At 44.9% G+C, this 144,179-nt stretch overlaps 1 protein-coding gene across 1 annotated transcript; it reads right to left on the bottom strand.

Annotated features, from left to right (window-relative positions):
• Positions 1-45,158: 45,158 nt before the first annotated feature.
• On the bottom strand, positions 45,159-107,321 carry LOC131288636 (homeobox protein araucan). The gene is made up of 5 exons (XM_058317790.1): positions 107,217-107,321; positions 68,239-68,655; positions 59,585-59,691; positions 46,942-47,249; positions 45,159-46,003 (listed from the first exon to the last, which is right to left on the bottom strand). The coding sequence occupies exons 1-5, from the start codon at positions 107,319-107,321 to the stop codon at positions 45,159-45,161; spliced, it is 1,782 nt and encodes a 593-aa protein (XP_058173773.1).
• Positions 107,322-144,179: the final 36,858 nt, after the last annotated feature.

Genomic DNA, 144,179 nt, shown 5'->3' with positions numbered 1-144,179 from the left:
GTACGTGCCACGATCATTGCTTGTTATCATTAGTGGAACTCCACCTCACGGAAAACAACCCGGGATGGTTGTGTTTATTTAGAGAAAGCCCTAAATTTTAACAGTTTCGAAGATGGTACATGGCTGATACTTTACCGAGTCTTAATAACAAACTTGTCACATGTCGATTCTTGCCAACGCTTAAACAAATAAACTCTCGGATGGTTTATGTTCTAGGGCGAGAAAGGAAGCTAGCACTCACAGATGGCATACCCATTAGTATGCAGCGAAGCATGTTAATGCTGAGGAGCGCATCTTGCGCATCGTGTTTCATAATGTGCATTTTGGGCCTGCCAATGATTCAAAGTTTTGCTTCCTGCACCGCGGGATACACAGCTCTCGAGAACCACAAGAAAAGTTTACGATCGAAGGAAGTGCTCGAATGAGAAACAAAAAAACTAAAACACTACAAAAAATAGCAAAACTTTCCGTTTCCGAAAGTGGTGAAATGGTAGACGAAAAGCAAAGATGAAAATAATGCACAACACACTCCTCCGCCGAAGCGCATTTGCAACGCAACTCCCAAATGCGCAGAACAATATTTTACGACACTGGCGGCAATTTATTTTAATTATAAATGGATCTTAGTTCATTAAACACTTTCTTCCGCACTCTAAAGTGTGTTTTATTTTTGCGTTGCGAGTTTTTCGCCGAGCGGAAGACTGTATTCTGCCTTGCGGTTAGGTTTTTCGTTGCACCACTCAGATTCATTTCGTTTCGGGTGTCCTGAGGTTTTCTTTCATTTGAAGTTTTGTAGATTTGAAATTTTAAGTGATTCCACTTTTTGTTCAATTATTTTGTTTTATTTTGAATGCACTTACAAATTATGCATCTTTTTGGCTGTTTTATGGTTTTCTTCATTTGTACTTTTGTCAGCTGCTGAATAACTTGAGTTTATTGTTTCCAATTTACATAAATCTTCAATTGTACAACATATTTTACTTAAGAAAAACCCAATCTTTTCTACTTTATTTAACGCAATGCTCATTGCACACTTCGCTTCTATTGGTTTGCTGATTTAATCTTTCACATTTCGATGGAAAATGTCTTTCCCCGCGAAGACGGCGATAGCACAGGAACACGTGCGACACGAGCCGAGCCCGGACCGGATCATCAATTTATTACAAATGATTCGTGGAATTTCATCGGCAACATAAATTACAAATATATTATCTTATTACGAACAAATGGCAAAGTCCCGACTGAGCTTCCCGGACATGGGTCTTAGTTTTACTATGTTCCCTTTCCCCGGCCCCGTGGAGGGACGTTGTTCCTGGGCATGGGACGTTGGGTGAACTTTCCGGCTTGTCCACGGATTGTCGCCGGTGGACCTGCTGTGGCGAAGCGGCACGATCGCACGAGGTCATAAATAATGTGTTCTCTCGAAAAGTCACGTCAATTCGCATAAATTCGATCTCTTGCCGATCATCCACGCCGTGTTCCGGTTTCGTCTTCAGTCCGTGAAGTCGCTTGGGCGCGCGCACGCTTGTGTTTGTTTTGTTTCGGGGCTTAAGTTACTGTATTTTTTTTGTTTTTGGATTTGTTGCGACTTCTTCCGCCCAACATTTTACTTTCGCATGCGATCGTTGGAGGATTTTATTGTTTGTTAGGTTGTTTTGGATGTTGTTGCTCGGTTTTACCTTTCTTTTTTTTTCCTTCCCACCCGGCTTCACTGCACAACTTGCGCAGTTCTCGGCGATCTTTACGGCGGCCCACCGGACGCTGATGGATCCGAACAAGAAACTTACCCATGTTCTCTCCCTTTCATAACTGCATAATGTGACTGCGAAATCAACATATTTATTTTATGTTCGCTTGCCATATTTACAAGAGCGACCTCCTGCAACGCTGGAAACATCTTTTGTCATAGCCGTGCACACCTTCTTTCATCTGTTCGGAATCTTGATTTTCTTTTCGTTTTGTTTGCGTCCGCTTGTTTCAGTTCTCTTGTGACGCTGTTATTAACTGCTTCAAGCTCAATGATTTGCTTGTAGTTGAATCATTCGTTTGCGGTTTTATTTGAACGTTTTGAGGCTGGTTTTTACGACCGAAGGTTTCTTCCCGTCTTTTGAGTTTGAAATAGTTGTCGTTTTTATCATTTAAATGAGCTGGTTACACGGTAAGTTGCGGTTTGTGGGTCGACCGTTAAGTGCTTCACTTACACTAAGGCTGAGGTATGTTACTTTTCATATGCAGTGTTTTTGTTCTAAGTCCGAATAGAAAATGCCGTTTAACTTCATGAAAGCGATGACAATCATTGTTAAAACGTATATCCTACAGACTATTCGTTCGACCCATTTTCAGTCCAAGTTCGTGTGCGATCGAATTGTGAATAGAATGAGAGAGAACGCATAAAGATCTCCGGCCAAACATGACCAGGCATGCGAGACCCGAGGCACGACCAGGTATGCCTCCAGCCGGGACCAAGAAAATATCACCGAACAAGACATTTTAATGCGGTCCAGCTGGAGATTGGACATTTGTCAAAAAATGAATATGAACGCGTCCGTCCCCGGGTTTGGCTTCGCTCATGCAGAACCATGATTGAGTTATTTTTCAGACCCTATTCAGACCGGGCTGCTCGCTGGTGATTTGACTTTTGGCCAGTTTATTCTGCCCCGGGCCGTCCGTGGCCGGCAGGAGACTTTTGTAAGCTACGGGGTGAAACATTTGGACGTTTGAGAAAGGAGCGAAGATTATCGGGCAGGATGTTTTGTGTGCTCTGGTTTGCAGGTTTTTTGTTCATTCGTTCGCCTCGCTGCAAAAAGAGGTGCCCCGCAAATGGCACACGCTAAGGAGGACAACCGTAGGGGGAGGGAGGGGAACAATGCTAAGCAAAGAAACCCAAGAAACCCGGTAGCTCCGAGAGCGATGACGTTGTTTGGCTGTAAAGGAAAACTTTTCAACGAGCGTAACGAAAACATGACAAAACTTACTAATCTGCCTCGGTACGGTGCGTTTGGGAGGTCGATTTTTATTAAGAAATATCCCATCTTCACCAACGTGTAAAGTGAGTGAGACGAGGAGAAACAAACAAAAGGAAGCAGAAAAGGCTCGAAAATCCATCCACCAAGGATGAGAATGTTCTACATGACCGACTGACGACAGCTCGCCGCCGTAGCGCGAGGATTCAATTTCACGGCATTTGAATTTTAATCACAAAAATCGGTAACAAGCGTCAGCGAGAGTTAATGAAGAGTTTAACAAACTGTCCTACGGTAAGTACAGGAGCCTCCGGGAGGACTGCCGGCGGGAGAAAGCTGATGGTGCGCCGCAGTGTACCGATCCTTTTTGCGCAAATTACCTTTTGCTCTAAGTGGAAGAAGTTTTGTTAACGACACATTTTGCACACCGTAACAGGATATGGCAGCCAAGTGTCGACGCCATTTTCGGGAGTCACTTTTCATCAGAATCTGTGGTGGAGATTAGTGTCACTTTCTTAAACTGCAGTTAGAGCAGATTTGTCAGATGCTCGTGTGACGAGGAGTGATAGATGTGTGAAAAGTGTTTGTTCTTCTTTCAATTCTAATCTATTTGTTTAAACAAGATCTGTTTAAAGTCCAAAATCTGTAGACACAATGAACAAAAATAATATAACAAATGTTATACAATGCTTGAACGTTATGTTTTACGTTTAATACGTTTTATTTGCGGATTATAGGGCACATAGCATCAATATCATGGTTTACTTTTGTAAACAAATGGAAGTTGATAAAAGCCATCAGAAAATCTAATCCTATCTAAATAAACAACGGATATGTTTATGTATACTTTTAACTATTTTCTTTTCGTCAGATCAAAATATAAGTTTACTAAATGAAGTCCACATTGTGGTTTTTGTGTGGCTTCCTTATCATTGTTTTGAAAATTGTGCTAGCTTATTTCTTTATATTTCAGAAATCCAAATTTACAAAAATCTGTAACATTTAGTAATCATTTGCATGGACGTTTTAATTCCAAACGTACATGTTTTATTTTTAAAATAAAATATTAAAATATGGCAATGTGTTCTACAGCTGGTTTTAAAGTTTTACCTACACTTTCTCTGAAATTCAACGTTCCTCCTCATTCTACATAGCATGGGTCACATTAGGTGACAAATAGTCTAATTTATGAAACTGGCTCCGCACTCGCTCATCTACCGATATCCATACAACACGCAAACTTTGCTGACCTTATCTTCTTTTGCATAAATTCTGCCGCGGCCATGTTGGCACACAAATCGGATCCGATCGAAAACTTCCGGTTGGGTTGGCAAAAGTTTCCCCGGAAAGTACTATAAATTAGCCATCGCGGTGCATAACGGTGCACGTATGCGTACCGGTGTCCGTTGTCCGCTGCCAGTGATTTATGTTGAATTATTTCGGATAACCTTCCCGGGCAAATGGTAAAGCTTATGATAAAACCGTTGAGCAGGGCGTTTTTTTTTGTGTGCTCTCCGGCCGGAAAAAGTTTCAACTCCGGTCGCGTCATCCATCCTTGGGAGTTCAACTAGGTCTTTTCGTGTAGAGTATGCGCATCGTAGGACACATCAGAGATTCACATCGGTTGGCAAATTATTTTAAGCCGGATCAAGCACCGGAAAAAATTTACTTTATTCTAGGGACTTAATTTAAAATTTCGATGAATTTATTTACTTTCGGTATCTCTTTGGCTTGTTTTATGTGAAATTTCAGAGGACACTTTTTATAAGGACATCCGAAGCATCGATGACAACAGGAACAACCAGGATAACCGTCGTTGCTCTAGTTATAAGTACATTCAATCGTGTCGTACTTTTTCTCATTTTTATTTCCGCGCATCCTTGCTTTCGCGCGTTATCTCTTTCTTTCGTTGTCCGTTCTTTTTCTGCTCCATGTCCGATTTGTCCCTTGCACCAGCGCGGAGCCCACGGGTGGTCGTCGTATGACAAATGCATTTTAATTTATTTCGTGTCATCCTCCGCCTGTTCGAACTGCAGCCTATCGTTTCCCCTCCCTTATCGATCGGGTTCCCTGGTGAGTGAACGTAAGTTAGTTCTTTGAAACCGTTCACATCCTTACCATTGCGGTTCAGTCGCCATTGTGCTGGGCGATGGCAAATGGAAATAGAAATGTTTACCTTTCCTTCGTAATGAATTAGCTTTAATAGCGTAAAGGTTCGGGCGCAATGGATCGCTGCTGCTCCGGCCCTGGACCCATTCCTCCCATTGTCGATTCCGAGAGACACTTTCGTTGTGGATATTTCATTTCGATTTAAGGTAAACAAAAACATTGAATGAAAAATCGACACCAGAAAAGGTGGGAAGAGAAACGATCTGCTAACGAGGATGCTGTTTTCGCTCCATTCTGGAGCTTAGCAGGAAGCATCCCTTTTGGATTGAGATCACCGAAGCAATGGGTGCTTGTACCCACAGGATGTTCCATTATGGTCGGGACGAGAGAAACAGTCCTCGAACGTGCTATGAGTTATTGTCATCTTGTCACCTTTGTATCGGGAAACCTGGTGCCACTACCGGTGGTCCCGATCCGCGCTGGCCATCCAGGGGTTCCCTCACTTCCGGAATGGAAAAAACACACACTCGTTGGACGTGGATGCGTGATCGGAGTTTGTTAGTACAAATATTATTGGTTTTTCTGCACCCGTTTTCTCGGGACACCATTTTGCTGTGCACTTTCGAAGGGTTTGTAAGAGATGGATAAATACCTTAATTTATTGTTGTGATTACCTTCTTCCAGCGGAGTCGTCCCTTCCCTCCGGTGGAAGTGAACCGTCATTAAGGAAGCCCTTCAAAAATGGATGCAATCCTATTACGACCTGGCCGGGCAAACAATCACCGATCGCTGACGCCATTTCCTGCCCGGGGGCCGAAAGCAAAAATCGGGCACTCCCGGAGCGTTGCGAACAGATGTTTCACCAGTTCTAACATTAACACTTCCGGGCGCGCAGATCGCGCACCGTGTCGCAGCATGGTCGGTTACAAGGATAACATCCGCGATCGGTTCTGCCTCGGTGTTACGACTCGTTAGGGACCGAGAATTGGCAACCGTAGGTGACCTCCTCTAGGGTTTGCTGCTCTCTTTTTCTTTCCTCGATTGTGTTTATGTAACGGAGCACAATGTTTTTCCAACAGGATCTAATTTACAACAAATGAAATCAGTTGAGCCGTAATTTATGGCCATGTGAGGCTTACAAAATGGCTTCCATAGGGTGTGCGATACTAATAACGGTTGAACATGATGCGTCGAGGTGTGGTTCAACCAGTTCACGGCAGTATACATGATCCAATTTTGTTTAACGTTCAATAAACAGAGGATGGAATTGGAAATCAATATCATATATTTAGAATTATCATATTACTTTTATAAAACTAGCTGAACGGTTCTTTTAATACAACAGTTAGTAAAATGGAAAATTACTATTTTCTTTACTTTTTCCTAAACCCACGACAAATTCTAAATCAGAGAAATTTTCTTCAACTCAATTGATGAATCCTGATAGCATTTTCTTTCTCTTCTCTGAAACGTAATGGTGGGAGCATAAAAAAAGACATTGCTTGAAATGGGGGGTTTATTTTTCACTACATAAAAACGAAGAAATAAGTCGCAAAAAAAACCCCACACACACACAGACATAAATACACAATTGTCCCTTCGTCTTGGGAGATTGGACGAGATTGGAGTGACATCGGAAATCAATATGTCCCCGATCGCTACTTAACGTGTTCGGTTGCGCAACAATGACCCCGTGTGTGTGTACCTGTAACGTCCGATTGAAGAAAATCAAATCCGATTAGGTGTTCCTTCGCCTTTTTCCCACCCATCCCAGGGAGGAAGCATCTCGAACTGTCCTTTTTTATTGCGTTCCCTGTCCAATTGGTGCAAAAAGAGAAAAGAAACAAGAAGGCGACCATTATTACCAATCGCACAGGAGGAAGAAAAAAAGGGGACGAAATCCGATTTTACCCGCTCCGGCCAGTAGGTGGCCGATTCCCGATGACCGGAACCGTAAATCGCACCGGAAAGGGAATATGGTCGATGATTTTCTCGCTTTGGTGTTGGCGTTACGGTTTTTTTCTTCGTTTTTATTATGTCGCCTTTCGGAATGTCCGTCTCAAGTCGTCGCCAATCTGTGCAGGGAAAACTGGTCAAGAGGTACAATCTGCTGACCCTCGATGTGTAGAATATCTTTCCCCCTCCTCCCATCATCTTTCCGCTCTCACCACCGGCGATGATGCCATCCCGCCCCGTGACGATGTCTTAACGATACACACGCTCCGATGGTCATTTTTACGACCGACTACCGCCTGATGGCGTTTCGGTGCGGGATATTCCGGCCCCGTGGCGGGAATGCGCACCGCTCCATATTGGCATTGATGACTGATCCGCAGATAATGCGCAGATAAATGCGCAACCATAAAGTTTTGTTTGAAAGTAATCGCTTTGTTTCATTGTAGTAGTTGTGCCAGTATGTGTGTGTGTTGTTTTTCGAGTAAGTCTTTTCCTCCAGTAATCCTTGGGAGAAGTGATTTATGTGAATCCTCTGATAAGGGAGGATAAACATTTCCCAAAAAATTGTTTGGTTGATTAGCCTTTCGTAGAAAAATATAAGAGATCGTTGTTTATCTATTGGGAAATGTTTTCTATTAAACTATTTATTTATTCTTTTCTATTAAATGTTTATTCTTCTATTATTATTTGATTTAAATGTGTTGTTCTCTAGCAAAGAATGTTTTTACAAAGAAGTTATAAAACATTTCTTATCGTTTGAAATTACTCCATTTGTCGAATGCATCCTTTTTACAGAGGAAGTTTCTTCCATGAGTGCTTGTCAAATGGGATTGGTTTTCATTATTTTTATACATCATTCGAGAAGTTGATCATGAACTTGAAAATGTATCGCTGACGTAATTAGCAAAATGGAACATTGCAAAAATCGTCCCTGCCGGCCCGGGGTTTTGTTTGCCCACGTCGTGCAAACACTTGGTTCGTTTTTCCTGCGCAGACAGACGAGTTCGAGTGGGCGGACTGCAGGAAATGTAAAAAAGACCCGTTCGGGGAAGAAAAAAATTGCACACTCTGTGTCGAACACAAACCACCCGCCAGCACTTGGTGGAAGCTGGTAGGCAAAAACCATCCGGAGAGACGTCGGAATGGGTCATGTGGTTTATTTGATCAAATTCTTATGGATCCGCCCTACATCTACGCCGAGGATCCCGGGGGCCGGATCTGAGCCCTCGATTTCTTTCTTCTCTTCCTTTTAGGCCCTAGAGTGGACACTTTCGGAAAAAAGCAGCAAAAAAAACATAAACCGATTTGATGTCAATGTGAAGTATTTGCAGAAACATTTAATAATATCCGATGGTCCGTTCGTATTGCACAGAAATATTTATTTAATTCTCTTCGTATGTGTTTCGTCGCCGTTTTCCCCGTCCGACATAGTACGTGTTGTTTCTATGAAGATGACGGACAAGTCGGAATCGCGTCGCCTGTTGCCAACTTTATCCCATCCCGTCGCTCATAGATTTACGACATCGATAGGAGAATGATTGAAATTTATGAGGTTTCCGTACGGCTCGGGTTCGGCTGTAGGTGGCCACATGTTGGTCGCTCTTCCGAGACATCAAACGCAGTGTGTGATGCTCGACCGTTTTCCCGGCTGATCGGACACTCGAGAGATAACGTTAATTATCGAAAATAATTAAGCTCAATGAACTGGTTGGGCGGGGACGGATGAACACGCGGCAGCATCGTCGAACGATCGATACACGCCACGGCGCATGGTTGTAGTGTTTGCAAAGAAGCATATCCCATTTTTCCACCCGACATGACGGGAGGGAAAAAACGGATGCGATATCCTATCGTCCGATACACTTTCGTCGTACCATATGCCCAATGAATTATGAAGAGCACTTTTCCCGTCCACTCGACGGACGAAGAAACGGACTGTCGTAGGAACGCTCGGTGGGGGGAAAAACCACCAACCCCGGAAACGCCCCGTAGGAGGTTTTGCGTGAAAATTTTTCAACGTCACATTATAAAGTGTGTCCGTTCGATTTTTTTCCCGGCAGCTCATATCTTTAGGAAAAAAAGGGGGAAGATTTTCCGGCCATAGGGAACTGATTGCGGACGTCGTAAATTTTATTGGAAAGAAGTCAACGCCATCCTTTCGGTTCCGGTTTCGGCGAGGGAGAAAAGTAAAAGTGAAAACTGTAAACCGGCAATTGAGCCAAAGCCTGCGGGGCGTCCAGTTTGATTGTCGATGGGTTGTTACCTCTTTCCGGTTCCGGAATGGGAAGCTCTCGGATAGGGATGCTACCCCGAGGTTTATGAGTTGTGGCGCAATCCAATTGAGAAAATTCCACAATCGAATGGTGGGTAATACGGGTCACATATTTTCACAATTTACTGATCTGAAAATATCTAAGGGCACTAAATTCTATGCAAAGCAATTGTATAAGAATTTTTCGTCAGATATATGAAACTATAATATATTTATTTATGGTTACATATAATATTATTTTTATAATCTGTTAAGAGTAGTTTTGCAGTCAAAACTAATTTTGAAAATATTTTCAACCTAATAATTTTATAAATTTTTCATCTTGATGAAAACGTATCGCTTTTAAAACCGCAGGGTTTTCCCCGCACAGTTTATCATAATTAGTCCTCGCGAGAGCAGATTCTCCCTATCTAATCTTTACCGCCGAGGGAGAAGTTTTCCCAAGCATGGAAAATCTTTCCGCCGAAAACCAGAAGTGCGTTAATGAATACATTTTCTTTTTCCCTTCGTGCCATCGATACTGGCGAAAAGAATGCCGCCGGGGCAGGGCTGAGGTTCTGAGTAAAGAGTTACAATCTTCGGCTTTCGGCGCGTTAAACCGATAAACGGGGTAATTTTCCAAAGTAGCTAAATAAACAAACGCCGCAACAGCCGATAAAAACTAATGCGCCCGAATGGGATGAGTCGTGATTAAAGATTCATCGGTGGAGGGAAAGGGAAGGAGTGGGAGGGAAAGGATAAGTTGCATCCGTCGTTGTGTTGGAGAAAAAAAAAGGCTACGAAGAGCTGACGACACGGAGATGATTTTGTGGCCGAAAGTCGCAAGCCCAATGCCGTGGGAAACTCGGTCAAATACGCCCCAGAATCCTTTTGGGACTAATGCGCAGACTTAATGGAATTAATTATTATGTATGCAAATAAATAGTAATGAGCTATCTACCCTCGTTTGACCCGGGGCCAAACTCGAACTACCATCGATGAACGGATTTTTGTTGGAAAGGTGTAAAAAGAAAAGATCAACGTGAAAACCGAAGTTTTTCGGAACCGGAAATTCCGCTCACCTGCTTATTCGGCCTTTTTCTTCGTTCGTCAAAAAGGTGCGAAAACAAACCTCAAACTCCTTTGACCTCCGTTGGGATGAACCGAGTGAACGGAAAGTGTGGAGATGAAAAGAAAAACAAAAAACTTTTCTCTAAACCCACAACGTGTAAGTCCGGCGAGCCATTTCACGCCACCTCAAAGCTGGGTACATAATGAATGTCCTCATCTTTGGCTCGTCCTTTCTTTTGCATTTTTGTTTGCCTCCCCCTCGTGCCCGGGCCCGTCCCAGAGTATGATGGTTTTTCCCTTTTTGCAATGACCCGGCTAATGCCGGTATTTGTTTGCGACGCATTATGCTCTTTTTTTTGAGTCGCAGATTTTACTTTCCTACTTTTTCCTGTCCCTCTTCTACGTTCGCGGCCAAGGGTTGTTGGGTAAATAGGTAAGCAAAGTCATACGCTCAGCCCGCGCAGGCAAAACTCACATCTGGATTGGATTAAGGACGAACAATTTCCTCGTCAGCGGATTTTTCCCGATAGCTTTTTTTGTGGCCCATTATTTTGATAATTTGTTGTTTTTCGATTAGGTGCGAAGGCCAGAGCTTAGGCCATTGTCCATGGTTGCTGGTTCGTTGTGCTGAAACGAGTGTCAAAAATTGTGTTTATTTTACATCCACTGATTGTATGGTCATTGGTTGAAAGTGTGATTGGAATCGGTTTTTTGACAAGTTTCCTGGTTTTTTCTTTTTTTTCGTCAAGGTATGTTCACGTTCGTGATTTACATTATTTATATTAGCTTGACTATGGAGAAAATTGATCCTCGTGAAAAACTCGGTATTGTGGTATATTGCAAAAGAGAAAAAATGGTGCTCAACTAAAATTTCATTATTGATTTCAAAGACGATATTAGTAACATGATTCAAGATTCTTATGCTTTTAACTACCGCAGTTTAGGACTTAAACAACGTTTGCGTACTGTTGAACTACCAATCGATAACGATGGTATAATTTTTTTGAAATTATCTATGTGATTACTCAACACTCAACAATACGGTTAATGTTATTCAAAGAATTAACACGCCAAGAACATTGTGTTATTGTCTTTGATTTCGATAACAAAAAAATCTGTAATAAAACTTTCAATGATTTGTAATATTACTTATTTGTCACTTTTTTATATATTTAATGGATCCAAGTAATAAAATTATTATAAATTTGTTTTGCTGTATTGAAGTAGACCGTTGAGAGAGAAATAAAACAGCATTGTTGAAACAGAGCATCCTGAAACTTCCTTGCTCCTGTTGCTTGATTATGCTTTAGCTGGAGTCAAAAATACAAAGTGCAAAAACTTCCCAACTCGACAGGTTCGTGTTATTCGTCGGCCGGAGAGGTGTCCTTTGCTGTACAAAACAAACGAAAACGAACACTTCGAAGCAAAGACGGACCTGGAGTGGCGCGACCAAGCGACGAGCCTTTTCAAAAAGGGGATTAGTGTCAACACGAAAACATAGGAAATTCTAATTAAAATTTGTGAAATATTAATCCTTTTCGCATACATCGCCAAGAACATAGAAATTCGTTTTATCCGGCTGCTGTTGCTGGCGCAAATCCATCCATTATGGAGCATCAAACTGCTGTTTTAATGGTCTCAAAGCTGCTACCGGACAATGCTTCCGCCCGTGGCGCTCAGGAGCTGGCACGAAGCAACGCGCGGAAGATTATAAAAAAAGCTCTATCGTTCCGTCTTCAGCTATACACCGCTTCCGAGGTGTTCCCAAAAGGATGTCGGCGATGATCATCGTCCATCATCCATCGCTTCGGAGCGGGCGTCGGTTTCTCTGATTTCATCCGTCCCGGCGGTTGCAACACTTGCCGGTGCAGCTACGCCGCAGCCGGCTACAGCGACGGAAACGTGATACGAAGCTGACGCAGGGAGCATTCCCCGTGGGAGGACGGAACGAAGGATCCATCCATGTCGTTTGCGATGAGACATGCAAACACATTTATGTCCCGGCCACCGACTTTGGAGGAGGACGGTGTGTCCATTAGACGGCTGGCCTGAATGGTGGTCGTAGTTTGTGGCCAACGAAATGGAAGCATTAGGATAGTCGAACGGAATGCTCGTGCATCGTGCACTAGAAGCTCGTTAGATGTAGTCATAAAAGTTACCAAGGATAACAAAATGCCATAGACGGAGTGCATTATCAAAATGTTCGTATCCGGCACTTCCAACAACTTTGGTGTAGTTTAGTTTGATCCTTTTATTATTTGCTACTTTTTTAATAAAAAAAAATATAATAAAATGAATTCTTTTTTGCTTTTCTGGTAGAATAATAATAAAATAAAGAGATATCAAATATGAATGCCAAAACCCAACTCCGATGAATCATTCGGCGTAAAATTAATACCTAGCATTTCTATGCCAAAAAATCTTCCGATTCTTACTTTACATTCATGACCTTTTTTCGGGGGGAAACAACCATTCCCCAAGCCACATCATCACATTCATATCGGTTTCGTCAGTCAATCACTCATTCGCAGGCGGCCCAAACCAAATCCGAAGGGGTCGACGGTGACTTATCCTGCGAAATGTTCTGTACAACACACGGCTCGACTTGAGGTGAATTTGCGATGTGAGCACAGGAAACACTTTGCCCGCACCGCCTGTTTTGCCGGACCGACAAACCGGGCGAAGCGAATATAAACATCGCATTAACATATCTATGCGCCGCTCGGTGCTCTCGCCCGGTAAAGGTTCCATTTTTCCAGGGGCTTCGGCAACCGGCTGGGTTGTGACGGTAGAAGGAAGAAAGTGGCGAGCATGTGATGGACGGATGGACTGACTAAACACCCTTACACTGCGTTCGGTTTCGGGGGCCCGTCATAATCAGTCACACCGAAGGTGAAGATTATCCGACAGCCAGCCATATTGTCACGAAAACGGCGAACGGTTTCGATCGTTCCCGTAGTCCCGGGCGAACGCTTTATCGGTTCGTCGGCCACCGGCATTAGGAGTGTTGGAAATGAATTACATAAACAGAAACCGATCCCCGGCCCCTGGGAAAGGTGACGATGTTCGTCATCCGAACGACCGTTCGCTAGAAAACTGATGAATGTCAATTTTCATTAGAATGACATTTGCTCCTGCCTTCCTGTTCCGGCATCGGTCTAAGGGTAGGGAAATCGTACGGAGCGAAATCATCTTCCGGGTTCGAGGGAAAAGCTGGTTCGGTGGTGACTAATTTTAATACACTCTTTTATGCTGCTTCCCCCGCAACGGAGACGCTGTTGAAGCTGGTTTTTGGATGATTCCTCAAGAGAAGAAATTGCGACGAGGCACGAGGTACACAACAACACTTTTGGATTATTTGTTCCGGTGTGCGTGCGTGTGTATGTGTGTGGTCACAATATGGCTGCGTCTCGAGATGATAGTTTGTTGTTGATGCTACCCATCGCTTCCCGGATCTTGTTGTGTTTTCTGCTCCTGCAAGAACCATAAAGTGCTGTACCACGCAAAACTCTGCGCAAGGCTCACCCGGAGGCCGGCGATGGTGTCCGATCGCAATCGTGATCGCGTGTCAAATAACCAACGCACAAGTGGGTGTTTTGCGTCGATTAGTGCACCAAAAATGGCACTCAACAAAATCTGAACAGAAGTTAATCAAGCGATACAACTTTTGGTTTAAATGTTGGATGAATTACATTGATAAATAAAAATATAGAAAATAAAACTACGAAAAATAGTTGAAAGGTATATTATACAAACCACAAAAAAAGTGCAATAGCCCTTGTCACAAGCTTGACGTAATGTGAAAATCAAATAAAAATCCACAACAAAAGTAATACATTTGTTTTGGAGAAGTTTAAAGGAGGTGCATTAAACTTCTGCCCTGTTCAATTTGGTATTAATCTCGTTAGATTTATAATTTTGTACATTGCTTTTTGCGTGAAATGAATCCTTCAAAAAAGTTCATAAAATGATTTACGGTTTACTCTAATTTCTCCTTTTCCAAGTCTTATTTGAATGTCTTGCATTCTATTCAATTTATATTAGTCAGTCTTAGGTGTCCTGCATTCAGTATTAAGCATAGGGAATAATGTAAGGAATACGAATTCTGTGTTATTCATTATGCAACTCGTCGGTTAATTAAATGTTAGACAGTTGATAAATTAATTCCATTTCAGATACGAGTATTTCAACAACAAATTTAATTAAGATGATCGAATTTCGCCTTTCAATGTTAAATAGAGCAATGTTGAGAGTTAATCCGTTCAAATCTTTTATCTGCTTTGGCAACTTCTGACCACCCCACACTCCCAGTGTGCGATCTCCGCAAGTTAATGTTTGTACTTACGCTCGTGTGCTGACGATACTGTTTTCATATCTTGTGCGCTTTGTTTACCGATGCTCTGCGCAAACAAACTGCACATCCACTCGAAGATAGCACACTCCGCAGCGCACGGGAGAAATGGCGAGAAATCTGATAAAGCGCTCCAGAACAACTTCTACCGCGTGGGGAGCCGAGCTTGGGCTGAAAGAAGGCCGATTACATTGCATTGAGTTCTGAGGAACTGTTTTACAACCGGCTACAATATGAAACCTTCGTACTTCTCCGCGTTACCCGCCGGAGCAACTGGTCACTCGGAGGGATCGCAAGGGTTTGCGAGCGGAAATTATTCATCCAAACTCCGAGTGGGCGTAAAAATAATTGGCACCCTCTAACGCGAGCGTGCTGGGTGGTATGGAAGCCACGAGCACCAGGCTAAAGACAGTGCTGAGCCGGGAGGATATCGAAGGTTATGTCGTCGGTGGATACCGGCTGCAGTAGCCGCAAATCCGAGCCCGTCCGGGAGTGTTTATGATAATTAAAACGGTTTGTCAATAAGCTGCTGCTGACGTTTTCTTTTTGTCGTGCCTTCCGAGGATGCCCGGTTCAATAACATCACGCGTGTTTCTTTTCCTCTTATCGCGCAGCTGGTGCGCCATTTCCCAGCGTCTAGTATTTCCCGAACAGCGAACCATTTCCTACGATTTCATTCATCATTTCCAGCTCATTCACACTGTCGCGACTACGGTTTTTACGCTGCCTGGTCGCGATCTTGCCACGACAGCGCTTTGCGTTCCCCCCCCGGCCTCCACCAGCCGGCTCCCTGTTCCCAAGAGTCGCATGAATCGAACAATCGAAGTCGAAGAAAACGAAGTCCCAAGAAACGCAGGTCGGTTCGCGGTTCGATTCGCTGAACGTTTCCAGCGCTCCCCACGATCATTCATTAAAACATCCGGTAACGCGAATTTAATTTACACTTTGGTTCGTCGGGCCTCCGTTCCTCGTTCCCGCCTTTTCTTCGCTCCTTTCTTGGTCAACCGTTGTAGCTAAAAACAAAAAAAAACCCAAGTCTGGACCTCAGGGAGGGCCGGGTTGTATTGTCTCGCGTGATTGTTTGTTTCCAAGGTTGCTGGCATCAGCAGAAGCCCTTCGGGGAGTGGCGCGCGCAACGAAGAAGGTTAAACGCTGGCAGTTTTGACTAACTGCGAGTCCCATTTGCGTTTCGCCGACGGTGACTTGCCGGTGGCAGAGTATCGAAAAGTGTTTTTTTGTTCGAAAAAAAAAGAAAAGCAACCGACGACGGAACCGTGAAAAAGGGTGCTGATCGTTTGGTTTCTGCGCGCTTTTCCCGCCGATCAAACGATTTGCTGCGCGTTGCGAATCGGTACGCTGATGGAGTGCCAGTTGGGAGCAGTTGTTTCCGAGAAATTCGATACGAACATCGCATCGCGAATCGGCGGCGTGGCAACCGAATCGCGCGCGTGAACCGAGCCTGGTAGCTCATAAAACGATTATTTATTATCTGTTTAAGATTGGCGATCGCGATCGTAGCATTTCATTGCCCTGGGTTTGAGTCTGTCGGTGGCGCACTCGTACTTCGGATGGTTTCCGGGACGTGACCCTAGGGCTGCAGTTGACTGCACCAAAATCTGTCATCGCATAATTTGTGGAAAGCGGCAACGGCATTTGCGAACCACTTCAAACACATCAGTTCGATTGATCATGTCGCCGGGCGGGACAAAAAGGAAAAAAAGAAAACCCATTGGCAGATAAAAGTGCAACACCCCAAAACCGAAGCGGTTCCTTCCCAGTTCGGGCCGGAAGACTAGCGAGTGCACAAATATCTTACGGGCGCACGATGCGCCAAAGCAAACACGATTTTCCCGCTCGCCACCAAGGAGGCACGATCAATCACTGTCGAGTGTGACGATGGTCGCTTGCTTTTCCCACACACACATACACACACTCGTTCGTAACTTTTTCGTGATCAGCGTTATTCGGGATCGAGCTGTGTTTTGTTTGTATCCGGTGTTGTTTTTTGCCCCCATCCTTCCGTTTCCTTCTTCTTGCTTTCGCTCCGATCAGGAATTTCTGTCAACAGTACCAAATATTTTCGCAACAATTCCGCAGCGGAATGCTTTAACAAGGATCCGGGGTTTCGGTGGGTTTGATTTGTGGATTGTTTTTTTTTCTTACGTTCGTCTTCTCACCGCCCGAATCCGACGGTCCGGAAGTTGCATTGCGTGTGTTTTGTAGCTGCAGCATTTTCGAATTTACATTGCAGTTTGCTGCTTCTGTATTTACTTCCCTTTCCGCAAACAGGCTATGCTTTTGTTGAAGTAAAGAAGGCAATTAAATAATATGAAATGGATTTTAGTATCGGTTCAAATCATTCTTGATTGTGTTTTGATTTTTGCGGTACTGTCGTATGCAATTACTTTTTAGCCTCAAAAATGCCTTCCTTATCATATTTTGTACTGTATTCAATGTTTTTTACTGTAAAATATAATTCGATTTTGTTAGCGACTTTGCAGCAAGTCTTGGATCAAAATTCGATCCTTAGAATAATATTTGGTAATTGAAAATACCTTCCGGATTCTTACTATGAGTGTTAACAATTCGGTAATGTCCGTTAAACTACAATAAATAAAATAAAAATATTATGAGAGTCATTTCGAAATTGTCTCGAACGAGAGCGCTCGTCTCGAATCAAGATTTAATTGGTATTATAACTTGAAATGTCGAAACTTCGCCAAAAGTATATTCAAAACATTAAGTGTAACGCCTTTGTATACTTTGCATACACCTTGATGAATCTAGAATCCGGATTGTGGTAGTTCCAATTATCGAACCTCGAACGTAAATTTCGAAAGTTCGGATCTCGGAATAGGTCAGTATATCTTCAGTTCATGTTTTTTCCAATTGTTGCTAGAGAAATAATTTATTTATCACTTGTGATAAGCGTATGTAAACTATAAAGTTGAAGCCTCGTAATTAGAAAATTATTTATTGAAAAAGAAATATAAAATTTGAAGTGATCAAAAGGTAAATAGTAGTTTTAAATCACACGTAAGCCTTAGATAAATCATTAAATCTCAAAGAATTCAAATTATTCAAATTTATAGTTTTATGTAATATTGATGAAATGTACAACGATTTTCGAAGCTACCGGAATTTCTCATGCTGTGGGAGCAAAAGTAAAATCGCACAATTAGCTAACCCATACCCCTGGGAACGAAATCGGCCAAATCTTCAACAACTAGCACCTTTTCGATCGATTACAGCTGAATTCCTCCGATTGCAAAACAACACTACAAACCGAAATCTAACACTTTGACAGGAAAAAAAACGAAAATAAAACTAATAATACACCCAACCAAACCCGAAAGGTGTTATTCCCGCGAATCGGGATCGAAAATCAATTGTTTTATTTTCGCACCTTCGCGTGGGATTTTTTCAGGCGCGAGAGAAAAAAAAACGAGAAGGACTTTGGAAGTGACAAAAACACGGAACAAGCGTTGCATTGGACGATCCTTGGGACAAGCTGGGCTGAGCTGGCGGCTATCGGAGACAATCGCTGGCGATGTTGTTGTCACCCGAAAAAAGGCTCCCAGACTAATTTATGAGCGGCCGCATCGATTTGTTTTCAATGTGCCACATCTTGAAGCATTTTGCCACCTTTTAAGCCTAAAGCCTTTCGTTCCGGCCCAAAACCGAGGATGGGAACCAGCAGTGGCAAGACGGCCGGCGTGTAACTGCTCAGGCTCGCTAGGTATTCCGTTGCTTTGCGCTTCCATCGCGATGTGTTTCCTCTCGAAATGGGATTTCCGGGTGTGTGTGCTGCGCTTTGTCTCGGGCTCCGTTTGCGCAGATGGCCACGAACGCCCCTGTTGGTGGAAACAATCGATGCCACATTTTGGCAACACCGGACATTATTGCAATCCCCCCTAGGGTCTCCCCAGACCGGCTCCTTACTGTTCGGTGATTTCTAAGGTGAGGGTTTCCTTAGTGGGATTTACTGAAGAAATATTCGTAACGTCCATGTGTGTGCCTGCGTTTTTACGCTGGTCAAATTTGGTTTCCCAGGGACACACCGTGGGGAGAAGTGTTTTTTTTGTCTCCAGTTCTCCGTGGGGTCCGTTTCATGTCGGCCGACACCTTCCGAAAAAAAAGCGACATGACACGTTGGAAGTCGTGTGTAGAATCCCACCAACGACAGGCCCGAGTGGAATAGACTCACTCCCCGAGACCCTAGTGTTGGACTTCGTGTTATTTCTTACCGTTCACATGCGGCCGCTCCGTTGAAAGATTGAATTTAGAGACAGCCCGAGTCCGTGGTAAGCATCCAATCCGCATACAAAGCAGGAGGAAATCCTAAAACTCCGAATATTTCACACCCTTTGGCGGGTCGGAGCAGCAACACCGAGGAGCCCGGCCCGGACAGCTGGAGTTGGAGCTGTCGGGTCAATTTACAGCGTTCGCCAGTCGATCCGTTTTTTGGTCCTACAAATGACTCCCACTCGCCCCGACCACCCCGCGACGATCGGTCCGACCCATGGAATCCGTTTCCTGCCCGAGCAGGAATTTGCTGCACGGAGAAGTAATCGGAAATGTCATCAGCACTTTACCCGAGCGTGTGTTGTGTTTTTGTGGGTATGTAAAAATTTTGTTTTATTATTATTCGACGGGCTTCACTTTGTTTTTTGGTTGTTGTTCGCTCCATCGCCGACCAAAGGTTGGTCCCGCGATCGCGGTTAAATTATATGCAGCTGCTACTTGGGAAGCCTGGGTGGTATTCAAATTAAATCTATTGCACCGACGGCTCGCGACTACCCTCCGGTCGGTGGTTTTCTTGCGCGACCCTGTGTGTGTGTGTGTGTGTCGTTGTTTATTGTTTTGGGGAAAAGCAGAAGCTCATCCCCATCGGCCGTGTTGGCCATGAACACTTAAAACAAATCGTTAGAGTTAAGGGAGGGTAAGAAAAAAGATGACGACATCAGAAGACTTTAGAGTCTCACTCGGACTTCCGCCACTCGTCGTCGTTTCCGCGAGCCCAACGATGCGGTGTCCGTAATGAGCGATCGTATCGGTTTCCCGCTGAAGGTGGTAGGATGTTGCAGGATGTTTAGAAATTCTTTGCCACCCAGAAGACGATGACAATGGTTGTTGGAACGGTCGGGAACGAGCCATAAGAGATAAGTCAAGCCGCCAGTGGACTCACATGTCCATTGTGAGCATTAATGAAATATGCTGATGGATGTTTTAAACACGGAAGCGTTGAGAGTGTCGATGGTTTTACGAGCGGTTTGAAAGTGTGACAATGGCTTGAAGGAATAGAAAGCATGCAAAAGTAAATTGATTTATAAAATGAGATCGAATCAGTTATGGAAAAGATCTTTAATTGTGAGAAACAGTTTGAAAAACTAAACCGTTTTAACTGACAACAACTACTGACACAGATCAATAAGAGTCTTCACAATAAAGTGGCATGTTTCCGAACATAACCATTGAAATTAAAACTTGAAAGCCATTTGATTGTTTCAATTTTGTGAAATGAAAATCTTTTTACCAACATAAATTGGTTTGTTGCAGCTCTATCGAGTTCATTCAAATAAAAACAACATTAGTTGAGTTCACTAGTGTAAAGTTGCGATTTTACTTCTTTAAAATAACGATTCAAAAACTGAAAACAGCACATTGCACATTTGAATGTGAAAATATAATTTGTTTCGTGGTACTTGTTTGAAGTTATCTTTTTTGTTACATTATTAATCCAATTAGAAGCTAGTTCATTGAATTTGCTAAATTTTAGACACAAAAAACTTCCAACCATCGAAATACTGCCTTGCTCAATAAGAAGTATCAGATTTGGTGAATTTGTCCCTATGCTTTTAAGCTACTTGCATAATGGAAAAGTTTCTATTAAGGAAAAGTTGATTAAACTTCCCGAGTGGCGGTAATTGGGGGCACGTTTAATCGAAGGAAATATTTGCTTCCCAAATTTATCTACTCGGGCTGCCGGCGCTGATTGCAGGTTGATTGATCCTCCACCATTGACACAACTGGTTCGCAGCGGAAAAAAATCCGATGCTACCTCAAATGTACCTTCCATCGTTGCCGGCATCATAAGAGGAGCCATTGTTGATCGGTTTTGGGGGCCGAACTGAGAAAAGCAAACAATCGCACTGGGTGTTCCCTCCAAAGCGTTTCCAAAACGTAAACCGGGTGATGTGTTTGATGTGTGCTCGGTTGTCCAAGACAAATACACTTCCATTTCTTTTGTTTTTGATGCTTTTCGGAGCATACCAGAAAACCCCAAAACCCGCGCACCTCAAAATAGTTTTTGGTCCTGTTTCACCTGCGCTGGGTGGCATTTTAATCTTTTATGGACCGTCACGCGGGACCGTAGTCGTAGCACAACGGTTGGTTGTGGTTGCTGGGAGGTCCACAGGACCTACCCCGTCGCGTAGCCTATCGCGGGACGGAACCACCCAGAAGGAGCATCGGTTACAATTAGTTAAATCGCATATAATAACTCCGCGAGAACGGAGGGAAACAAGCGCGCACGCGTGTGTGATCGCCAAACAATGCGATATCCAATTGATTATTCGCGATTTTCCACTCCGAGTTCGCTTCCTTTTCGAGCCTTGTATGGAGAGCACGACTGGCGGCGGTTCACATGCTTCGAGAGTTGCTGCATGTGTTTGCGTGTGCTCTGATGCATTGCTTACCACGATTCCTACCAACCTGGGTCGCGGAAATCCCGGAGGAAAGCGAAAAAGTTCGTGATAGCATATTCCGCTCCCGGTGGCTTGCCTTTTCCGAAGCTTTTCTGCGATCTCGAGCTGGGAGCCAGTAATTTAGATGAAGTACGATGATTACACATCGGTCCACCGATCGGTGTCGCGATCTCCTTTGGCGCTTGCCCGGATGCCGATGAACGTGGGCACAATTGGAAGCTAAATTATAGCATTGCGATATCAATTTAAAAACATTTTGATTTAACTGAGGTTAGGGGGTTGAATATAATTAAGTAGAGTATAAATAAGTACATTTGTATTTAAATAATCAAATGCTTTTGATTAAATAATAACGGCTTTTTATTTCGTTAAATCAGTGTTCAAGTTAAATAATCATTTAAAACAGTAAACAATATGCCAAGTGTTTGAACCCTACTGTATGTAATGTATGCTAGCGGTAACACGGTAACATAAAGGGAAAAGGAATAAACCAACCAAGGAGACTTTAAAAGTGCCTCCCACGTCTCCATGTCCTGAACTTCCACCCCCTCCGTCTCAGTCTTCCCTCCCGCGCCACAAAAGGTGGTGAAGGGAATTAAAATGTATTGCACTGGAAATTGATTCCGTACCGGCATTGAAATATGTTCGTACAAAAACAATTGACATTGTATTCATGATTTCGCTGTACGTTTTAATGCGAGTGGCGCGAAAGTGCATTTATGCAGTCGTTCGCTTTCCACCGAAACCGTGTTCCACACCTCCCGCCGCAACCCTCCGCAACCCACCAAGGAAAACATAGTGTATCGCAAGGATAAGAGAAGAAGTCTCGTTGGTTTGGAAACAAAAAGTACGTCAACTTACGCGACGACATGCGCTTGCGAGCGCCAACCCCCTCTCGGCCGTGTCGGTGCATGTCGCCGTGTATAATGTGTTTTCCTTTATTCATTCGCGCATCCTCCAGCATCCTGTTCGGGGCAGCAATTGCGAGGTTGCCAGCCCGTTTTTATTTCTTCCACCATAAACGGAAACATATCCTTTCCGGCTCCGTTTTCGCGCCAGCTTTCGGATGCTGTTCCGACACGTTCCACGGTCCACGGTCTTGGCGATCGCGAGAATGATTCCCTGTCTCGGGATTTGTCTCGAAAGTTTTCTTCCATGCTGAATCGCGTTCCCGAAGGGGGCTTATGGCAGCATTTACGGTGCGGTTTCCCTTCCGTTTCGGTTTTCCAATTGGACCAAGCGCCAGACGGTGTCTGTGTGGTTGTGTTGTTTTTGGGGGGTGATCGGATCGGGACGAGAAACCCAATCGAACACGTTCGAACGATCTGCAGATTTGTGTCGAACCGTCTTCCATTGCTGCCTCCTTCGTTTTCTTCGAGTTTCGATCACTATGTCTCTCTCTCTTTTTCCCCTGCGTCGCTTACAGACACGTCCCGTGAACGTGAATTACGACAGCAATTATTACAATTTTCCAAGATTTATGTGAGTATAATAAAGGGTGGTCTGGCGCCATGTTATCACGTTTACCCTTATTATACACTTTTCACCGTCGATCGATCGGGAATCGCATCGAAATCTCGGAATCGCGAGCCCAATTGTGGACAATTCCCGCCCGCTCGGATGTCGCCCGGTCGTGCCGTTTGCCAAAGCAGAACCGGATGGCCGCCTTCGCAAGCGACAAAAATGTACAGATCGTGCCACACGATCAAGACACGCGGAAACGCCGCACCGAAAGGAGGGCAAAAGGTATGCAAATCGTTGTGTGCCATGCATTTAATCCTTAATTGCCATAAGTGCCACGTTTCGCTGCCCGATATCGATCCCGATACGGACGGTCAGGGGGTTGGCGTGGGAGTTGGGATCGCGTTTTGTGTAGCATTTCGTGCAACTCAATTCATTATGGCGGGCGCCTTCGTGAGGATTTAATTGACGTGCCATGCTTTTGGACGAAAACCAGTTAGAGCAAGTGTTAAAGTTTTTATTAAAATCTAGTAGTAAATCTTTCCTCATTGGTGTCTTGTGCGAATATAGAATCGAGATCGAACTGAAAAAAGGGAGAAAAAGGTAATAAGATCTGCACTAGTTTTCTTACACCGCTCTTAATCCTGAGCCCAATCTACATTGTATTTTCAAGTAAATAAAAACCAAAGAACAATCTTTGCTTTAAATTCGACTAGAAACCTTGTTCAACCAACAAATAACCAATTCGTTGCGATCAGAACATCTTTCAAGACGACACGATGACATAACAACTCTCCAAATTCGGACCGTGCTCGTCATGGCCTTCTCGGTTCCTACTCCTACACACAGTCACGTACCTTAATGGCGTGAAATTATGTTATTTTTAATCCTCCAAAAGTTTCCCCTCTTGGATGTCACCGACTTCGGTGAGCATTTGTGCGTCGACTCTGATTTCCAGCTTGTCACTAAAATCCCGGCTCTGGTTGTATGTATTTAACCTCGACATCTTCGGTCCGAACGCACCGGTGTGATCTGTACTTTATTTCACCCTACTCTTCGTCGCCCGATTGTAGCAAGTCAGCGTGGAAAATTAATCACAACAGGAATATTAACCTCACGTCCTCACGGGATGATTTGTCGATTGAGTTTCGCCGGATACGTTGCTTCGTAAGGAATTGAGTCATTGTCGTTTCTTGATTTTGATTTTGCCACCGTAAGTTTGTAGTTTTGCTGATTTGTTACAATGCTTAGCAGCTTGTTCATTTCGTTGAAGTTTTTTAACGTATCTGTAATGTTTCTTTTAGTTTTGTTGCATTTTAGTAGGATCGATTTAAACATGTTTGCCTGAATGAGTAAAGTTTGTCGCACTTCTTTTTAGACAAACGGTTGGAAGTGATTTAATTTTTCTACGAAACACAGCACCGGCAGTTACACGGAACAGGAAATAATTGAAACATAAGCCCACCGGTCGCGCAACACCAGAAAAACGTCCCCGAGAATGCGGCACGGTCGGTAAACGGTACAGCCGTAACTGTCGGTACATCTCTCTGGCGGCCGATGGCGTGTTCGGCGAACCGGTGACGCTCGCTTGCGGCTTTGCCGGGGGACGGATTAAAGCTTAAGTTACATGCGCTTGCATGCGCGCTCCGCCGACGACAAACGCGACGTAACGAAACGGAACACCGCATCCATAGATACCGCACAAAGCGGGCCGAGAGCGCGGTTTTTGTGAGGTAAGATTATGACAATAACATGACTTTATGTTAAATTGATGGATAAATGTGTACGATGCGAACGGACAGCGCGCTGGCCCGTTGCACCCCGTTGCAGTCGCTCCCTTTAACTCGGGAAAGTCCTCCGAGTGTACCCGGGAAAAATGTGTACTGTAATTGTATATCGTTGATTGCTGATCGATGACAAGCCGCCCCACTTGTTTGTGCTCTAATGTGTGGGAAGCTTAACGACAGGATCGCCGCCGGCTTCGGAATGCACCGGAGTAACGAAATAAACGAAACAAGCCCCGAGCTGCACAGTCCGCCCTTCGACGCCGACCCGTGTCCGTTCGGAATGTCGCTAACGGAGGCCATCGGGCAGTTGGAATGTGTTGAAAAGTGCCACGTTTGAAGTACCACCTTATCGAAAGGCAGCTCGATAGTGTGCCGCTCTCGATGGAGGCTTTTCAATCAGACGCCTTTGAACCTGGGCCGTTGCACTTGGTTCACTGTGGGTGAACGCTGTTCCTTATTTTTATAATATCCCAATTGATGTTAGTTAAACAGACTAATTTTCTAATATGAATAAAATAAAATAAAATAATTTGGTTTTAACTAAACAGACTAATTTTTCAACAACCAGTCAGGGCAGGAATGCTATCTGAATGCAAAGCTTTAAACAAAATAATTTTCGTCAACAAACAAATGGTTAAAGATTCGATGAAACTTTTGTTAGTTGATGTTCGATCTATTTTTGTCATCGAGTACTGTAAAAAATCTATCTTATCCATGATTCAAAACACTGGCTTTTCAGGATTGTCTGCACGAATAGCCCAACAAAATAGATGTTTGCCGATAACTGTTATTTGGATTTACACCCTTTGCTAGACGTTTTAAAATATTCAACGCTAGAACTAATGAAAGGTTGACGTGTCCAATTCTACCTAAAACAGTCAATAGGCCTAGTGTTTTGGATGAAATTTTTTGAATAGCTGATTATTGTTGTAATGCATTTTTGAAGTTATGAAAAATATATGAGAACTCAGTGTAATGCATAACTCATTAACAGGCATTTGAGTGAATACTCATTGAATTAAACGAAGTGAAAAACATATGTCGTATTGATCAATTGTGGATGGAAGAAACCGAACCAGTTAAACTGACAGATTCAATAGTGTTCATGTTGTTACAATATGATTTTTAAAGTTTTATCTCAATGACAATGAAAAAGCTAAATTGTTAATAATTGTTATTACAAACAAAACGTCAATAAATATCTCTCTGGGCTGCGATGTTCAAACATGAAACCATAAAAAAGCTGATGAGATTTGAATCGAAATAAGACTATTTCTGTAAAAAAAGTTTTTGACTGGGAATATTGACTGGCTGAAAGTTTTTGACTGGCTTTATTTCAGTGAAATGTGTTCCGAATGTTCATTATTTTAAACCCACTTAGAGTTGATGTATAAAAACTCAATCGCTTACACATTAAATTACGATGAATTCATAGGATGAGATAAAGGTGCATGAATTTTAGTTGACAGATTTATCCACCGAATACCACCACCAGGCTCCCAACGTGCCAAGCAACGAGTGCGTCCGAAACCGTGCGCGTTGGCGCGCCACCCAAAAACCTGACACCGGTCGGCATAATTACTAAATTAAAACCTAAAGAGCCTTTTTGCTCGCACGGTACAATAAAGATAGTGTTTGTTTTAATGCAAAATTAATGATTACCGGTACGCGCGGTCGAAGCCGGCCGGTGCGTGCAGCAAAGTGTGCCGGCCCGGTGCATTCCGGGCGTCTCGAGAGACACTTTCGGGTCGCGCTTCCTTGCATTTCGCGTGTCGGCCAGACGCGCCCCACTGCCGGACGCGATTCAGCATTTGGACGTTTCGGCGGGTTTTGGTTTTCATTCCGTCAGTGCTGACGGTTGGGTGTTGGGTGGGAGCTCCAATGGGGTTAGCGGGGATGTTGCAACATGCAATTTTACACCGCACAACACGAGTGTAAACTTGCAAAAAGGGAAATAAAACCACCTTCCCGCCATCGTACGTACTGACACGCTCGCACTCGCCTCAAAAAGCCCCCGTCAAAGCTTTGAGAGGGTTCAAAAGAGGAAAAAAAAATTATGGAAACTGGATACGAACACCAAAAAACAAGCGCAACATTGACGTTTGTTATCGCGAACCCGCTGACCTATGAGAACATTAAAATCTCATTAAATTTTAGTTACCTCGGCTGAGCGAGTGCGGTTCAGCTTTTATTTGCGTGTTTGCGTCGGGAAAAGTGGGGAAACGGAGAAATAAAACTGATCAAAAACGGGCCTCTCAGCCCGCCCGATCCGGCATTTCGCCTCCCCCTGCCCCTCCGGTTGCTCTCCGTGGTGTGAAAGGTGCGAAAGGTGAACGAGCCTTCCGGGCTCCTTAGGACGCCTTCCGATGATGGGTGTGTAGTGTCTCCGGTAAGTGCGCGTTGCGATCGTTTTTATTTCTTCTTCCTTGCACTCCCTCCTCCGGGCCGTTCATCATCAGCCACCAGGGCCTCCGTTTTTTTTTTCTCTTTGGTGGGTCACGGGATTTTCGCCAAACCGACATGCAGCCCCGTAATTACCGGCCGGACAAACGATGTCCGTCGTCAGGCGGCTCGCGATCGCGATAAGATTCGGTGTTAAGGTGCGTCTCGTGCTCATGTTAACGTGTTTGGGCATTCGGGGCGGTTTCCAGCCGGTGGTCCCCCCGGGGGGGAGGAAGAATTTTTTCACCTCCTCATCACCGACACGATTATGAGCCTCGTCAACGATCCATTGCCGTCCAAATTTGACACTCGAAACCGTCGATTTGTCCGATGCAGTTTGCCGGAACATGTTTGCGCATGCAGTGGATGCATCGCTCATGGCCGCGCTCGTGATGTTCGCTAAGTGACATTTCATTGCTTTTCATTGGCACTGATAAACTGCTGGAGCGAGGCGTGGCGGCATCAAAACAAAGACCGGTAATTTGAATTGTAAGGATTATCATTTTTGTTTTTTTGTTTTTTGAAAACGTGCGGTTGATCGAATAATAATTTACCCGCTTTTTGATCACTTGCTTCACGCAATTATAAAACTTTAAAATAATTCAACTTCGTTTAATGTTAATTTAACTAGCCACAAGAGCTCAGCTAGTCACGGTAGAGTTTGCTTAAACTTGTTCTGTAATGGAATTATTAGATTGAGGCCTAATAAAAATTTCTTTAGTTCACTAAACAACTTACAAATAAAAATCAGATGAGTATATACAATTTACTGAATTTACAAGAAGAAAATCCACTTAAACATACACAGCAAAGTCAGCTTGAATTATACTAAACATTAGAGATTTGGAAAATTGAAAAAAACGTCGGCATATGCTAAAACAGACGAAACTTACGAATATAAGGTAGGATATTGAAGTTTGGAGTTAAAATTTTAATTTCAAATTTAATTATGCATAAGAAACAAGGTTTAGTTAATCTAAAACCTATCAGTTAAAAATGGAATAGCATTTAATGGAACTAGAAAATATTTCTTATTTCCATGTTTTGCTAAGACGTGAATAAATCAAGCGTAACTTATATTTGTAAGTAGGATTACTAGCAAATACTGAAATGATACTAGTCTTACTTGTGGAGTTGGTATCGCAACCAGATATTCAAAAAACAGGAAACAGGAAAAAGCCGTCTTCAAAATAAGTAATACAATCTGAGGTACAAATCAATCCACTCTCTACATATTTTAATCAATCTTCTTGGGGAAACGAAACCGCCGAAGTAAAGTATTTACAAATCCACCAAAGTTTTCCTCTCACCCCGAGCCACTTTCCACCTCTGGCTTAGCCATATTGGCTGGAGGGATCGGAAAATTTCCAATAAAACCACTACCAAAAGAACTCGATGTCTAGTAAATATTTAAATTGTAAACAGAAAATCCTGCCGATCGTGTAGCAGCAAATGCGAACCGGCTCGTTCTCTCGTTCCCGTGGCGATGTAGTGTTTGCCATCCAGGCCGCGCTTTCCTCAAGGACTCGCGGGCAACATTGCACTCCATGGTTCCCGCCACCGGTGGAAAAGTGGTAACCCATTTGCATACAATATTACCGCAAGAACAAACGCGGCCCATTGCGAGATGGGCGCGAAAATGCGCTGCCGGGAGAAGCGAATTACTTAAAAAGCAATTTTAATCTATTTCATTCATATAACAATCTCGTTATTATACCACTTTTCCTCGGTCCTTCCGCCGCTTCCCCCTCGGGTTTCGGGGGAATCGTTTGACGGGCGTATCCTGGATTGAAATTCCGCTCCGGAAACGCTCCGGCACTGGCAGCGTGGTGGAAACATCCCTGTGGCATTCCTTCCTTGTCGATTGTCGTGCCGTTGACGCGACGGTAAGCCATTCGTCGACAAACGATTATCACAGCCAGTTATATCGTGGCTACGCCATCAGCACATTATCAGCGCCATCATTATCGCCGCCGTCATCGCGATGATCACTGCCGGCAGTCACAGTCGCGCACCGGAACATCATTTATTTGCGAATTTTAACAGAATTCACCTCCACTCTATTTTGAAATTTAAATGTGAATAAATGAACATTCGCAAACCCACAACCAGCCTTCGGGAGGTTTCACCCAGCACGAAGGATTTCCTCACGGGTATTTTTTTTTCTCTCCCTCTTGCTCTGACGTATTTTATTACAACATGCCAAGCTCCTCCTTGGCGCGTCCAGGTCGCGCTGGCATGTGGCCCTTCCGTTAATGCGCTAGTACTGGTGATGGTAATACTGCTACTTACTTCTCCCGATACGCCACCAACCGTTCACGCTGCGAAGGGTTCGGTGGGTTTGCTTTGCGGTGGGGAAATGGAGTTTCGGATCGGATTGGAATTGGATGTTGGCCAAGAAAGGCGAGAAGTGTGGCGATGGAAAATGGGGACGCCGGGATCCGAACGCCACCCGACCCGGGCCGGCTGCGCGCGGTGAATTTGCATATTCCGCATTTTATCTTGAAATTTATTAGATTTTATATTGGGTTTAACATGGATGTACTGTGGCGGAAATATGGTAGACGAATGTCAAATTGCACATCCTGAAGGAAACCGAGCGGCCGAGGTGGTAGGTAAGGGTGGGTGAAGGCTTGCGGGGGAAAAGCTGAAAAGGGAGAACATTTGGCATGATTAGTTTCGTAGACAATTTTCCGTCGGGTCCTTTGCGGCAAGGTTTGCCTTCTGATCTTACGACGGGTTTTAACTGTGTGTTCTTAGCATTTTCCTTTTTGAGGTCAAATAACCATTATTTACTATACCATTACAAAAAGTTTATATTTGTACATTTGTTAAATTAGTTTTTATAATACCAAACACATTGTTTAATACCCAGCTCATATTGAACAATATTTACCATAAAACTAAATTTAAAAGTTCCGTCCAATGAACCATGTGTACTAGCGTGACGTAAAAGAATTATTGTTTCAACTCTTTTCTTGAGATTTTTGTTTTATTTTAATAGTTACTATACCGGTATATTTAAAATGGTTAATGTTTCATGAATTCCCCCGTGTTGTATAAACCTTGTTGTTCAAGGTTTATTGTTTGTATTTGTTTAGTTTGTATTTGAAAAATTAAGTTTCAACTGTAAGATTTAGATGCCCTTATAAAAAAAAATGGTTATCAAACAAATCTTCAACAACATCTGCAGTGCTTAAACTAAATGTGTAGAATGTTTCAGAACCGACGGTTTGGTCGGGTTTGTACTGTGCACAAAACTCCATACACAGAAAAAAGCTAAAACATTATTCCTACGGACAGAATTTATAAGATTTTTTTTGAGCTCTACTTGTAACTTGTTGATCAGACACTTGTATTTTAAAAAGATTTGTATATTTTAAGGCACGTCAAGCGTATGTGTAAGTTATTTTTGTTTTTCCCACCGTTCGATGCGTAGCCCAATTTGATTTGATATGCTCATGCTTTCACTTAATAAGTGAAAGATATCTTAACTTACGTACTTTGTCCAAACAAAACAAAAATAATAGTTTATATGTACGTACAAATAGACGAAATGATAATGTGTTATCTTCACTGACATAATTATGTGTTACCCCTGAGGTTTTTCTCGGAGGAATGTAGCATTTCAATGCATCAGAATACAACATCCGTTGCATACGTGTGCATGTGGACAAACGATGTCCGTGTATGTGTGACCACTTCAATCTTCAACAGCCTTTGTCAACAGCCTCCCGCGGGCCGCCCGAGCCGTAAGTAATGGGTCCTGCGTGTTCACCATAAGATTCAGGTTACCTTTCCGTCAACACCCGCGCCGTGGGCTAATCGTGTCGAAAAGCCACTTATGCATGCCCGAAACGATTTCCCCGCTCGAGTCGGAAACTGCGGAAAGCGAGGGAAAAGCGTTCAACATGCGTCGCCCATTCGCCGTCGGGATGGGTCGGCGTAATCGGAGCCGATTTTCACATGTCGATCGTAATGTTTTCCCGCTTGTCTGAACGCTGGCCAAATATTGTTCCCTGTGCCGCTGGGAAATGGTGAAAAGTGCGGCCCGAGAGAATGTTTACACTTTTTCCTCATTCCTTTCCGCGACTGGTTTTTTTCTCTCTAACTTTCTCTCTTTTTCGTCTCGTGTTCCTTCGCTTTTTAACGATTAACGTTCTCATGACGGTTTCGGTGGTGGAAATTTATGAAATGCGTCAGGATATGCGCGCGGCTCGAGTGGCCACTTACTGGGCCGCGTGAGTCCGTGCTACAAGTGTCATCTGCAAGACGTTTTATTGACGATGCTCGTCTGGGGAATTCGGGACCGGTTTCTTCACTCCCGGATCGACTGCTTGGCGAAGGGACGGTGGAAGGGTGTCGCGGGGGCCGGCAGTGGCGGAGACGCTGTTGATGGGAAACATCATTCGAGTGCGTATCAATTTCACCCGCAGGAACTCGTTGTAAGTTTATTTGTCTTTAATTGTTAACCACAATTGTGACCGGATTGTTTTGCTGTTCGCTGCTTCGCCGCGCTTTCTTTCTCGAGTGGAGGAAGGAAAAGTGACTTTTAACATTCTCGCTGTATTTTTAGAAGTGTGGCTTAGGTTTCATCCGTTGTTGACGAACATATTTTCATCAAATAATCTGTCTTTTATTTTTAAAGCAAATAAATTCTAGCCACCAACAGGCGTCGGTAACGTGGTGCGGAATTGGGTTCGTGTCCGTGTTTAAAAAGTGAAACGAATCGACTCTCTTCAAACGAAAAATTATTGGACACTCGGTGTAAAAGTACACATACAATCAGTGTTGCAGATCGGTTCTTAAGTATCTAAAAACCATAGAAATTTTAATGTTTTTGTTAACAAAAATCATCTTACACTAGAAGTACTTTTCCTATCACAAATCATTTTTTGTATTCCGACAACATTTTATCCCAACTAGACGTAGTGAGATGATGACCCAATCAAATAACTGGACTTCGGAGGAAATGTCTAACTATATGCAAACAAGCAAACCTTCCTTGTTTCAAACATCCAAGTTTTGAAGTTTTTTTTTTTTTTTGTTATTTGTTGCAGGAAGCCCGGTGAATAAGTCCGAATACCAGGGCACCGACAAAAGGCACAGGTTGTATTTAACGATGCTTAAAAGCTTTTAGTCAAGCCGGTGTTCTTACGACGTCTGGTGCAATTAGAAGACCAAGCCAAGGGCTAAGCAGCCAGTAAGATGAAAGGTTGGAAACCGTGACTGCAGGAAAGACGGCGATGGTGGGCACGAGGGTTATACGTGAGTGAGTGCAAGGAATTCTTCAGCCAATGCAAATACAAGCCAAACCAGAGGCCAAAGATGCAAACGATGGCAGCTCTCAGCGGAAGCTGAACGGGCATCAGGTGAAAGAGTGAACGTAAAACAAAACAGAAAGCATATTCCCACCCCGCGGGCGACGGAGCCAGCGCACATTAGGCAGCATAAAACAAGCGAAGTAATTTTATTACAACGGAATGAATTAATAAAGTTTAATAAAATGGGTTGTAAAACTCGAGCATCACGGCAGACGGCCGATTCAGCACGGTTTTATGTCCGCACGGCGTCCGCCCGTGGAGAAGTCACGGGTTGGTGTCCCGGGGTCCGGCGGCCTGCGTAGAGTGTGCGCAGAACGAAGGTCCTGTCGTTGCTTCTCACGCCGGGTTCCTGGGGGTCGCTTTCTGGAGAGCAAAACGATCGCCAAGAGCCGTCATTCCGGAACGGGAAAGCTTCAAAGCGGCAACGCAAGGAATGGGGAAACAGGATTGGCCACATAAAAAGTCGGCAAACAAACAACGACGAGAAAAAAAGAAGAAAAAAATCAAGGGAAGGTAATAAAACTGTTCATCTGGAAGGAGCAAGAAGTGACTAATTTGAATTATTTTGTTCCTTTTTATTTAAATACTGGAGATATTTTTAGGCAAACCTATATCAAGCTTTTGATTCGCATACGGTAAAAGATTGCAAAGTTTACGATTTTGCTTTGTTTTATGTTATACTAGAAAATGTCTTAAATTATAAAATAAATTTTTGTGTTTGTATTCCAAGTGAGGTTTTAAATGCTAATACAGACTATTTTGATTTGATTTATTCTGTTTTGTATTTTACAGACCCTGGATCATTTTCAAATTAACAAAATTACTGAATATACTATTTCGATTCTGGTTAGCGTTTTTCTTTTAATTCTGCACGGTTTCATAGTCATTGTTTTTTTGTACAAATGTTTTCCATTTTCTAAGTGTGTTTATACCAACTTACTTAGTCAAACAGCAACATGAGCTGATTCCAACAACACACGGTTGACGGTTCCTTTCCATCGCAAACGCACGGCATTAAGTCGATCATTAACATTTTCGTGAGTCCACCAAATCAATTACCTTCCAAGCCTGGTTTGTGCCGAATTCGAGCGCCTCCTCCTTCCGCCTCGGAGTTGACCGCTGGATGACCGAATGCCTTCTGCGTTGAAGGGCCTACGAGTGCCGTTTGTGTAGGACCGATTGTTTTATGACGCCCGGCGCCCCGGCCCAACATAAACTGGAACCGCCGGGGACAGAAAATGTTTTATCGCCCAACCGGGACCGGGCCGGCCATTTTGCTCGCGGACGTTTTAACATCGACGCCGGTGCCCCGGTTGTTTTGATTTGTTTGTGTCGGTCAGCGCGTCAGGCGTGCCAATAAAATTACAGGCCAACAATGAAAATTACTGGCCAATGAGCAATTGGCTCGGGCGTAAAGGAAAAAACGCAGGCGAAAACATCAACCAGAGTTGAAGAACAGGGCAGGCAGGGGAACGTAACGGAACGGGGACCGAATTGAGTAACGTTTTGTAAGCGCATGATTAGCCTCCGTGAACCCCGTGGACCGGAAGAATTATGCTTTATTTCCTACGCGGCAACAGGAGGGGGGTTGGCCGTGCCGTTTACAACTTTGGTTGGTGTTTGTACAACGAGTTGCTACTAGAGAAAGAAAGGAAGTAACCGAAGGAAGCAAGCAAAAAACAAACAAACCAACGTAAAATTATAATCACTAACTCAATGCGGCAAATTCCCAAACGTCATCACCTTCACGCCCCTCGTGGAGGCACGACCCGTACCGGTTTTTGGGGCTGGAGGGGAAAATCGACACATTTAATGCTTCTACCGCCTTCCGGTGGGGAGCCCTACCATAGAAGGAGGAAGGAAAGCGGTGGAGAGATGGTAGGGATGGGAGGGAAGGAGTCATAAAGTAAACAAATTTATTGCGGCAACTTTTCTGTGTTGAATTATAGAGAAAATTTGTAATGTTCTATTGTTTTATTTTATTTTACTGTCGGTCGCGGGTGTCGGGGTGCGTCCCGAATTTTCTTCCAGCGATTTAATGAGTGATTGTATTTTATGGCTTCATTATGCTGAACGATTGGCCCGGGCGGGGCCTTTGACTGGGACGCAACCCGAACAATCGTCCTCCAGCAATCGTACCTTGGTACACTTGTGCGAGTGTGTGTTGTTTTTGCCTCGACCCAAGGAGTCCGAAGAAAGGTCAAAATTTGCATTTGATGAAAGAGGTCCTTGGCTTCACGTTCTCGATTTCTCGCACAGCTTGGAGGCCGGAGAGATCGATCGGTTTCGGCTAATTATTTTCCACCGGTAGTATCTTGTACCGCCTGTTGTTGTTATTGTTGTTGGTGAAGTCGGCGTGTTTCACTCGAGCCCAACGCTGCTCAAGACCTCTTGCACTCGTCGAGTGCTCGTCGTAAAACGGGCCAAACCGTTCTCATATTTTCGGTAATTATTTATTCCCGCGCACCAAGCCGCGGAAAAAAGGGGGTACTACTGCACGGGCTGCAGGAAACAATGGACAACATCCGCCGATTTTTACGGTTCCGCCAGCTGTCCCCCCCCCCCCCCCCCTTCCCTCACCACCCGGGAGACGCGGGACCGGATTTGCATACAAAATGGTACAAATCGCACGGTCGCAGGAAACGGCGGTGTGTAATGGGGACAGTTTTACACCGTGCCGATTTGCTTTCGTGCCTCCAACAGCCGGTTGGCGTTGGGTAGTTAGGAGTGGCCCCAAAATAAAAAAAAGCTATACATAAAAATGGAAAAATGTCCGCGAACAAGACAAATTCGTGACGAGCCGTGGCCGAATGGTTGCGTTTTTTTTGCTTTTTTGGACAGTTCATTTATTGCCTTATGTGATGTCAGACGCAGTGTATGGGCTGGTATGGTATGGACAACGATTCCTACTCAAACAATTCGTCGTTCGGGCTAATGTAGGAGAAATTGTGTTCGATCACGTTTCAATGGGCGAATCGTGGTCGTTAGTGTGACGTGCAAATTTGTGTCAATTGTGAGTCAAACTTGTTTCTTTTTCTTATTATTGTACTGATCCGTAATGTGGGTCTTTTGCTTGACCGTGGATCAATGTCATCGAGTTCAAGATTTATGATTCATAATTTTGAATTGATATAGACCCTGTACACCTTTTTAAGTATGCAAAAGAGGTAACGCATGTATTAACAAAATGGACCAATTTCAACGGCTTTTAATGAGAAAACTAAAATCGCTAGCTTCTTTCGTTTGAAAGCATCATCAAAAACATCATTTGTTTTATATTCAAAACAAATGTGAAAGCTTTACCATTTAAATTGAACCCGTCGAGGCTAACAAAGTAAATCAACTAAGTTTGATAATTAGTTCGCACTTCCAGCTAAATCGCGGAATGATCATGTTTGCTGTCATAGGACACTCTGTATCCACTAAACTCGTCTGTTGTGGTATTTTAAATATTCTTTCACCTTAGGAGCAAGGATTAAAAACTCATTTGGAAACCTGGTTCCAGTCACGGAATCTACTGTTGGACCCAAAAGTGCAACAGACACCTAATCGACTGACAGAAGGAAAACTAGAGTAATAATTTCGTTCTTTCGGCCAGAAAGTCGCTGCCACTGGGCGTTTAGTTGAGAACTACATATGTAGAAAGAATGGTTATTCTACAAAAGCTTCAATCGGGAACAGTCACTCAAAAATTACGGGTCAAAGGTCTGGAATGTTTGAAGAAAATCGCAAGATCGTAAACTTCATGGATATCGTAACATGCTAAATGGTAATGACTGGTAGAGAACCTGGTACTTAACATCTCTTAGCATGTTAAAACATATAAAAACTGGGCTGGATACTCTGAAATTCTAAAGAAGATCATATTGTATCGGATACTCAACGAAGGTAACACATTTGATGCTTGTACTTGACAAGTATCTCAAAGATTAAAATTCACAGTGTTGGACTTAAATCAAGCCCACAGAACATCGGAGAATTCGAATCGGTTAAATGATCGCGAAGGTCAGCAAAGCACTGGAAAACATTTCAGCATTATCCATTTTGTCAATCATGACTATAATGCAGGCCACCTGACGTAAGGACGCCAAGGCGATAAGGCAATGTTCAAGTACGTGGAATTGTTTTTACAGAACTAAACTGATGTATCTTTATATCTTGCTTTACTTTGCAATTTATCTTGTGAAGTTTGTTTTTCTATAGGAGATGAATATTTAGATCCACAATTTTTATCTATTCTTTGGTGATTCATTTTTAAGATTCCTTATTATACCCAATGCTATTTCGTCGACAAGATTGTATTTTCCATTTTGCAATGTAGCTAGATTTTTTATTCATTAAGTAGACCGATGTAAAAATTGGGGATGACATTTAATCATTATTTCATTACATTTCCATATGTTCCTTTTTTGCTTTCTACAAAAAAGGACAACTTCGCTATCAAGTTCTGAAATTTAATATAATTCGTATGCGCTAAGATAGCTTTTCCACTTGATTTCAAATATGCTTTACCTACCTTCAGATCTTTTCTGAAATATTTTGAAGCCCACCCAGCTAACGAGTACTTTTTCTGAACAACTTGGCGGATGTATTAATCATCTTTAAAATAGAGCCGCGGACCGTTATTATGGTTTAGATTGCAAGGTTGCTTAAAAGTTTATTTGGAAAGTAATCCTCTTGTTGGAGAACAAAACCTAACGCAAAGGGATGCATTCCAAGCGGCAGGACCCACCAACGAGTGCAACCCAGGGTGCATTGTTCAGTCGTCAGGCCGGACATTATTTTTGTCAAATATTTTTCACCTCCTCACCTCAATCACAATAATCTTTCCCATCCCTTCTTCGTAATCGTAACCGATGTTTACGATATTTTCTTACCGAATGGTTTTTCGGTGCATTCATTGTTCACTATTGTTTGCGTTCGTGTTGGTCCGTCCGTATTTTGTCGTAAACGGATGTCCGTTTCTCCCAAGGGGTACACGAATGGAAAATTCGAAGATGACCCTCGAATGGACCTCGTTGCGCTTGTTTGCTTTTCCATCCACGAGGGTCAACTGAAGTGGAACGACGTGAGGTTGTGTAGAAGGACATACGAATACGAAGATCGCTTTCTCAATCGCACAAAGCGCAACATCACGGTGAGAATGCATCAACGTGTACGGGAAGGAATTGAAGGAAAGAAACGGACAGGCTAAAACTCCCCAAAGCGACATTCTAATGCACACCGTGTGAATGGTGTAATATCTTGCTCGAAGCCCATTTAACACGCTCTCTCGGTATCATTAGAGGGAATGAATGGTTCCAAATAGGCGTATAACGTTCTAATTTACCCTTCACAGCCTCCTGCCGAATGTGTCGGGCCAGTCCCGAGCGCTTCCAATCAGCGCTAACCAGCGAAGACAACCATGAAAATGGGGAATTACGAACGACGTGAGAAGCCGTTCTCCAATAAGTAAACATTCATAATCGTGGCGATGATTTATGACGATAATCTTCATTCATCTCCGATCTTCGAGCGTGCGTTTCCCCTAGCAACGCGTTGTTTATTTTGGAAACCCTAAGCGGTTCGTTTAGCCGCTTTTCTCGAGTTCTCGGTGCAATTGAGGTGAGTTTAAAGGCATCCGAGTTTCGGTGTTTATGGCACGTCCTTTTCTTTCTCTCTCTCGTCAACGCTCCCTGTCTCACTCCGCCTCGTTTCTACGGCAATAAACCACTGGCCGTAAAGGACAACGCGGAGTTCGATCGTAATTACGGGAGTCATAAAATGTGACCGGTTCCAATCGAAACCAGCCCGAAGTCCTTGACACCGTCCTGGCAGACTGACTGTTCCGATGTTTCGACTGTAACCAAACGAACGACGAAAGATGTTTAATCACTCCCCATTTCCTGCAGAACATGCTATTCGTTTCAATTTGTGATTTCTGGAACCTTTCACCTGGTAGCCTTGCTTTCTTTCAAATTGCTCAAACGACTCACGCTGGCGTCTTAATTCCGACGTGAAACCCGACATCACTTCCTACCGACCGCTGCACCCGTTCAATTTCCACCGGCAGTTTCGGAGAGGAAATCGAACATAAATCAATAAAATAAATAAATCAAAAAGAAGCGAAACCCGGACACTCTGGGCGAAAGGAGAATCCTATTTGGCGCCATCCACCGGTCAGCGGTTTATCTCTGTTAGTTTTTCCTCTCGACCAACTTCGAGTCCTGGCGGGAGCGGAAAGGCAAGAAGACTCGACCCAACACACAGGCGGAAAGACGTCGACGACGACTAAACTAACCTTTCGTGCGCCTCCGGAATGCAGGCAGCTTCTGTGCTGCCGGCGAACGGTCGGTTTATTGTTCTATTGCACCTTTTCATTATCAATTTTCTGCCATTTTTTCCAGCCTCGTTTCGTTTACGATCCCCGTTAAGCCGAGCGCTTTCCGAGCGCCACCACCGACCGGCTTCCTCCGAGATGGCTCGCCTTTTTTCTTCGCTCACAAGTGTGAATTATTTTTCTCGCTATATTCCCGCTCCACCTTTCATCTAGCTTTTTTTTCTTTCGCTTTCGCCTAATTCATCCCGGACTGCTTGTGTGAATGTTTGTTACCAAGTGCCATAAAAATAGACCCATTTTTGACTACTATTTGCCTTCACGGGTTCATTTAAGTGTTGTTCTTTCGGTAATCTTTCTGGTAAATTTTTTTTTTACCCTCTTCCTTCTTGCAAGTCTCTTCTCCAGGTGAGCTTTTCCTTTCGGGAGGTGAAGCAAAACAACCATCGACGCAACTGCCATTAAACTGGCCGGGAAAGAACTCCGATCGGCTGCACCTTGATGGCCACGGTTAGGTTTTCCGATTCCCCCGAAAAACCAACTCCCGGCCGAACCCGGGAGTGTCGGCTTTCGGTACTCCTTTCGGCCGTTAATTTGGGGTTGGGATCATAAAGTTAAAAGTTGCTATTTAAACTATTTATGCTTTATGAGCGCCTTAAAAGATAAACAATCCCATTGTTTGCTTTAATTATCCCGCGCCCCGCTTCTTCGGTTTCGGTGGGCAAGAAATAAGAGCACTCTAGGGCTCGGGCTAGACGAAACCATTCGGGTGTTCGGGTCAACCGCTACCGGGGCGGACGCGCCAACACGCACTCTAACGGGTCAATCTTTGGCCCCAACTGGGAAAACTTTGTAACCCAACTGGGAGAAATGACACACGGGAGCCGCACACCTCCGTCATAATCGTGGGGGTGAAAATGAGCAAACCGATAGATGGATGCGATGGACTCTCGCCTTTTAAGCGGTTGTATGATGACTGCATTCCGGCTTGTCGGCTCGTAAGCTTGATGGGTTATTGGCGTGGGCCCGGCCGGACGGTGGCATCTTGCACTTAGCCGGTGTGGCCGGCACATAAAACATGGTGTAAATTTTAAAGCACAGAACAGTATTTTTCTGTTTTATCAGCGAATAAAGCTAAACCCGAATCAAATCGTAACGGGTGTTTAGCTGCCGGGGTTTGAGAATTGGTCCCGCGACGGGAGCTTCCTGTTAGATTTGTGTGTGAATGGGAATTTGGGAGAGTGAAGGTCCGATAATGGCATATTTTTTCATCATAAACACCACCTTCACAAATGTCTTAGTAGGTCCATTGTGAAGATTCCTACATGGTCGTTTCACATTTATTGCTATGGTTAACGCAAGTACAAGTAAATCCGTTATAAGAAAACTTTACCAATTTGGTTCAATGAAACACAAAATATTCACATTCAATTATTTCAGAAAATAAATGTGTATAACGAATTTGTGCAGTAAATTTGCGAAAATTATTTCTCATATTTGCGTAGCAATATTCAGAAAACGCCAACGAAATTTTATTTTCCACCTATAAAGGAGTTTATTTAACTGGGGAAAGAGTCGGAAAGATCAGTACACAGCGTGATTACGTAAACAGACCATACTTAAACATGTCGCAGATAACGTATGAAAAACCAAAACAAGCTGGTCTGACAAGATTCTAATGACGTTTAAAGATATTCCATCGAGTTTCTACGGAAGTTTAACGTTTAAATTTAACAGTAAATGGTAAATTTAACATTACCCCAAACTTACAGCATTGCTTTATAACCTTTGATAATATTTGATTTTAATATTTTCTCGTAATAATTTGTCTCTCTTCTGATTGATTTTTTCTCGCAAGATAAATATTGAGCCTAGCTGTTTTACGAAAAATAAAAGATTCGAAGGCAATTTCACTGCTGCTTAATCAAAGCGGTAAACGGTTGACAATTTTTCATAAATTTAGAATCACAAATGCAATTAAGACGTTTTATTAACTCTAGCATAAAAAAAAAAACACAAAACAATCAAACCGTGTGCATCCGACTTGACGTTTTGGAACAAAGTGAATCAGCCGCCCGAAGCGGATCCCCAATCGTTATTAAATCGGAAACATCTCATTCGACCACTTGACTTACAAATGTTTTCTTCCGCTACCCATCCGGCTGCGTTTACTTTCTCTAAGAGATTGAAAGAGATAAATTATCCGGCGTCCTCTCAACATCCGATGAAGGCTGCCGAGCAGTGAAGGCTCATCTTGGTAAAGTTATTCGTTTCGATTGTCCGCCGGTGACCGAGCGCTTGAGGTTTAAAGTCGGCACAAGACGACGGTGAGACGACTCAATCTTTCAAAACTCATAATCAAACGATCGGCGCAATCGCGAACGGATCGGCGATGTGGGGGCTGAAAGGGCATCATATTGAGGATTCACTTTTTTCCTTCTGCGCTTCAAATCTAACGTCATTCCGTTCTGTTCGGCTGGCTCCAGAGGGGCACCGGTAATCAATGCAAACATAAGTCCTACATAACATATGTCATGTTTTTCAATCGCTCGCAGCATCCAACCGGCCGCTACACATGCCGTTCTCAGTATGTCTTTTTTCTGGATTTTTACCAGCTTGTCGCAAAGGTTCTAGAGCGCTTCATGCTACCGAAAGGGCTGTGCGCCGTTCGCGATTCGAATGTCTTCTGTCCGGGCGAGCGCTTCGCGGGCGGTTCACGTCTTTGGCAGAATAGCGAAGCAATCAATTTTTATTATTGATTCGTGACATCCGCTGAGTTGTGTTTTACGGAGAGTTCCACCGGACTCGACTCATCGCGAGGAAATCTGGCAATTTATGTGTTTTATTTGCTTCTTCCTTCTATCATATTTCTGTGACAAGTCGCATTCGAAGATGCATTCGTTGCATTTTTGCGTGTTTTTTTTTCGAAGTTTCTATAGTTACTTTGTTCATCCTGTCGAACATGGCATTGATACGTACGATTTATTATGTCGACGAATAAATTCATATTTCAATCATGTTTCAATTAAGACAATGTGCTTTACGGTGGCCGTCTCATTTAAGGGAAGTTGTTCTTCAATGCATCTTGAAACGAGTTATAAAGTTCATATTATATTTTTACAAAATTAAAATACCATATTGGTTATTTTAGCTCAGCATTCTATGGATCTACCAAATGACCTGAACCGAAGGACCAATCGTCGACGTATGCAAATCAAAAACATCTCCTACGAGCACGTGTGGCTTCTTGCAAAAAAGCTTAAACCCGCCCCAATGGAAGCCTAGCCACAAGTATGCGGAATCCTTGCGCTCAGTGATCGTGTCTACAAAAAGGAACGCAAAACCACAAACAAAAAGATTGACTGGATAAACAAGTGTTACAAGTCAATAGTACAGGGTTCGTCCAGCTCTAGTCGGGTTTCGTGTTCGGTGCACGTGGAAAAATGGTCGGTGATGGTGAGGGGCGTCGAGGAGATTAAATTACGAACGTATGAGTTTCCCAGCGAGCCCGTTTTTCCCCCCCGGCAAAGAACGGGGTCTTGCCTCTAGCCGACCGCAGGGGCCTTTAAGGAAGAAGCATGGGGCTGGGTTTCAGATGTCGCTGTTTCTCATTTTTTTTTCTTTTTTTTGTTGGTCTCCGGCATGGGGCAACAATAAGAATGGAAAAGAAAACCGAACGCAAACTCAAAAGTGCACAAAACAAACCAAAACCTCAACCGCGTACGAGGACGTCGATCGGTTGACATACTCCTTGATTACTTCGTCGTTTTCGGCCCGTCAACCGTGGAGGTTTGTGGTTGAAGGGTTATGAGTCTCCGGTCGGCCGCCACGTTGCATTCGGACGAACCGGAGTTGTCATCATAAATCATCGGTTGAAGTAATAATTTTTGTCTTCGTATTTCGAAGCGCATCGTTTCGCTACTGCAGTTTGTGGCGGTCTTTTGGGAAACGATGACTTACCGATTCCTGTTCCGTGTTTGGGTTTATTTGTAATAGCGAATACCACGGCTATGGCGCCACAGGAACGTTTGAATGATTTGGAGGGAGTTTCATGTCGGTTACCATTCGTGAACATTGCTTTTTTTTACTGAGTTTATTAAAAGGAAAATTGGAAAATTTTAAAAATTCTACAATGTGTAGAAAGATAGCTTCCCAAAACACAACTTCTCTGACGCGTTTTTTCAAAGATTTCATTGTTTAGCGAAAAGGTGTGATATATGGTCTCTTATTCATCTATAAAACAATTTCCAACAACTGTAACGTATTCATTTCATCATTCATTTTTATTTTCGGTTTTATTATTGCAACTAGTAACATTACGTTGGTTTCATTTTACCATTTTACCACTTTTCCACTCAACACCGGCATCGTTTTCGTGTGTTTGTGTTTTTTTCTGTGTGTGTGTATTTTTTTCTTTATCGAGCCGATTTCCTCATGATTACTATTTATTACTTCCTTTTTCTGCCATTTGTGGTTTTCATTTCTTTACGATTATAATTTACAGTACAATTACCTCTATTGCCATTATTACAATGATATATTTATATATATTTATAGTATTTATAAATTGTAAGTTCATCGCACGGTTGCACATTTGCTGGCTTTCCCTGCTCCTCTTTCCCATACTATTTTCTTACATTCTCATTCAGTGTTTCTACACTCCACCAAAACGATGTTCACCGTGAAAGTGCAGTTGAAAATTTTATCTGCACTGTATCTATTATCTAACTTTTTCTCTCCATTTTCGCACGATTCTTTTTACAGTTTTCTTTTGCGGCGACACTTTTTCCCCCCAAAAGAAATATACTACCATTTCGTTACACGAGCACACCGTGTTTTTTTGCGTGACGTCGCAATGTACATCTCGGGCATGGAAATGAAAATTCACCATAAATAAATAGCAATGTTTAAATATTTAACTAACGTTTTATGCGGAGGCGACATCAACGCGAGCATAGACCTGACCGAACGAAACTCCCGTTTGCTGTACATCTTTTTTACACTTACATCAATCGTTTGCAGCGTGGAATAGTTATATACTCAAGATGAACTAATTTTTCAACATAGAAAATTGCCAAAATGAAAATACTGAGCGATTTTGGAAAGAACGTAGTACTGCACATGAGTCAATGGACGCCCTCGACTATGATCTCAATGATATGTTTCAGTCAATCCACGATCTTCATGAATATGAGTGCGACTGTAAGTGTACGTGTGTCCCGGTGTTTAACATAACAACTAGCTAACGATCCTTCGATGACCAATGGCAAAGTCAAATGCAATTAGTTTACATCAAGTGGAAAGAAAACGCATTTCTCCTACACAAAACAACCAAACAACGGATAAACCTACAATCGAAGGGATTCCATGCAATAACAGCCACCCAAAAGTTCAACTGCAAAAAAGAAAAGGAAACTCGCTCCTAGAATATTCCACTGTTTCACACACTTTCTCCGAAGGTTTCCTGCATGAAAGCCGGAAATTGCTCGATCTCGTCAAATATTCTTATCAAATAATATTTAATACAATTTAATATCACATACACTATAGATGCTCGATCCTTCTTTTCATGTTCAGCGAGTGTGTGTGTGTGTTTGTTGTTTGTTTTTTTTCACGGGAAAAAGAGTTTCTCTTGTACCATTTTCCATGGTTCGCATTTTGCTAAATGTTTTATTAGGTTCACTATGTACAAAGGTTCAGTATGAATGCGATGGTTACAGATTTTACCTCGTTTTCCTCCCTCGGATCATTGGTTGATTTGTATCTGTGTGTGAATGTGAGCCTGTTTTATGATATCAAAATATTTTTTATGTGTTCCGAAGCTCCAGGAAGAACAGTTTGTACCAAAACTCTTGTGTTGATGATTTTTGTTTTCGTTAAACGCGAAAAAGCTATTACTTGGCAGGAAAACAAAAAACATTGTTTGACAAAATAGGGAAACTCAGAACAAACCTGTTCCTGCCTGTGGTTTCCGATTGTGTACTTATTTACTTTTTCCGCCGCGACGTGCACATTATTTCTTTGGTGAAGAGTGTTTATTTTTCCTGCTTGCTGCTAAGCGCTCCTGCTAAAAACTGTCCCCGCCTAAGTGGTTGATTGCTCCTGTTTTCTTCCGATTTCCCGTTCGATTGCCGGCGTCTGCCAAAAACACCCTCCCTTTTACACCCTCCTTTGACTATGGATTGCCATTGTTTTTTGCATGCGCTTTCGTCCCTTCGGTTTCGACGAATAGATTGCAGCTCTCAATCACATTCATTTATTGTCCAATTGTGTTAAGTTGTGTGGGTTTTGTTTTTTTTTTATAGTTTTCTATTCCGTTTTTGTCGTTTCCACCCAAATAGGTTGGGTGTTTGTTTCTTCTGTTTCTATGCTTTGGGAAAAAATCGCTCCGACTTAGCGTACTTACTTGATCGCCATCGGTCAAGGTTTGGAACTGTTCGCGAGCACGTTGATCAGCTTGGCCTCGCTGGGCGCCGTGACGGACGGGAGGGAGGCGCTGGTGGGCGCCAGGTTTTCCGGCCCATTGCTGGAGGTACTGGAGGCGGGCGAGGCGCCGGGCGGGGGTGCCGTGTGCGGATGCTGCAGGTGATGGTGCTGCTGCTGCTGCTGGTGGAGGTGGTGGTTGGCGGTGGTGAGACTGAGCGGACCGTACGGAGGCCCACTGCTGCCGGACGCCTTCGATATGAGCGGATTGATGCCGACCGGAAGGCCGTTGTGGGCCCCGATCGTAGCGCCGAACGTCCGCTGGTAGGACTCGAGCAGCGACACCTCGGGCGAACCGGGCGCCAGGTGATGGCCGTACAGGTTCCGGTAGAAGTCGGGCCGCATGTACGGATGGTGGTGGAGCGGGTTGAGACCCCGGCCGGCCAGGGGCGCGACCGGGATCTTGCCGGGCGACGGGTAGCCGGCCGTCGGCGAGGACGAGTCCGAGTCCTTGGTGTTCTCCTTGCTGGCCATGTCCGCCAGCGACCAGATGCGCGGCTTCGTGCTCGGGTTCGTGCTTCCGCTCGGGCTCGTGTGGTGGCTTACGTCCGGCGGCGTGGAGATGGCGGGCCTCAGGTGCGGTGGGAAGTTCGAGGGGTGCAGCAGCGGGTGATGGTGGTGATGGTGGTGGCCCGGCACGGGCCGATCGTAGATGTCGGGCGAGTTGGGACCGCTTCCGTTGCGCGAACCGTTCCACTCGCTTCCACCGGGACGATCCAGCATGTCCAACCTCGACGGTCGGTCGCCATCTTCACTTGAACCCGTACCGGAATCTTTGGAGTCTGTGAAAGAGAATCAATGCAAAGCAAAGAGAATATTATTATATTGTATTGTTAACTTCAGGAACATTTAAAATAAATTTGTAACTTTTGCATTAAAAAACATAGACGAATTTTCGTCAGCGATAAGAAAAAAATTAATCAAGCTAATTGAATGAAGTAAATTTTATTGTAAAGTTGCATTACTTAAGTACTTTAAAAGAATATTCCAAGGCTGGCAAGCTGGCAAAACCAATCGATTTAACGATGTTTTTCAGTTGTTGTGAGGCATTCATGACCAAATGGTACTCCGTTTGGACTTTAAAATGTTGGAATAGGTCCTACTTTTAAGTCTTGTGAATGTTTTTTCGATTAGTTGTAGTTGAGAGGCATAAGAAGCGTTAGCAGTGAGAGGTATTTCAATTATATTTGACCCGTTCAACTCCTTCGATGCTCTTTGCACATGATTCACTGTGGCCAGGTATGTTACAAACCACTGTATGTAGTACTCTTTATGATATTTTCTGATATAGTTGCTAAATTCCGGAAGGCACTGACGGGAAGAACAGCGACTTTGTGTATAGCCTTCTCGCTGTTTTTATTACGTTTTATGGGAGTTAAGGGTGCCCAAAACATTTAAAATATACTGCAAAAAGCTTCAACAGCAACATAAAATACCAGGGTTTTGTACCACTTGTCGCCATCTAGCTTTAAATAATCTTTATTTAGTTCAATGTTTTGGCCACGGCGGATTGAATTGAAATGATACAGTTGTCAAACTTGTTCTGAATTTGAAAGAAATGCCACTTTTTATTTTTCTTTCAACAGAATTTTGCTAGCGTTTTGTAGTTTTGCATGTAAAGTCGCTAAAATTTGTCTATTTGTTTTTGATGCAAAAGTTTTATTGAGTGGAAAAACCTAGATGTCAAAAATATATTCAACTCGGAAAGTACAACACCTACCTAGGATTTCCTTGTCGTCCTTTAAGCTCTTGTTGTCGTCGTCGTCGTCGTCCAGGTTGACGTCGTCGTCCTCCACCCGGTTCCGCGGCTCCCACGTCATCTTGTTCTCCTTTTTCAGCCGCCTCCGGGCGTTCGCGAACCAGGTGGACACCTGCGTCAGCGTCATCTTGGTGATGATCGCCAGCATGATCTTCTCGCCTTTGGTCGGGTACGGGTTTTTCTTGTGCTCGTTCAGCCACGCCTTCAGCGTGCTGGTCGTTTCGCGGGTGGCATTTTTCCGCCGCGCCCCGTTCAAGTCCATGCCGTATCTGTGCCGCGAGACAGAGAGAAAAAGAGAAAGAGAAGAAAAAGGGTGTTAGATGAAAATGCTCTACTGCAAAAATGTACATTATTTTTATGTTATTATATTAAGATCGTATAAATTGTTCATTTGATTTAGGGATTTTCAAAGATGTGTATGACCCTTAGCATTATTTTCCAATAAAATCTGTAAACCCATTTATTTGCACTTGTTTCCACAACTTGACTAACCTTGCGGTTTCTCACTGTGCCCAAACGAACTCATTAAATCCCCGCATAATCGTGTGGTCAATAATAATTTCATAATTCCTACCACTTCCAACGCAACACACTGGACCGATTGTGTGGTTTTTTGGGTCGTTTAATGTTTGCTGAAAATCTATCGTTTCCAGGAGAGGATTGTCCCGGTAAAGAACTGACCAGTTTGCAGCAGCCGTTACGCTCGGTTTGGGGTCGCACACATACACGCACACCCACACACCCAGGTTTTTATGATGGCGCAAGCCATACTGCTGTGGTTTTGTACGGTCCAATAGAAAATGGTTCACTTTTTCTCACAGCTTTGCGCGAACACAAGCTAAAATTTCCCTTTAGTGTTGGGCCTCGGGGAAGGGCAGAAACAAAATGTTAAAGTTCAGCTTAATACCCTGCTCCGTCTGTGCTCGAAAAACGGGGCGTTAAAGGATTCGGGTTTGAAAGACGTGCCTGGATGCAAGCTCCCGCTGCATTTATGGCCCTTTCGTCGAACGTTGTCTTCATTTGCGTTCGGTCAGGCGGAAAAACAACGAACAAAAACACCAAAAACCGTACCGTAAAACCGCACCGTCGCGATTGCAATTAAAACCCGCCATGAATAGTCATCGTCATCCGTTGCGTTTCGGTGCATTGTGGATGCAGCGCGTTCCGTTCGCGTATTGTGCGACGACCGTTTAAACATGACGATTTTCGCCGTTTTCCAAACCATCCATTATCCATTCGCGCCGAACGCGACGGATCCGGACCGGGAATGATCCTTGCGATGGGGCATTTTCGGTCCACCACGCGGGTCGGGGATCCCTTCCGTTCACCGGATGGTGGCGTTTTCGGGACTGACGCCAACGCCTTTTTCCGAGATGGCGAGAACGGGACTGATCGGGAACGGCTGGCACGAGGTCCCGCACGTTCGAGAACATGGTGTTATCTTTTGGCTTAACAAGCGTTTGTTTCTTTAAGTTCGTGTGATGCGTTTTTTGGTTCTTGTTGTTCTTGTTCTTGTTGTTGGTGTATCTTGTTTTAAGTTGGGTATTTTTTCTTCCCTTCTTTCCGCTTCGAAGCTGGAAGGAACACGAATTGCAGACATTGCTGGGCCCCACTTTTTGCCGTTATCGGGCCATTTTTATCGATTTTCCATTTTCTCATTTTAAGCAACTTACAACCAACCAAACTAACCGTCCATTGATGGAAAGGATGTAAGGACGTGAGTGATGTTTTTCGATCCGTAACTTTTGCAGCCGATTTTGGTTTTCGTCTCACTCCGCTCGGGAACGCGCGAACAACGTGTTCTGGAAATCTCCAGCGTTCATCTAGAAACCGTTTTCCTCTTTCCCATCATCCGCACCACCAACTACGCACTGGCAGCCGGGTTCGATTGTTCATTAAGACCTAACCGTGACCGAAGGGGACCGACAACACCAACACCAGGCACCGATTTATCTGCGCACATCGGCGACAACGAGCGCCTTGGCGACTGCCGGAGTGTCCCATAAAGCTGACGCCATGTTTTACAAGTTGCGCCTCGGTAACGCTGCACCATCGCTCCCACGCGAAAGCAACCCCCTCCCCTCCTTTGCTGGTGGTGGTGTGGGTCTCATTTGCGAAAGAAAACCGCAGGCTCGATTTGATTCTCAATTGAATAAACATTTAAGCAATTATCAGCATCACGAAGCCCGAACGAAGCCCGAACGACCAAATCTGTGTGTTCGTTTCCTTTTTGTTGTTCGAGTTTGAGACATGATATATAACCCCCTCCCCGCGAACAGGGGGACGGGGGCGTACGTGTGTATGTTGGCAGACTCGCCCGACGGGAACAGCAAACATAAATGGCGGGACGGGAAAAGGAAAACCGGGTGTCTCCGGTTTGAATGAATGGCGATGTTGTGTATAAAATCATTAAATGTATTTTCTGCCCTTTTTCCCTTTTCACCCCCCACCGCCCCCCGCATAAGCTTCTTCATTCATGCTGCACGTTTGCGATGGATGCTGTAACGCCACCCCACTTCTCGACTTTGTATGTGATCTTCATCTCTTGCCACACGATGAAATATCTCCCCGGGAACCCGTCACAGACACGGTCGTGTTTTGTGTTTCTTCTTCTTTCCGCCCTTCTCCTTGGGGGGAGACTTATGTGCAAATTTGCATTTCAGCACACTGTTCGGTCGAGTACATCAGCGCCATTGCGCGCGTGTTACCGCCTCCTTATCGGCTCTTCCCGTCGAGTCGGGCCGAGTCTGGGCCGGCTTTATTCGCTCATTTAATAAAAATATAATTAATGGTAATTATTGCGCAGGCATGATCCAACGCCAACCGGGCGCAAGTGTATGTGGAAAACAAAAAGAGTTCTGTTTTTTCTCGCCACCATTTGCCATACTGTTTTTTTGTTGTTGTTGCTTCCCTTTTGCTTCTATTTTGCAAGAGCAAAATTTGCATGAGATGAGCCACAATCACTTGGCAAATGGCTGCCTTGGTACAATGGGGTGGAATGCTGTCGGCGGAGGTCGGGGTGAGGGTGCAAAATAAAATCGTTCCACATACCGACGGGGCCCATTTATTTCCGAGCAAATGGAGCACAAACGCATCAGGGGCCCTTGACGCATAACGACTAAATCATGGCTCGGGGAAGCTCGCCGCTCGTCCAAGGCGACGTCTCGCAGGAATGTGTGTAGTGAAGATGTTTAGCAACCGACAGACAGGTCGTTTAAGGGGAAGCGATTTGCCCCAAATGGATGTGTCTATAGCTTTTGCGATCTAAGTGTCTCGCAAGATTTGAATTTAAATGCCAGCTTGGGGGGACGAACCCCGGGTGAGGGGTGGGGAGGAGCGGTGAGTCGACCTGTTCAAGTCGTGATATACATTCCTTATGCGTACCACGTGTCCGGGGGGATTGTGTATGTGCGTGTGCCGGTACCAGACACTATAATGAAATCCTTTCCGACACGTCGTCTTGCGAGGGGATCATCAAACAATAAACTGCAGACTATTTTAATTGTTTTTCCTCTTCGTTCTTTATTGTTTTAATTAATGCATTCTGCAGTGAGCGTCAGAAAAAAACCCCATTGTTTCGCCCTCGACGAATTTAGCGAACATTCTCATCTCATTCCCTTTCAATTCCGAAGCGCCACATGACAAACCGGGCTTCCAAAACGAAGAAAAATAAAAGCGTTCCAACAAATCGCAAGCAAATCAATTGCAAGACATCTCCAACCCTGCCTTTGATGCATTGCTTCCTTTCGGTGTTGGCTGCAGCGGGCGAACGTAAAAGTGAACGTGCCCATATTGAGCCCCGCGTATCGGTTTTCGAACGAACGAATTCGATTGCGTGAGGCATCACCGAGGCCGGTTTTGGGTGTGCGACATTGTTTTGCGCGATCGAACATATTTATTAAAGCATTGTAAATGGACATCTTCCTGTCACGCTCACGATAATTTGTATGAGTTTATGTCTTTGTTGCGAAAGGAGCGTGTCGCTTCCTTCCGTAGTCCCCCCCCCCTTTCCGGAGGTTCATTTTACAAATTGGTTGTTCGAAAGTGATAGATTTTGTTGTTGTTCTGTGCCAGTATTCAGTATTTCTTCTTGAGTTTACTGAAAGTATTATTAACTAAAAATTTGATCACATTCTCTTTCGATAATTTGAACAACTTTAACAACTTCGAAGTATTAAATCAACAATTAGACAGAAGAAATAAATCAAGTCCACTTTCTCTATATCGTGGTTACATTGCCACCGATCCTGTTTATTCATATGACCCCCAACATTCAAATTGGGGGGAGTTTTACGACTCTCATAATAGGTGATGTTATGAGCTTTGATGAGGGGACAGTTTTACGATGCACTCGGTAGCCCTCGGGAACGACCAGTTGAACGATGCGTTCACCAAACAGTTTCGTCAACCACGGGAGATAAGAAATCGTTTAAACATCAAACAAATGTCACACACAAAACATGGACTACCCCCTCCGCCAGGGCCCTCAAGCACCCCAAAAGGGCAACAATCGAAAGGATGGGTGTACCGAATGCTTGCTTTACACTCCTCCAACTCCGTTCCGTCGCTTGTCGCGGTTCGGGTTCTCAAGCTCGCTCGGAATGGGGCCGCGCGATGTTCAGTAATTTCCAATCGCCCTCAGAAGAAGACCTCATTAATATTCACCAATCGATCCGGTCGGGTCCGAGAGTGTGCTATCCAAGAGTCGTGCGGATTTGGGGGGGCTACAAAAACGTCTCTCCCGAACGATCCGACGATCCGTTCAACGATCCGCCACTCAAACAGATGACAATCACCAAACGGAAGGGTAAGAAGAGAAGGAAGTGTACGCTGTTTCGAGGCCCCCCGTTCCTTCCTCAACCGCTCACCTCCCGAAGGGCGTCGGTAGTTGTCGGGTTAATTGTTAATCAATTGAATTATTAGTAATACATTACGCCCCGTCCAAAGGCGACTTCGAAACCAACGTCAACGTCGAAGTCGTGTGGCCACAAATCGGGCTCGGTACCGTCTTCCTTCCTCGCACCCTTTCGGAACACGCATCGGAATGCACCCCCCGGCTTCGTCCCGTCCCCCTTTGGTGCGTCCTTGGTTTGTGCTCGACGCGACCTGTAGTCTTTCCTGTAAAGCTTTATGTTTATGCCATTCGCTCGTTTTCTCGCTTGTCGCGCTCCGATCGTTGTGGCCAGTTTGAATAATTAGTAATTGTTACATGCCGATCGCGGAACGGATCGCGTTGAAATTCAGCGTCGGGGCGGCACCGGCCTCATTATCGATCCCGTCCTCGCGCGGCCACCGCCGATCCTAAAATGCCCCTTTTGACAGTTTCGGACGGCCGAATGCGGCTGCAAAATCGGAACTTTGCATCGGCATTGCGCCCGTAAACGGTAATCGCTTCGCAATCGCCGGGCCTGCTGACACGCTGACGACCGTCGTCGGCATTCCCGCCGATCATGTGTCTTGCGATCGATCACTTCCTTTTCCCATTCCGGGGAGGCAGGCGATAAAACGCCGTAAAAAGGTGGGCCTGAGAATTACAATTCATTAGATGCGTGACGTTTGTTTTCATCTCTCCCGGCCCATTCCTTGCTCTTCCGCTTGTTTTTCTTCTCGGGAAGTGTGGGATTGACTCATCGTTCTCATAGCCATCCTTGGGCGCAATACCGAACACACGCTCGAAAGGCTCCAAGGTTTGGGAAGCCCATTCCATCTGTCTTGCGCCTCCCGCCCTCGAGATGGTTTTGTTTGGTTTCGCTGGCTTGAAGACTTCATCTTTTACGATCCCCCGATGTAAATGAAGCCTTTCGACCAAACGACCAAATCATCGCCGCCGGTTGAAGTCGATTGCTACGATAATGTTTTTAATGGGCTCGGGCCGGTTTTATGCTGCGTCCAAGTTAAGGCTCCCGATGATGCCGGCTGCCATAAAGCCAACCCTTACCGGCCGCGTCGATTAAAGGCTTCGATAATTTGAGCGATCATCGGAAGCTCGATCTCCCCCCCCCGGGTGATTTGGAGATAGTTGTACGAAGCTCGCAACAAAACTAGTTGCTATTAAAGTAATAAAAAAAGGCTACGGCCTGTTGCTTTCTTTCGTGTCGCATTAGAACTAACGTCGCCGGTCGGGAAAGGTTTCCAAAGTGCCGTGTTATTTATACCTCAACCCCCGAACGGACAGAGGGCCATCGAGTGGATAGCCGCGATTAATCACAAACTTACTAAAACCACGCTAAAAAAAGCGACCGCTCGTAAATTGAGCGGAATCGTTTGGGAACAAATCAAACTGGTGCGTAACGAAAGGGAACAACAAATTCTAACATGGCGATCGCTTGGCGGCGCACTTTTACAGCCAATAAAATAATTGATTAATGTGAAACGATATCGGCAAATTAGTATTCAGCCATGTTCGGTTCGCGCCAATTGCCCACCCCCACCACCCCGGGGTGCCCCCTTTCCTTTCCCTTTCCACGCGACACAAGACACGACTTCGTTCCCTGAACTGATCGTTCCTCATAACTTAAGCTCGACCTCACGAGACTTACGGCCAAGATGCTGGATTGAAAAATTCAGTGAAGTGAATTCAGTATGCGTGTGTGTGTGTGTTTGTGTCCTTGTACGCGGGCGATGGAGCAATTTGCATCTAGTCACATTTTTGCCAATTAAACGCGTTTGACTTTGGGCGAAGACGTCGGCTCGTTGATCTTCTCGCTCACCCACGGAGGGAGGGGGGAATGGGGCAGATGGACACTACCCCGCGGCGTCGTCTGGGGCGAACTAATATGTAGGCCTTTCCTTTTAAATTAATACATATTACTTAATAAAGTGTACAAATTAATAGTGACTCGCCGACGGTGACATCTCGCTTCGGTTTGGCCCGCACGCTGCATTTGCATTTGCGCCATCCGTCCGGTATCGGATAATGAACATGCGCATTTTATGGCAAACGGTTTCTCGGGTCCTCCCCTTCCCTACTCGGTAGGTTGCTCGGATTACACAGTGGGAGCGAGGCGCAATTTGGCGAAGGAAAACCATACCATCCAGCCACGATCGACGACAACGACGACGATGAACGATCGCCCGGTGCAAGGTGTTGACAATTTATATCGTTGTAAATTTTCCCGCCCCCCTTCCCCACTTCTCTCCTCAACGCTAACCATCACCAGACGGCCTTTGATGGTGGCCATCGACACTACCGCCGGGCAACAAAGCGCTGCACTTTGCACAATGCAATCGAACCGTGCAGTTGCATCCAACCTTCCGGCGCTGATGGACGGAGATGGAGTGGGAAATAAATATGCAAGCGCCCCCCCCCCCCCCTCCCCCTCCCCCTTTTTTTCTGGGCTGGCCTGATAAAGGAGATAAATTACGAACCATTCGGGCGGCCGTTCGGAGTGTCCGGGATGGATGTGATTGCATGATTTATTGGCCGTTCGGTCGCGCTTGTTCACTGATCGATTGTGGTGGCGGAGAGAGTAATTTTTTTTTTCTTTTCTTATTCGATCCGGTGGTCTTCACACACAATTTCTCCATCCTGATCTATTGTGGCCGATGGCAGAGAAAAACGAAAAAAAATGTGCTGACGATGGGGAGGTCGTCAACAGAGACGGAACCGCTTGGGAAGTCAATCATTCTTTGCCGTTCGATTTGACTTTACGCTCGGTCGCGTTAGCGATTTCGAATTTCGCGGAATAAAGCAGCGGTGTATGAATTTATCATTTTTCTCCATCCCACCCACTCTGTTTTCTACCCCTCTTCGGCTAATGGTTCCTTGGGCCAACGCGCCGGAAGCAACTGCTCGGATAATAGATTTTGTTCTAAGCGGAGAAATAAATACTCTTCTGCCGATCGTTTTCAGCTTGACAAACATGGAGGAAAGTGGTGGGGTGGTTTGGGGCGTTTTTTGGTGGCGGTGACAAATGGTACCATGGTCTCCCAGCCCCCATCTCCCGCCCCATTATATACGTTTATGTCCACGGAACTCACCAACAGTAAATCTCAAACATGACGTTCCTTCTTGATTGACTTTTGATAGGAAATAATGGTGCTCGAGCATTGTGTGTATGTGTTGCTGTATGCTTTGTCAATTATTTGGGCACTTTCAACTATAAATCCATCCAGTGGAAAGGGTAAATAGACGACTCTTCAATCGCTCAGCTTCACCGGTCTGAAGTATATTTGTAGAGCATAAATAAAATACAAAAATGGTTTACTGGGTTCAAGCTACGCAAATAAAGCAACATAAAATTTATTGAACGACAAATCGAATGGAGTAGATTGTTTTCCCACTCAAGAGAATGAGGAACAAAGGACGAATTTCCCAACCGGTAGGAGATTTACATTCCACACCCATCGAACCGGTCACGAAATGGACGAAAAATCATTCGCCTGATGATGGAGCGGTTCGAACCGAAATTAAAAAATTCATTAAACAAGGTAACGACATTACGTGGCCAGAAATGTTTGGCAGCCGGTTGACAAAATGGACGAGTCCTGCCGAATAATGGGCGCACTCGGTTCGTTGGATGTTACGTGCTTGTGTTCTGCTCTTTCGACAATCCGTTCCCTACCGATACGGCCGCTTTCTGTGCTTTGTAACGTGTGTTTGTAATGAATCTCCTCTTTTTTTTATCGTGACCGTTGTGTTGATGACACGAGTTTGGCACAAACAGAAAATAATACACCGACAAATTGAGAGCACAAAGCGAGTGCAAAATTTCCATTCGGATTACAGAGTGCCGAGCCGTCGAAAAAATGATAAAACTCAACAGCTGTCAGCGGCAAATCGAATAGGCACTGGTTTACGGAGCCTCCGATGAGAATCGAATTTTGCAACCAATGAAACCCCCCTCCTCCAACCCCCTCCAAACCCGGGATTTCATGTGCACTTTGGTTTCGACATGTAATCCCGATTTAAAAGAAGCAACTCGAACCATAACCTCAATGCCGTTTCTTTCCATTTCGATGGTGCAGTGTGTGTGAGTGTGCGAATCGATTTTTTTTTATTTATTGCCATGCAAAGGAAGTTGTTTCTCGTCTTTCCACTCGGGATGTGTTTTTTCGGGGGAGGAAAACATGAGATGTAAATTAAAGAGCAAGTTCATTTACGGATAATCAACGAACGATGTAATCGGACACGATGGTATCGAGAGAAGTTCTTAAATTGTTAATGACTGCACCGAGCGGTGAGTTGCTCAGTTGAAAAATACTTTTACAATTGCATTTTACTACATTTTGAACGTATATTAATGTTTTGTACTTTGAGTTATATTAAATTATTAATTAAGAAATGTGGAATTGTGGTAAATAAAATACACCTTTCACGATGTATTCACCACCACGAAATCAACATAAACTTCATCCAAAATATTCAATTCTCTGTTTCTTGACACTTTAAAACCTCTTTTTCCTCAACAGGTGTGGAATTAGTCATCAATACCTTGTAGGGTCGCAGGTGAAACACGGCCTTCTAAACAACGTATGGTCACGATGTTCCGAGGGAGGAAACTCCATCATCCGTGTCCCCTTCGAAGCGCTACCCATCGTAATGGATCACGGTTGATAGGATCGCGGAAAGATGGTTCAGGCCAGATAAGCTCAACCGCCGGGGAAGTGACAAAAACGCAACCACAAACCCAAACAGTGAAAGCCGGACGGACCTCACCGCTGAAGATTGATATATTCTTCTTTCGGCTTCAAAACCGTCCACGTTTTTCCAATTCATTAGCGGTCAATGTCGAAGGTTTGAAGCGCGACCACTTCGTGACACGAAAAGCCAACCGTGCCGACCTGTTCGCTTTTTCCTAACACCGTGGCGGGCGCTTCCGGTTTCGACCACCGACGACGACGACGACGACAACGACGACGACGACGATGGATCGGATCGGCGGCCACGATGACACACTGTCTTCATTTCACGCCCTTATCGGAAGTGGCCCGTTTGACAGACGCGTTGCACGGTGCGGTGAAAAATTGATGAGAGCCTCGATTGAGGAGGAAATGCCCGATCTTATCACGGATTTAGATGATAGACACGCCGGGTGTCGGACGGGGATGGTTTTCCTGTCCTTTCTCAACCGTTCCCTAAGGCAACCGAGCGCTTCGTCAACGCGTCCAATTGTCATTCTATCTGACAAACTGACCCCGATGTCTCTCTTCCTCTCCCTCTCTCTTTCTCTCTCTATGGTTCCTGATGGCTCCATCTTAGGCTGCAGCTAATCTTTCTACGATCCACGAGCGAATGCCGGATAATGGCCGAAAATAGACATAATGTTTTCTCGTTCGCTTCAAACCCCCATCCGTCGACGGAAACCACACCGTTTCGTTCAGAAGTCAAGTCATGATGCAATTATTGGGCTGTTTATCAGAAAATGCCACAATTAAATGGTGATGTTGGCACAAGACGCGAACCTTGCGGACGTTCATTTTGCATTTCGCACACATAACAACCATCCATTCGCTGATGAATCTGATTATGGATCCAACAGCGTCGTGTTCCACCGGCTGGGAGTTCGCTGGAACGAACAACAACTAGGCATATGGCCCCGAAACAATGGAGCAGGCCGATGTTGACATGCAGCGCCCGCTGGTGTCGAACGCGAACGCGAAAGCGACACAATATTACCGGGAATTGACAGCGGGCGGAATAATAAATTGGCATCATAAACGCATCCATAATTCATCAACATTTACAAGCCAGGCGGCTGGTGAAAGCGGCAAGGAGGTTTGGACATACTTCTTTGCCTCACTTCTGTTGCGTTTCGGTTTCGATTTGCGCGACCTAAAAGACGTACCTCTTGGCGGGAAGAAAGTATGGTGATGGCGGTGGCAACATATGTTTGATGCGTGGCTACCGCGGGGCGTAGCCAGGAAAGGGAAACATAACGACACGATCGAAAACAGCATGATCAAACATTCATAATCACCTCTTCAGCGGCCCCACGAGTGTGTCGAAAGCTTAGGTGTAAGCACGGGTTGTTTTAAAAAGTACTTCTTTCCATGCCCTCCGATACTGTCGTAAGTTTGTTTCGTCTTTGTCAGAGCAAGGCAAGGCGCGAAAAACGTGCCCACATTTAACGCATCGGCGCGCACTTGGCGGCTCTTTTAACCCAAACCTGATGTGCTGTGATGTCTAAATTAAATGAAAACATTTGCCGCATAATTAAGACACTTTACATGGCTCGGTACCGGAGGCCTCCGAAAGGTTGCGCAAAGAAAAACGGTAGAAGAAAACAACAGCCAACCACAAAAAAATGAAATAGACACATTCCTTGTTCACTTTTGATGGTGATGCAAGAAAGATGTGAGAGAAAGTGGGAACATGAGCCGCTGTAAAGGGTTGGCTCTTCCAACACATTTTTGATAATTCGAACAACATGCAAATGTGGATTTGATTTCCAATTTCAGACAGATAGGGGACGTGCAAGTTTACAAACACTTCATGTTAATGGGGCATAGCTTGTGCTTCTTTCGATTCAAATTGATTGTGGCATATCAGAACGCACGGTAGTTATATGTTGCGTTACATCACTTGTAGATTAAATATAGCACCACCGTAGTCCTACTCCTCAATCGGGAAGGTCTATCTTCTTTCTTCAAAGCCGACGCACTCGACGCAAAAGCCTTCGACCAAATCACACAAGAAACCTCCGACAACCGGCACCTCTTTCTTCGTTCGTTTGGCGGCGACTTTTTTTGCCTGATTTCAGAAGGCAAAACAAATTCAGTAAATCACTCATCAACATCGCTGTGGCAAGTGGCGACTGATAAACAGTTTGTTTGTAAAACAAGTGTTTGTTTTTAATTCCGCCGGCCGAGCGTCAAAGCGCTTTGGGTTGAAGAGGCCTCATCGACGGTCCGTGGTTGTCCGTGAAAATCAATCACTAATTTATCACAGAAGCGCACACACGCGCACAGAAATGTGCCGGGCACGTCCGTGAGTTAATGTTGTTTGCCTTTGGTTAATGTAGAATAACTGCATCCGTCAGTTCCGCCAAGGTACTAGAAGCTGGTGCATTTTAACTCCAAAGAGTTCGTCCACACCAAACAGCTCATGAAGTGTCCCTGCGAGTGTCAGCTGATCAAAGAACACCGTCGTCGTCGTCGTCATCGTCAAACCACCGTTCCCAGCGGTCTCTTGCACGCCACGAAACAGTCATAAATTTGTCATCAACAGTTTCGGCTTAGAAGTTTGTCACATGAAAGCGACCGACCGCAGCATGTACGCGCCCCGAAAGGTGCTGAAACTGCGCAACGCCGCCAGCCAAAGAAGCCGACCGAACTACGTGTGATCCTTGCCTAATTAATCAACTTTTTACAGGCGCGTTGCAGTTTTGCTTTGCTGGCAGGATGGCCCAGAGCCAAAGGATACGACGCTCGCCGTCCGGGGGCGAGACGGGAAAACATGTGTTTCTGGTAGTCGGTGTTCTCTCGCACCCGAGATTAACGAGGAACTAATCTCTAGCCGTGCTAGTCATTTGCACGACAAGCTGTCAGATTTGCTCTCTGAAGTCCACCGTTCTGATAATGACTGCAAGCAGTGGTTAGGGTTGTCCTTCCTCTTCGCACCCAGAGTGGGAAGGTAGAAAATCGGGTCATCGAAAATACTTACGAGTTGAACGGATAGCCGAAGGCCGCATCGTACGGATGGTAGACGGAGGGATAAGGCCACGGTGCGCCGCCTGCTGCCAGGTTTTCCTTCAGGTCAATACCTGCGGCCTGCAAAAAAAGATAAGAGATACGATTAGGTCCATGATGAAAACACTTGCGAAACTAGACCGCCTGATAACGAACCGAAATGAAATGATCTCCGGTTGATCCCTTAGACATCGAATACTTCATTATTAGCTTACAAAACCCAAACTCGTTACAAATTGTTCTACAACCTTCAACGGGCCTGTCAATACTTGGTCTGGCAACAAATTCTGGATGTGTGGCACAAATCCGCCAAAAGCTGTCGTACGCACTGACGGAGGTCGCTAATTGTGGCCCGAACTCATCAATTCCGGGGAAGTTTTTACTCCTATTGCAACCTTCCCCAGTAGGACACTCTAATTGTTGTTATTTATGTTTATGCCACCGTTTTTGAGGTGCTGATGCTGCGGCTGCGTTATCAAGAAACTCCCGGCGCCACGACATCAGACTCCGACCGGCTCCGACGGCACCCAATTAAAGTCACACCACTGGACGTTCGCTGACCTTGCCCTGTTCTTTTTTTTATGGCGTAGCCCATAGAAGCAATCGGTAAGTTGTCCGCCTTCCTTCACCGAACAACGCCATGAAACTCCACCTGCCCCTTGGAGGTCATCGGGTACTGATTACCGCCACCGGGCACTGAGTCCGGGCGATTCTGAAATAGCTCGTTCGCTCGGTTTTGGGGTCAGTCCGGAGGCCCCAACGATCGACCCGACGATCCAGAAGAAGAACGAACCAATTGCCCATTGGCTGTCAAGAAACAACGGCACCAACGCCGGACCTGGCGGCCAACTCTCTTATCAGCGCCGAAGAAGACGAGCGTTCAGCGCTCGTAGATCGTCGAGTGGTTCGCTAGCGGAACTATCGCTCCGGCTCGACGGGCTCCCGACGAACGTTTACAGCGAATCTGACACGTAATTAATTTTATTTAAAACAAATTACGAACATGCCGTACACGGAGCTCCACGCACCGGGCTCATGCGATGACGCTGGTGAGCGCCACCCGGAGCCGATTCCAGTGGAGAGGAACAAAAAATCAACAAACAACAGCATCGGTTTTCAAACAAGTGGCAACCATTTGCTTTTTGTTATGATGATTCTATTAACGTGTTTCATCTTGGGGAGCAGCAAGTAGTTTGCTGTTGTAATCACGATGGGGGGAAAATCCGGAGCGATTAGAGGAACTCCTAGCTCCTGGTGGTCCTTTGGAGGGTTGTTTGGTGTAATGTTGTTTTGCTGCAGCTGCAGTTGTCAACCGAACAACGACATCCGGACACATCTTCGACACGGCGCACACTTTCGGATGCAAGTGCGAGTAAATTAACTTCACACTGCGTCTCTTATCGGTCTCTCGCACCATCATTAAAAGGAAAAGAAGAAAAAATCCAATACACAAGTTTTTTTGTGCCATTGTTAATCTTCTGTGACGCTCTGATTATCAAGAATGTCCGAGAATAGGAGCTTGTTGTAGTAGTATTTCTTGCAACTGTCATAATGAGTGTAGGGAGCACTTTTCCTAGAATATCTCGCGAGTTCCTTCCTGTAATTGGTAAGATAGACGCAATAAGACAAACAAAAACGAGCGCGAGATATTATTAAACGGTCATTGATTGAGTCCTTCGTTTGCCAAATCATTCGAAGTTAATTAGGAAACTCTTATTTTGTTCTTCGCCATTCTTCTGCCTGCGGAAAAAAACGTTTCCACGTAACTTGATGTCAATTGAGGCACTATTTTTTTTTTGCACGACCCGTGACCTTCGGCTTGCACCATGATTAAAAAGGTCATCACCTCGCCTGTAATCGTTCGACCATGGGTGGAAGACGAATAATTGCATTTCGTTCACACTCGGGGTTCAATCTCGGCCGAGCCCGACGTGCCTGGCAGGACATCGGTAGAGCGAAAACAAATTAAATTGTTGATTTTCTAACCCTCCGCGTGCGTTTTTCGCCTGCAGACACAGGTTAATTTGTCACGCGTCATGTCTGCGGGCTCGGCGTGCTGCCAATGGCCTCAGAAAGTTGGCGGCCGTGTCGATTAGAAACGAACCGGCGAACCTAAAACAAAAAACCCACATGCAAACAACGATGAAGAAATCATAATGTTGCCGTTGTTTTTGCCCTCGTCTGGAGGTGTGCACACGCGTTCCGTTTTATCGAAACATAGCGATAATGGTGCAGGGGAACGTTCGCGCGGCACGTTAACAAATAAGTGGAAATGTATTTTGCCGGCGAAAGGTTAAACAGTTGGTTGGGCTTTTAATGTTTTGCCAAACTAGCAGTCAGCTAGAGGTGAAACAAACAAACAACCAAAACCGGGACCAGACAGAAGGGCAGACCGATGTTGTTAATTCACAAACTTAAACCGGTGGTCAATTTTTAATTATATGCTCTATTTTTGCATGCTTTTGACTTGTTGCAGCACGTTCGACGGTAGCATTTATTTTGCTCGCCGACAACGCGAGATTTCCACAAGCAAACTTTGCCGGAGCCGGCGACGTGCATATTATCTAACGAAATCCTTGCGCCGTGTTTAGACCGTGCTCGTGCACCGCAGAAAACATTGTCCGGGCAGGGCCTGGCAACGATCAAACAGTGAAGTGGGTAAAGAATCATTCATAATTTTTCCCATAAACATCACCGGGAGGGGGAAAAACGGTTGAACAAAGTAGAAAATTGTATCCAGTCGGTCGCGAGGTTCGTGTGACTGGGTGGCTTCGCTTAGCGAAAGGCCATTCGGTCAGCATAAACATAAATCCGACCCCGAAACTCCCTTCCCCGCAGGGGCCCATCCCGTCTTGCCGTACGTGACTTCGGAGGGAAAACAAAACGCTCTGACCGGGGACTCGCTTTTCCGAAGCCATCATCGAAAAACATCGCCCTCCACGATCGTGCAGCGTTTGGGCGATCGCCATCTGATCGACTGCTAGATGATCGCGCATAAATCCTACGTCTTCCAACCCCTTCCTACCCTCTTCTGGCCCCTCCCACGGACAACCGACGCAAATCCGAGGCTCACGTTGCAGCTCAACTCAAACAGAAACCCACTCCACGTAACGGGCCCGGTTGTTATTCGTTGTGGCGAAACCGTGTTCGAACAGCCTATATTATGTTAGGCGTAGTTTACAATACAAACAACCCACCGAGGCGGTCGCCAAGGTGGCCGGGAGCGCGCGATTAAGTACTACGACCCTGGGCCGATCGGGATCTACCGCGTCGTTGTCGACTCCGGGTTCGGAACTACACCCGGACCGCCCAAGACGAACGCGAAATGTTTGTTTGATTGTTATACATCTCTCCGCTCGATGCTTTCTGTGTTTTTTTCCAGGCCGGGTCGAACTATCGCTCGCAAATGCGCTCCCCCGGGCCTTTGGGAACCCGAGTTCAGCAAACAATTGTCATTTGTCTACATCCTTCATCTCGCGCTCGTACGTTTTATAGGTCCGTGGTTCTGGGGAGTCACCGTTGCTCTGCACTAAAACAATGAACAACCTGCACCTGAAGCAGGGGGAAGGTAAATCCAAACTCCAAACCTGGCGCCAGATCCATGCGAGGCATGCGGCTGGACATAATCGGGTTGCAAGCAAATGAAGTCATAAAACTGCGCACCCAGAGTCCACAGACCGTCGTAAACAGGTTGTAAACCTGGGCAGCATATTACCGTGCATTTTGGATTGGAGGTTCCTTTTTCCTTGCAAGCGGTCGTAAAAAGTAAGACAGGAACATACCGGAGAAGCTCACATCCGGGCCCAGGGAATTAAGCGACCACAGGCAGATAGTAGAGGGGTTGAGCATGTGTGCGGAAACAGATAATTTGAAAAATTTTCACTCAAACCTTTTTTTGCTGTTCTTCTCCCATTCGAGGGTTCTTTTCCTTGTTTTCCTCCACCCCGCAGTAACTTTTTCTTCAAGGGTACAGACAGCAGTTTACTCTTCATAAATTATGCATACACCAACACGCAACCTCACCGAAAAGAGAGAGAGAGAGAGAGAGGCTCAGCTTCATTCAAGATCCTTCTTGCTTCTTAATATTTCGTCATCGATGCAATCGCTTCGTTTCGGCCACGGAAGAATTTTGATGCGATCAACTCTCTTTTGAGTGTTCAACAAAAGAAGAAAAGTGCCTCTAGAACAAAAACCAAACGAATTTGTCTTTTTCCCCAAAAAAGCGTTTTTGAAGATTCGCCCACCCGCGCGCCCCGCGACTGTCTCCCTCCGTGGTTGAGCCCGTCAGGAAGATAGTTAAGATAAATTATACGTACATGAACGTAATTTTTATTTTTATTGCTGACATATTTTCATTCCCTTTTTCCCGGCCGATCCCTTGGGGCTGTCTTTTATTTTTATTGTTCCTTTTTCATTTTTCTTCACAACAGGAAAGGTGAGCTCGACACTTATCGACTGAAAATTTATTCACGAGCTCACGCAGGAATAACTTTCCCTCGCCCCGGAAGGAAAGCCGGAAGGAAAGAGCTTAAGGAAGATAAAATTATAAAAAAGGACACCCTGTCACACATCCTTGGAAAGGAAGTTGCCTTCGACGAGCAGCATTTAGTTGTGCTTCTCGTTTTCACAGATCGTCGTCCGAACGGAGGAGTGCTAGTGGAAAACAACGACAACTGCCATTTACGGCAGGTGATTGACTTGCGCTTGGCAAATGCAACTAGGCATTAACGGACGGTTCCTGCAACCGCGAACCGCTTAGAAACGGGTTAGTCTCGTTGGCTCGAGGCTTTTTCTTTCCTTTCCCGTGGCCTCCCAAGATTACGATCACTTGATCGAAAGCCACAGCCGGAGGTGAACGCTAGAAGTACACCGGTGTGTGTGTGTGTGTCGTTGCATAATTGATTCATAAAAATGTACACCGTCACTCTGTTTAGAGCTTAGGTGCCGAGATGCATCTCACTCTCCCCGGGTGATTTGAAATGAAGACATAAAACGGGCATATTTATGTTTATTTATGTCCATTACCGCGGTTGAGGCTCGGACGTTTGCTTCCTCCACCACCAAAGTCCTTAAGTCACTTTCCTCCGCAAAGACAGGGTTAACAAGCGTTTGATTTATCTTTGTCCTGTGAACGAAACGGGGTGAACAGTTTGTGCTTTCAATTTCGAAAATAATTCAACCGTTGGCATTTCCTTGTGTGGATGGAAAAGATGATCTCATTCGGGTACGTACACAAACGTATTTCGGTTCATCCGCGTTTCGCTTTCGTTAACAATCGAACCACGAAGGTTCGGGATTAAATGTAGTCATTGTGAAAACGCACCTCAAACAAACGGAGAAGAATATCGCCCGCCTTTAAGGAGATCACCAGCGACTCGTTGCCCGCTGAATGACCATGTTGGAAATAGATTAACACCTTTCAACGGTCGTTTATGAAATTGAGCTCGACACCGCAACGGACAAGCATGGAAAATGTGTATCCGTCGAAACATGTTCGATACCCGACCACCAGCCCCCGCCGTACGAGTTGGGTAAGAGGATGAACGGAAAGATGGGGTGTGAGAGAAGCAAAAGCCTCTAGAAAAAAATACTCCAATGCCTAACTAGGCTCATACACACACACGCGCACAGGCACGTAAGCACCCACTTTTCGTTCGTTCATGCTTTTCCAACTGGAAGCCGTTTCGAATGGAGGCATTCACCTGATCGCCCGAAAAGGGGGAAAGCCCAAAGGCGGGCGGGAAATGTAAACAGAACGTCAAACAATTTATAGTTATCATGCATTTTATTAACAAGCCTTGAATTTATGATACTGTTTAGTTTACCCTTTCCCACCCCAGCGAAACGATCGGCGCGATCTCCGTGTCGTTTTGGGAGTTGTTCATTCATGTTGTTGCTCGCGCGTCGAACAAAACAAACATTCCCCCTCCCCGGGTGCGTATGTGTGGACATTCCAGGGCTTTTCTTCGGCTCGGGATGAAGGTATCCACCAAATCATCGGTCACGGGACAAAGGGAAAAAAAAACCCCGGGGATTCCAACACAACTCACCGAAGCCAGAGCCTGGTGGACAATCGAATTCGAATCATTTCGTTCCTCCCCGCTGCGTTATGTTCTCTGTCATGTTGGCTGCTTTTTATCCTTCTTCTTCTTCTTTTGCCCTCTTGCTCCAACACGGTTCTGCGTTTGCGTTGATTCAAGTTTCATTCAAGAAACAAAAAACACGGTAACCAAGCGACGAAGGAAGCGCGAGAGTATCGGGAGAGTAAAAGCAGCATTTTTTTCCTATGTTCCCGCCTGCATTCGTGCGTGCAACAGAACGGTACGCTTGCCGAACGCCCGGAACACTACGGGCGAAACCGCGATTGTCCGGCGACATAAATTGATTGGGCTTTATTCATAAATTTCTCGCATCCCCGCACGGAATACATAAAACGGAGTCAACCGAATACCGGCCCGAATCATCCGAATGCACGCGGTTCCGAAAATTTTTCGTACGAAAGCCAATGAGAAAAAAACATGGAGGGGGGAGGGTGGGGGAGAAGGGGAGAAACAATCAAGAGGTGGTTAAAAGAAAAAAAAACCCGTGACAGGAGGAATCATAACAGTGATTTGCAAATGCGACAGACAGAAGGGTAAATTTTAAAGGCATAAACATAACATTTGATTAAATTAAGACATTATTTATGCTAATCGATGATATTTTTTTTATTGATTCAACAGTCATCATCATCATCATCATTTTTCGTTGTTGTGGTTGAGAAAAAATACACGTCGGGAAGGGAATTGGAAAGCTTCCCGAGCTGGTAGAGATTAAAAGATTAAAAAAGGAAGCTGTACATTTGAGGTGTTCGTGTTTTTCCTTCTTCTCTTACGAGCGTTTTGTGGTTTAGCGTCGAGAAAGATACAATTCCGAGAAATTTATAGTAATTGCAGTCACAATCATCACTACCGCTTTTTTTGCCTAATGCCACGCTTTACATTGTTTAACATAAATAGGCTAAGCAGAGATTTTGTTGAAAGCCGTTTTTTATTTCCTGTGTTACGAACAAATGCCATAATGGTGGGTCTTTGGCGTCGTTCGAGATAAATTTAGAATGCTCGTTATTTGTGCCCAGGCTTAGACTCCTCTTTTTTTGTGTTAGAAAGATAACCAATCTATGGCGCCACGCGTGCCATTTTATTCATCCACGAAAAATGTGATACAACAGCTAGCAAACAGCTTCTAACCTCGTGAGACAAAAACCTGCTGAATAGAACCACCTAGAACGGTCCGCTATCTGCGGCTAGCTGAAGGCATGCGGTCCAGTTATTTTAGCCACACCTCACACACGTGAAGCAATACGGTTGTCTAACATCCATACGAACATGTAGCCACGCGTTCCACACGACCCAACAGGTTTTTTCCCCGTCTATATCTCTAAGTTCGTTAGAATAAAACAAAAATACGAAACCGCAAAAACTACGATTTACCATTCGCCAGAACATCATCGGGTGACGCGAAATATGTTTGCCTTTTATTTTGGCTTTTTGCACCCCGGAATACAAGAAAGCCCGGTCACTCACCACGTCCACGTTTAATCTGGCGGGAGGGGGGAGGAAAAAAGTGCGCCCGGTTGTCCACTACAGGGTGGGTTAAAAACCGCAAAAACACATCCCGTTATGAGCCACCAGATTCTACATAATGGCCCCCGCTGGGTGATGTTTTTATCCATTTTGTTAACCTTGTTTTTTGTTCTTTTTTTTTGTAGCTTGCCGCTCAACGGGATCTGGCTTCTCACGCACGCCTTCTGGTAGGCACAGATACAAACCATATCGTTCCGGCGTTCCGGCGAGGGATCGAAGTTCCGTAGTAAAAACCCGGCTACTCTTGCTAAACCGGGTTGCGAAAAACAAAGCGACACGTTCGGGGCGCTCGAGCACGGACGACAGACATTCCCGTGGCCAGATTTTTCCCTCCAACCGATAAAAAAAACCGGGTCCCAATCGACCCAGAAAAAGGAAGAAAAATCCCCTGGTCCGGCGAAATTTTGGTCAACACCCGGGGATGAAGCTGTGGTTAATCTCGGCGACTAGGATGCTTGGGGGGAGGGAATGGAATGGAAAAACAACCCAACCGAGGCGGATAGTGTCCCCAACCGGTGAGGAAGATCCAGCGTCAAGGTTCGGTGAAAATCGCTGTCCCAGGAAAAATGATATAGCTCGGGATAAAACAACCTTTTGCGGACATTCCCGCAACACTTCAATTTTGGGGTGAAGCAAAATGTGTGTGTAGTTTTCCTGGTTTTTTTTTTATGTTTCCTACCCCGAGGTTGTTCCGCGAACCTATGTCGTCAGTGCAGTCATGTTAACATCTTTCACTCTCTCCCTCCCTCTCTCTCTCTCGTTGTGGAATGAAAGTTTGAAAACACGGAAAAGTGATATTCACTCGGTTAGGAGCGTTCGTTTTCTATTTTTTCCTTGTTTTACTTTCACTATTCGCTCCGCACACATGTCACACATGTGTTTTCAGAATGTCCTTGTTCTCTTTCCAGTTTTTTTCGGTTCGGAAAGGTCCTTCCGCGGACCTTACAACACGGGGAACGTCAAAACATGTTCAACCCATCGGGAAATGGGAGGCATTACTTACCGCTGGGTTTGCGTAGAACGGAGCCTGATCGGCGCCGATGGCCGGGAAGTAGGCGGCCATCGTTTCCGGCGAGTAGGGCGCACTGTACATCGACAGTGGGACCCCGCCCGGGCCGGCGATTCCGGCGCTCGCGAGCCGCTGGTAGCTGATGAGATCGTACTGGCAGGAGCACACGGTCTGGCCGGAGATGGGATCGGTGAAGATGGGTCGGCCGGTGTCGCAGCAGCGGCCACCGGGGCCTCCGCCGCTCGAACCACCGCCGGACGCCCCGCCCGGCCCGGCCGACGACGGCGGACCGGAGGTAGCCGAGCAGGGTGAGGAACTCCGGGCGCTCGGGGGCACCGTCGTCGTGACGGCCATCGCGACCGGCGCGGTCGGGGGTGAGGAGGGCGCGGATGGAACTGTCGGTGTGGTACTCTGCAAGAAAAAGGGGGCGGAAAAAGAGGAGCTCGTTTGAGAACGATGTGTATATATTGAAACGGGCCGATAATGGAACAAATTATTGCACGCTTGGAATTGCTTCACACGTAGTTCCCGGGTTGGGGAGGTGAGCTGGGGAAGGGGTCGTCAAACCTCGGGAACGTGACGATTGCTTCATGCTTTGGGTTCCCTCACACTTTAGAGTCCCTATCACCCCTTAAGGCGTGTGTTGAAACTTTCCAACGTAAAGGGTAACCTTCCCGAAAAAAAAACGACTCTCCCATGTCATCGGCACTAAAACCCGAACCGGGCAACGGAACACGCACCTGAAGGAACGCAATAATAACATGACTAAGCCGCAAGCAATCGGCCGGGGAAGCGTGGGGGTTTGTGCCGGTGTATGTATTGGCAACTGTCAACCGCATGTCAAATGTCAAAATCAATCGTGACAGACATAATCACTCGGCCAGCCCAAGCGGCCGAATGACGTCCTGGTTGAGAAGGGGGGTGGCTGAGGAGTAGGTTAACGCGTTTTATCAGTCATCAGCACTGGAGGAGCACTGGAGGAGCACCGGCACGACTACCGGTTTGCTGCAGAAGACTTGCATCGCACACATCGCATGTGCTATGTGTGCTCACGCCTCGAGAATGTGACCCCCCCCCCCCCGTTTTCTCGAGAGGGGAGGGCGGTTGGTGACAAGGGATGAAGCGCAAATACCCGGGGACCGTCGGGTCCATAGAGTTCCCATATCAATATTGACTCTATAAATCACGCACGCATATAAAGTGAACCAATTTAATGTAATTACAAATACCGCGAGACCCCGCGCGCGATCGACATCAGCGACAAACGACGACGGCGACGACGACGACGACGTCGACAACGGACCATCGACATCCGTGTGTGTGTATGTGATTGGGAGGGAGGGGGGGGATTGAGTATGTGCAAACATAAACTAAATAGCCTCGCGATTCGATCGGGGGGCCCGCTTATCAGGAACTTCAGGCTACGGAGGACCTATGGAAGTTCTCGCGGAACCGTGTCCCGTGTGTCTGTTGCGCATCGGCCGGTGATAACGCCACTCGACCGAGCGACCAAAACCGCGGCCCCGGTGGGACGATGTTCAACATCGCCAACAACAGAATCAACCGAGAGCATGTTTGCCTACCTCCTGCGCTGTTCTTCGCCCTTGACCATCCCTCCCCGGTTCCGGCAAATATCGGTCGCCGTGATTGCATGCTCGAGCCGGCCGTGATTGTGCAACGGCGAAAGTGCAACGCCAAGCCGGACGCAAGCGCTGCATGCAAGGTATTTCCGCACGCCAGGGTCTTGCCAGAATTTCGCGGGGGGAACTATGGGATCCTAAAGGTTTACAAGTTCCAGAATATATAAGCAAACTATTTGAAGGCTTCGTAGAGCTAGAACTTGTTGACTAAAGATGGATATAAAAATCAGTTCTGGAACATTATGAATATCTTATTATTTAGTCCAAAAGCCGTCTGCCAGAATCAGATTAATGTCTTAAGAAAATATATCACATTATTATCTTCTGAATTAATATGGACCTTGATGCAACTATTTAGAGACCAAGTAGTAATATTCTGATATTCTTGATAAAATGTTAAATTAGTTAAACTCTTCGAGATCAAAAGTGTAGCCTTAGACACCATTGCTAAATTGATAACTTCTGGTATTCTGGATAAAATGAGGCATTATTTAAACTATTCGAGATCAAACGTGACGCCTTAGACACCAATGCGTAATTAATAACTTTTTGGAATTTAAATTCGCTTCAAGTTGGTCTTGTTTTATCCTAGACTGAATCGTCATCGTTCACTATCCTCCGCACTCCGAAACGCATGTCCTCTCCCCATTGGGGGTAAATCACGCACGAACGAACTGGAACTGTTTGAAACCGAACCTAGCTCGAACATCCAACCTCATTAAATCGCAGCTCACCGATGGGTTGACCTCCCTCGCGTAGGTGGTTAGTGCACTATGTCGCGTTTTGTAGGAAAAATAGTATTATCCCTATCGTCAACATTTAGGACACCATTAAAATTCTGTTATCACCACGCGCGCGCGCTCACCTTCCCGGGTTGGCGTTTGTGGTAATGTTTTGATAAAAGGATAAAAATGAAAAACGAAACAACGATGGCGCGGGTAATAACTTCACGCTCAGCAAACACCAAACACTCGGTCACACACTCCGAGCGCAACAGTTGAGTTGTCCAGTCGGTTAAGGGCATTGGAAACGGTCGTTTGTCGTTGCAGAATGCAAATGCACCCGCGGGAGAAGCTCGAGCTCGAATGCGCCCATGAATCAGATACGATTCATGCGGATGCACCCCGATGTGCATCCATTGGCTGGATGGATGAACATGTTTCACGCGGTACATATTTACATACTATGTTGTTTTTCTTTTCACCGTTTGCTCGATGCCATTAGAGATTATTTGGCACCGGGCTTGTACGTCGGGCGGAGGAAATAAATATTTGTCATCAGCCACGGCGTGTCTGACGGGTGGCCATACTTTGTTGAAGTTTGTAGGGTCATTGGAATTTGCAACATGTTTGCATTGAAGACACCATACATTTTTGAAAAATATAAATTACTAGCTCGAAGCCCCGGCGAAGCTCGGGGAGGAAAAATGTGACTAAAGTTTTTATTCTTGGTTCATTTTCTATGCTATATTTAGTTTGCTTACATACATATTAGTAGCAGTGATATCACGCGAAAATTTTCTTTCATCAATAGTCTAGGGGGCTAAGTGCATGGGTGTTGTTCCGGAGGATCGGAGTTCGAATCTAGGCTGAGAAAAACTTTTTTGTTGACGGTTGTGAAATATTTTTTCATGATTTTTTTAGATATTTAATGTAATTTTTCAAATCGGATAATAGTGCATGGGTGTTGTTCCGGAGGATCGGAGTTCAAATCTAGGCTAGGAAAAACTTTTTTGTTGACGGTTGTAAAATTTTTTTTTCAGGATTGTTTTTAGATATTTAATGTACTTTTTCAAATCCGATCATATTTTGATACATATTTTTCAAATTATCATAACCATTATTAAATTAAAAGTTTGGTGGTTCAATTTATTCACATATCCATATATACCTGTATTTTCGCTGTGCTGTCCATTCGTACAACTGGTGTACTGGTAGTGGTGCTCGAGCCTTGTATCAGAAGTTTGGTGTTCGAATCCCGAATGGGAAAATCTTTTATAGTACGAAATAAAATTTTTCTTCAAAATCTACGTTTGCCATTCAAGTAGCAATATTTCCTCGCTATTTCTAACTTGTGCTATGGTTCCTCGGCAAGACTACGGCTTCGCTCTTGGTAAACCCGTGTTCGAGTCCCGTTTCCACTTAGAGTCAGATTGTAAAAAGCATGGTTCCGTGCACTGTAAAAATGTAGGGTTTATTGCCACATCTCATCACGGGACTTTGAAACTGAGATTTATAAAGATAAAAAGATAATTTAAACTCTCAACTCAAATTAAATTAGAGTTGAAAACAGATGCTAAAAATTGAAATATTTTTTTTAACAATCATAAGGAGAAAGAAATCTTCAAAATAGGACAAATTCGGTTTCCAAATATTCATGTAACGGCTTTTCCTGAGAAATGGTTGAGGTGCTATCTACTTGATCGTACATGATCGCTCGGGGAAGACACATAAGATTATCAATAAGTAAATTGAATTATTACGTTCACGCCCCAAAACACGAAGAAAGCAGAAATGTTGCGATAAGATTGTCTACCGTGATGTTCTACGCTATCACAAGAATTCAACATCACATCAAACTGCTTTTCAAACACGGTTGTCACCTTAGTCTATGAATAGTGACAACGCTATTTTTTTCCCTCACTTTCTAGAAGTTGTGTTTATCGATGCGATAACATCTTGCTCAACGGAGCGTCGATTCATCACGTTGACCGAAGACATGCCCGAAGGATGTGTCGTTGTTTCCGATAAAACGCTGGAGCTTACTTGAACGAAAGGTTTGCCAAACCTCTCTCCATCTCCGCCTCCCTCCCCCGCGCCACCTACCGGCCCGTGGACGAAAGTAAACCCAATTCAAACCGAAACACTGTTCTTATTCCGGAAGCTCCTCAAGTGTGGAACATCAAAACCTTTACTACCGCCGTTTGGCCGTTTGCGCACAGACCGAACAAAGCACACACTCTTTACCTTGTTCCCTGCACCCGTTTCCCTTCCCACCCGGGCTGGCCTACACCTTATCTCGCACCCAAACCCAACAAGCCCGACCCAACCCGGGCTGACCGATCTATCATTCGGAACGCGCTGTTCGCGCGAGTTGAACAAGCTCGTTTTCACCTATTTGACACTTATCTAGCCACTTCGGGGAAGGTGTCCGTGCGGTGGTTTTCTTGGACGCGCGGAGGTGCGTGTGCGACCCGTGTTTCCCGTACAAAGTACGCCGTGTTTTGTCGTGTCGTTGTCCGCCGTTGTCAGGCCCATGTCCGGGGCAATAGGTGGACTGATTGATAAGCAGAAAATTGATTGAATTTCCCTCCGCCAAAAGGGCCGCCGAGGTTGTTGCGGTGAGATTGGGGGGGGGGAGGTTTTCAACAGACCCCAACGGACGGTTGGTTTGTGTTTGCAGCTATTTCTCCTCGTCCAGCTTGTCGATTGTTTGATACGCAACCATGTCCGGGAGCTCTGGACGGTTTTTCCGTGCCGGGGCGGAACGAAAGTGAAGTGCTTTTCGAAAGATAATGGCCGGCACCGGCTCGTTTTATTTTTAACTTAATTGAAATTAATCGCACCCACATCCGAGAGGTTGATAAAGCCGAACTGGAAGAAGGAAAACCCGAGCGCGGTAAAACTAGAACATAAATCCAGCTACAAAGCAGATATTGAAATTAATCCACTCCGGAGAAACCGTTTTTCCAACTCCATCGATCAGGCTCCCAAAAGGAAACTGACAACTCCAAACTCCTCCTCCGTGATGGCGCAAACGCTTGCGTGATGGCACAAACCGCCTCTTCGATGACAGTTTAAAGCAGTTTGAGTTTGTCAGAATCGGACATTCGGCGGGGTTTTTGGGGAGACAAACGCGGAAGCGGGACCGTGGCGTCTAGTGTTTCACAAACAGACACCGCCGGGATTCGGAAAGTAAACTTTCTTGGCAGTCAAACAAGCAACCCGGCTGCGTTTAGACCGGGCGAGTTCAAGGGTCGGCATCGCACGATCGCCGGGTGATGGTCCGTTTCCCGTTCCGATCGAGCTTCACCTCGAGCAAGCCCACAAGCCGGCCTACTTGGGTTGTGTTTTATTAATATTTTATTTTGTCATTTATCTCCATCCTTTCGTCCTCCCACCTTTCCGCGCGCGCTCTCCGCGAGTCCGGAATGTCCGATCTAAGTAACCCAAGCCGAACTACAACAAGGACGCGAACGAACGAAACGGAATCGACAAATGACCATTTTCAATAAAAATCTTGTTTCCCAGCGCTTATTTATTCAAACTAAGCCTTTTTTTTTCTCTCTCCCTCTCGCCCTCCCCGTCGGACGGAGACCTGCTGACGACGCCGTCGGACAAGTGATCGGTAACATTGGGAACGGACCCCGTCGTCGCCCGGAGATCAAAACCCATTTCGCCGACCGTCCGCTTCGGGGCAGCCCCGACGGGATAGGTGTTTGTTTGGCGAGGGGGGCGGTGGGGGATGAAAATTGACACTAAAATAACGACAACGATGACGACAGGGGCCACGGACGGATCGGCATCCAGCATCCTAAGCAATCTCTGCCTCGATCTTGATACGATCTCGCCCCGGACAACGATGACGACAAGGGGCTCGATAGTCGACCGAAAGCCCATCGGCAAACACCATGGGCCGTCGCATCGCAGGTAAAACACCGGCTGGAGGCTAAGTTTCTCAACGAGCGCTGTTCGACAAACGAAGGAGCAAGATGCTTGGACACAATATGGGCAGCTTTTTCGAGGCGAAAATGAACAGAGTGTCGATTGGAAAACGCGGAACGTTTGAATGTCGACTTCAGGCAGCAGAGAATCGAAATGTAAACACGATCCATGCACGCCGGCAAATATTGTGGCATGCATGTTAGAGGCTTGAAATTGAGGATCGGCGGTAGAACATGATTCTGTATTTCTATCCTATCATCTTTTAATGACGCTTCAACCTCCGATGTTTGTGTCTGGAAACAGTAACTATTCATTGTATTTGATATTATAATCCTGCTTCTTCAAAAGTTTTCTGCATTTAAAAGCATTAAAAACTTGATTATTACCTATAAACTCTAAATCTATAACAATTCCTATGATAATTGCTTTCAGAATCATTCAGAATCAATCATCAGGTGTTATATAAATAAGTTCTGTTGAGTTTCATTTCAAGGTTGATTAGTTAGTGGAAGCACCTTATAACTTGAAGTCGATGTAAGATTAAACAAGAACTTATAACATATTGTGTGTATCAATCAGGTATATATTTCACCATCGATACCTCCAGAACGACACAAAAGCCGCCTGAAAAGGATTACATTGTTGTAGGGGAAAAAAGCAAATCCTCGACCGCGTAGCATATAATTTGTTTATTCCATGGCTTTATTTTCCTTCCACTACGCGCCACAGCATTCCAGAGTGCTTTTAAATAATACTATTGATTAAACAACACACACACACAGTACCCCCTTGGCCCCCCGGGAACCACCCTTCCCCATCCCAGCAGGCGCCCACGATCCTTCCGCTCGCCGTTCGCCAGATGGCGCCACTTATTTCCCCGTTTTTACTGCGCCACCACCTCTTCCCACGCCTTCCCGGGGGAGGAATTATTCACGGCCCGCGGGAGGGGGGGGGGGGGGGGGGGGGGTGAAAAAGGCACAGGCAACCTCAAACAAACACACTACACAGCTCGACGAGCGTGCGTTTTATGCTTCCTTTGCACACCGTTCCACCGCATAATCGAATATGTGTGATTTTTACGACCCATTCCGAACGCGCCTTTTTAGTGCCATCACCACGTATGTGTGTGCATGTGAACGGTTGTGTTTCAAGCAATGACGACAATGATGACGGTTTGATGGCCATGATGGACCTCGGGACCACGGGCGAGACCTCCAACCATCTGGGTAAATATTTTTATTTGCAAAACATTTTCAGTGATTTCCAGCCGTATCGAACCGGAGTGTGTGTGTGTATGTGTGTTTTTATGTTGTTTCCATCCCTTACTCGACGGTTTACCGAAGTTCCCTTGCGTCCAATCGAAGACTCTGCGGGACACATACACACACACGCACACACTCCTAGGCGCTATTGGTTGTTGGGGGGAGAATGTTTTTTTTTTGTCTATTTGTTTTTCTGTTGTTTCTGCCTCGCTGAGGTCCTCGTAGCATAAATTCATAACCGTGCAGCCGGTTTACACCGTCGAACACGCACGATCGTGTATTGCGGTTGATTTCGGCATTGTTTAAGGACAACGACACCGCCGTTAAAGGTGCCGATCGACAATCAAATAGTTTGGGACGGATTTTCACGCCCTCGGCTAATGCCGTCGCTACACGCGAAACGACGGCGTTTTCGAACCCTGGCCCTCCCCCGGCAGGACACCCGGCACCGGTGGGAGCATAAAACAGCGTTTTATTGTAGCGCACAGTGAGGTGCGATTTATTGTCACACTGGCTGCGATTGAGGTTTATTTTGACAACGGCGAGATTGGAACGAGAAATCAAGTAATGCAAAGATTTCCAAACTTTCGATACTTTTGTAATTCGTTGTTTTCGAATTGTTCTCCACTGATCTATATTTAGTTTACAGCATGTTTTTAAGTTCAAATCTATTTTGCATTTTCCCAACCCGAAAACTTAATTCCTTTCCCGTGCGTCCTTGGCGCGCGGTGAATGTGTTTGTTTCCTTCTTGTCGGCTTTAATGGCGCTGCCATTTAGGTGGCTTCTTTCCGCAACCTCCAACGGCCCGAGTTCTCCCTTTGCCGCTCCCCCCTTCCCGTTCCCTTCATTTCGCATAAGTCCGACAGCGCTACATCGAAGCTTAGAGAGGCGAATGGGCCTTAAAAAGGCGATCGGCTTTTTAAGCCGTTACCTCCATTTGTGTAGGTATTATTTGTTATGCTGTATGTGTGTTCTTGATGTGTTTTTATTTTTCGTTTCGTTACCAACTCAGGCCAATGCCACTGCTTACAAAAAAAAAAAAACGATGAAAGAACTGAAGGTTTTTCGACGCACGACGCTTTTCCTGTCCGCTGCAAAGTTTCCATTCCCTTTCCCAGCCCGAAGCCGCCCGTCAACATGTTCGAGTCGTGTCAGGGCTTTAATGTGCTCGCCCGTGCTCACACGGGTCCGGGGGTCCAAGCGTGTGTGTGTGTGTGAGTGTTTGCATGTTTTGAAAATTTCGGTCGGTACCGTGAAATAATATTATAATCGGATTACGCTTTACATTTTATGTTTACTACTACTAGTTTTGTACGAACCGCGTCTGGTTCCGGCGAGATCATGGACCTCGGGCCGACCGAAAGGAGAGCACCAGGTATTAAACCCTTTCGGTGGAGGGAAGAAAAAGTCAACCGAAACAACGCTCGTCGGACGGAAACCATGGGGTCGCGAACAGCGGCCTTTTATTTGCCCGTGTGGCGTTTGTCCCGACGCCCCGGGGCGTGCGACTTTCGGTAATCTCTCGAATCCGTCCTGGTGCCATCCTCCCGCCAGGGGCTAGAGAGCCCGGGGAAGTGCCAGCCTAATTGCACATATTTTAGCGCTTAGCTTCCGCCTGCAACGGAACTCCCCAAGGGGTCCCGAAGGAAGGAAGCCAAGATCTCGCGACACAATAGCGATCTCGCAGTGAATTGCTCGCTAAGCCGGTTCCCTAGATGTGAGAATAGGTGAGAAAAAGTTGATTCTAATACGTGAACGCAGAATGGTAGGACAAAAACATACCTAGGAGAACATTCAATGCATCAGAAAAGCAAACAAAACAACCGCTAAAGACCACGCCCCAGCTTCAGCGCATAGCAACGGAACTAGCTGTGCTTATGTGCTACCTTTTCTTTTTTTTCTTCTTGCCAGTGTATGCCAGGCAGTGAATATAGCAAGCAAATAAACCCGACCAAACCGAGCAGAGGAACTAATAATAATGATGGCCGACCCACATTATGTACCGTTCCGAAACAACGAAAAGTTTCCCTAATGCGCGAGAATGAATGTAGCAATTTGACCGAAGGGTGTGAAAAAAAGGGGGAATGGTGAGCGCAAGATGAAGACCTCTTAGGGAAGCCGGAGGAGGGCAACGCAACGCAACAAAAAAGCGAGGGAAAAAACCAGACAGCACAACATAAAAAGCATCAAACATCCACTTCCAACACTTAAACGGTAGTGATCTTCGTAACGAGTTGCGATGATGATGATCGCGACGGTTTCGCGGGCTAAAAAGAAAAGAAGGGTACCGGTGTGCGTGTGTGTATGTGCCACTCGGATGGAACTGGTTTGCGAGCGAGCGCGCGCGCGCGCGCGAAGGTAACGTAACTTTTCGCTACACGTGTACCTACACGAAACTACGCGTTCGCGCGTTCGTTTGTCTACGAACACCTGAGTTTAGTTTGGGAAAAAAAAGAAAACAAAGCTAAAGGTGCGCCACAAGAAGCGGGGCGAGCAAGAGAAACTCAGCGGGATGTAAATTAGTCCTTCGCTCTTTTGCTCTCACGTGTGTCTTTTTTCACTTTGTTTAAATCGCATTACGCATGAATCGTCACAAACAAAGCAGCACCATTACGCGGCGTTAATCGTACGGAGTGGGGAAAACCCTGGGGGGGGGGAGGGCTGGGGGGAAACGGGCGGGAGGAGAAACTAGCCCAAAAGGGCAGCCATTAGTTGTAACGATCGATTCATCTCCCTCGCCCCTCCCGCGTGGGGCTCAGTGTTTTTAATTCGTACGCTTTTTTCCCTCTTCTCTTTAACTCTCGCCTTTTTCCATCCCTTCGCCGGTGGTTGCGGTGGGGTGGGAAAAGCGAAGCACAGAGAGAAAGAGAGAGAGAAGGAAACGATCGAAAAGCGCAGCGGTCCCTGCAAGTGGACCGTTTATTAATTTGCCCGAACGCCACTCATGCATAACTGATGTCAGTGGAGGGTTTTGTGCAGCGAAGTTGAAGTAATTTGACATCATCGATGGTAGGTTTGGCCTGTTAGCTCGGTACGGGTAGAGAGGGAGGAAGAGGGAAGACAGGGTGGTGAGACTTCCATTAAACCAGGGGTGGTGTAATGCCAAGATGGCCGCGATCTTGCAACGACTGCGAGATGGCGATATCGAATATCTTGGTCGGTCGGTGTGTGCGTTCGTATTCGATGCGACCGATTAAGTGATCGAGTTCTATTAAGGAGCGCTGTTGACAATCAATATAACGATGGCGATGATGTGTGGTTGGGTACAAATAAAATGAATGTTGGCTTGTTTAACGGGCAGTAAGCGGAACGATCGATGCATTGCACGATACTCATCAACGAATGAAGTGGTAATGGTTTAATGGTACATCATTCTATTGCAAACAACATACTTAAAAACGTGTCTCTTGTTTTGTTACAATTAGAAAATAATCGTTTTCTAAAAAGGTGGTTTAATACATGGATTTTTATGAGGCTTTTTCAATACTCTTTTCTAAAAAAATAGAAATTAATTACAACAATTAATATATATCCACTTTTTTGCAGGATAATCGGATTTTCTTTTAGAAAGTTTCTGACAATCAGCTCTCATTGTCAGAATGCACAGAAATTTCGATTCACTCAATACCAGATTTCCTTGCGTCTATTTTGGCCCACTTTTATATCGAAATTAAAGCTTTTTCTCGGGCTTAAAATATTTAAGTAACGTTTTGATAGTTCCTAAAAACACTCAAAGCTTAAGAAAAATAATACTTGCCATTTTTTTACGCAGTGTTTGCTTATATTTCAAGTAGATTTTAACAATTTTCTCGAAAAAAATTGATTGAATCGCTCCCAAATTTGGTATTTAACTGGAATAAATTGATATAAACACTATAAACAAGGTTTGGGAGCATTATAATTTGAAATTAATGTGATAATTGATCTCTTTTCTAGTGGATCAAAATTATTCTATTCTTTTTGGTACGTCTCCTTGAATCAACTTTTCACTTTTCACTTTTTACTCCAAAATATCACATCCGTCTATCTTCGGCCATCGGAACTTCCGGTCCGAAACGAACTGCATTTCGAACAAAACATGTCAATCGTACCCTTGATGATCGTTTCCAAGGAATAGTAACGGCCGGCCTTTGTGTGCGAGTGATTGCAATGTGCACCCACAGTGGGAAGCCTCTTCAATTTCGCCAGCTGTCAAACGAGGAACCCGGTCGTCCTCCGGCAACCCAAAGGCAACGAAAACACTTCAACCGTAGCTGTCAAACGCTCCTCGGATGATCGTCCCGAGTGCACTCCCGAAATGCCATATGCCACAGGCACGGTCCCGACTTCGACTCTAATTGAACTGCATTGGAGTCCCAGGAGGTCCTTCATCGGTCCTTCGTCCGTTTGGCCGGAGTTTGGAAAATTGTGTCAAAACTGTTGTTGTTCGTCCCTTGTCGCGTGAAACCTTACGAAGTGGATTTGCGACCGACAATCACAAACCGAGGATGGATTTGGCAACCGAACGTAGCGCATCGGTGTCGATCCGTTGCTAATCCCGGCTCGGGCTTTTGTCCCGGGGTATGTCCCTCCATTCCCCCCTCCTCTGGTGTTTTGCTGGCGATCTGACAAATGTCTCCGTTCGAGGTCGATCAGAAAGTCAACCGTTCGCACGAGACGAAACAAATTGACCGGTCAGGTCGGACCGTTAGCAAAATTGTCCGTGCGAAAAGCTGTGAAACTTGAACACCCTCCTCGGGGATTGTCACTGCATGGCTGGAAGGAAAGGTGCGGACAGCAACAAAAACTAAAATAACAACACAAAAAGAGCAACAACCCGAAACACAACGAAGTAAACGAAATGAAGCAAAAGTGAACACGCCGTGGTTCAATTTTCGGTCCGCGCCAAAGTGCCAACGAGCCAAACAAACCAATTATCACACCGAACACGCTGAACCGACAGCTTATTGAGCGCTAAATTAATTTTTAGATACACCTTTCCAAATCCACCGGCGGGTAAGCGGAGCGCGGGGACGAAAAATGTTTGTTGGACCGGAAAGGGAAACATAAAAAAAAAGTAAAGCTGAGACCAATTTTCTATCTCACGCTTCAAACAGACAGCAAATTGGAAATTGGCCACCTCTTGGCCACACAAGCTCGATTGGACGGAAAAGCCAAACCAAGGTGGGGCGGTAGAAGAAGGTGTCGGGAAAAATCGATTCCGATCAACCAATGTCTGCCGGCCGGAACCGTGCCACCAGCCCTTGCGGCGGGAGTGGCTCCCAGCGAGAAGCATGCGAGAAAAACACCGAACCACAATAGGCAAAAACGGGGTACGTACGAAAAAGAAACAAACTCAAAATAAAATGCCAACTAACGTGAAAGTGAGAACTGAACACCGGTTCGAACAACCGTCGAACAAACATCGGCGAAACGATGTCGAACAACGGTGTTCGTTTGCTTGTTAGTTAGCTAGTTTGTTTGTTTGTTTGTTTGTTTGTCTGTCTGTTTGTCTTGCTATGAGTGTGCTTTCCTTTCGGAGGCGAAATTTGAGCGCCTTTTTCCGCCACCCAGCGCTCCAATTTTGAGGGGCGAAGAGGCCGGGAGCCGAGGGCATAACGGAAAGGTGACCATGCATGACACGTATCGAACAACCGAACGAGTTGAACATAAAACTAAAAATGACCAAGACGAGAAAATAAGAGAAAACGATTGATTTAAAACAAAACAAAAACTCGCTCGTTTTAGAAATTGGTTTCATTTAAGTTGGTGCAATGGAATCATCGAGCAGAAAAGTTTCATTAGACATAAGGAAAAAACTCAATTCCTTATATTTAATACTATTGTAGCAAGAAAAAACAGAATACCATTGAAGAAAAGAAAGTAATTAAATGGCGAAGAGTTCAAAATAGACGGATAAAACGTAGGAAAACATCACCCGAGAAGATAAAACAAAAACTGTTGATTTAATTCTCGAATCAAGTACATTGCAAACGCACTATGCGATTTGCGCCGGAACGTTTCAGTTTGATGTTAATATTGACTGGCAGCTTATTAATGCACTCCGCACTCGACGCAACACACAAATCGGTAAAAGTTTTTCCCGCATTTTCCGATCCCCCTTCCCCCCGCGGCCCTGGCAGCCTCACTTTACATGACAGGTACAGGTCGGTATGCTTGTACCCGGCGACGAATGGAGGAGATCCGTTTGCGGGGGACGGCCGGGGAATGGGTAAAAGGATTCACGGAGTAACAAAACGAACGAAAAAAAGCGAAAAAGGTACTCTACCACTCACCCCGATAATGCAACCCTTTCCTCCCCGATAGTCGAGGACAATGTTATTACAAACCGACTGACAGGCTTTTCCCGGGGCTTCACGCTCCTTGCGCAACCGTTTTCCGGTACGCCACGAATGGCAGCATGGTGTGTTTGCGGGACGGGGAGATGGGAGAGGTGGGTAACTAACCATCCAAACTACTCCCAAACCTCTCACCCCACCGGGGGCGCCCTGTCGGGGGAATGACATCGGTGCTACATGTGTTATGTATGAGTTTTTATTGAATTATAATGTTATTTCGCGTAATGAGATTCCCGGTTCGGTTTTTGCTTGTTTTCCACTGGATTTTCAATGGTTGATTTTACACGGCCAAGCACGTGTACGGGGAGTCGGCAAACCGTGTGTCCACGCGTGTGTGTGTGTGCAGTGGCGCACGGACAGTTTGGAGGTTTCCCCGTCAAGTGTCGTGACTACACATCAGTTAGTTCGACATGGCCTTCGTATCGCCCGCACTGCAACTGCGCAACTGCATTTGGCATTGGCGTATGCAAAATCTGCACCGGAGCAGATAAACCGTGGTTGAAGAGGAAAAAAAAACTTAAAGAAATGTTTAAAGTATTGCGTTTTTTTCTGTTCTCTTCGAATGTAAACCACTGGCAGCTGTCAGTTGTCAGCCGGCCCTTTTTGGAGCGAGGACTCAAACTTCCAAACATTCCCCAGCGGCAACACGATCCGGGTGTTTATTAATTAAATCCCGGCGTGTTTGCCCGAAAGATTGGCCCGGTGTTCGTCGGTGTGGTGGACAGCAAGTAAGCTGTCCCCCAAAAAAACAAGAAACAAGCTCCCAAAAGCGTTGGAGAAGTCAGGAAGAAACGAGGAAGGAAACAAGCTAAAGGCGCGTTATAAACGCGTTGGAAATCATGAGCAGAGAAACACGCGGGCACCGGAAAGGCAAGAAACTCCGGGGCCCTTGCGACACAAACGCGCACTGCGTGCAAGCGGGAAAATATAGATTTAATGTTCTTTTCATGTTTTAATGCTTATCAGATCTGTGTTTAAAAATGGCGGAACTGACGGACGACGTCGACGACGATGGCTGCTGCTGCTGGTGCTGCCGGTTTTATTTCACCCTTCCCCCGGTAGCGGCCGGTGTTGCGTGTTTCACCGGCCTCAGCTCATCATCACCGTCACGAGGTTCCCTGTACACCTTTCCCTCAACCACCGCCTCTTCCCTGCTTCTCTTTTCTACCTGCGAAACGTACTAAAAGCCCTTCGCGTACACCGGGCCGAGTTTTTCCGTGAAACATCACATCAGCGCCATAATTACCATCGCGCAAAAGGTGTTGGTTTGGGTTTGGCTTTGGGATTACTTCGGTGCGCCACGCCACCAATTTCCACGACTCGCGCGGGACGCCGGGTAGCCGGAGGGGACTTGCCTCTGGTGACCGACAAACTTCGTGCATTGAATAAAATTAATTATCTTGAAGGCATTACTTGACGTTTTATTTCACCGGGCCGACGTTGGGCGAGCACCCGGGGAAAAAAAGGACCCTGACCAGGACGACCGCCGATCATCGGGTGTTTCCGGTTTTTGTTCTCCGAAATTTCTACAAGGCCATCTTTGTTCGCTCCGAAGGGAAAAGCTTTCCCATCTCGTTCCCTCAGAGGACCCTTTTCGGAAAACCGTGCTCAAATTCGCCCTTCTGGAGGGACCCTCTTTTTCCCGCGTGTGTGTGTGTGTGTGTTCAGAGCGTGTTCGGTTGGCTTGTTGTTGGCCATGATGTTTTATTTAACTACTGGTTTTTTTGTTTCCCCTCGTGGCGTTCCCTTCCTTTAATAAATCGTTAAATACACTCTTTACAGTCCCATTTATCCAGCAAACCCGGTTCCGATCCCGACCGGTGGGGTCTAACGTTTCCACGAAACGCGACTGTAGGCCATTTTACGACCCCGGGCCTGGCGGGCGAAGCGAAGAAAAACGGCCATCTTGTTGTTGGCCGTGCGCTTCCCGGTTCCGCCTCGCAGGACGCACCATTTTCGAGCGCACTCACTGGAAAATAGAATTCCACAGCCGAACTAATTCCGGGCGCCCGACGGAGCGAATGCGCGCACACAGCCGGCCTAGACGCGGCTTTTATGGCATCTAATTCGGTGCTAATCAATAGTTTTCCGTCATGGGGCGCTCGTTCGAAACCGTCACACCGCGATGGGCAGCGCTGTGCAGACGGTTTTCGGGTAAACGCGTGTTTTTTTTTTGGGGAGGAGGTGTGGAGAGAAAAAAAATAAATCAACAGTTGTCGATTCAATTTATTTCATGCTTGTTACAGCTGTGTAACATAGCAAAAAATTACCTTCGAATAGTTTTACTTCCTAACTTACATATCACAATTAGTGTAATACCCTAATTGAAAGAAAGTATAAGAGCAAAAGAAAGAATTTAAAAATTTAAAAAATCACTTGGAATAACATCAAAACCCATATCTAAAAACTGAAACCTAAACGCCGTTGATTGAAATGAATTCACAAAACAGTAACATACACAAAAAAACCACGAAAATTGATTAAATTTGCACAAACACAGCATTAGCCGATCTTGTCGATGTAAAAGTCGAAAACCTATGTTCGAAATAACTAACTCCCGCCGTGCAATGGTTTAGTGGCGTTTTGTTACAGCACGGTTTGATATTAAATTTCACAGTAGACTTACTTCCCGCACCTGCCCAACTTCCCCTCCCCCCTCCCTCTCCAAAAAAAACCCGTTCGCAAATTATTCAACTTCGTCATCATCCTTCCGGGCGTCAGTGGCGTTCGTAGAGCTTCGTGCAGACTTCAATTACATCGATTTGCTCTGCCTAAGCGGGAGAACAAACAACTAGTACATAACGCAAGCATAAAGTTGGTAGCCACCTCGCCCACCCCTCGAGGGTGAAGGCGGTGGGGAGTGTTTCCAACAGCACTCGTGTACGTACCTGGCGTATTTATTACACCTCGGCATGATCTCACGCTGGGCTCCGTTGACGAGCCCCGGGTTTCGGATTAGTTTGCAATTGTAAAACAATACCTTTCCGCCATTTTTGCCACCGGACCAGATGGGTGGAAAGGGTGGAGAGTTGGGGGAAGGCAGGAGCAAGCAAACTGACGCCATCAGCCATCGGGAAGGAGGCTTACAACATGACATGACTCCAATTCGTCGTCGTACATCGAAAAATCCCGTACAAAAAACAGGCGGCCCACCACGGAACACTAACCCTAGTTTGAAACAGCACACTAAAAAAGGCACAGAGAATAGCAAATGAAACCCAGGAAAAAAGGGGGCCATTATCAAACCGAAAGGGGAAATAGGAAACGAAGCTTCCATGCGCCAGCGACACGAGAGCGTCATGAGATATCTGAGACTTCGCGGTGGAAACGGGTAAGCCCATCTCTCACGATGATGATGATGATGTTGTTTTTGATGATGTTCGTAGGAAGATATGAAGGCCTATTAATTAATTAAAGTTTTAACAACCAGTGTCATGTCTCGTGCGCATTAACCCATCAGTCTGTTAGCTGATGAGCCTGACGTGGCTGTCAGGTAATGCCGGTTTGTTTCTTTTCAGTTGTCGAGACATCCAGTCGAGGGCATAATGTCTTTTTACGTTCCGAACAATGTTGCAAAATGTATTTCTGTGCGTATCGTTCATCTTGTTTGTCCATTACTTAGTTTTTTTTAGTGTTAACTTAAAATGGTTAATTATGCGGAGTTAGTACTAAAGAAGTGTTTTAGTCATATCCGCTAGGTCATCTAAGCTTTTGCGAGAAGCGCCCATTCAAAGGTTAGCCGAGCGTGATGGAAATACATTCCCATACTTTGGCGATCGGTGGGCTACGACTTTGAGAAGCTTGATTTATGTATTACACGATCATAAATTAACAGCACATAAGGCTACTGCGAGCTTCACCGCAGAGAAGGCGCAGCGACCGTGGCAACGAATCATCAAACCCTGGGCCGAACCTACTGGCCGTGTAAAGGAAAAATAACAATAGTAATAATAATAATAATATTGAACGAGCGAGAAGAAGACAAATAATCCAGAATAGGAAATGAAACGATCGATAAAATTAATACCAACATCAGTTCGAACATTCGCCACCGGTCGGTAAATCGGTGAAACGTTATGGTTCCCTCGACTGGCGACGACGTTGGACTTGGTGGATGATCGAAGTGCCAAGAGCAGCCAGCGTCGATGATCATCACCATCCGTCGCGGATCGGTGGTGGTGCGGGAAGTGAGCCATTACACCCGCCACATTACGACCTGCCCGGCGGCGACCGATGCGGAAGAAAGCGAATCGTTCGTCTTGTCGATCGGTCGATAAATATAAAAGAGAACAAGCCACAACAAGCGACGATCGGCGGCGGGCCGACAAATGGATGGAATGTCTGGTTGCCCGCCAGAGCGGGCCATAAAATATGACCATTAACTGTATTAATCTTTTCCAGCTTTCGATGAAAATCTAACACTGCTCGCATTGGGGGAGGAGAGGTATGTCCGTCGCGGACAGATCTCGCCTACATTGAAGATGCTTATTTGAATAACAAGGCGCTGGACTAGGAAAATTTATCTCCATCCATCGCCTCGGCAAAGGGATTAGATCAGGCACGGTGGGTCGAACGCGGGTGGATGCTTTCGGAAAGGTCCCTCAAATGTGTGGAGTTTAAAGAAAAAGAATACACACACATAACCGGTCTTTTTGGTTTTGCATTTTTTGAGGTAAAGATTCCCCCTATCGGTGGAGCGTTAGCGTTTTATCGATCGCTCGTCTCGTGTTCCTTAACAAGCCGATAGTAAAACAACAGATAACACACCGAACAATGCGCGCGCTTACCTCCCGATTCGTGGTATGTATCCTTCCAGTTTCCGAAAAGGGTAGTAAATAAGTCGGCTTTTACTACTTAATCTGGCGCGCATGCTTGCGCGGCTATTAATTTCGAGATCAATCCTCCTCCATGCGCGAGCTGGTGCCTTTTTTCTTCGGAAAGCGCTCTTGGGCGAGCATTGAGATTCACTTTGGGGCTGAAGGCGGAGATTAGTTGCCTAAATTGTCCGCCTGCCATCGTTAATAAATGCAAAAATGTTCATCATTCTTTTGCATTCGAAAAGAAAACATGCCTTGGAGGGAAAATAAAAATAATCCGCAAACGCACAAATGGTGACATGTGGACCAATCATTCCATAGTTCGCCTGAATTCTTACGTTCCAGAACGAACGCAAACCTCACCTCACGCACCTTTTGCAAAAAAGAAAATAAAAGCAACTCACACAAGGTGGAACCTAAGGATGTTTTCTTTGCTTTTCTACCCCTCGACAGTGTTCCGAAAAATCCCGATCAGATAAATAATGCTTACGAACAACGGCAGGGCAAGACCACCAGAGGAGTCTATGTCCCCTGAGAGTCGTTTTTACGGACTGTCGCCTTTCTTTTCACCGGCTTTCCGGCCAGGGGAAAAACGAACGAACCCGACCGAGGGGTTCGTTCTTGAGACTTCTCTTGGCAAATAATAATAATAGCAGATCGTAGCGCTGATTTTCGATTTCGGCATCTTCAACGAACCTTCCCTTTTCGGTCGTTGGTCGTATGTGTTTGTTTCAAGATGTCCTAATCACATTAAACGCCCCGTGAGATGGTGCTAATAAACACATTAAACCGTAACGAAGGAAAACAGATTTTCCATAAATAAACAATAAAAACCGGAGTCCATGCTGGGTGTCCCCGGGATCCGGTGATGCCTCGTCTCGACTGCACGGCGAATTTTCCGCACCACCACCACTAACAGCGACAGCTGGGAAGAGACGATCCGGCGATAGGGATGTGACGTGGCGTGCAAGAAGCATCGAAGCTTACAGAGCGTCTCCCGCTTGAGGAAACAAACGTGAATGGTGACGATAATAATCGTAATAATAATGATGCCATCCGGACGAAGATGCAGAGATGATGCTGCTCGAAAGAGGGAGGACAAACGGCCCGTCACTGCACGGACGGTTTTTCCGGGAAGGGATCAAGGGGTCAAATATGATTTTGATACCCGCCCAACCGATGAGTTGGAGGATGAAATATGATGTCGCCGGCGCATCTGACAGCGGAAGGCTTATGCGGAAACGAGATGACCACCGTGAGGGGTGCGAAAAGATGATCCTCCCGAAACAACCCCGGAAAAAGAAGCACACACGTGTGTGAGTGTGTGCGTGCTTGTGGATTATGAGAGTCGATTTCCGGTGTTACCGGATCGGTCGACAATAAAAACCGTTTCATTTTTATTCCACAGTCGTATAAAAGTTATATCAAACAGTCTTACACCTTCGGCGTTTGCTTCCAGCTTTATTCTTGCAGCTTGATATCCTTCCAGGGTCCGTGCCCCTTTTCCAAAACGGGGGGAAGATGTCTTCGAGTATATTATCATCGGCCCGTGGATGTATCATTTCTTTCCTCGCCCCACAACGCTTCGCTAGGAGTGTATAAATAATACCTCGGTTGGAGGACATAATAAATGATCGGGCGTTAAGGAGAAGAGAAGAAGCAAATATAACCTTGGGGCGAAATCCCCACAGGACACAGGATCTCCAACAAATGGATCCTGGAGGAATCTTGCCCTTTTTTCCTTTTTTCCCGTCAGCTTCGATCAAGTATGACATTACTTTCGACACCGTTAAGGTATCACCTTTTATCCCGGCGATGGTTGTGGTTAACATGCGCCACCGAATTGCAATTTTCCCGCTCCCTGGGGGTGGTCAGGGGGGGGGGGGGGGGGGGGGGGGGGAATATTCAGTGGGAAAACTATCCTCCCGGGAGGAAGTGTGGGAGAGAAGAATACACGCTCGACACGCTCGACAACCCAAGCTGTGTTTGTCGACGGCTTTAGCGCTCGGAAGGATCAACACGGTTGGAAACCCGATACGATACGAGTCATTTATTAAAAGTGCCCTCCAAAAACCACACCACGGGAAAGGATACGACCGTGCGGCTCTTCGACCATTCATCAATATTTATTAAGCAGGAACTGATTTTCCTACACATTTCCACCTTTCCACGGCTCGCCACAAACCGGATAAACCTCCCTATTTAGCAAGGACTCGCTCTGCTTGCTATCCTTTTTATTTTGTTTTCATTTCCGACGCCTTCAATCCACCGCCCGGAAACTGCGCTCGTGTGAGTGTCCCTACACACGAGGGGTCACAGCATCGTGGCAAAAGGACATCGCAACCCATCGAGCCGGGGTTTTTGGGTATTGACTTTTATTTACTTAGGCAACGATGTGTGTTATTTCCTTCGGGGTTATTATCCTGCACCAACATGCAGCCCGTTTCATCCGGTCCCCCGATGGTGCGGTCTTTACCGTTTTCCCTTCGCTTCTTTTATTTTCTTTCATTCTTTTTTCCTATCCAAGTGATAGATATAACACTTCTCAACTGCATCCCGAGAGGATCGGGCTGACAAAAGAAGCCAGCAGATAGTTTATTTTGTGGTTTTTCGCTCCCACTTTTCTGTTGGTTTTCCCTTTTGCTTTCCCCCACCTCGGGTTGACCCCGTTCGGGTCGCTCCCGTGGCATCCCATTCACGATTTGGCCCCGAAAAACTTCGAATGTCCTTCTCGGCGGTGCTGAACCGTACGAGGGATATATGCGATGCGCTTTTTGATGCGTCTTTAATGTGATTATAATTCAACCGTCTGTGGTTTGGGAAAACTGTCACAACAGTTTTTATTTATGATAGGCCTCCTCCACCACCACCTCCGTCACGAGCGTTCGATCGAGGAAGTATATGTCTGAGTTGATATCCTTCTTCGGTTTGTCTTCTGCTTCCGACAAACGCAGGCTTTTACACGGGTTCTTTGGTTGTGGTTGAGGAAATAATTCGATTCGTGTTGGCTATAGTTTTGTATCGTTTTGCGTTGGTTACTTCTGTTTATGTCTCTTCCCTCACCCTCTCCCGCCCTCATCGGTAGAGAACGATGTCTACCATAAATATTAATACTTCCGGTGTGCGGAACTACACCCTGATCCATCGTTCGATCGGGGCGGTGGCTTGGAAATCGATTACCCTCCGCACACTCCGCACTCCCATTTTCCCATGCGTGTCCGGGCCTCGACCCGGTACAGAAAATGTGGTTTGGGTTATCGGAATTGCAAAAAAGGTGCAACGAATGCATCCGGGTGTGTGTGTGTGTGTGTCTGGTAGCAACCGCACCGCGCACCAGACATAATAAAAGTGACAACAACTCGCAAACAAGACAACATAAACATTTTATTAAACAAACCCCCGGCCGGCGTTAATGTGTGTCGTTAGTCGTCGGTCGCCGGGACCGCACTTTTCGTCGTGGTTTGTGCCTGGTTTTTCTTTTGTTTTCTTTTCCCCTCCCCCGTACCCTCCCGCGCGATTGCATATTTTTGTGTCCTCCGCCTCGCATCCCCCGTGCATCGCATCGGTCGTGTTCGTAAATCAAATGGCCCTTCTTAAGTTACGAACTCCGCGCGGTGGCAAACTTTACCCTCCGGTGCAGGACACACACGGAAACACACAAGCACGTTGAAAGCGCCCGGAGAAGTTAACACGGCGCGTTGCACATTTCTTTTTACCTTCCTGCAGAATGCAGTTGTTGCGGCAGGAAAGGTCAAAATGTCACCGGATGGCCCGCCGTACGGGGTGGTCAGTCGTTTAAACTTTCAAATAAATGTCACATCAAAAAAGCGTTTTTAGCGTTTTTCGTTGCGCGAACGCAGCTACCCGTCGTTTGTTCTCGGAAGGAAAATTCGAGGGGCGGGAGAAAACGACAAACTTGACTGTGTCATAAATTAGACCGCAGAAAACGGCGAACCCGCGCGCTGGAAAGACCGTCCGGATATGTGCGTGTGTGTTCCGAACCATACGGTTGATGGGAGATCGGTTTCAGTCCGATCGATCTTAGTGTAGGCCGTCGGTCAAAGCTCCAAGGTTCAGTTTTCGGCGAATGTAGCTTTAATTTATTTCGGTCCCGAAAAGGTTGACCCAGCTGAGCCGCAACTTAAAATCCAACAACAAGCGCATCAAGAAATAAGTGGCAATAAAAGTAAAAGCTTTTCGAGCTTCCTAACCGAACCGGGTAAGTGTTTCGGTGACATACCTCTTCCTTTTTTCTTAATTTATTTATTTAAGTGCGTGAGACACATTCCTTCGCCTGCTGGAAACCCGATCGAAAAGATCAATCCGGGGGACAAGAATGTTTTACAAATTAACACCACTCCGGGCCGCCCGATGTGCAACCGGTTCCGTTCGGCAAGGCGCAATCGCAATAAAACCAATGATTGCGAGCATAAATAACGCACACCGCCCCACCACGGGGTCCGCGGGGCTAAGGCGAATCCGGTTGCGCAAGCACGCACAAAAATCACTCGGTTCGGCTGATCGTTTGAAACGGCACAAACAGAAAAACACAAGAACGAAAGAGTCTCAATTAAGTGCAATTGCAAAGCAGCCCCTTTCGGGCCACTCCGGCAATGGCCGTGGGTGTAAATTGATCGGATAAATGGTGTACTTTTCGAGCGTGTACTGCATCGGGCAGCAACTTCATTGTGCCGATTAGCGGCGGCGCAGGTAAAGTGAGTGTTTTATGAACTGGCATGGTTAAAAGGAAAATCTTGTCTCGTCAAGGCTCATTATGGTAAAATCCGTCATAATTCAGCTGGGAAACGGTAAGCAGGTTAACAAATCGTGATTGAAGTTTGTATAAAAAGATAGTAATGTTAAAAAAAACTTAACATCTCAAGTGGAAAGAGATAAAGGAGGAGTGGGAGAGCAAATGAAATATAAGTTCATCCGAAAAGCTTAAGCTACTACTTTTCGTGTACTGTGTACCACATTTTATTGAAAAGCAAAGTTAACTACAAACTAATACTATTCATGTCGGAAAGAAAAACAAGCATCATGGAGCAAAAATCACAACTTACGGGAGTGGGATAAAAGTAGCAAAAACTGGGAAAAACATTAGACAGCAAAGATGAATGTATTCACGTTCGCAGATTAGCACACGATCACCGACCAGCCTTTGATCGCTGATGGGTGCAGCGGATAATAATGTTGTGTGCTGGCTAATCGCGATGATGAGGTAATGCAATTACAGCAGTTTGCATTTTACGCCTCGCCTTCCTCGCCTTCCTCACGCTCCTCACAATGATGGAGCAAAATGACCGACATGATCATTCCGCAGCACCCGAACAAGAGAGGATGGTGGGTGGGTGCACGGGGAAAACAACAACATTAATGTGCGGGTGTCGCCGTAACCGAGCAGCGCTTCAACATTCACGGAACGGCATTGGTCGCGGCCGATAAGATAAGCTAATTCGGGAAACCTTTTAAGCGGAGCGAGCTTCCATAACGGCAAGGATTGTCGGGAGAAATGGGGAGGGCGGGGAGGCACATTTTGCTCCCCGGGAACAAGGTGGAAGGCGGGAAAGTGGCCAGCATGAATTTCAAATAGTTCACTTGAAAGTCAATTAACTCGTTCGGTTCTCCGAGGAAAAGTAGAAGCTCGCTCGGCATTTTTCCTTCCATCCCTTGTAATTATGAAATTAGCCCGGGTGCACGCACGCATGCACGCACGCACGCAGGGACGGTGTTTGAGCCAAATGACAAGAAATAAAAAATAACTGGAATAGCAGCTAATAGATGCAAGCTTGCAGTTGCAGCCACCGGGGACTTGTTTTTTTCTTTTTCGTGCTTTTCCACTCCATTCCAGGTGCACTTTCCTAAAGCCGACGCCTAAAACGGTGCAAAATGTGCGAGATACCGCGAGACGTGCGCGCACGAACGATGGCAAGCAGGACGACGACGACTGGCGGCGGTGGTGATGTTGGTGTGTGGGAAAATGACCTTTTTTTTGCGCGAACGGAAAACCCGATTCCGGGAGCGGCAACGCGAAACGCGATCCGTGGGCATCATCGGCACCACCACCATCATCATCATCATCAGCATAACGTATTGCATTAAGATATGCTTTTGACACGTTCACGTGAACCGAACCGCTAACATGCCGCGCGGGTTTCGGGTAAAAGGGAAAATAAAGGGCGGCCCACACGATAACAATGTGTCAGCGGTGTAGAAGACGATGGAGGAAAAAAAACAGTTCAATAACGGCCAAAGAGTAGCGAAGAGTTTGTGTCGGATTGAAGTTCTTCTGTTTTTCTTTTTCTTCCAGGTTTCTTCGGCCGGGAAACTTTTCCGCCCGGTCCCGGGGACGATTTTCTGGAGCTGCCGTTGGCGTGTGTTGCCGTGAAATGATTGATCACCCCGATGTCGCACATAAAACACCATCATTCAACAAACGGGGGCTCGAAACTACCGATCGTCCCCGGTGGTGGTCGTCGCTTGTTCTCTTATTAGTTGTTTGTGTGTGTGTGTGTGTGTGTGTCTTTACACATCTTGTTCTTTTTTTTTCTTCTTGTTCGTCACTCTATTTTCTCCAGGCTTATCTTGCCAGCAACGATTGCGGGAAGCGAAAAATGGGTTTCCGCCCTGCGGCCTGCTGGGATTTTTCGCCGTCCGCCAAGGTGGAACGGTAGGAACAAGGGGGTGTGCGTGAAAGACGCCCATTACAAGACGCCCGCCCGGAACACGCGGCGTTCGCTCGTTTCGCACGGAATGCGCAACGGAAGCGCCAAACTCGTTGCTTTCAAGCGAACATGACGGCGACGAGTACGGCGTTCGTGGTCCGACAAGAGGCACCCCCGAAACGGGCCGGGGAGTGGTGAGAAGAGGAACGACACGCCGGACTCCAAAGGGCAAAAGGAAGCACAATGTGGGACTATGTTGATCGGTGGAATAACAAATTATGGATCTCATTTACATTGGGGGTAAATTTCTTTTAAAGAGCAGTAAATTATTCTTTTAATTATTTAATAATCAAAAGCCTCATTTAAATAGTGTGCTGAGGTTTTTACATTTAAATATTTGCTACTTTTGAAGAAACCCTTTTCCACTTTTTTTTCAATGATCTGTACATCAGATTTTCATTTATTCTATACAAATGTCTTTGGCCCATCTCGGAAAGACAGAGTTATCATCGACAGGTCTATCAACACCTATTAAGAGAGTAAAGAGCAAGATCATTGAAAAAAGAGCTCAAATTATACCTTATAAAGAGCGAAAAAACATTGGAATATTATTGACAGTTGGTTTGAATTTTGTTTACCTTGCATGAAAATGTTTGTTTTTCGTCAAAATGTTTGAGCAAATTTAGTATATTTTACTAACTGAACAAGTAATTGAGGCGTTATGAGGAAGGTTGCACGTGAGAAAGGCTTTTACACTTTATTGGGACCATATCATGGCAACAACATGATCCATATCCCAAGACTTCGCACCAAGGAGCACTTCCGACTACAAGGAAAATTATTTTACGACTCTATCCATGTATCCCAGTTGAAAAACTGTGATTAAGGATTACATTCTGTAATACATTCTAGTAAAGATCTCCTACATAATACAAACATGTTTGTAAACACTTTTCAAACTAACTATCAAAACAATGGCGGTGTAGAAAATAGCTTTGCATCGACCTCTCTTTTTACCGATCTTGCTAAAGAGCCTACATTTAATGCTTTCCATGCAGTTACATGTGGTTGGCTTCAAATGTTTGTTTTTCGAAGAGCAAGAATGCGGATGTAGACACACTTCTTAAAATGTGCTCGAAAGGTTTACGTGACATTCCTTCCCGCACCCTGCCTCGCAATGAAACCCGTCCCCCCTTTTGAAAATCCAACAATTACGCTTCACACAGTGTATCGTTGTCCGTAATAAAGCCATCATAAAACTGTACAACGGCTCCCTTAAAGACCACCGCCACCCACTCGCCACCCTTACCACCTTCGAACATTACACGAAAGGCATGTGCTTCCCCATAAAACGGTACTTGTCACTTCGGCCCAAAAGGGAGCCAAGTGGAACAGCCAGCACCAACACCAGCAACCCTCCCCAAACATAAAATGGGCAAACACAAACGAAAACAATTTTATTGGCACTAATTACAATTCAATTCCGCCACCCGCCTTGGCGCTCTGGCGATCACTTTATCTGGCTTCCCTTTATACCACCAATTGCCCCCACATTGGACCACCGGCGGCTTCCTCCCCCCCGGGGCCCTTTCGACCATTACGGGTTTGCTAATGGACATTTGACAAAAACGTCTTTACGACGAAACCGTTTGACGGAAGTGTTTTGTCCATCGGTGGCTTTTCGGTTTCGGCCCATCTTGGGCTCGGAACGCGCACAAATGCGACATCGTCCAGCCGGAAGGGATCGATGCATGGGCCATCTTTGGCCAAGGGTAAGTGATCCACCGTTTCGTCGACGCCATACGCCGACAAGCATGCAAACAACGGTCGCCAGGCTAGGGAGAAAAATTAATTATGGCAAAAAAAACACGAAGGAACCGAGCACGGCTTAACACCGTACAAGCATTAAGAGGCAAAAGCAACATACATGGTTCCACCCACGGGGCACCCGGCAAACATTTCAAGCATTTCGAGCAATCACGCCACGCCATTAGTTGTTGAAATTTATTGCTTTACATTGTTCGGCCACTTCGGCTCGAGCGTTCTAATATTAATTGTATACAATAAAAGTGTTAATTAAACCTCCACCGTACGATCACGATCGCGATAGAACTGCTCCCGCTAGGCGAAGGAAGGTTAGGGAAGGTATTATGCTAACTCCCTCCCCACCGTAAGCCACCCCGGCTTAGGTGTTCTTGAAACTCTTGCTCGCCAGCCGAGGGTAAATTGAATAAAAAAGAAATGTGTGTTACAATCTGCATTTGCACTCGAGGCTGCAACTGCATCGGGGCACGCATTATGCATTATCAAGGGCATCGTTTTCGGAGCGCTCGGTGGCAAGGGGAGACCGAAATTCACACACAGATGCCACCAACACGCAGAGGGTGGGGGCGAGAGTTTTCCTTGGAACTCCTACATGCACTTCATGTTGTTTTTCAGTTTTGTATCGCAGCTTTATGGCGTTCGTGTATTTTTGCGCAAAACTTACATTCGCAATTGCGTTCAAAATAAAAAAAACAAGGTTCGGGGAACAAGGGAAAACTTGCAACACGTAATGCAAATGACAAATAAACTTTTACATTTTATAGCCACCCGTTTTATGGCCACCGGTTTCCATCGCAACCGGTGTTAATGTACTTTTGTTCTTCCGGATCATTTTGAAGGTTTTTTGTCGTAATTTTTACATAATTATGGCTTTTTCTTCTCAGCTTTCTAGCCTTAAACCAACAACGGAAAGAGGGTACTGAGAATCGCACCCTTTTCCTTCACGATCGGTGAGCAGTTTTTGTTTTTTTGGGAAAGTGATTTTCTTGAACATTAACGTATAAAAATGAATCATTTAAAATAACATAAAGGCAAAAATAAGTGTCACGCCGTAGTGCATCGAACGTGCTATTTCCATCGGAGCAAAGAGAGACCATGTTTAATAAGGAGAATGAAAACGGGAAGGAAAACTATAAATTTCTGTGCTAATTGCCCTTGACAAAAAAGAAAAAACGAAGTAACCGATGGCGATTCCATCGCGAACCGTTAGACGTTTGTTCGGCAGGAACGCCGCTGTCAAACCCGGTCTCCCTTGTGGTGCGTGTGGCGAACGGCAAACAAACAAACCGTCAAACGGAAAAACTCATCAATCTCGAGTTATCTCTCGCGCGAGGGCCCGGAACTCAGAACACGCAGTCGATCAAAGGACGGAATAGGCACAGGAGACGAACGGAAACAAGGAAACGTAGGATGTCGCAAGGGAAGCCAAACCGGCCCTTTGATTCGAGAAGAAACATTACGGAGTGTGGAGTTTGGAAGACAACAACAACAACAACAACAACAACAGCAGAAACCCATCAGGACACCTTTCTTCAGCTGCCAAATAGGTGACCAAATTACCACGTTTCGGTTTCTGGGTCTCGTCCCGCAGCGAGCGCGCCTTTTGCATCTCCCGAAGCGGCAAAGGTGTAAATTGAAATCAACCATCTGTTTTCGGTTCCTCCGGTTGTCTTGTTGGCCACCCCCCCCCAGTCCCCCCATCCCGCTCCTGTTAGTTCACGCTCGCTCTTCGTCGTATCACTTTCCACAATCTTCCGAAACCCCGGGCTTGACACGCCGACGATGAAGCGAGAACCCGCATGTCCGTCCCGGAGTCCGCCTTTTGTCTTAAGGCGCGAATAGGTCGTGGCAGGAAACCTTCCGCTCGCCATCCTCCCCCCCCCCTCTCCCCCCCCCCCCCCCCCTCTACCATCACGATGACGGCGCGTGAAGAATTATGAGCCCCATAAGCAATCAATTTGAAGAATCTGGATCGCCTTTCAACACACAAACACATGCGAGATGGAACCCCACCGATGGACGGAGAACCCACCCCGAAGCGGAACACCCCAAAGGACCCCGAAAAAGGTAATCAGCGATATTTGATACATTTCTAAGTTGTCGGAGTTTTAGGAAATGGCTTTGTCTTTACTTCTTTCCATCTCGTATGTGTGTTTTGTTTTTCTTTCTGTTGTGTTCGTTTAACATGCATACCCTTGCGGTATGGTGACCGATCGGGGACGGTTATAGATCAACCTGATGAATACGGAATGGCGATCCGTGCCCGCGATCAGCAAGAAAACGAAACCCGGTGCTGAAGACACTCGCGCAAACGGTCAACTCCAGGAATGTCCCAATCTCGAAAGCAGCTAGCGAAAGGTAACACGCAAAACACACAAGAAAACCTCAAACATCTGTTAAGTCGATTCTAATGGACGTTAATGTGCGATACCGCACCGGATTCGATAAATCTTCCCGTGGGAAATGTGCGTGCGTGCTTGTTGTTTAATTCAAGCACAATCAAGAACAAACGAACCCAAAATTCATACGACGCGATTCACCCGGCGATCCGATTGCCATTTGACTGCATTCATAAATCTCCTCCCGGCGAGGTGTCAAAACCCACGAAAGTCGGCCACGACGAGGTTGTTCTGATGGACGCCTCACTCAAACCGAGCTCGTTGCTATGTTGTATGCTGCCGGAATGTTCAATTAGCTAATGATTTATACGGGACCGAGGGCGAGAACTTTCAATCGACACAGATTAACCACAAGGTTTCTTAATCTATTGCCCAACTCGAATGGATAACCTCATTTATGGAATACTTTCCCAGGCTCCCAGGTAGCGTTAGCGATGCAATAGAAACAATTATTTTCAAAAAGACCAATTTTATTCGAAACACCACACTTTTAACTAGCTCATGAACTGGTTTTTTGAAAAAATATTTACAGATCGTGATCGTGACACCATTGCTTCGGTGCACATTGCATTGCAGGTTTGATGCACCACTCGTGGTGATAGGAGTTGGTTCTGTGTTTTACTTCCCATCGGGTAAAAGCTACCCCTTCTGACCTGGTTTTGTGTAATTCGAATCATTCGCAATAGTTTATTGCTTTCTTTATTACAAAACAAGAAAATCTTGTTGCAATGAAATGTTAGACCATGTTTTAAATTTATTTCTACAAAACGTTCGATTCAAACAACTCTCTCTCCGCCCGCTTGGATCGCTTCCGTTCTAGTTTGGAAGAAATGCACGATGAAATGCTTCTTTCCGGGTCGTGTTTTGACTACACGTGACGATCGATCGTCTCAACCGACCGATCGTGCGTAGCATAATTTTACCGGCTTACCCCGTTTGCCTTTCTTTTTTTTTTGCTTCCCTTCTGCCCCGTCCAGGTGTACCGAAGATTCCGTCGTGTTTCCGCCCGGAAATCGCACCGCGTTTTTCGTTCCGTTTCTGACTTTTTTCTTTTCATTCTTACTGCATCGCCGGGCGATGATCGCGCGAATGACTCCAATGGTTCTGTTCGGCCGGTAGCAACGACAGCGCAAAACCATGCGGCCCACCGGGGAACGTCCGGATTGTTTGGTCTAGCGAACATAAATTAAAATTGCTTCGCTGTGGTTTACTTTACGTTTTACTTTGAAGAACTCGAGTTTTTTGTACGCTCCGATCCCGTGTGTGACACTATTACCTTCATTTTTGAACCACGTAAAAAAACGCTGGCGTCTTTTTTGGGGTAGATTTTGGTTTCATCAATGGTTTTACCATATTTTTTGTTCCTTTTTTTCGTTTGTAAGAACTTTGCAACGTGGTTTGCGGAAAAAAAATTATCGGGTGGATAAAAAAAGGAACACTCATTTTGCATCAATTTTAGCGCATGCGTTTTTGAATGAATGAAAACTGTTGGCGTGTTCGTTTTTTTTTTTTTGGCTCAAGAGCTCTTTACTGCTCCACCGTCTCGTTTGTTTGTTTGCATTGTGCGTTCTCGTTTTGCCTTATTTGACTTATATATTTAGTTTTTTACGGTTTTGTTCTATTTATTCGTTTTGTTTCCAGGCCAAAAAGTGTCGCTACAAATCTGACATTTCAAGCTTTACATACACAGATATGTAAACACCCCACCGCCGTAAATGTGAGCAACGAGGGAAACTGTTATTTGGAAAAGTGTTTTCTTTCATTACATTTTCCTACCAGATCCGACGGTTTACTTCCCGATTGAACATTTTCCAGCCCAAATCTGTAAGCACATAAGCACCACACGTTGGTGTACATCCCTTTGAGTAGGCAACGTTTCGTCCTGATGCTGACTTCCTTCCCCATTCCACGACGGGGCCAATGCCGTGTTGGGTTTTCCGCGATCCCCCGAAACGGTCCGTCCGTCAGCCTTCATTGACTGGCCCATTCATTTCCATTCCAGCACAACCGCCGCTCGAACAATTGAAGTACATACGCCGGAAATTATTTGGCAATTTATCGTAATTTATGAGTAATCAATTTTATTTCACTCCACGCCGCGACCGTTCTGCGGACGGGCGTTTGACTCCACGCATTTTTCGATTGGCGTTGCGATGGGCTGTGCTTGCCGATTTTTTTTTTTTTCGTCGGTTTTTGTTTGTTTTTTATTACCTTTGCAATTGTTCTTCACCCGGCGGTGTCGGCTTGTTTTTGTTTTATTTACCTCGTTTCCATCGTATTTTTTATCAATATTTTGAAGTCACCAAAATGTTTCCACTTGTTTTTTCAAGCTTTGAGTGTTGTTTTTTTACTATGTCTGTTGAGCGATTTTCTTTTTTCTTCAATTTTGTTCACTCTCGTTCCTATAACAAGCGTATTTCAGTTTATTGTACATCCTGCAAGTACGATTTATCCCCGCCTAGTTTTTTTTTTCGCTTGTTTCCTCGGCTTGATTTAAAACCTTGTCTACTTTTTGCCCGCGTAAAACATTGTTTGCAGTTTTCAAATTATTATTTTTGGTTTTTGAGGTCGATTTTTACGATGTCTCCGGGTCCGATTCGGATTGTTTCAGCTGACGGTTGTCCTTTTATTGGTCGGCCGGTAGCTGACTTTCAGTATGGACAAACTCCTGCTGACCTTTTTTTTATTTATTTTTTGTTCCGCTTGGGGTACTGCTCTCCTTTTTCTTTTTTGGTTGTTTGATGCACTTTGCCATTATTGTAAATGATTATATCCGGTTGGATCGATTGTGGGGTCTGTTTTTTGCTCCTCGCGAACATGTCTGAGCGAGGGGGAATTGTGTTTGCAAAAAGGAAGGAAATCGGATCCCGATGAAAATCAACACCAAATGGTCGGTGCAATGAAAATGAGAAGCAATGCTCGGTGTTACGATTTATTTTTTATTCTGATGTTTTAATATATAACCAAAGAAGCAATCCAAGCAAAACAAAAAGGTAAAGTGAGGAGTAGCACAAAAACAATCAGTCAACTAAGCGTCTCTTGTAGTTTGGGACAAAAGCAATCAGCTGTTTACATAACAAAGGAAAAAATATTGTTTGTCCATTTACCCAGTTGTAGAAAAGTTTGCACACGATTTTGAACAAACCTAAATCGAAAGCATTCGATTTTACTCCTTTATTGAGCAGTCTTTTGCGGTTTGTTCGATGAAAATGATTTGCATCTATCGGTCCGATTTCTTTGCGTCACCAATGAAACCATTCAATAGCCTGTGCTGTTCGAATCGAACTCGATCGCCTTTGGAGCGTAAATTTTCAAATCCTGTATGCAATCGAAACTCCTGACAACTAGTTGAAATATAGCAATCAACCCAAGCAATCGTTCCTTCCACCCAAAACCCATAATAAGGCTAATACGCTTCGGCCATTTTGCTTTCCATTTCAATCCCCGAGTGGATGCGTAACGACTCCATCCTCGAGCGGGCTCTCGAGGGTCGGGAGAGAATGGACCGCTTGCTAAACATCGGCTACCATTCGGTAACAAGTGCGTCCGTTAACTCGATCGAGCCGAGCTGGCTGGATCGAACGCCACGCAGTCAGGTCGCGCGAAGTGTTTCGAAGCATTTGGTGAAGTGTAACCATTAACATAAAATTTCAATAAGAATTACAATTCTCCATTACGAGCCCCACTAATGGGCCCTCTCTTCGGCCATGGGCCATCAAGGAGGCAGAAAAAATAAATACACACTCGCACACACACACACACTCAAACACAGCACTGTGTCAATAGCAAATGTGCGCCTGCTTCTGAGTAATTAAATTCAGCTTCGAGTGTGTATGGGCTTTGCGTTAATAAAGATGTATCCCTGGGTGCTTTCGATTCCAGCTTGGGAAGGAAAAAAGCAATTGTGGACAAGCCGATAATCTTGTACGACGAAAAGCTCAAGCCCTTCCCTGAAACCCCCGCTCGCTGGATCATATTGTTCGCCGTCGTTCAATTTGGGTGAAATATTTTCGCCTGAGAAATGCATCCAAAAGACGATAGAAGCTAAAAACTAAAAAAACATAAAGTGATCGTCTCGCCTTTCATATCTCATGGTTGCTATTACCTATTGTGTCCAGCGTTCGAAACGAAGATGTCTCTCTCGAACTGGCCAACGGTGTGCTTGAGAAAGTTACTCGAGAAATAAAGACGAAACCTTATTTTCCCATCGTTCGATCGGTGGTATTCTTTGTGGGGCGCGTCCACAACAAAGATCAGACTGCCAAATCTTCATCTCGCTCGGCCTCAGAAAGCGTTTGGATGGGTTTGTTGAATCCTTAACGCATTTCTTTGTCGATCATTATTACGCCGGGCCGTTCGGCTCGTTTGCGCTTCAAAACGACCCCAAACAGTAGGATTTGTGCTCGCGAGTGCGTCAACAATATCGTTTGAGATGATTTATACAAATTCCAGCAGGTTTGTGGGGCGAACGGGCGAGGAACCGGGCGGTGCAGCTTGGAGTACGTACCGCTCTATTTTCTGGACCATTTACAAACTCATCAGCGGTAATGTATTACGCGCGGTGGATGAAATTGACTCTTGGAGGGGGTTTCTTTTTCGCTGTTCCCTACCAGTGGAGTTTTCTTCTCTCCAACCGGTGGGGAACGAACGTTGGTAAAGACTGGAACTGTTGCAATGACGCCGAATGTCTGCGTTTGTATTATGTTTATGTGTGTGTTTTTTTTCCTTCGCCCCTCGTTTTTGAATGCCGAGATGAATCCATCCGTGGGTGACGAAAAACGGCCCCCTTTCCCACACCCTCCGCCCGTTTGAAAAGGAATCATCAGGCATCGCCGGGGTAGCAACTCATCGAACGCGGAAGATTGGGAGATCGTAAATTTAGTTATCATAATATACGTCAAGTTAAGTTTAAACGAAAGCCCATTTGAAGTGAAGCTGAAGAGGCAGATGATGATGATGATGATCGAACGCTGATGTGGGGAGTGGTTGTTGTGTGTAGTTTCGATTGTGGCGAAGAGGATCACCATCTTAGAGTCCGGGGGGTTAGGGAAACGCGAGCTGTGAAGATTGAAGCCGTCGGAGGGAGAGAACAACAACAAAAATAAATAACCGGGTGGAAAATCATTCCAAATTGCCGAAGAGTAGCGCTCGTTTGGTGGCGTTTTATTGCGTGCGGGTCGTTTCGGAGTCAAAATCGATTACTTTACGCCACCATCGGGTTATTGGGCACACACACAAACGGATTGTATTGGTTGGTCACATTTCACTCGCACTGGACCGTGTCAGTTGCCCACCCCAGCGACTTTGGGTGACATTTAATGAGGGACAACCGTCTTTTGGGAGTCATTTGGAGTCCCGGTCCGGACAAGGACGAGGCCCAAGTGGAACGAATTTAATGAAGAGCATCGTTCGTCTTCACAAACCATTCGAAAAATCAACCACCCACGGATCAAACACTCACACTCAGCCATTTGAAAGCACTTGTTGGCACTTTTTCGATCACTAAACACTGGATGGGAGGAAAAAGGTTAAATTGTAATTAATTGGTTTTGTCAGCTTTCCCCCAGGAAAACGCTGTCTTAGTTTTATTATTGGATTGATGAGAAAATAATTTTTAAGGTGCATTGGAAAGAACCTATCTTTTTAGAAGCTAAATATTGATAAATCTAAAAACTCTTGTATAAATAACTCAATAACAAACATCTGTATCGTATTTGATATTGCAAGTTATTGTCTTAATTATCATGTTAAATGTATATCTCAACAAATGTGCAACTTCATTTTCTATCCATTGAAATATCTATTAACTGAACCTTTTTCTAGAAAGAATACAAACATGTTAACCAGTGGAAATAAGCTTCTTGTTTTAATTTCCTTCGTAGAAGTTTAATACCAAACCGATGGATTTCATTTTCAGTAATCATAGAAACACTCTTTTCTAGTGTTATGCCTTTTCACAATTGATCATCTGAAACTGGTCACAACACTAGCAATGAATTTGTGCAACGCTTATCCAGAACCGCGTTGTAAAACTCTGAACAAGACTGTCGATCCCCGACGGTACTTTGATTACATGCGCTACCACATTTTGTAGTCTCAAAGCTTCACGATTTCAAATCATGTTCCACTAGTTGTCAAATAGTGTGTGTGTTGGTTTGTTTGGTAGTCGATTTCATCACTACTGTTTTCACTAGAACATTCCTGAAATCATGTGGGAGGATTTTTGAAAATAATTTCTTCACTTCTTGACCCTGTTTTTTAGTTCATCACTATGTTCACACGTTTACCAGTGAATGGAAACGAAGAAAAGTGTGTTGTGAGGCTTTGAGTTTCTTGTCTTGCTGAAAACACCATTGTCGCTTGGGTTCTGAGTCGAGAAATTGTCCTTCCGCTCCAGCTAATAATGTAGCTAATTATGCAAAATGTAAAACATTACTCACACTCTCCACCCAGGTTGTTACAGCGTGAAGCGGGTACGGTAAGCCCACCCAAGCAAAAACGTCAACCAAACCGAAGCTCCAAACACCCGCCCCAGCAGGACCCACTGTGGCGCATGCAAGGATGCCTCGGCTCCTAATTTAGCAGTTGTCTTTTTAATGCTTGCTACTTATGGTCCCCAGGAGCCGACGAACGCAGTTCCAACGAACGAATCTTACACAAAACTACACAAAACAAGTGTACCACTTGTAAAATGGGAAAAGTTTGCGCTGATCCTTGTTCGCCCTCCGACGACGTGACAGTTTTGCAACGGGCCGATTCCATGGTCTGCTTCAGTTAATATGTCCCTCCGGTGAGCTGTGAACTTTTTGGTTAGAGAACATTGGTGTTTATACGACGGTGTGATTAATATCCTCGACCCCCCCGGGGGGCCGGTGGAATATTCGTGAAGAAAAGTTTCCTCTCGGTAGGGCTTAAATTAAAAACACTCCGGGGGTGGGTAGAAGTCATCGCACGGCCCATCCCAAGAACCTCCTGCCAAAACCTGACAAGGACTTGTTATTATGCAAAACAACGAGGGAGGTGAAATATTAGACAACGTAAAGAATTATTACCACGATGGTAAACTTTCGTTTGCGTACTTTGCAAAGTATGCGGAGGAATTCGTATTCATGACGGAAATCTGGCTTATCGTAACCAAAACGCTTGCATTTTAAATTAGATAAAACTTTAATGAACAGGAATTATCAACACCAACAGCCAATGGATCAATGTTTCTAAAGCATCGAAGCTTAAACAGCGAATTGATAGTTGACAGTTGACGGTGAGATAACATTTTTAATTAACACCTCTATCTGTTCCTAATTTCCTTTGGTGTAGAAATGACTGACGCCAAAACCAGTGGAAGATTGGTCAACTCATTCGCTTTTCGTGGCCATTTTTGATGATGATAATGCTGATGCTTCAATAATGTAACACCATTTTCTTAACCGTGCTCCAATCTGTTACGAGTTCGCTTGTTGAGAAAGAAGTTGCAGCTTGTTTACTAAATCCGGACAATGGTATCGAAAATAATTTAGTTGGAGAAACAGCAGATGCTTGAAATTGGCACGTCATTTAGAGCACTAATTAGATGCGGCTGAAATACAATCGTAATCTCTCAATCTATTGTTTTGAAACATTGAAAATGTAATGTTTTGTTTTGCTTTGAATTTGTTTTGCAATTTGTTTTGCACTCATAACCAGAAGGCCAGAGAAAAAAGAGCAAAATTTTCAATTAAAAATTTTAGGAAGGTGTTGAAAACCGCGCAAATTCTATCCACATAAATCAGCGCTGGAATGCTCTGCCTTTTATTTCAAATCTTTTCCTTTCCTATCCTTGGCCAGCATTCATGAAATATTTCCCAAAAACTTCACCGCAATCAACGGGAGGATTCCCGGAAAACTCCTAAAGCCAGTGGAACCGACGTGCTTCTAAAGATCGCACAATTCTATTCCGGTCACGTTCGCGAACAATGGTGACTAAGAACCCATTTTCAACAACCCTCGAGTGCCGACGTTGGCGCCGAAGGACATTTAATCGTATCGATCCAGAGTTGTATCCTTTTCCCCACTTTCTTTCCGGCGACTGCCACGTATTCGTCTCGCAATTGCGTCACTTTAAGCTTGACTTTTGGTGACGCCTTTGGAAAGGAGGTCATTGAAGGGAATTTTGGTGCGAAATATTTTTTATTCGTTCGAGTGGCTTTAAGATAAAAATAGGTTTTTAAAAAATATATTCATTTGTACCAACACCCGATGCACAGAAAAAGAACCCCACACTAACACATGTCCTTCTAACGCGAAAACGCGACCAATACCGAGAATGAACGAAGCAAAGGAAAAAAACTCAAAGTCGGAAAAGGCTGGAGGCTGCGCTGAAAAATCAATACTTTTCAACTCCCACGGTGGCTTTTTGTCGTCGCGTCAATTTTCTGCCATTTTGATAAAAAAGAACGCATCCAAGCCAGCGCCGATTGCAGATACACGCACAAAAGCCAAAGGGAAAGAAAAAGAGTACGAGATGCTTCGTTAAAATGAACTTGGGGTTCGTGAATATGTTTTACCACCGTCCCCCCTAATTCTTCCCCTTCCCAAACGCGGTCCCTCAGGTGATGATCCTTCCCGTGATGTTTACCGCAGTGCCTCCCCGCCTTTCATTCGTGATGCAAAAAAAAACCAACACTCACACACCATCGCACATCACATTCTACATTCGCGAGACGAGCTTAAACGGTTTCTGCTTCGGAATCCACAATGGAGGCTGGCTTGCTTCTGGCCGGGATTGAATCGGGCTCACTTTTCGCTCAACGCTTTTCCCAACCCTGAGCATTGGGATGTGGAGTACTTTTGCTTCTTTTTGTGTCAGGTTTAAACTGCTCCCCAGGGGGGATGCGGGGGGATTTCGTATTGGTGTTAGTGGAACCGTTTTGAACACACACTGTTTACATCGGGTCCTCCGAGTGCGAGTTTTAATGCAATCGGGGTTTAACCGCTCCCCAAAAAACAGATTTATATTTTTGCAAAGCATCAAGTTTCACACCATGAGCAATCTTCTGGTATCTTTATATTCCTTTGGAACCTTCAATGTTCCAATTTTCCCAGGAGTACGATAAGATTTGTTTGTACGATTTACAGCGATGCCCTGTGATTTACAACGAACCGACTTTTTATTCTGTGAGTGAATATTTTATCACAGTCAACCCAAAAGCCACTCAAGTGTGTTTGTTTAAAACATTTCATATCAAAGATATTTTACAATTTTTGCTATTTTTTTAGATGATTGGAAAATCAGTTGGATTTTTTCCAATTATTTGTACCAATTTTTCTTAATACTTCTTCGATCTCTTACAATTAAACCATTCTTTGATGCACACAAAACTTACCTGGGCGGAAGGCGAGCCTCGGAAGGGAAAATGTGACATGGTTTTCTCTTCACCTGCAACTGCAAAGCCGCTAGAACGCCGTTCTCCTATCACCGTCTCGATCATTCACCAAATTTTTTTCTATAACACTTACGCCTGTGAGTATTTTACTTTCAATGGTGGTTTATCTCTCTTCTTCGCCGCACTGAGTTGAGGTTGCACAACGCTGCACGGGATGTAACTTTCTTTTCCGTGGCTTAAAACACCCTCACTGAGCTCGCCCGGCCACTGATCATCATCCTGAGCCGGAACTTCAATTCACCCGTTGATTGGATCGATCCGAAAGGATGCGCACATTTTGGAGAACTTTTTGTTTATTTCTTCCTTCCACGTTGGGATGTTTTCTTCCTTCCACCGGTTCTTTGTTGTTCGTTGACTTTTGCGTAACTATTGCGGTCGGAAAACTAGCACCAAATTATTCATGTGCATCGTTTTGCTTGGGGCAACAAACCGAATCTCTTCGCAATAAACCGTGCTCGGTTTGATTTACTATACGCAATATTTCACTTCTATTTTCGGATTATTTGTTACCAATTCTTGTTGTACGAAAGAACACTCACGGGGTGAGAATTGGTGTAGAAAATTTCTTCGTTTCGTTGATCGATTTAGAACATCGCACCGACGCTAGTTGATCATTCTCTTGATCATCAAGTATAAAATGTTATCGCAACACTGTTGAAAATTTGCTTCACGCCTAATGCAATGTATTTTATGTTTGTGTTGTTTGACTTTTGTCGTTGTTGAAAAACATTACTGCTTTTCCTTCCGGTTTGCCAAAATTACGCCACTCCAAGCAAGCTGGGAAAACTGGGAAAACCAAAGCCCAAAGTCGACGGTCCGTTCTCAGCTGTGCGGCGTATCAATCACAATTCGACACTAATCGTCGGCATACACGTTCGGTCGGGATCGAGGTTTTTAATCACTTGCCCTGAACCGGACACCACACACTTCCTTGCGGCGGCGGCACGAATCCGTCGAATCACCGCGGGGAACCGAAAATCACGACACACGCTCGCTACGACACGGCCGTGCGCTATGACGAAAAGCGGCTGCCTTTTCCGTGGACTCGGCGACGTGGGGCGAAACACAGCACACACACACACGCACACACATATAAATGGATACACACCATGGAAACTCCACCGGTCGGTGGAGGATAGTGGCGGCGGTGGCAGAGGCCGAAGAAAAGCACGCCGGCGCGAAAAACCCCAGCGCGCGAGAGGTCGCAGACGTCGTCGCGGCGATTTGCGATTGCGAACAGCACAACACGGCACACACGGACGGCACGACAGCACACACCGCACTCGGTATTGCAACTGATCGTGCCTCGCGGACCGCTGAGCCGTCGAGCAGGCGAGTTAGGGATAGCGAAAGAGGACGAGGCGACCTACCGAAGACACCTCCCTCTTTTTTTCCCGTGCTCGACACCTCGCGCCGAGCGCGATCGAGCGCGAATGAGAGCGACGCGCGCGCACGAAAGGGAAAAAGAATGGGGGCATTTTTATTCAATCCCACACACACACACACACGGGTGCGCAACAACAAAATAGGGGTGCATTGTACCAACACACGAACACATTCTTTTACGAACCGGTTTCCTAAAACGCGCATCCCCATTTCCCCTACATTTTCACGGTGCTCGCTAAGGGGTTGGAAAAACGCTGGAGGAGGAGGAGGAAAAAGAAAAACACACAACTGGTACCGGTTAGCAGAGGGATGGGATAGAGGGTCAGTGGGAGAGGGGAGGAAAAAATGCACACAGCGCAAACGCTCGAGCACACCAACACTACCAACAGTAACAGCATCATCGCGCAAGGATCGGGAAATTGGCTCCGACGGGGTGAATGGGCGGGGGGTGGAAAACTCGCGCTAATGTGTGAAACGAGATGGACAGCAAGTGATACGACACAAGGCGAGCGAGCGAGCCGTGTTTTCTTGCTCATCGTGTTTTATAAGTGTGTTTCTTAACCTTTTTTTCTTTTGCCTTCCGTCGTTGGTAGTCAATTTTTCCAAGACATCAGTCCATTGTAACGGAAGCTTACGGAGCACGACTGGACAGCTCTCGGGGTGGGAAACCTCGGTGGAAAATGGAGCAAACTTTGTCGGAATGCACTTTCCGCCCCGGGGTGCACGTTTTCCCGTGGAAACCCGCTTCCAGTTTGCGTGTAGCCTTGGCCGGACGAGCGATGGAGTCCATTTTTATGAACATAACCTTACATAAATACATACGTTCACATTTGTGGGAACATAACACAGAAGAAGAAGAAGAAAAAAAGAGTAAGCGAACTAACGCCAAGACTTCGGTGGGCAGTGTTTATTTATTTTCGTTCGTCCTTCAGGGGGTTTTTCCTCCTAGGTTGCGTGTCTCTTCCTCTCTCCTGCTCTCTCCAGAATAAAACGGGAACCGTGTCCAGCGCCCATCCAGGAGGAGTAAAATAAAAGGAAAAGGAAAAACCTGGAACCCGCCGACCCCCGGGCGAACCACTACTAATCATTTTCTTGTAGTGGGGAAAAGATTAATGAAAATATATGTAATATAAAAATTACACCCGACTTACTACGATCGTCTCCGCTCGTGGTATCGTTTTGTTTTCTTGTTCTCGCTCGCTCTCTCTCTCTCTCTCTCTCTTTCTTTCGCTCCCTTTCTTTGTTTCTCCTCGTTTATCATCCCCTTGCTTTTGCAACCCATCCCTTTCGCACACCACTACACAGACGAGCCGGTGGGGTGTGCACATCCCATCTCGAAGGGATTATGCTGCGACGCGTTTTGTTCGTCCGCTCGTTAATTTCTTCTCGTGTCTCGTTTTCCGTGTTGTACTTTTTTTTTGTTGTTCTCTTCCCATTTTTCCCACTACCTTAACTGGCTGCCATTTATTTTGCGATAGAATGAGAAGTTTTTCCTTTGTTTTTTCGGGGCCACACCACCTCGCGAGTCCTTTTTGTTTTGTTTTGGTGTCCGAGGGAATTCCTCGCTTTCCAGCGCTTTTGCCTCCGCTTCGATTCCGCCGGTTTTTAATCCTGCGTGCGATTTGCGGGGTGAGCAAAAGAGTGCCGTCTTTTTTCTCACCTCTCGCGTTCATCTCCCTCGTGCTCATTACGCGTTGGGTCCTTTGGTGGCGTATGTATCTTTTTTTTTGTTTTACTCATAAAAAAAGGAGGACCAACACTTTGCTCGCACAAGACAAAGAAATAAAAGGGTGTACAAAACGGGCTCCGGCTCCAGCGAGGAACAGGGATGGAAAATTCGCTTCGTTTGAGTTCGCGCTGGTGTCTCTGTTATTAATGTTGGATGTATTTATTTTTGGTGTGCACTTCTTCTTTTGCTATTTCTCGCGTTTTTAATGGAGACCCCAGAAAGCCGGGCGGAAACGATGGTTTTAACGATGGGAGATTATGTACAGAACAACTTTTGATCGTGTTCTTGGTTTGGTGATTTTCCTCCCCATCCCTGCGCGGGGTTTCCAACCCTCGGGTCGCCGGACTGCCGATCGGCTCGAAGGACAGAATTTAATCGCAGGCCCCTGCTAAATACACACATTAGCGCGACCCCGCAACTAACACACCTACACGGATCGGTTACAAAGGTTGGGTGTAGAATATACGGTTTATTTATTTTTATTCTTATCTTCTCAAGTTAACGGTCGGATTAACGATCCAAAACACTGAGTTGAGTAAATAAGTAGCTAAAAGTCTCGACAAAACAGCGACCACAATGACAATGATGCCGACGGCTGGAATGAGCATTTAATTCATCTCTGAATAATTATTATTTGAGAGATTGTGGTATTTGTTGCTGTGGGAAAGATTTTTTACTTTAGACACTTGTTTTAGTGATTTTTTTATACATCATAAACTGTTGAAATGTTGGAATAATTAATGTTTAACTTTATTTGTTCAATCCACGGCTTATTCGATTGTATTTTCTGTTTCCATCTATAACTTTTTTTTAACTAGTTAGCTTTTACCACCATGTAGCAATTTATTTCAATAAGATACGTCTGCTGTCATTTTCATCCATACCATTTACGTCTTTTTTATCGAACTTTATGTCCTTGGCTTAAAAATGTGCTGACGTTCGAAAAAATTATGCTTAATTTATTCATTGTTTGTAAACGTTATATTAATTTTGATTGGCATCGAAACAAGTGTTGCACAACACTCGCCCAGCAGGTGTCCAAGTGTCTACATGAACATGGAAATGTTGATTGAACTTAAAAAACGATAAAACATCAGCAAAACTAAAAGGCATTTCACTGCTAATGTCGGTACCGATGTTCCCAATTACTATCTGACGTATTTCGCATTTCATTTGTTTCTCGCAGGTTGTTAATTCATCTATTTTTTTTTACCTCCCATTTCCCACCCGTACCCGATTGCAGCAGCTGCCGGTCGGTCGAAGACAGGCGAAGCATTCGAACCTGTCCCTGGCTAGCTTCGTATCTAATAAACAACATCGATACGGTTGGCATGTAACAATGTTTCGCCGTTAAAATACGCTCGCTCCGTGCATTACGATCGTTTCGATCGTTGTGTGTGTATGCATGTGTGTACCTGTGTGTTTTTTGTTTTGCTTCCAATCGATGGTTTATCATTCGGTCGAGGACCCGGTGCCGGTGTCTTTCAGCGGGTTTTAATGATATGGGAATGAGAGGATACAGCAAAACTAAAGCAAAAGAACACAACACCCGTGGAGGAAGAAATAAAATCGACACAACATAGGAGGAAAAAAAAGCAACCGTCGATCGAAATCCACCGCCAAACAGCAGCAAGTTCATCAGCCAATCGGGCCAACATCGGGGCGACCTTTCGGTGCTCCGGGGCCGGGGTTGGAAAACAGGGGGAGCTTGTGCATAGGAAATTTGCATAAAATCGACCTTCGCGAGTGCACTTTAAAATAATCGAAACCAATCATCGAGCCGCCGGGCTGTGCGTGTGTGTGTTTGGGGGAAGTTTTTTTACATCTTTCGTGGCTAGCCCAAAGTGCAGTTGGCGGCCGCGTGTGAACACGAACACGATTTCGCGACACATTAAACGAAACGCCGCGGACATACCCAAACATGAGGCTCGGGGTTGGGAAAAAAACAACTAAACACTCATCCGGAGAGCGTGCTGGCACACATACAGCCGGTCAGTGCAGGTGAAGCCACGTTTAGCCACGAAGCTACGAGGTCCCCTTCTCCCCCCTCACCATCAGGGAACGCCACTCGTAGCTACGTGCAAAGAGCGTAAAAGCTTTAGGCAAACAACAAGAAACAAATTTTAAATTCTAATTCCTATTCATTTGTAAACTCACCAGCCTTTCCACCGACCCCTGGTTCGTCCGAACTGCAAAGGTAAAGGTCCGAGTGGCGTGGACTGCTACGTTGGACACACACACACACACACACATCCCCCTACCCAGAGCTTCTCCTGCTCCCTTCCCACCCCGAATCCATGGGGGTTGGCAGCACGGCGGCACCATTTGTTACGTGGTACAACATAAACATTTTATTCTAATACGTGTGTAACACCTCGGCGCCCAACCGCCCCCTCGTGCCCGGGGCCACGTCGCTCCGCTGGATCGACCAGCCGTCGTAGCCGTGGTCCTCTGCCACGGGTAGCACTATTATTTTACAGTGGCGAAATGGACTTGCGAGATGCGATAGCAAAATCCACCGTCCACCAACGTGTCGTGGAGGAAGCAGCATATTTACGCAGCTCTTCTCATCAGCCTTGGGGGCCCGGTGGCTGGCCGACGCTGCTAGCGAAGTCGAATGAGGAAAGTTTTGGCACCACCACCACCACCACCACCAACACTTAGGAGCGCAATGAACGCTACGACATCCGGTCCGGAGAGACTTAACTCCGGAAAGATGGAAGTTAGTTGTAGCACGGGGGAAAGAAAGGAATCAATTTGTTCCGTTTGCTCGAGTGAAGAAATCAAGGTTAGTATCTGTATCAGCGCTAAGTTTGCCCAACAAAGTTGAATACAGTACACATTGCTTCAAAGCCACACTTTGGATATAAATTACATTATTTTTTCGCATTCAAAAATGGATAAAATTAATGAGTTGAATACTTTTGAACTTTTTAGAAGCAAATATCAGCATGAGCATAAACTATAAAACCAAATTAAAGATAGCTAAAGTATAAATTCACTTAATAAAATACTATAAACTTATAAAAAACTAATAAATTGTAAACTATAATTAGTGAAAAAATAACTCAAAATGTGTCTTTCGTTGGATGAAGTTGTGCGATGTATGCACATTTTCATTGTTCCACATTCCAAACTATCAAAGGCTTTTTTCTGCTATCTTGGTATGTTGTTTCGATTCTGTCCATTGATCCATATTTTTGGAATAAACGTTTCGTTTCATTAAAAATATTACAAAAATTTCGAATCACCCGAGTCGTATGGTTAAACCTATCGAAATAGTCCCACTGTGCATTATAAACCTTCCGGTTTGTTTTCCCCATTCGTTGACGGCGCCGAGAAGCTTGTAGGTTGTTTTCACGCCCCGTCATCCAGCTCCCGCAGAGATTGAGATTTTCCACTTGCGATTCCGGTAGCATCCGAGCTACGCACACTCGAGGCAGTGGAGTTAGTGTGTTTGGCTGCTAGAGAGAAAGGGTGTGGAAGTTAGTTGTTAGTTAGTTGTCATTTTGGGCAATTTTACAACGGACAAAACGATACCATTTAAACGTCCCACAACTTCCTCCACCCGGTTGCGTGTCTGCAGCCTTTCTCCGCTGGCCCCATTTAACCCCCGGGAAGTCCATGCTAAAGTTTCGGTCCGGTTCGGCAACGGAGACCTCTTACGGACATTGGACATTCTAGTGGGTTTGAGGCTGGTCGGTGGAAACTATCGCCTTTTCGACACGGCAACAAACACTTGAAGTGAACGCGTGATGACCGGAACAGGGCGAGACCCTCTGGTGATGGCCACGTCCGAGCGGTGCCGAGGAAAAGTCGAGGACAATGAATTTAGAAAAGGTTAAAATCATCACCGACAGGACGCTTTTGTGTACCATCGTGACCTTTTGGAAGGAAACGGGCGTGGAAAAACGACGACGACCACGGAAAATCCTCAATTTCATGCCACCGTGAGCAAATAGGAGGCCGACCGACCGGCCAGAGGACATTACAGGGCCGCAAATAATATGCGCCCCCAGCACGAACGTTGGCCGGTGGATCCCTTTTTCCGGTGATGGTTACACGGCTCTTCTGGCTGGTGGTTGTCATTTAAGATGACAGTTGGTTGGGAGAACTCCCGGCCCAACTTTACCCTTCCGACTGGGCTCCGGAACCACGTCGCGCGCGGCAGTCAAATCGGCATAAAAAGGCTAAAAGCATTAAGTTGTATCATCGTCATCAACATTAAAGAGCGCGCCTCCTACGCCCTCAAGCGGCCAAGTTTGAGCAAGCCAGCGCCTGGCGGCTTCTTCGGGTGTCGGCTGATTTTGGGGGCTTTAATTTGATGAGGCAAACGTGAGACACAAATTCGAGCAACAACCGAGTGAAACTAAACAGGAATAAAAAGAACGACACGAACATACGTCCATAACACTCAGCAACAAACGACGGAACAGACACTCCGGACTTCTGGACCGACTCATTAACCATCAACCGCAGCGCACAAACACACGCGGCGAGGAGTGTTGCCCCGTTTCATGAGCATGAAATTCGTTTAGTTTCGTTTGAATTAAAAACATGGCCCCAGCGTCTATTATCAATTTACTTTTTTACGATTATTTTATTCGCCTTTATTATCGTCGTTACTGGCTCACCAACATACACGCAAAAGCTCACCCGGCACACACGCACACATTCCATGGGGTACTGGGGCTCATCGTCTTCAAATGGTAACGAGAATGTTCAAAGTTGTTCTAGAACGGAACGAAAAGTTCCAATCGATGGAGGTTTGCAACGGAAGTGTGTTCGTAGAAAAAGGGTGTATGTACTATAAAGAATGAAACAAGGTCTTTAGCGCTTAAATAAAACAGATATAATTTCAAACAAACCATAATGAAACGGATTTTATAAAGTGTCTTATGTCGGACACTTTCTCTATTTCGTTGGAACGTTCTAAATAAAAGCAGTAAGTATTAAACCGTACGTTAAGCAACCTGTTGATAAACTGATGTGGAAGGTATTGCAGAAACTTTTCAAACCTCCCTACACCCCACTACATAAAAGGCGTTCCATTTCATTACTTCCAGTCGATGGGAGCATACAAAAAAAGGATAAAGCCTGCAACAGCCTCGGTGGGAGTATGGCATCTAAACACGATGAAAACGAGCGAATCAAAATTAAAAGAAGTGGCCCTTATGTGAAATGGGGAAGAACGAACGAAGGAACGAAACACAAACAGGAAAAAAAAACAACACTGAAACAACACAGAAGTGAACATTCAATGAAAACCAAAACCATTTCATTAAACGTGGAACCACTGTCCGCGGCGGTTTTCGGGGCTCGCACTCGCGGGTTCTTTGTCTTTTCCCGTCTTGATGAGGGCATTTTCTTTTTTTATGTGCGTACGCGCGGCGTTGTTTTTCTCCCGAGGCGGCATCCTTTTTCATCAACGCCGCCACCTACCTCACCGCCTGGCCCTCGCCAAGAGCCGCGTGCCACGTTCTAGGGCCGTTCGGTGGACGTTTTCTTTGGATGCCGAAGCTCGCCCTCGCCTAATCTCGTCATGGTATATGCTTCCTTCCAGCGAGTCGGCCATGGAATGGGTCATGTTATTTGAAACCCTTCGGTTTTTCGGGGCAAACCCGGGGGCGATCCGTCAGCATTTAAAAACGAAAAAGAACCCATCCCGAAGGGCCCGACTGCCACGGCGGGGATGATGAGATTTTTATTTTACCATCGAAAAGGGGTTTTAATTTTTGAATAATACCATCAATTCGCTTGCTAATTTAAAAAGGCTTTCATTTTAACGTTCCAACGGCGGCTTCGATGGCAGATTTGGGTGCATCTCACTTAGGAGTTATTGCACAGTAAAGCCATTTTCCTGTGCTTTAACGACACCACGCGTCGACCGCAAATTAGGATTGATGCGAAGTTCCCAGTAACCGTCTTCCGTGTGAAATTAAATTAAATGTATTCAATCTTGAAATATTGTCATTATTTTAAACTACACATTGAGCTAATCTTTCAGGCTCTTCCCATCTTTCATGTCGGCAAATGAACTAGATTTGTCACATTTTTCAATTTAAACTACTCGTCATGTTAACTACAAACTTGAACTTTACCGCCGACCAACAGCCTACCAGCAGACATTCCGTATCGTAAAAGACAGATTGTTTAAATTAATTGATCGAATGAGAACATGCATAGCATGTACGTGCGTAGTGAGAAACTAGCGGCCATCTTTTTTTTAGTTTTAAATTGCCCGTATCTAGGCAACGATTGGCGTTCTATCTACTGCCCGTAGTGTAGTTGAATTCAATCATTTAACCCGTATCTAGTCCTGATAATCCTGCCAATAAACCCGGCAATAGAAGGAGAGAACGGAATGGGCGAAGGAAAACGGGACAGAGAAATCAACAGGGAGTGAAACAGAGCAATAAAGCAGAGACTGGGTTTAAGATGGAGTAGACATTGGTTCTTGATCCACACACACACGCACATAGAATCGTATACAGATGGCGAACATTTTCAGTTCATTAGCAGCGAGTTTCCGCGGGTTTCGACGACGACGACGACGACGACGATGACGAAGAGTGACAAATTGATCTAGGTATATCTAATGGGATTAGCAGGCCGAAAACAGACACCAACGAGCGCAACAAAGAGGCCTCCGAAAACCGAATACGGTCGCCTTTTGGAGATCAACTCGGCGCGCGAGCTCCGTTTATTGTCGCGGGACGATTAATTTGTTTTATAATTTCCGCCGTCCATTCGTCGACGGCGTCCGTTCTTTTCTTTATTTTGGGCCGGTTTTCGCTTTCCAGCCCATGCCACCATCAACCCGGCCACTCACAGGCTGGGTTCTTTAGTTTCTGCTTTTGTATAACAGTATTAGTTCCCGCTGGAAGAAGCTTGCCGGCCGGGACTAATGGATCGGTAAGTTTGACCGCGGTGGTGGGAGATTTCGGGTGTCGGATTAGTGCGTAGACTCTAATTTAGTTCGAAACAACATCAAACCCATCGAAGCGAGTCTATTATTCTTATCACCGAGCTGCTGCGGGGGAAAACGCTGGTCCAAATTGGATTCTACGTAAATCTTCAGCGAAATAGACTTCAATTTGGAAACGTACAACACAGGATAACATTCATAAAAAAGATAAGTTTCAGCAAGTTTATCATGATGAAACAATGCTTTTATTTTTCTACAAACACCGCTCGTTGTTTGAAAACTAAGTCCTAGCGTTTGATTTTAATGATTAATTTCTAGCTTTCACTGAACCAATGCGATGACATGAATCCATAATATTAAGTTTAATAATAATGAACTTGAGTGGTATAGTGAAATCATTATTGCAACATTAAAGCTGTAAGTAAACACCCTTAAAAAATGGGAAAATACCAATTTGAAGTTGAACTGATTTGTATAATGCATTAGATTGATACTTTGACGAGCAACCGAAAATGCGCTGGAACTAAGCCAATTAAAGTTTAGCATAATGCAAATCTCAATTAGAAACTGCATTCAACTTTAATGCTTCAATTCTGCATCACTTTGTAGCAATCAGTGACTGCACACGAAATTGAGTTTTAAATCAAATTGAACTCTCTCTCTCTCTCTCTCTCTCTCTCTCTCTCTCTCTCTCTCTCTCTCTCTCTCTCTCTCTTTCTATCTCACTCTGTTCCATCGCATTAAGAGAATATTCATAATTAAGTCTGTATCTATCTCTTGGACAAACTGCTTCCATCAATCAACTCCTAAATCAAATCTACTTCTCGAAGCGCTCGTTGTTACACTCGATGCTTCTCAATTTTTCTCCTTTTGATACGTTAATTTACTCATCCTGTTATCTGCGCAACCAAAGAGAACAGTTACCTATACTTTTTTACGGCTAACGACCAGCAAAGCTGTTTTATCCATTAGCACCTCCTTACGGACTCGAGGCAGATGAGAAGTGATGCAACGTCGTTCTGCTTTCGAGCAAATGAGTTTACAAACCACTTGCAATCAATGACCAACGGGCAGCCAAAAGTGTTCACCGAATTACGAAACATTTATGCTGCTGCTGCGCTAAAAGCAAACGAAATAGAAGAAAAAGCATTTAAATCATAAATATTTTGATATGTAAAGGTGGCCGACCAGCTGCTTGTCAATTAGCGCGATTATTCAAATGTGCAGCGACACGCACCGATTAGGTCGTTACCGGTTTTTTCTTTTTTTTTATTCGCGGCTTAAAAGTGCATTAACAGCTCTGATGAAATCTTCGTTTCGTTTATGATGGATTCCTAATTTGTCTCAAACCCGGTGATCTATTTCTCGCTTGACTTCGAATCTCGTTTGTTTTCGTGGGTAGGTCGGGTGAGCTTTGTGAACCGAAAAAGTGGAGTGATTTTCCGCTTTCTTGAGCACTCTTGTTGGTTTACCGGTTATAATCGATGGACGGTTCCGTTGCCTTACTTTGCATGACGGTTCACTAAGAGCAGATAACTAATTCACGCATCAAGCGCAAGCCGATGAAGTTAATTACTTCCTGTAAAATGAAGTAAAACTTATCATCTATTGCACACGGACCAAGTATTACCATGCATTCGGTAGGTCGAAACGATAGCGAGGAGTGGGATGGATTGGGCTAGAATTTACAACCCAAATGAGCCACCCAAAACCACCCTCCCCTGCGCTCCCATTAGCGCCGATGGAATGATAAGTATAATTGATTAATGTACTCCATTTTTGGAACCATCACGCTCCTGAAGTAATGCGCGGGGGGGTCCAATTTCCACCCAGCAAGCCCCGGAAACAACGTTCGATCAAAGCTCAGTGGTTGATGAATTTCCATTTTTCTTGCCAAGACGAAGCACTTTCTTGACGTCACGCGGAAGGGGTGCCTCTGTCAACTTCTTATGAAGCCATTTCTTTTGCCTCTACGGGCAGGGACTAATTTTCCTGTAGTACGGCTCGAGTAGAATTCTGTCCGACGAGAGAATTGTTGCGTTCGCTCGTAAATATCGATCCACCACTTGACGCATTTTCCGCTTCCATAATTGCCCGAAAAACGGGAATGGGGGGTTGGAAGGGTATCAGGGATCAGGGAAAATCGTAAAACCGAAAGTAACAAGCGGAAGATGTCCAAGCAGAACAGTGTACTCCGGCCAGCAACTGGGTTCATGCCCTTTTTACCGCGAACGGCATCGCGACGTCATCGCGTTTGGTGCTAGAAGGGCCCGGGGTTTTAATTAATTCTAAGCTTTCTCCGGGTTTTCTTCCACCCGATGGGTGAGAGAGCGAGAGACAGAGAGAGGGAGTGCGAGATGGAATTAATGTATTCCGTTTCTTTGCCGGGGTTTATCTAATACCATTGTACCGAATACAGTGTCGCGCTAATCCCGCGGCCGTTAAATCAGGTCATTCGAGGGCCGGTTTGTTGGCCTCGTGCCGTTCAATGGCATGTTCGTAATCGGGCAAAACCAGGGCACAACGGAAGTGGAAGGTCCTGGGCAGTAAGTGGTAAATGAGTAGTACACAAAGCAAGTGTAATGGCGAAGATGAGCGAAGGATATCCAGTCGGTCGTGTTTTCGGTTGATTCTTATTAACTAACCGCATAATTTGTTGGGGAAAGTCGTTAAACGATTTTACGACAGCAGCTTGAAAACGCCCAGTCGCGGGGCGCAAGCTAACATTAGCATAATGAATTTTCGTTGAAATGGAAATAGAACACATTTTTTTAAGGCTGGGTGGAGAAAGCCACCTGAAGGAAATACCTGTGTCAGGATAATTAATGCATTCTATTTTCGCTTGTATTACGCCACCTTTGTACAACTAGATGGAAGAGTTTATTGTCAAAATCAGACAAAAAAATATATTATGTTGTTCTAATTTAAAAAAAAAGAAAGAATCTTCTAATAGCACAATCCAAAACTCAGTTTAATAAATTTTCCCATTGCTTTACTTGTTTTTCTGTACTAAAACGTTGAACTAAAGAGAAAAAAGGTAATTTTGCTATTGAAATAAATTTTTTACATTATTTTAATGATATTAAACTCATAACATTGTAACAAGTCAAGCTTCAACAATGCATACTTGTTTGCATGATTGGAAAATAAGCAACCGAGACAAAACAAATGCAAAACTGTGGGAAAAAAAATTCCCCACAAAGGACATCAAGGACGAAATAAAACCATCACCGCAATAATATCAAAATTTACATCGCATTATAACTCTGTTCGACAAATTTCCGAAGGCTCCCGGGGAGAAAGAAACAAAATGAAACCCAGAGCTAGTGTTGGGTCATAATTGTACCGCTTGCCCTCGCACAACCTTTACCAAGCATGTCCATCCCGTTCCAGCGGTTCCGGTGGGGAGCCATCTTTGAAAATTTTCCTCCAACATCAGCCCCGAACAAGTGGCAATCGCCCACTGTGGGGCTTTTGGGTGGGCCAGCCGGACGAAGTGCGGGAAAAGGCAGAAATAAAATAAAATAAAACCCGAAAAGTATGTAACCCTCCCATTCTGGGCCGCCCCGTTCCAGGCGAGTCGCTTTGTTTGGCAGGATACGTGTAAAATAAGTAAAAGCTTACGTGCTAGAGCAAGGAAAATGGTCCCACCGAAAGCAGGCAGCGGAGAGCGAATGGGGCGCAGCATAAGGGAATAAAAATAGGAAAAAAACATGTCATCGAGAGATAACGCCGTAAGGGAGGAAAAACACGGATAGAGGAACCCAGGACGACCTCCGTCGGAGTAGGAACCACTTTGACTGCGACACACTACGCTAGGCAGCTGAACTCTATTAATATGAACATTTGTCGGTGTACAAATACAGATGTACTTAACTTCTGTTCCGAGACGTTGTCAGTCGCCACCGCAGGCCAAACTTGCCATCGTTGTCGTCGTCGTCGTCGTCGTCGTGGTCAGTTTCCCGACCGAACGAAAAGCCACCCCTCGGGATGGGGAGGAGGAAAAGCAGGCAATCCCAACCCGGGGAGGCACCTAAAAGCTCGTTATTTACAAACGCGTCGTGTATTTTCTGTTCGGTGGCAAAGTTCGCCATGTCTTTTTCGCTCCCGACGTTGGTTTACGTTCCTTTCTTTTTATTTTCCACTCAGCAAAAAAACCCTGGTTGACGGTCGTGGTCGTATTCGCCGTCGCGCTTTTCGCGTCGGGCAAAATGGAGAAACGCCGTTGGATCGCAAGGACACCAACATTACTTTTCCCTGGAGCGAACGAAAGAGGCAGCTCGGGAATCTGCCCGAGGATGCACGGGAAAGACTGCACGCAAAACGCCAAGAGCAAGCCAACTGTTACTTCACCGCTAAGAAAAGTGCATGGCTGACGTCAAGTGGAGCGGAACAGGTTTCGTTCCGTTCGGAGAGAATTTTTTTGTTCGCCCCATCGCAAAGTTTTCTCCTTCGCTTTGCCCATCTCGATTTCCCCAAGAGTGGTGAAAATTGTGGTGAAAATGTTGAACCAGCGTTGTTCAGTGACAACATACCCGCTGAGTTACCGTTTCGATAACCTTCACAGCAAACCAATGGAGGGGTAGTTACCGGTTCGGGGAACCAATCGAAACCCTCCGTTCTATGTGTTGGCCACCAACCCCTACGAAATTTTCACGCACACAAATGCGATCGTGAAGGCTTGAAAACATCATCTTCGTGAGTCGCAAACTGATCACTCTGGTGTTATAAAATGTACATTGTGAGATACGCAAGATATCTACACCGATGATGTTTGTCGAAGAAGATGCCTTAAAGCCGGAAGTATTCTTAACATGTTCACTTGATGTTGATAGCTGTTCTACGCTTGTTTTACACGGAGTTAAAATAACTACATCGTTGTGGAAGGACGTTGAAGGAACTATAGATCTATGGGGAAATGAGTGTCAATTTATATAAAATACAGAAAGTAGTAAACAAACTAGACAAAAGACAAGTGAAACCTCTTGTAAAAACGTAAGAAATTTACTTCCAATCCCATTTATTTTTTTTCGTAAAGCAAAGCCACTTTGGCCTTCCAATCTTTCCACAAGAAACCCCTTATCCCGACATCCGATCGTTTAAGATGTTGCGGTTGAGGTGAAACAACTACTAAGGCCATTTCTACAAATGCCACCGAACGAAAAGCCCTCTCATGCACCTTCCACCCCGCCTCCGAAAGGATGAGTTTTCTTAATCAAAATTTGTAATCAGCGAAAATGGCTTTTCCACCGCCTCCGCCGGCATGTCCCGCGCCGACCCGCACTTCCCTTCGCCGCCAGGAAGCTTGCTTGCCTCCCAGCGGGTCGTCTCCCTGAGATGGTCGCTGGTTTCCTTCTTTCGCCCGTCCGTTCTCTCGCTCGCTCGGGCGTCACTTTTGCTCCATTTTTATCTTGCTTGTCCAATAACATCGCAGCAATGTCTTCGTCTCCGGCCGTGCGGGAGCTTTATGTACGTCTCCCCGCGTACGTGCGTGTTGGGGAGCGTGCGCGCGCGCTCATACACACCACCACACTGTTGTATTGCGAGGGGGTTGTAGCGGGAAAGGGGCCATGGGCAGGGGGGGGGGGGGGGGGGGGGGGTGACAACAGAAAGGCAGAAACAGCGCGATAGCGCACCCCCCGTGGAAGCGATAAAAACCGAACAAAACAGGAACATAATATCTTTTTAGTTCGTACAACGCTTACGCCGCTGCTTCCACCTTGCTCTCCTCCCTCCCCCTGTGGGGTGGTTTTCCTCGGCAATCCCTTCGCCCTTTCCCACTGCCTTTTTTGGCATTGGGTGTGTGTGTGTGTGTGTGTGTGTATGTGTCAAGGAACGACGGCGAGGACGACCGCATCGTACCGCAAAAGCGATTGTTTGCGATCCGACAGTGGATCGAAGCGGGGCTGTTCTGGAGGATGGAGGATTGGGGGTTTGAAGCACCGAAGGGCGAAGGATTCGCGGTTGTACATATGTAAGGTTTGCTTTTAACTGGCGTATCGAGTGAGTGGAGGAAGTGGAAAAAAGAGCCGCCGGGCGAAGGAAACATCGGGCGCACAAGAGCGAGGACTCCTTCGGAGTAGCACATAATGCGAGCGTAGGGTGGTTGCTGTAACGAACGTCGGAGGGTAAAGCGGACGGTTCAGGGGCATGGCGCAACGGATGGTGAATCAGGATAAACGTACAAGCGTTCGCGAGGGTGAGTTTTAGTTAGCGCCACTCGAAGCGTAACAAGCTGCGATGTTGAAGGAAGATGGATCCCTCGCTGTAAGAAAACAAGGGAATAAAAAGGAAAAACATTAAACTCACAAAATAAAACACTGGAGAGAAAGAGAGGAAAGGAAGGATGATGTACCAAACAGCAAGCAGCAACCAATAACAATGATGGCAATATAAAAGAAACCTAAAACGACGTAATACGCCGTTGGTACGTCAAATAAGTGGAGTAAAGAGAAGAAAAAAAAGACAGTATTGTAAAATTAGTACACGAAACAACAAACAACCAACTCCACACCAACACACAACAACGAGCAGCTTTTTACAACAAAGGATGATGCTTGAGCGCACGGCCAGCGTCGGTGCGGAACTTTCACGGCACATCATTCCTTTCGGGCTCGTGTTGGACACGTTCGGTAGTGTGGCTTTTGTGGTGGAAGTCACTCTCCCGTTTGTCGCGAGCAATGCGGTTCACAGCTTTGGATTTGGGGTGGAAAATGGGGGGAAAAAAACTCGACAGGAAATTCAGGGTGTCCGCGAAAAGCGTTACTATCAAAGCGAGTGCGAGACAATTTTAATCCACTTGGCTTGTGGTATGCAAAAAAAGATCTTATGGTACGCAAAAAACGATTAGAAACCTTATAATGCTTTACCTTAGGCCGTGATGTGATTAGATATGTTTGTGATGTGATTAATTTGGTAATATGTAGATATAAATGAAAGTTACTCTCTTATTGAGAATATTTTAACATAAATTCTATTATGTAAGGTGCTTGATTTACCTTTTTCCAATACACGATGTGGCATTATTTTGAAAATAAATTCAAAACTCCAGACATTTTGAGGTTTTTAGAGGCTTTGGTGAGCATAAGGCCGAAAACGACAGAACTTATGCACTAAATAAAATATAAAATAATAAAATAAAAAAAATAACATTAAAGAAAAAAATAATCAAACAATAAAGGATAAAATAACAATAAAGAGTAGTACATAATTCCTAAAAAAATTCAATTAAATGAAAGAAACCAAATTTAATTCTAACTCTTAGCTTACTGAATTTAAAAATAGAGTGATAAAGAAATCATTAGTCAACCCAAAATCATTGAACAACGGTAGCCGTCAAACTTTCTAAAAATATTCTGTTTCAATAAAAAAAGTTATAATTCATTTAAATATCAATCCCACTGTTTAAATTATATTTCTCTCAGCAAGACATTCAACATGTGCAGCCCAGTGCAAAGACTTTCAACTAAGTAAGCCCGTAGCTCGTAAATTTTCACATAATGTAGGGGCAATGTAACCAAATAGAAGCTTTTTGTCGTTCATTTGTGACTCCGCTTACGGTCCAGTCGTGGTAATTAATCATTTCATCAGCTCATCTGTTCGTTGGGGCCATTTTGTTTTTGAATTATCCTCAAACTTCTTTTACAAAAGACAGTTCCGAACGATGCCTTTTCTTTGTTAAGCGCTGAGCAACAGAACAAAACCCTTCGCCTTCCCAATTGGATTAATGATGTTATTCTTTCTCGCTATAATTATCGTACATCCAAAACCGAGAACTTCCATTAAGCCACCATTTTGGATGCACTTGCCCGTTCGGCAAACCGGAAACGAGTGGGAAAGGCTTGTGCGTGCGGAAGGCCGAGTAGGTTCCAAAAATCCACACCAATCCATCAAATTGTAGTACACGGTACGGGGCCATTGGGCTGATGGTTTCTGGTAAAAATCTCGTCCCTACACCCGAGGCACAGATGGAATAAATTTATAACACCAAAATTTGTCATGTTGCGTTATGTCGTCGTCGACGTCGTTGCGGCTACCGGAAGTGCCACGCATCGCATCGTTCAGAGAAACTTTCCTTGTTCGGTAGTTTGCTCCGAACCCGTAGCGAACAGGGCTGGGGATAACTATCAGTAAATATCTGTCACCTAGTCGCCCCCAAATTTGGGGTGTAGTTGTTGCACCCGGAGCACACAAGCTTGGTGTGCTGCTCTATTTCAGCCGTGTCGGGCTAGAGTGAGGTGGTGGCTTTTTTTTCATCCCTCATAGCTTCTTCTACTCGTCTCCCGATCGGTGGAAGACACATTTAAAATGCCCCGGAACATGCAAAAGTACTGTGTGGTCGGACCGGTTCCAGAACGTGCCGAGATACAGCTTTTCCCTGTGATGGGGTGAGCAACTCCGACCGACAAAAACCACGACGAAATCCCATAAATCCCGGTGATGCATAACGTCCTGTGAATTAGTCTAACGGGCTAGGCAGCGGGGGGAGGGGGGAATGGAAGCGGGATAAAACACGGGGTGGTTGTAAGTCGAGTCAATCGAGACGAAAACTAATTTTTTGGGCCCACGTTTTCGGGGAACTCCGGCGAGGATGGCGGGGACGGTGTTACAAGCAAAACTTAAAATTTGACACCCAGCAGCTGCAAGGGCACGCGGGTGTGCGTGGGAATGGGAGGGAGTTTCCGGTCCGGTTCCGTGCCGAAATTTGCCAAACCAGTGTTGCGTGTTGCTAACATCTTCCAGCAGAGCTTCCTTGGCCTCCGGGGGGATGTCTGCCCATTAGGAAGTGGGACACTCTTTAAGGCCGTGGCGAGCGGTGTGTTTAGAGGGAAGTTGTAGCTGTTCCACCCAGCTGGATATGAGTCCAAGCCATATGGATGTCTTGGTTCTGGAGGGATTTTCGTTCACACCGAGGATGTGATTTTGCAGCAGCACCAAGAGAAGATGTCGTTTGGTCGTTACAAGAAATACATCACCGGACAAATTACACACATCGGTGTCGAGTGTGTGGGTTTAGCATAGTTAGCATAGCGCACTAGTTTTAGGTTCTTTTCGTTGGATTTGATAACGATCAGAATCAGAACGGACAACAGTATGGTTTGCATAAGAATTAGCCAGTGGTCAAATTTATGGATATCAAAAAAGTTTTAATGGGTATTTGGAAAATGAAGACAAAAGGTAACAGGCGCGTTTATTATTATTAGTTCCTAACATATTTTTTAAAAAATGTGCGAAGCTAAATAACAGATGGAATAGAAAAAAGTCTTCAAACACTGGACTTAATTTTGTTATAGGTAGTAAACAATCTACCAAATATTCGACAATCAATGAAACACAAACTGCTGATTATTTATTTATTTATCTACTTATTAGTTGAGTATTTGTCTGGCATAGGCAGCCCTGACAAAATAAAAGTAACATAAGAATATTTCACTGTTTCCACTTATTACAGAATATAAAAAAACATAAGATGCACAAGAGACGCAGGAATAACAAAAATCACAATTTCTAAAGGTTTATAATAATTTAAAGCAAATTTATATTACTTTACATTATCCTCTAGATTCTGTCATAGTCTCTAGATGTTATAATTGCTTTCACTCTACAAACTGCTTCCAACTTACAATAAAATTGTAACATACAACAAACAGCAAACACACAAAATAAATCTTAATTAATATATGATAAATTCTTATTCTAATGGTTTTGGAGTAAGTACGAAACATAAAGTTCAATCGAATTGTCAAGATCCAATTGTAGGGTGATTTATCATATTGTCAATAATTAAATTTAAGATAGTGGATATTGGACCTAACGGGTAAGTTGGTGAACATCAAAATTGTAGGTCTGTGTATGCTTGGGAGTTAAAATTCTTAATTAATAGAATCAGGACGTATTTCAAATTCGTTCTATGTATGTAAGAGATCTGAAGTATGAAAACAAAAAATAAATCAACTCGGTATTGTTCAAATCTGCAAAATGAAGGATTGATTGTGTGCAAAACGGAGCTCTAAGGACGAGCCCAATCCAAGCACCTTCAAATGATCGAATCTACATTTTGATACCATCCAACATGTTCACGCCATCCCTCAAACGATTCAATATTTCTAAATCATTGATAGTACACGTGAAAGATGACTCGTGCGCTCGATCTATTGGAAAGGAAGCGGAGGAGGACGACTGGCTGGAAACTTTTCTCCCAAGGACACGCTCGCTCATGCGAGGTCGATAGTGGTTTGCCGTGAAGCATGAAATAGTTCATGTCGGAAAAGGTTCACCCCCCCCCCCCCCCCCCCCCACACCGGCAGATTGAGTTTATGTGGGACCCTAGTTTACCCAGCCTCCGGCAGAGGGAAACAAATTGGAACAAAGGAGCTAATGTTATACCACGGCGAATGGAAAACCTACCGGTGCCGGAACAACCAAGCTTTATGTAGCGACATCGTTTTGAATCTGGGTCTCCCCGGGGGAAGGACTTTTTGCCGGCGACGACGAAGACGACCGGAATGCTTCTTGCCGTTCAGTCGAAAAGGGGTAAGAGTGTGCCGACAGCCGGGGTTCGGGAATGGTTCTTGTACAAGCGTGGGCGCAAGCACATGCAGCACTAAATTTTACACACATTCTCCTTTCGCTGCGAAACTCTACGGCACTACGTCCTTCGACTGACGAAGGGCTGACTCGAGCAGCTGGAGCGTTGGGTTGTGCTAGATCTAAGCGCTGAGCTGGCTGCGATGTGGAAGGAGAATTCCAAATTGCTTTATAATGAAGTCGTTGAGATTATTTCTTGTTTCACACAATTATTTCCCGGCACAGCCAGACAGCGCGTCCCAAGGCCAACTTGGACCGTTGGCAGGAGAAGGTTTTTGAAGGGAAGAAAACAGTAAGAAGGCGTCTTATAGATGCGACTAGGTATGCATCTCACACGTCACGAAATAGACTCGCACGAAACAAAGTGATAGCCGAGCAAGTGGTTTGCTTCAGTTTGAATAAACTTCACGTTCATCTCCCCCCCCACAAAGCACTGGGTGGAAAACTCGTAAGTCAATCTCGAAATAGTTGCAGATTTCCACTGCCTAGCATCGTATCGCAACCGTCACTCACAACAGACGTGTTGAGTACACGCACTTCTCTTCAAAGTTCCACCCAACACAAGTAGTTCTATTTCCTTCATCCCCGATTCCGGAGTCCCCCGGATTTTCTTCCAACGGAGGAAGTTTATCGCACAATGTTATCAGTGAAGCTTGTCGGTTTGCCCACCGTCCCGGAAGAAGTTACTTTTTTCTCCCCCCCGCTTTGTTGCTTAGGGATGATTTTTATTTATTAATTAATTAAAATTGATGCCTCTTCTGTTTTGCTGGGGTTTGTTCGCTCTTTTTTCTTTGCCTCTTACCACTTGCCAACTCTTTCGTAGCGTTTTGCTCGTTTTTAGACAAACCTTTTAAGATCTCCTCCAGCGCGTTTCTCTGGTGGGTGTATTTTTCACCCTTTTTTGTTTTTGAATATCTTTTCCACTATTCCGGTTGTTTGGAGAATAAGCTCGATCGTGTCGTAGGTGGAAAGCCATAACTCATATCAAACCGTGGCGGAAGAGAGAAGTTGCCGGGAAAGGAAACGATCCAAGTGCCTTCCACTACCGAAGCTGTCACCGAGATTTTCCATCTTCCAAACCACCACGAGAGTCTATGGCCCCCGGGGGAAAGGTTGATGGCGCTTGGTTGGAGTATGTTTCAACATAACTGTATGTTAATTCCGACCAATTGTTTGGCAAACAATTTTTATTCAAATTAAAAATATATATATACATCTGGATAAATATGTTCCCCGCTCATTTCCCGCTTCGGCCGTGTGGAAACCTCTTCCTGCCATCTATGCTTGAGTGAAGGAAAATGAAATGGGACAGTTGAACAACCGAGTTGTGGTGCCGGTGAAGGAAAAGTTTCACCCACTCGGAAGTACGCCTTATGACATTAAGGTTGGTTTTCCTCTCCGCTTTTCAAGCCCCTCGGTCGAGCGGAACTCCCGATTGAGGGGGAAGTTCTTCCTCATGGACAAGTTGCTTGCGCTGGGACTTTGCGCTGAATACATTTAGATGTTCGTTTACCTTGCGGTTTTATTGCTAGCAAAACAGTGTTGCGCTGCTACTGTCTTATTGGTTTCCGCGCGGGGTGTTGTTTTATTTTGTTCTTCCTTTTCTTTTGTCGCAATTTTCTTTCGGTTATTTTTTTTCCCTCCGTGTTTTGCTACTCGACTGCCAACGGATTCCGTTTGTTTTTATTTTCGACGTTTTGCGCTGTTACCATAATTTTTCCATTTCTAAGAGTCTTGCTTCCAAACAAGGGAAAAAAACCCCAACCGCCATATTTGATGCCATTTTTCGGCGACGCGCACCGGGGTTTCGTTGGGGAATGGCAAAGAGTTTTAATTAATTTTATTGTGATGAAGTTGTCTCGTGGCTGGCACGAGCGAAGTAAGGTGGTCGTACAGTAACGTTGTTTTAAATATCATAATTATCATCTTCTGCTGATGAATCGTCGGGGACGGAATTCTCCAACTCGTTGGCTAGAAATTGTGGAATACAGAAGAGTGTTTATTTTCTAACGTGTTCGAGTGTGCAAGCCTCCGGAGGGATGCGGAAATAGAACGTTGGCATCAGGAAGAACAGTTATAATGTTCGCATTGTTCTGGAATGGAACTTTTTGTTGTATAAAGCGTATGAAATGTAATCATATCTACATAATTCATAATAGAATTATTTATTATGTGATGATTTCAGCCGGGCATCTAAGGGCAAAGTAGCTACTATTGTCTGGAAGTTTAAATTTAATTATAGAAGAACTCATTTGAAGTCTAATTTTGCCACAATGTTTGATTTTCATTTGCAATGGTTCATTTGATTATGATTTATTTGTTTTGAATTTATATTAAATGATTGATTAATATTAATTTTCACTCACTTCCTTCGATGTAATATAAAACACGGGATGCAAGACATTTAAACATAATATCAGACATCATCTTTAAAGAAACAGAGCGTTCCGTTTTCGCTAAACTCGAATTTACTTTTTAAATAAAGCTATAAATTTGTGAAACTATCAAAAATGCTACAGCTCTCCATTCCGATTGTTAATGTGTATATTGATGTCCGGAGTTAATGTTTCAAATTTCTTTTTATGTAATCCAATACCTCAAAATATGTATAAGCAAAACAATCATTTATAAATTATCTTTTGCTAATTTTTATTTAACTTGGTTTTCAGTCAATACTTCTCATTTTAGTTTTATTTGTTCGACTTGAAATTTTTTCGTTAGATAATTTATACTTTATAGATGTAATTTTTACATGAATGAAGCACATATTTATTTAGCAACAATTGAGCTAGACATAACTTCTGTTTAAATCAAACCTGCAGCATGAGAAAGTAATATGCAATGAAATGAGATGGAAAAGCTCACCAAAATAGGAAATCCATCATGAACGCGAATAAAATCAACATCATCAGGTGATGCCAGTGCGCGGGCTTTTCGCCGAACTCATTTGATAAAACGTCATCCTTTCAACGCAGCATTACAACTCTCCCGGGAGGGCTTAACCAACCGCCCTTCGTCGGCTCATCGGGAAAGTGAAAGGAAAAATCAATATCCTACCCGCGTCGCGTCGAGTTTTCCATTTTTTGCGCTTACCTTTATTCTGCCACTGATTTTCCACTAGCCTACTCACTGCGAGATGCTGCCGCTTTTGCTTCTGCCGTTGCTTAGGTTCGATACACGGTACGCGATGTTTTGTTACCGTTGTTAAAATTTGCTTCCTCATCCTCTTCCGTGCCATTTTCTTTCCCCCGCGCGAACATTTTGGTGCGTCTCGCGTTCTTTATTCTTTACTTTTTTTCGCCAGCAGGTCAATACTTTTCCACGATACGCAACCAGTTTGTCGTTGTGTGTTTGTTCACGCACAGCGCTTCACGAACTGCAGACCATGCTAATGTGCGTCTGTGTGTGGTTTTCCACCCGCCACCGGCAGGCGGAAGTTCCAAGGACCCCCAGGCATGGCAATGGGAAAGTAAAACCCCCTCTGCACCACCCCCATTTACTCCGTATGGTGGCCGCAGGCAGAATGTGTCGTGTTAGAGGGGCGAGCGGCGTGTAGGAGGGTGACTTTTCCGTACCAGGCAGCGTTGGGGTGATTTGTTACTGGAGCTGTTATTTTTCCTTTGCTTCCGAGTTTTTACTTTTTGTTGTTGTGTTTTGAACAAACACATCCTCCCACACATCCCCGGCCACATTCTAATGCCGTCGTCCAGGGCCGGCAACTCTTCAGGCAACCTTTTTGTTGTATCCGTTTCAGTTTCTAGTGCAATGTAACCATTGTGTAGCACCCTTCAGCTGTTCCTGAAGTAGGAAGTGGAACCGACTCCCTTCGATCCGGCGGTGCTTTGGGTGCTCGAAAATCCTACGAACGAACGAATGCGAGCGGGCGGAATGATAAAGGAACGGCGAACGGAAACAGCACCGAATCTCACATAAGGATCAAAATGGAAAAGTAGAAAAAAACCAAGCCCCCCGGAACGACGAGCACGGGCGCAAAAGAGAGGGCACGACATCGTTTTGCACGGTATCGAACATGAATGCGACATACTCGAACATGGTATCAAACTAAACTACATCACGTTTGATGACGTGATTGAACGCGGGTACGCGAATGTGTGTGAATTTGTACGACCCTCGGGGGTGGTTTCGACCCGCGGGGTCTCTTTCGCTCCCGTGCTATCTCCCCTAAACCCTTCCTGGTCCCGTTTTTTCTGTTTGCCAACCAGTTCAGGATGTTCTATTTCAATGTATCTGATGTCGGTTTTTTTGTTCACGTTTGAGCTGAACAAAGTATTTTTTTTTCCAGCCCACCAGACAGAAGTTAGTGGAAGCTTTGTATACTTTGTGCTAAAACGCACACATGGTGTTCAGTGTGATTTGTCACAAAAAAAAATGGCAAATTGTGGATCATTGCACTATGGTGATCACATTTTCCTAATTAATTCATCGGACAAGGATAGATGTTTTTTCATGTTGGAGAATAAACAAAACTTTTTTCTTTTTAATGGTGATTTTAAAAATTGGTAACGACATATTCGTAATCTTGTTTCATGTGGCATCAACACGAGTTAATTTGTGGTCATTTTTAAATCTGTAGATTTGTCTGAGCGTCAGAGAAATTATTAGGTGTGAATGACTTGCTTATCACAAGACTTGAGAAAAATTATATTAAAGTATATTTAAAATTGATATGTAATTTAAATCAACAACAACAAAAACAGGTAGTTTAAACAATTGTCTGATTTTTCTGGAGCGTAATATGATTACGTGTCATGGACACACAACTTATCAAAAATGGTTTTTAAGTATATTAACAAGTACATAATTTTAAACACTTATTTCAATAACAAAAATAGCTAATTTAAACCATTTTATGATTTTTTGGGGAGCGTGATACAATAACGTGCTATGGACTTACACGAAGTAACACAATGTTTCCGCGAGTGAAGCAACAATCCCACAATGATTTGTGTCTATAATTAGACATGAGCTTAATTCTTTCGCGTGCGGAGAAGAAACGCTTGTAATGTGGTATTGAAAACATGCTCGCTCAAATTGTCAGTAACACGAAATGCTTGCGGAACTACTGATTTACTAGCTTTTTAGACACCATTGTGCGTTGTATTATTGCATTACATTGTCTTAGATTAAGTGGGTGGTTTTGGTTTTTTATTTACAGAAGTATTTGTTGTAAATTCTTTTAATGGTATGTTAATTCATTTGACATTGTTCATTTGACAACAACAAGCTTCCGACGGACATTCCCATTTTCAACGTTGAACTTATTCAAAAAATAATTCATTTTAAAAAAAATATTTCGATTACAAAGTAATTTTGAAATCGACAATTGTGGACTAAAAATGCTAAACAACAGCATATGTTCTAACTAACTTTCTCTTAGTAGCCGCTTGACGATCCAACTTCGGTCCACCGGCCAGGGCTCCATCAACGTTCTCGGCTGAAAAATGGATGGAAAATGAATAGTTCCTGCCGCAGCCACGGGGTCTCCAATGGCGCTGACGTTAGTAAGAAGGGTTACGAGTGGCAATGGGGGTTTTTTTCCTGGTTCACCCAACACTAACGAAAGAAATATGCACCGCATCAGTTTGGGGTGTGTTTTAGGAAAGAGATAGCGAATGAAAATAAATTAATAAAGTTTGAATTAAGGAAACAAAAAAACACGGGGCACCCGAACACGAACACACACGAATCTGGCGCATCCGGTTTGCGGGGTGGGGGATGAAAAATTATAATCCCCCCCCCCCGGGTGCTCTCAAACACCAACACAAAGAGGGTGGAAAAAAGAAACCAGGCTCCCAGAAGCGCTCCATCCCGAAAGGAGGGGAAATTGTGTGCCGATGGCCCGAGCTGGCTACGATTTTCCCCAGGCCGTGGCGTGGCACGCGAATGCCAGCCGACCGCCGCTCGAATGGCCCACAGGTTGTTGTGTGTCCAAGGGCCCAACCGGTCGGATCAATGAAACGCGCACCGGGCGCGCACCATCGGGCACCAGGACGAGAAGGATACGCCGGGCACGGAAAGCTCCGAGCGGGCCGAGCCTCGCACAAGCTGGCGAATTCCGGGAGCTTTCGGGGGGAATCGATATCTCCAACACCGAGCAGCGAGGCGGTGTTTTCCCAAACACAAAGCGCTCAGACGCGAGCGTGCCTTCGTGAGCGTTGGTTTTGTGGACGTGGTTTTCTTTGCCAATCGGGAAATCGGCTTTCCCATGCGCCCGGGAATCGTTTCTTGGGCAAAGGGAAGGAAAAATCGAAATCAGGGACGAACGCGATGAAAGCCAAAATTATAATCCCTCGTTATGTTTCCTTACGCTTTGTCCCTCGTTGAAGAATAGCATTTATTGATTTTCGACACTGACTTGAAGGCTCTTTTTTGTATCAAATTTAAAGAGGATATCTTCTTCGCTTCCGTGATTTTTACTTTTGTACAACATTGAGGTATATGGCTACAGTAATATAAATAAGGCTTAGTTTTTCCAATTTGATTTATTTTACAACAACGAAATTAAGGTTTCATCCGATAACCCATTTGACTTTTCTCTACGAGTGTTAGAACTTTGCCGGAATGTTGACTACAATTTATTTTACTGAATAGTAATAGATTTTAGGATAATTTTAATATAATACTGTGATGAGTCAACTTTTACGTAACCATTAATATAACGTACCAAAATTTACAAATCAATGAATTCTTACTTCCCTAAATCAATTTAATTTGTTCTAAAATGCCCACGAACCCGGATCTATCGCGCCCCGCCAGAAGCTTCATTGGCGAGGCAATAAATATCAAAATAAAATATCACCCGATGCAGTTGCACATAGATCATGCTAACCGACTACAAACCATGTCGGAACGGCTGCATCCTCCCCCTTCCCTTTGGCGGCCACCAACATTGGCGTTCGTTTGGCGCTACTGGACATCGACAGACGGTGGGTTCTTTCCCGCTCGCCCAAAGACACACATTTTTCGGTCCACCCGATGGGGTCGATGGATGGCATGCTGCTGCTGCTGCTGCAACATTATCCCGTTATAAACCGCGTGGCCACCTCCCGAGGGTCGCGGGCCCGGACCAACCTTACGCAACTGAGGAGAAGGCGAAAAAGTGAAACAGCACCCTTTAGGGCTCGGTCCGGTTCAAGGGGGCAACATATGGGAACATAACGATCCGGTGCACCGATGCACCCGCTGCAGTGAACTCGTTCGGTTCGGGGAACCTCGGGCCTTAGGAAAGCTACCGGGCAGCGAAGATAGACCATTGCCAGCGTGGGGTGGGATCGTGCTGGGGGGGGGGGGGGGGCGGGGATAAAACTGGAAAAAAGCTGAACCGACTACAACTTAGCAAGTCAGCCTTGTGCAATAAATTTCAAGTGCGTCCATTAGTCAAAGTTATGAATTTAGCTCACCGAACTGCATATCACGCAACAGCGTTGATCACAATCGGTTCGGGATCGGGTGTTTGTGTTGTTTAAATAAGTCTTATTTACATTTGCGGCAGCTTGTTGCGGGCTGGAATTGCGGTGCGTGTGCATGTGTGTGCACCGGCAAGTGCATTTGTTTAATTTTAATGTTGTTTCACCCATTTTTAATCCCACCCCCCCTCCCCCCGGCAAGGGGTGCACGCAGCAACACGTGAGCCTGGGTTTGGAATGGAAACACCTGTGAGTGCCGGTTGTGAATGAACGGAGGGCATACAGCATACTTTTCCCGGAACAACACTGCTGAGATCATGGAGAGGTCGACTTTTTTTGTCGTGTTCTTCTGTTTTCTTTTTGCTTTTGCCTTAGGGAAGCCTTCGAGGCCTCGATCATCCCGGGACTCTGTTCTGGGCTATTCGTTCGATTCGTTCCGGTTTGAATTTTGTAACATGGAAAGTCGGAAAGGAAGTTGAAATTTTGTAAAAACGGCCTCGTGTCTGTTCTGTTTCCTTGTTCGCCCGAGGGCAAGGTGAGCTACAAACAGTCGGTTAAACAGTGATGGACACACATTTTGTAAAATTTAAATTAAATTATATTATTAGACAAACATTTGAAAGATAGTTAAAAATGAAATTAAACATAGCTTATGATTCCCAACTTTGAATTGTGTGATCCAAACCATTCTCTGTTTTATGATTTCTAGCATAATTTTACGCTTCTCTTACAAATGTTGTTACCTCACGTGTTCAACGCACTAGCACACCGCGTACAAAAGGTAAAATCGATGTTCAATGTATGATATGATTTATGTTTCGTAGGTACACATGCTTTTGCATTCACTTTTCGGTGCGCCTTTATTCCATTTCATTCCGGTCCACGTTATCGCACGGCAACATGATATGGCTCTGTGTGTGTGTGTAGCAATTATTTTGCTTATATGCTGATACGATGCTCAAGATGTTATGCTGGGCGATGTGTCTCGCCGTTGATTGAGTTCCGCAAGGAACAAGTTTGTTTTATGCAAACTTGGGTTCTTTCATCTGTACATCTATAGCACGGTTGGAACAGAATAGAGCAGCACGCACACGATTGGGCTGTTACAAAGTTGTAGAACGCACGGAAAAGTGTGTCTTCTGCTGGGGGGAAAGAGAAATTGAGCTTGTCCCGGAAGTGGGATATAATTCACGAACAAGCGGTTTGTAATGTCTCTTCCAAATGAATTATAGTTGTGGGTCAAACATGGTTCGAATTATATAAGCAAATAAAACAATTGAGGCAGTCAATTAATTATAAAAAGTGTTGAAAATTTACTTTGCCCTTTACTGTTTCATGTATTTTTAAGAAAATGTTCGTGTCGAGCGTTCGAATCGAATCGATCGAATATTAGAATTCATCCATCTGCTGTTTTTACCAAACATAACTTAATCAACAAGTCCTATTTTATAAGCAAAGGTCGCTTACGTACTTACGCTAAAAATAATTACATTATATTGTATTTGTTAGAAAGATTAATCTAATTGATAACTTTTGCTTGTAATATTTTATTCTCCAATATAGAAAAAATTTAAATGTACTTCAAAGGACCAAGAAATTTAAAGCGAATATTTTAGGGATTTAGCTAAAGTCACCCATTTGAGTTACTCAAATAAAAAGACTTTCAATTGAGTCGAAGAAATACTACTGCATACATTTCTTCAGATCGAATTGTTTAGTTTCATTTATCGATTTAATATGAATTTGATTTGAATTAAGCTTTTAGTCTGTTTAAAATGTTTGAACACAATTACAGTGTCAAAGCTTCGTGTTTCAAGAAGCTCGTAATGTTATGTTATGTTTTTTGTTCGATTTCAATCTCTTTACTTTTGGAAATTAAAAAATGTATTGCAAAATACAAATGCAACAATGCTAATTATTTAGAACAAGTTTGAAAATTTTCCGCTCATTCATATTTCAACGCCTTTTCTGAGTGCTATTTGCTAAAAATTAGAAACATTGTACCATAATTCCACTGTATCGGCTTCGCTCAAACTTTTCCTCATCCTGAGAGCAGGACTTTATCGATTCGGAACCATTTAGCATCCATTGCTGACGGAAGCCGTTGGACAACGGGCGATCGTATCTAGTGTCAGCACTTCCCGCACACCGGAAGTAAAGTACATTAAGCCTGGTGGAGGAGGCGGTGAGGTCCTGGCAGATCATTTGTTACTTACCGCCTTCTTCTCGTGTGGTGTGGCTGTGCGTTCCTGCGAGAATCTTGTTGACATTTTACTGCCACAAGAAACCGGGCACCGTGAACGTAACGGAGGCAAAAAGAAAACCCATCAGCATACCTTCGGTCCCGGTGGCGGTGGTTTTCGTTTCGTGATCTGGTTGAGCTGCTGCTGGGCCTGGTCTTTGCTGCCTTCAGCCTCAACCAATCACCGGGAAGCACCGAGCTGCGATCAGATTCGAATCGTTGATGCGATGCGATGGGATGATGTGACGATGCGGTTGAGAGATAAATATAAAACTACCGAAATGTTTTTCCATTAGCAGCGTTTGCGTTGCCTTCCTCGCCGCCATTTCCACCGCCTTGGACATCGCTGGACACACTCTTCGCCGGAGTGAAGACGGCTGTGGCTGAGAATATAAATCATTAATTGATTCCATTTATCTTATTACAAAGAAAGCCGAAATGTGGTGTCGCTGCTGAAGGGAATGCGGTGTGGTGTTGGACTGCTGGTCTAGAAGGTGGTTGCTCCGGACCGTCAGGATCCGCCAGATCGGAGGGACCGGAGTGGAAATGGAGGAAATAAAGGAGTAAGCCCCACGGACGGTGGAGGGAGATTAGTGGCGACTCAAGAGATAAATTGTGTTTCGGGTTTTTAATACGAACTTTGACAACTATAAATCCCACATAACAAGAGTGACGAATTGCTGGAACGAATCCATCGAAGCGCGCTGCTTTTTTCCGTGTTCTTAGGTCCCGCGTCCCTTGTCCTCGTCGGATTTCTCAGCCGGCCAGCTTAACCCACGGGGTGTGTAGATGCTGAGCGGTGAGTTTGTGTTCGTCGTTTTCTTTCCGTTTCCTTTGTCGTCCATAAGCTTGGTCCCTCGCCCGGTGTTGTTGTTCCCGATTCCCGATTCTCAATTCTTGCGATCGAATCGGACAACCGGACCCGGTTTCCGCGCCCGCCTCGAAGCGGGAAACAAGCGACCGAAGGTAGAGAACAGGATAATCACCTGTTTGACTGGGTCAGGTAGAAAATAGTTTGTTAATAATGGGAACGAATCGAACCGAATGCTACTGGAAGTTTTTAATGCCCCCGGCCCGGGCGGACCCCGAAAGCCAAACGGCTCGGCAGTGATCTCCTCGTGATCACCTCTGGCTCCACGCATAGCTAATCGTCCCGCTAACATGCTTAACACACATAACTGAAGCGGCCGAACTAATTAGAGAAGGAGAGGGAGGTGGGCCAATTATGAACCGTTCCCTAAACCGCCGTGGGTTGGATTTTCCTGTTCGATACCGGGGCGCTTTATTCGGTTGATTAATTTAAATGAATCCGTCGCGCTGGAAGCGCCCGACAATCGTGCCGAGGCGTATTTTTGAGGCTGTTGATGTGAGGATGTTTTTATTGAGTGAATCAAAGGGGCCGCCCCGAAAAGAATGTCACATTTTATCCTTGGACGAATAAAAAACGAGGCTAAATTGTTTGACAGAATATCGTTTGTTTATTAAGGATTGTGTACATTGACATTAATGCCTCCACGACCAGACATTATGTTCTCAACATCCTTGATTTTATTGTTTGTTTTCACTCAAACGTACCGCTCCCTATTTAAATCTGTTCTGCCAAAGTGAGAGTTTGCTCTTCAATTCCTTACGAATAATGTATGCTTGGGTAAAGTACCAACTCAACAATAAAAAACTATGACTTGTTTGACCTTTCTTTTATTTGTTGGGCTACACATCAAGTAGGTTGGATACAAGATTGAACAATAAATTTTTGTTTGAATGAAAGTTATTTCCAAATTTTTAAAAGAACAAATCAAAGTTACAAACTCAAATTTGTGTAATTAAAATCTTCTATTCACAATTAGTTGCAAGTTGCACAATGTGTGCAACATTTTCATCTAATTTTCAATCATTATACGAAACAATAGGATTACTTAAACATTCAATGAGGCATCTCCCATCTACCAACTTCTTTGTAGATTCAGTTCCATAGAGTTATGTAATTTAATTTTAATTTTTTGAAAAGATCATTTTTATAATTGTTAAATAAGGGATCAAAAAATGTAAAAGGATTTCGTTTTGGAAAAAGTTAATGTTAAGTTACATTATTTGTCCTAAGAAAACTCAAAATGATTTATAATCTACATTAAACTTGGTAATAAGGAGTATACATAAAAACCTACTAGAGGAAATGGAATTTTATGTAATACAAGTTAAGCATAGTTTAAAAATCAGTTTCAAAAGTGCTTTCCTTAGTTACGGTAGGATATTCCAAATTTCATTTACATGGAAAAATTTGAAATGCATCATGAACCCTTTGGTCTGTGGCGCCATTGCGTTTCCGATACGGTTCCATTGCTCTGCTTGGTATGTAAATGATTTGGCTAGTTCATAAGTAATTATGTTAAAAAGAATCGAATGAGGTGCTGGTTTCGTTAATTGAATTTTCCACCCGAATGTCGTCCCGAACGCCGGATGGGATTTAGTTTTTTTTTTCTTAGAATTCGTACCACGTGGCTAGATTCATGCTTTCAAAGGAAAACCCAAGGACCGGAGAGCGTTCGAGCGTTTGTTAATCAAACCTTAATAGGAACATAATCTTTATGATAAATGGCCGAGCTCGAACCGGAGCAAAACCCGACATTACCTGGTGGGAGTTGTTAATCGAAGGGCGTAAGCTAAGAGCAAAACGACGGGCCCTTAACAATGCGAGAATCAACGGAACCGCAAGGTACGCCATGCTGGCCACAATAAGACATTAAGTGTATTATGTTCCGTCCGTGGCATTATTCATGAAACAAAATGGGCACGATCGGGCGACCGAGCTCCGAAGGGTGCTCGTAAAAGTAATGGAAGAAAGCAGAACGAAGTAACACATTCGATAAATTTATGACGATTGCGATGATAAAATAATAATCATAAATCTGATCGTGGGCGCCAGCCGAACCGAGGCGAAAAAAGTAAACCTAAAGGGACGACCCTGTCGTGCCCTCATCGCACCGGCATCGATTCGTAATGAAGCTCGGTGCCAGGAAGCAATTGAAGCCCGCGAGTCGCACGTTCCGTTGTTTGCTTTGCGTATCGCTTTTACTCGACATAACGTGCCGGGTGATATAAATCAGAGCCGCCTGATGTCCCGGGCGTCGTAATCGGCTACATCCGGCGCGGCGGACGGGGAAGGAAAGGGGATGGAAGGAGCTGATTAGAATACCATGTCGACAATGAGGTGTTAAGCTGCACGCTTCCGGTTTAGCCCTTCGTCGGTGGCCCGGCGCCAGAATGTTCGTTCGGTGGCGTACGATTTCCGTCCGTCTGAGGTGCATTCGAGGTGGTGCACACAGATTTTTGGATATTAAAAGCTTCTTTCCGGTGTACCGAGCCCGAATTACGGTGGGCACGAGTTTCTTGTACGGGATGCGCATGAGGACAATTCGTAATTTTTGATTCCCCGAAAGTCGTTTGCTCCTTTTTTCCAGGAACCCCCACGGCGCGTGTTGAAGGGAAAACAAAACCTGGATACAGGTAAAAGCGACACGTGGGCATCCTTTGGAATAATAATCAACGTTTGGATAGTCAATTTGCTTCTCAATTATTCATAATTTCCGGTAAATCGTTTGAAACCGTTTGTAACATCAGAAACCTCGTTTACTCCTGAAGGTATGCAATGTTGTTCAGACCTCACCTTTTTCTCGTTCGACCCTTAAATGTAGGCAACGCTAGTGTGACTTGTGCATTCCAAGAAAGACCCCAGAATATTAGCCAAACGTACGTGTTTTAGATATGAAAATATCATGTTTAAAAAGAGAAGCAAATTTAAAATATATGTAATCGACATTTCAATAACACCACATGTTTGAAAGTACGGTTTATTTTCGTTCGGTTTCGATTTGTCGAAAGAAAACCTTTCAACAGTCGAACTTTCGATGCTGCACACGAGATTTCTCGTCACGATAACATCTCACTCTGCGGTGATTTATGCTTATGTTCCTCTCAAATCCATCCCAACACGAAAACATGTTTCTTCGCATTACACCGGATGTTTGAAATCGAGCAGGCAATCAGAGGGGCAAAAAAACATGAATCAATTCGTACTCGTATCCCGCTGCTTCTGAGGTCTCGCTATGGTCAACACACCGTTTGGCAATGAGTCCCCGGTTGACCCGTACCTGGCCATGGGAAAGGGTCCGATTTGTCCAGGCTTCCGTTGCGCCCACTCTCACAGGTGTCGTCGTCTGGAGCGTCGGTGGCTCCTGCCAGCGTCTTGAACGATGGACGGGTGGACTTCGAGTCCTGGCGCGCCATAAGATATCCCTCCGTCTGCTGACCGGACACATGGCGTCAGAGCGACATAAGTTTATCGCTAAAAAAAGGACGAAACCCGTCGACGGTACCCTGAAGCTCGGTTGGTGCATCCATATCCGATCGTTGTAGGATCGTGTGTTCGCTGTCCGCCCCCGCTCGACCTACCTCCCACGGTTCACGTTGGGGTTTGGCAATTACCGGGAGTGTGAATAAGTTAAATGACTCGTCCCTTCGAATGATGAACAGAAAAACCAACAAACCCTCTGAACCCCGACCGGTACATGGTGTCCTGGAACATGGACAACGCTTAATGAAGCGAAATCGAAAGGACATCCTAATGGGTCATAGAAGAACGAAAACAAAAGCACATGGAGGAATAGAGAAAAAAAAATGTCGCTCAAATCGAATACCCTCCAAATCAAGGTATGCAGTGGAAGCGATAAATTGTCTAACCCTTAGTCTAGACACGCTTATCTGCTCTTGCGTCCTGTTGCGCCTTCGCCCATCGCACCGTCTTCGCTGTCCCTTGGCGACCCTTCGGCCAAGGATCGATAATCTCGACCTCCATTCCGGTTTCGTCTAAGGACGAAGGATGCAACGGATTCCGGAGCACGGATTCGTTATCACCTTGAGAACGCCGGCAAAACCCGGCAAGCGAAGCACCTCAGACACGGGACAGGACGAACCGGAGCAAAGCTCTTTTTCGTGTCGTGCTTTCGGAAAACAACCTGTTAATGCGGCACCCCTGCACCGATGCCCGGGGTTTAGAAGTCCGATAGGGGATCTTTTTCGTTTTATTCATCCTCCAGACGCCTCTCGGTAGCGGATATTCGCAGGTCACGGTGTTCTAGCGGGAGAGAAACAGATTTCCCCGCGAGGATTTCACCCCTAGGCGAGACACGGATGGCGTTCCGGCGTTCGAACGTCGCCGGCGACATGGCACTCGAGCGCCGTAATGTACAGCAGGGACTCATCCATTTTGTCGTTTTATGGGCTGCAGTCATTGTTTTTCATAAATGACACAACCAGATACACGGTTAGATAACGGTGGGAATCGGAATGAAAACATATCGATGTCCATGTCCATGTAGTTGCCCTTGTTGTGCTGTTGTTTATCTATCCTTGCCCAAGGAAAGTACACACACGCAAATGAAATGAATCACGCTTGTAAAAGCAATTCGAAGGGATGAGAAAAGTGGTTATGCTTGAGAGAAGAAAGGTTTGGTTCGAATTGCGAAAGAAAGAAAGCATTGAATGGAATCTTTTTTGTCGTACCAAAAACATATCAAATGTGTGCTATTTGAAAATTTGATTTTAGTGTTATTGTTATTCAATGGCATACAAAATCACGGCTTGAAATAAACATATTGCTTAACGTTAGAAGTAGTTACTGTTTTGACTAAAAACACTGCGAACTGAGCAATAAGTACGACAGGGAATTATACAATAGAACATAAAGGATATGGTTTAACATTTTGAGCTTGGTGCTTCATCATGGCGTTCAATTTTTAAAACATTTGATTGTCCCTATTTACAGAAAGTACATACAAAATAATTTCTGTAGGTGAAAGGTGTTAACAGTTTTTATAGTCATTTTTGAAGTACATTTTAAAAAACAACTAAGGCAGTTTCTAACTGTTTTGATTATATTAAAATGATTGAAATAAAACTAAGCTATTCGAAAACACGTTTAAATCCAACATCAGTTTATCTTTCGGAAAAAACGGAACGTGTATAAAAATGTATGTGAGTTATGTGAAAATGAAAAGGAAGAAACCTTTTTACTCCAACGCCTGATGTCTTTACCTCACTCATGGTGCGAAATTCGAAATAAATAATTGATCTTCCCTTAATAGCGTTCGCCATTCGAATGCGACTAGTTTCAATTAATTGCTTTGCCACTTCCGGGACATCTATCCAGGACTTGCAACGTATTTGGCAGATGCTTCATTAGAGCGAAATCGCTTCAACACTTTGATGGTGTTTATCGAAAAATCGATTTGCGAACAAACAAAAACCACCCGAAAAGCTTAAGCGTTACTTAGCAATACGTCCTGTGCTTCCTTCTATCAAAGCAAGGAACTAGAAAACCATTCGAAGGCATTCGCAAGGGCCTTGAACCCCTTCCGCCGCACGTTTCCGGAACAGAAGAGAGTGATGCATTCGGAAAGTAGGAAAATAAAACAAGTCACACGTCGGATTCGTGAATTTGTTGCTTTCCCTCCATTCATTTAGCATACGGCAGCATCGATAAGGCTGTACATGCGCGGCCTACCTTCCCTCTCCGAACCACCACCACCACCACTTTGAGTGTTTCACC

This window comes from Anopheles ziemanni, chromosome 2 (genome assembly GCF_943734765.1).
Source record: "Anopheles ziemanni chromosome 2, idAnoZiCoDA_A2_x.2, whole genome shotgun sequence".
Classification (NCBI taxonomy): Eukaryota; Metazoa; Arthropoda; class Insecta; order Diptera; family Culicidae; genus Anopheles; species Anopheles ziemanni.
The sequence above is the reverse complement of the archived record's forward strand: the minus strand, read 5'-3'. Positions and strand labels throughout refer to the sequence as shown.

Excerpts from the sequence above, each read along its gene's own strand:
- LOC131288636 (XM_058317790.1), bottom strand. The coding sequence starts at position 107,321 with ATGATCGAGACGGTGATAGGAGAACGGCGTTCTAGCGGCTTTGCAGTT. Across the intron at positions 68,656-107,216 it reads GAGGCTCGCCTTCCGCCCAG|AGTACCACACCGACAGTTCC; the intron begins GTAAGTTTTGTG and ends TTTTTCTTGCAG. Across the intron at positions 59,692-68,238 it reads CGTTCTACGCAAACCCAGCG|GCCGCAGGTATTGACCTGAA; the intron begins GTAAGTAATGCC and ends CTTTTTTTGCAG.